Source organism: Solea solea, chromosome 11, assembly GCF_958295425.1.
Source record: "Solea solea chromosome 11, fSolSol10.1, whole genome shotgun sequence".
Lineage (NCBI taxonomy): Eukaryota > Metazoa > Chordata > Actinopteri > Pleuronectiformes > Soleidae > Solea > Solea solea.
This window is the reverse complement of record NC_081144.1, coordinates 389900-511097: the sequence shown is the minus strand read 5'-3', so window position 1 is coordinate 511097 and position 121198 is coordinate 389900. Positions and strand designations below refer to the sequence as shown.

Below are 121198 nucleotides of genomic sequence, written 5' to 3'. Positions count from 1 at the left end.
TTGAGTCTTTGAGCAACGACCTGTAGAGCTCTCCTGTTTGTTACACAGTGTCACCTGCATGACTTCCACTTATGTCAGTGTGCACTGTAAAACACATACTGTAGAAAAAGAGCAATCATATTTGTGTACTACAAAAAAAGCTACAACTTCTGGGTCAACCCTCCTATCAAACGTCAATATTCGGTAATACTAGTTGCCAGTTTGTTGTCTTAAGAGCACGACTTTTCTTTGCCTTTTGCTACAGCTGAATCTTTCCTTGGAAAACAATTCCCATGATTCTTGTTACATTTCATCCAATATCTCCTGCATTTCTTTCATCCACATTATGTCAAAAGTTGCCACTGCACACACTGATGTCTTTAGTGATTCCCCTGCCAAGTTTAAAGCCTGTCAAGTGACCCCTCAACTGTATGACAGTTACGTGTATTACTAAGAGACAGACAGACAGATGGCAGATCGATTTAATGCTTTACCTTGCAGATTAGCAGCAATTTACCCAACAGGAAACTGAAGTTTGCCCCATAATTCTCTCCCTACAGCAAAGTCCATAGAAAAATTAAAATTGAAAAATTGCTGGGTGCCAACATTGGACAAGAGGCTACACCTTGGACAGATCACCAGCCTGTCACAGAGCTTTTCACACTTTCATGGGTCATTTTTACCGTCTTCAATTAAACGTAGCCAAACCTGAATGGATTTCCCTGGAGAAGGTCAAATCCAAACAGGAAACAAGAAAAATGGTCGTAAACAATGTTCTTGAGATGTTTGATTTGTTCGATTCATCCTAACCTTCCTCCCCAGAGCCAGTGTGGCATCATTAGTGAAATATCATAAACTTCAAAGTTGACCTTTTTTTATTCACCTGAAATTCTCAGAAAGAATGTCGTGGTTCCACTTCAATTCAGTGAAATGGACCAGCTTAGAGGAAGTGGTTGAAGTGAATGGAACCACAAGAACAACACAATTGTCCCACATTTATATCCTTCTTCCACGCCTGCAATAACCACTCACCGCAGAGTTCAAACAAACAGCGGTTATGTGAAGGCACGCACAGCAGTTGGTTGATCAGAGGAAGTTTAAATCATCGTAAAAAAGGGTCTGTATTTACTTCATGACACAACCATAAAAGAACTATAGGGTGGATTAGACGTGAGACAGTGAGACAACAGAGTATATGTGTGTTAATAATAGTGACCACTGCAGTTAGATAGTGGGCCCCAAGCAAGGCCCAGCTTGACTGTGTCCCAGAGGAAGAGCAGGCAGGACTCTCTCCTCAGTCCTTTTCCTTCCTTTTCTTTGACTTTGTCTACAACAATCGAGGACTTTTCACTTCAGCATACAAATCATTTCCGGATTGCGCACAAGACCTGTGCTCCTCTCTCTACCGGGTCATTTGCCATTTCCTTGTTTTTCTGCGATCACCAAAGCATCATCGTCCACCATTGTTATTACCCTGAAAGGTTTGACTTTTTTAGTCTCATTACTATTCTCCTCTCACTTCTAAATTCCCCTCTTTGATCTGTCCTCGTGTTCCTGTCGAATATTGCCTTTTATGTAGCAGAAGCGTTCCCTCATCAAAAGGTTCTTTTGTGCGTGTTATTGTGCAGAGTGGTCTGTGTTTAAAGCTGTAGTGTACAGTGTTTGGATCTCTTGTCGCCCGGCAGAATTCTTGCACTGCACTCAGGAAATGATTCTCTTTATGGCAGAGCAGATAAAAACTGCTCTGCTGCTGTATACACGCAAACAGTTCCTCATTCAGGTCTGATAACGGAGCCTGTTTTCCGATTTAAAGGAAGCAGCATACAAATATACATTTACAATTAAGCATTTAGTTTTGATCCAAAACAACTTACAAAAGAGGAATAAGCTACATAGAAGAAATCCACTAGATAAGAATAATGGACTGAGAGAGTGAGAGTGCAGAGGTGTATCCAAGTGTAGGGGAGGGGGTAAGGTAAGTGCTAGGACAGAAGATGCTCTTGGAAGGGTAAGGGTTAGGGTTAGGGTCTGGATTGTCTTGTCTTGTGACGACAATCCTTTGATGAATGGAGTAGTCGAGGGGTAACGTGAGCCTTTAGGAGAGTTTGAAGTATTTCATTTAAGTCGGTGGGAGCAGACCCATGAAGCACTTTGTAGGTTAGCATCAGTGATTTGAATTTGATGCCGACGGCTAACAGTAGCCAGTGGAGCTCAGTGAACCTCAGTGAACAGAGGGGTGATGTGTGCACTTTTAGGCTGATTGAAGACCATGCACGCCGCCGTGTTGTGGACCATCTGTAGCGGTTTCACAGCACTGGTCGGGAGGCCTGTTAGCAGGGCTCTGCAGTAGTGAAGGCAGGAGATGACCAAGGCCTGTACTAGGAGCTGGGTAACCTGATGGGTTAGGTACGGCCTGATTTTTCAAATCATATGATGACCTTGATTCTCTTTTCAAAGACCAAATAGAGGCAAAATAATTTCATCAGCACCAACAAAAATCTCAAAAAGAATTATTCACATTATTTTAATGCGAGATCCTGACAGGAGGCTTCCCAGATAGTGACTGGAGGTCCATGTGCAAAGCTGCATTGATTAACAAGTTTAAAAAGGAAGTACTACAAGTGTAAAACCATTTCTGCCCAATAAAACGTTGTGCTTTGATGAAAGGTTTGAGTCATCTCCTTGGTAACACTACGTTCTAACGGCATCAGACCTCGGACATCAACGCATTCCATAAACATGGATGCGAACATGAACGTAGATGGTTAGTTAGATGACTAAATAATATTGATTTTGAAGTGATTACACACTTATACAAACCTACTTTTGTTAATATATTCAGTTTCTTCCAACAAAGCCTTAATAAAAACACGTCTTACGGGACCATAAAGAGAAAAGAAATGATGAACAATTCCTTAATGTTATCCCTCCATACTTCATTAAACAGAGTTTCTGTCTGCTGGTTTGTTGCTTGTCCCCCTCGGATGAATAAAAACTCTACAAAGACAAACTGATTAAAAACAACGTTCCGGTCAGTAACAAACTGGCCTCTGCCAGGCAGAAACACTCTCACCATCATTCAGCCTTTCTCTGTCACTCCACTCCTTCTTCCAAGTCAGTCTCTTTCATGCTGTCACTGTGTGAACTAAGATGACTAATGAATGAACTTTAGCTTCACACGTTGAGAAAAGACACATCTGTCACTTTGGGTGCAAAGACTCTAATGTGGCTCAAAGAGACTGATGTGAGGATAAACCACATTTAACTAACAAAAAAACCACATCATGTCTCTCATGCTGCCGACATGAACTCTCTCCTGCTGTGTCTTCTCTTTGATTTTCAGAACTATTTCATTTAACTTGTGGGTCTCTGACTCAGTGTGTCCCTTATCTCCACTGCCTCCATGATCCACCGTTGGTATCATTTTCTTCTGCGCAAGCGACTCTGACCTCTTCCCAATTCATCGTGTGATTCTGTCATTTGCAGAAGTCTCTTTTCTGTTCTGATTAACAAGGTAAAGGAAAACGAACCAAACAACTAAATAAAAAGAAACAATGGAGCAACACCAACTTTATGCAGCTTTGGGGTTTCTGTTTTTACTTTAGAATCAGAATCAGAATCAGAATCAGAAGAGCTTTATTGCCAAGTACGATTTGCACATACAAGGAATTTGTTCTGGTGTCATTGGTGCATAACAAGCATACAAAATTTTAAAATTTTAAAGTGTTTAGTGTTCAAACCTAACATCAGGTGATGATGATGATGAAGATGAGGACATTTCTCATGGGTGAGTTTGTGTTTGAACTTAAACATGAAGCCGTGAAGCTGCTGACGAGGGAGAGACCAGAGAAACAGTTAAATGCCTCTGAATGGTGCCTTGGGTTTGGGCGGGGACTAATACAGCAACTGACGGCAACTTAGAGCATAAAATCACATGGAATAATGGAAAAACAACACTTTTTATATCATTTGGGTTATATATGGGTGTGTAGGTGATATATATGTGATTGAAATAAAGCTGAAATAAACCTCAAAATGATGATGTTTTCAAATATCTTGTTTTGGCTGCAAACAAAAATCCGTTTTCATGAGTTCTTAATTATATTGAGCAAATAAACCAGAAAATATTCACATTTAAAATCATATGTTACTGCTCCCCAAAACGAGCCGGGTCGTAACAATCGGCACAATTATTTCATTCTCCTGGAAGAACACTGGGAGTGAGCACAGTGCTCCATCACAGCCTCTACCCCACAGCTATTACTAACTTGTTCTGCTTTCTCTTCAGAACTTTCTTCCACCAAACCATCAGCAGTTTTCCTCGTAGTGCTTGTTGCTGCAGCGTGTTCTCCTACGGCCTGTTTTTCCAGAATTGACGTCTTTTTTAAAACATTTGAACTGTTCTCAGTTCAGTCTGAGGTCATTGGCTCAGTAGCAGCTGGACATGCAGATTTCTCAAAGACTAATCGACCTCTCATCCAAGAGTCTTCTAAAAGTTGATGAGGAGTAAACTATGCTCCAACCAATCTTCAAGTCCAGTTGCTACTGCGTCAGTGACATTTGAAGAATGGACCTGAATGAATGACACAGACATCCTGTCTTGTCATTTCTTGGCTTTTAATATGCTGTCTAGTTCTTTAGTCTTTTTCAACAGTCTCAACAGCTGCAGTCAAGAGGTCAAGAACATTCTACCATCTTTAGTAAATGGCAGACTGTTCTTGCAGAATGTTTTTTTCCTTGGTGGTAAGCAGGGACACTAACATCGCCACTTCATTCAGGAACATCTGGAGGCATGTGCATCTGTTTGTGCTCATCTGGTGGGAGACGCACAGTACAGAGAGCTTCTATCCAAAAATATCAGCATTTAACTACCTGGAGATGAAACTCAACAATCAGCAATCTTTCTAAAGACCCCACCTGCTGCAGCTTTAATGTCACTGAAATGTTTTTTGCTCTGTAATTGGATTTGATGGTCAGTGGGAGATATAGCACAAGAAGTCCTCACCACTTCGTTCAATTCCCCCACGTTTCTCCCCGCTCGTCATTTCGTTCAATTCCCTGGTTCCTGACATCTGTGTCAATCGTTGTTCACGCTGAGGAAAATGAGCAGACCATCCTTTAGGGTAATCACAGGGTCACATGGAGCAATTCAAGCAAATGGTATCCATGAAATTGAATGATCACAGAGAGGATGCAGTATGTTCCCTGTGTAACATTCATCAGCGTAGCAGGCGGCATGCTGTACAATTTGTTCTGTGCACCGGCTTTCATGTGAATGACAGAGGTGCTTTTTTTGGATGAGATGTGGATTAATCGAGCTTCACGTTGAGATCAAATCAAAAGGAACTTGTCAGTCTGCTCATTAAACAGCCAAGATAGGCTTTCCATTGTAGTACTAGGCCACTGGTTAATGAGATCTCTGTCAACCGCCCAAAAATATGTGTATGCATGTATGTATGTATGTGCTATATTTTAATAAGGATACAGACATATTTCCAAACATCCTCTCATTTGGGATTCAATGCTCAACTGTGCCAGGATGCATCTGTGCACAGAGCTGTGTGGGGCATGAGTCAACCTCACTGTCGTCGCCTGCTTTACTTTTGACATATCGATGACATACAACACCATCGCTCTCAGCTGAATCAGCCGTTCCTCGCTCCTTCTCCCCTCCATCGACAGTGCAGTGAGGAACTTTGAACCATCGGAAAAGACTTGAAATCATCGTCATGGCAGCCACACCTCATCACATGTACCTCAGTCTTGTAGGGGCATTAGATCTCTACCTGTAAAGAATGTTTCTCTGTTGTATGCTCCTTGCAGTCTGATGTTTTCTGGTGGTGAGTGATATTCAGAATATCTCAAGGCTGTTTACATTGATTACATTGATATATAATACACACACAAAAGCAGACAATTTAGGAGTGACCTCTTCTAGAATTCTTCTATTTCACCAGATTTTCACCTGCATAATTTGGTCCTCAGTGAATTTCATAACTCGTCTCTAACTGGCCTGTGAGTCATCAAGTGTGAGATTGTTAAAGACACAGCCGGCAGAGATCTGCAGATCTCCAGAGAGTTCAAAAGTCCTTTTTTTGCAAGTTTAAGTCAAGTCTCAGGTCTCGAGAGAGTTTTCTCTCATTCCATCTGGACTGTCCCTGACACCGCTTTGTTAAATCTTATGAATACAAAGGACATGCTGCACTATCATCCATCCAGTGCAGTTTTACAATTAATCAGTTGTAGGTTCAGTTTTAAAAAGTCTACTGGAAGTTTGCCACCTGAGCCAATTAGAGACCAGGACGGTGTAAAAAGAGGATCACAACAGCAGTTACAGGGATCCTAATGTGACGGCAAAGACTTCAGATCACAAGAGAGCGCATTGTGAAGTGTAGGAGACACAGTCATTCTCTAACTCGTCTTTAGGCCCTGGTAAACTTCCGTGCACATGATTTGCGTCATCAGTGTGCAACGTACAACCTGCGCGTGCAGCTCAGATTTTGGAACTGCGAGCAAAGAGCTCGCTCACCAAGCAGAAAACAGAAGAAGTAGTCGTAAAGGATAGCCATCCGAGCCGGGGTGACTCCCCTGCCTGACGGACTTTCAGCTGATGAGCACTAACCAGACGTGTCCGAGGGAGCTGTAGCATTGTTATCTTCTTCTTTGGTAGGAATGCGTCCTATTCCCTGCATCCAGACTTGTACCAACACCCAAGGGTGAAATCAGATACTACAGGAACCTGACGTGCGAGCATACCAGGGTCTGCTATATGTGACGCGCACTTCGGTGCACACGGTATGTGCATGGAAGTGTACCAGAGCCTTTCAGCCTTCAAGCAGACCTGGCGTCTCTCCTTTATTCTTACTTTAATTGCTTCTTCTAACAGCTGTACTCGTTGTAATGTTTTTACGACATTCACTTCTCATCTGTTGACCAGTAAACTTCCCACCCATTTTTGATGTTATTCTGCTTTTACGGCTGTCTAAGAGGGACATGTTGGTATTCTGAGCACTCATCACCCAGGCACCGAGTGGGCACAAGAGCAAGAGCGTTTCAGGATTATGACCTGAAATGAGTGGTGTCTAAAGTGTGGGTGGATGGAGGGACAGACAGCAGGGCGACTGCAGGGTTCAACTGTTTAAGGCTGTGTGTATGACTTCAGTTCACAAAGATTTTAAAACTCAAATGTGATGGTTTAAATACTGGGTGTTTTTATGGGACAATTTACTGCACTCAGTCACTTCACTAAACTGGCGGTTGGTGGGACGAGGGGATTAACTCACAGGTCGTAATCATTAACTGTGAAACATTACAGCAGCCGTTCCCAAACCTGCCCAGGCCCAATTTAGTCTGTGTCTCACCAACACCTTAAATCACAACTGTGATTAATAGACCAGCACTCAGCTGTGGCGAGCTGGATCAGCTGGAACAGTCCCAGGTGAGTTGAATGACACAATCTTTAATGTGGCACTGGCTGGGCTTTAAGAAAACTGTGAATAATGGTTGATAATAACTGAAGTGAATGTATTACTATAAGACTGTGCGTGTCCAACCACCAAAACCCCCATCGTTTCCTAACGGAAAACAATCCAAGTAGAGGTCCAAAGACCTCATTAAATGCTTGAAATATTAGGTAGAATCAATGCCAGGTCAGGTCAATGCCTTCTTTTTACATTTACACAGTGATGACTTGCTTATCAAAGGCAGCAACGTGAAGCAGCTTCATCCTATAGGTCTGAAGTGTGATAGATGGAGTAACATCCGTTCTAACTGATGGTCCACAGCTGGTAAAATGAGCCACTCTGCAGTGACAGACATCACCACTTTGTCACTATGGACCTATGGTCTCACATTATAGGAAAGGACAAAGACAGTTTAAAGACACATGGAACATTTGTCAGGGCTTAAAAAAAAAGTTGTTTTAAAACCTTGAGTTTAGTCATTTGACCGGTTGAAAGCAGATTCTTGCTTTAAATGATAAAAAGTTTTATTTAAAAGGCTGGACTGAATCACTGAAATCTAACTTGGTTTTTTGTTCCTCATCTCATGCTCTGGTGTTGGATAGTTTTGTAACCTGCTGGCAAATGTTTAAAAACGTGCACCACATCATTTTCTAGTTTGAAATGCTTGAAATGTTTTTTTCCTCTCATTATTTATGCCTTTAAACCCGAACGCATCACTTATCCCGTAACGTTTGTGCAAGCGAACTCTGCATTACCGTAATTATGTGGCAGTTTGTGCTATTGGGAAAAATCCAGCAGTTTCTGAAAGCTGAGAAATTGCACATCAAAAGCAACGCGTGTTTATTACGGTAATTTCACTCGTGTTGTTGCAGGAAGTAAGCAAATCGGCGTCTTTGTCGCCAGAGAGGAGAGAGTTGGAAAAACACCTGTACAAAGTTTCCTTTTTTTCATTATGTACCTTCTGGACATTGATACAAAAATTCACATTATTTTAAATATGTATTATACTGTTCAAATTTCAAATTTAACACGTAAAATCAGGTGTTTGTGTCTCTTCATTTTAAATTGTTAATACACTATTTTAACCAGAAATTAAAAGTCATTCTGGAAAAATGGGCTACAGCACTTATTTACAGGCTCTTTTATGGTTAAAATAAGCAAAAAAGGTCCAAACACAACAGACATTTTGAGGCTTAGGTGTTAAATATACATCATACTGTACATCCCAAACTCAAAAATGGGTAGTCATTATGTTGATTCCTCACACACATCCCAGAGACACAGGAATTACAGTATATAAATCAACAAATACAGCTTTTCGTATAGATATAGCTCTTTTTCTCTTTGTCCCTGGGGTTAAAATACTTTGTGTGTGTGTGTGTTTTGCACAAAGCCTTCTTTCCTTCTCATGCCCATTCTATTACCATTCTATTTTTCATTATTCAATAAATTCAAACTTTAAAAATTTTTTTTAAATGGTATGACTTAAGGTATTAGACTTAACAGACCCCCACTGAGTGGACGGACCAGACGGACATCAAGTCCTTGGTTTGTTCCTGGAAAGAATGTGAAGAATACAAATGGAGTTGACTCATAATGTAAGGAGTCACTGTTATTTAGTATTCAGCGTACGTTCCCAACACTACATTTAGAAAAGAAAAAAGAGAAAGGAAAGACAAACGTTCATCTTCATGCTTTGAGGAACATGTCATTTCCAGACAGCCTGTTTCCCGCATACAGACATAAACGAATCAGTTTAGTGATGCGCTACGACATTTCACTGACACACGGGTCAAACCTGATGATTCTCCGTCTTCTTCAGTCAGGTTCATTTTATTTATGATTTGATATTCACGTCGACCTCTGTTCTAATGCACAATAGTGTGGGTGATGTGCATTCAAATACTTTTAAACAAAACTGCATTGCTGACTATATCACGCTCATCTCAACTGTTTTGATAACATTGCTAGTTATGTTGACTAGTTACCAGGTCTCCTATGTTACTTATTTTTGTCTTAAGGCCCTGGTATACTTCCACGTACATGCCGCGCGTCGCATATCACAGACCCTGGTATACTCGCGAGTCAGAGTCCTGTAGTATCTGACTTCACCAGCAGGTGGCGATACAAGTCTGGACGCATTCCTAACAGAGAAGAAGAGAAAGAAGCGGCTCATCAGCTGACTGGTTCGTCGGGCAGGCTCGGATGACTATGCTGCGATGTGCATTGGGTCTGCGTGCGCGGTGCGCATTAGTTCACCAGGACCTTTAGGATTTAGTGACACCTAGTGGTGAATTTACATACTTCAACTGAGTCAATCGCTTTTTGCCTCAAACTCCCCATCCAATTGTTTGTATGAGAAACTACGGTGGCCTACAGGTGGCACAACAGATGAAAAGCCTTAGCATTTGACCATGCTATGGCGTACCATGAGAACATCACAGTACAAGATGGTGGGTGGACTCTTTGGAACATGTAATATAGAGGGCTCAGTCTAAGGTAATAAACACAGCAGATGATTATACATAATATATCATATAAGACATATAAGTAATGCATTTGATTTTTGGTCTCAAACTTGCCCTATCCTTCATTTGAATAGATCCAATGTATGTGTGTGTGTATGTTTGTGAGGACATTTTGACGTTGTGGGGACATATTTTTGTCTTGGCCACACAACTTCCAAGGCCCTTTTCAGAGTTGATACCTGGTTTTTCGGGTTAGAATTTGGTTTTGGTGAGGGTAAGGGTTATACATGAATAAGTAAATAATAAGAGATCATCTTAAGAAGAATCAAATCCACCATTAGTAAAGTGACAGGAAGGAGAAACAAGTGTGAAATATTTATGAGGCTTACTGAAATTATTACCCGTTTGTTATTATTATTGTATAACTGCTGCAAAATGGAAATCATTTGGTTTTCCGTACCTTACAGTAAGCCTTATATAAAGTGTGTATGTACCATAGTCAAGGGCATTGCTTCCTGGAGCCCAACACAAACATAAGTGCAACACTTTTAATGTGTTTCACATTGTGAGGTGGAAACATACTCGTCAGGCTAAGATGAACATCGTCCTCTCTGGTATGTGAAGGCCAGTGTATCTTCAACAATATGAAATGATTCCCCGCCTCTCCTCCTCCACCAATTTCATTAGCACCAATATCTGACACATCAGCATTTGTTCAGTCATTCTCTGCTGTGAACTACCACACTGCCGGTGTGACCCAACATTGGACCATCATTTTGTCATTGACTGGTCGTCACAACATTGTGTCAGGCTCCAGCAAACAATGCAAATGTCGCATCTTCGCAGGATTTGCATTGCAGCATTTGTGAGACTTGTATGTACTTGTACTTGTGTTGACCTTGTATGCGTCCTCCCCGCTTACCGTTTAAATGCACCCAGTAAGGTCCTCGGTCCTCCAATAGTTCCTTCTTTTCTCACAGGAGAAAAGTGCTGCATGGCGTAAGTGAGACATCAAGAATGACTCACTCGTACTCATCCATGACAGTGGGTCAGGGTGCATAATAGGGGGCGTCTGGCTGTGCAGCAGTCATCTTAATTACACTGCCTTCCCATGTCAAAATGTCAGCTATGAAAAAGCTCAGCTGGCCTGATTGTGATATTAAATATTACTTTTAATTTTAAGAGTGAGTAATATTAAAGTACCTTTAAGATGCAGTCACTCCATGGCAATAAAAGTGATTATAGTTATATTATGGATGTTAATTATAACCTATTAGTCAGTCAATTGCTGTTAAGAATGTATCTACAATAACTGACATGTCTGTTTCCCATTCACTTGCTAAGATTCACACCAGCAGAGAGCACATGTACGTAATCAGCAAAAGGAGTAAAAGCACAGGGAAGAAATGTAGGGTTCCCACACCTTTGTTGACAACAAAGACTTGATGGAAGGCCAACCTGTAAGAGCCGCTTCACCCATGGCGTCCACTTTTATTGGTTTGCATCAAACTCTGTATCTGGACAAGTGATTGACAAGGACAGTCTTTGACATTTTCTTTGGTGAGACAAAGATCTTTCATTTCCAAGACATCATTTCCTCTCTCTTGCTTAACGTTACTCATATCTCATGTCAACGGTGGAGAGTGTGGACTACATGAGAGTGGACAGCCATGATGTGGCTTGTAAATTCTTAAATTAATTTTTTTGTTCAAATGCATGTAAGTGGGCTTGAATAGAGGTCCATGCACAGTGATGTACGCCATTTAGTTGGACTAGTTCCCTTGAACCAGTATACAAGCATGTGGGGAATCGATTGATTGAATGAGATATGTCCCCCTCCACTACACTAGGTGGCGATAAGTGCTCCTTCAGCCTGTCAGTATTAGGCAGTTTGCAGTTTGGCTGGTGGCTAGCATTTGAAGCGCCATCCCGAGTCTTCCAACTATTCATGAATCGTAAAAGATTCAGTTCTTAGAGAGTCAATAAACGTGTACCAGCCTGGACTTTTATACAGTTTCCTTACTGTTTTCTTATTCTTGTGTGTACTGGCTTCTTTTATTATTAATGGGTAATATATATCCAGTAGGAATGTTTTGACCCCTTTGTCTTTGAAAGGGTTTGAATTGGAAAGATAACGCAAAACTCTACACAACACAACCCTACACAGTGCCACTCTGATCTCCTGAGTGATTTGTGTAGACCATTCTTCCTTCTGTCCAAACACATTCAACTCCTGTGTGACTGGTGTTGTGCTACGTGAGTGTCTGTGTTTGTGTTTCATTTCAGCAACCTGATGAAGGCTTCCAGCCCAAATGCACTCGTGTTTACCATGTTATATTAAAGGCCTTTCATTGTTTAACCTCTGAACCCAGAGTGTCCTATATATTTTTTTTTCCTCTTGTTTGCACTCAGTGTGGCCCCCGGCCCTGTAAGCGCATCTTGTCTACTGACATTTTACTAAACAGAATTTGACTTTCCATTCAGCAGAGACACACCCAGGACTTTTATCTCTGTGAATGGTGCATCATTCATTTCTATAAAACCTGCCCACTTAGAATAAATGCAAAGCCACAAATGACTCAATAACACAGGAATCCATGAAGTGAAAAAGGGTGAATTGCTATTTTTATTTCTACATATATAAGTGAAAATGAGTAAAAGTAATACATACATTATCTCTCTCATTGTCGGTGGCTTTCAAGTGAAATGCAGAAATAGAAAAATAACTTTTTGCTCCACATTTCCTTGAACTAATGGCCTCAGCCCATTAACTGTCAACACTTCTGTAGGTTTACCTTTGAACAGTCTTTATGTGGCAGAGCATCCAATCTCTCTCATGTCAGAAAACACTTCCTGCCAGATGTTTCCCCATCGTCGCTGTGCAACATATACAGATATTCACATATTCACCTTCCCAAAAATGTTGCTGAATGATAATTCATGAGACATTGTGAGACAAGAGTGCAACACTAGGTTCACATATAGATCTTTACATAGCACCTTTTATGCAACATTACAATTATTACAGTTACCGTAGGGTCATTTTCTGGAGCATTTATTTTACTGCATTGCTTAAAATCGTCTTCTCACCCTGATTGTAACCATTTAGTTAATGCATTGCCACACAAAATAAAAAGTCAGTCACCTGTGGAACGGACAGGCTTGTAAAAACACCTACCGTATGCACGTACCCCTGTTCGTGCATGCTCAGAACACAAAGCCAGCGCTTGTGCTAGCTTGCTAAACATTCAGAGAGACATGAGACGGTTGCAGCAACGTTATGGCAGAAAAGATGCCAACAACAGGTGTTGGTCCAGAAGAAAGAGCTACATAGGTATGCCATGGTGGCGCTGTTTCTACTGGACAAGTATGTTCACTTTATGTCTTTGTGATCTTTTGAGAGTGTGAGAGTTGTTTTTTTTTGGCATCACGTTGTCATTTGATCAAGTATCCAAAAAAGTTAGCGTCACTGAAAAGTACTGAAAGTTACCGATGCTGCGCAGTGCTCATGAAGCTGTGTTTGTTTCCTGCTCCTGTGGAGGCGTAGCTTCGGAGGGAAGTCTCTTTCTCTGGTCTTCTGTCCCCCATTTTTCCTTTCACCCCAACCGGTCGAGGCAGATGCTGCACGTCTTTGAGATTGGTTCTGTCAAAGATTTCTTCTTCTGTTAAAAGGAAGATGCCTCATGTTTGCTCATTGTGAATTCACAACGTTAAAGTTAAACGCACAAAGTTAACAGCTTCTATGTCCTTGTGATGGTTAGATGTCTTGTTGCGGCGTTGTCTTCACTCCCCCCAACTGTCTTTTAGTGGAAAATCAGCCGTGCAAGATCAAGGCAGCGAGCCAGAAAATCAGAGGTCTCACAAAGTCTTGGGTCATGCAAGAAACACTAATTTGCTTTACGGCACTACACACACACACACACACGTCTCCCAGCCAGGTACCGGCTACAGGATCAAAGCAGCATTGAGACTTCAAACAGTGGAGAGAGTATAAAACAAGAACTACTGCTCCTCACAGCAGTGCGTCGATGCCATCTCCACCAGTTTTACTTCACTCTTGTTAAGTTATTCTTTTCAAAGGCACAAGTCAAGACTAATTTAAATGTACACCGTGTATGTAATTACATGGATCTTCCCAGGGGGCTACAATAACATGCTATGTAATGATATCATCAAACCTGCTCAGTAAATGAGTAAATCAGCACCTGTTAATATTCTTGTGGCATGTATCTCATGGCCTGTGTGAGACCTGCTCCCCCCACAGATTGTGTTGTGATGGATGCAGAGAGGCAGGCAATAAATTGAAGTTAGGAAGGTGAAGCGGTTAATTTAGAGACTGCTCAGTCTGACAACAAGCAAAATGAAATAAGCATTTATTTATGGACTATGGAATCTTCTTAATTATGTGAGGGGCAGGCCTTCATCATTCACCGGCGACAACAACAATCCTGATCCAGAGATAGAAACAGACTGACTTTATACAATCATCTATGTATTTAAAGATTTGGCTGCAGCCAGCAGAGAAGACAGGATTTGTATTTATATACCTGACATGCAAGCAAAGTGCCTTTTAGATCCAAATGGATAACTTGTCGGGAGGTAATGGTGTTGTCAATTTCACAATATCACAAGAGCAACAGTGTCTGTATAACATTCAAAGGAAAGCTGTTTAAGCCACAGAAGAGCAGTTTAAAGGGAAATGAGAACAACAGAGGCCATACATTACATCCATGGTTCTGAAACTGTGGTATGTGTACCAGCAGTGGTACGCAGGCTTCCTCTGCTGGTACGTGGAGGAGAATCAGAAATACTGTATGTGATCGTAGTGGAGCTGAGGAATTTTGACTGGAGTGCGTAGAACATGAATCGAATAACAAAAAGCTAATAATAAATGAAATAACAATAATTAGAGTCACCTTATCTCTCGCTCTATCTTAATCTAATTTCACAAAGTATATGTGAGGAAGAGGAGGAGAATGAGAGAGCAAATTATGTTATTGGGAATAAATCTGCCTCATGTGAAAAGTCCTTTTTTGGTATAAAAAGTTTGAGAAGTTAGAGTTAGCTGGGTGCTAACTTCTATCTGCTGATCTCAGCCTTAATAACATTTCTGTTTTCAATCACAGCAAATAATAGTCTATAGGTTCTTCCTGCTGATTGTAAACTACTGCAAAACTCTTTTCCAAGATGTATAAATTGGGTCTCTCTCTGTCTCTTTCAGGTCACCAGGCAGAAATGTGGCCATGCAGTTTCAGATTCCTCCATCTTTGACCCAGAAGCCTCTTCCTTCTATTGATTATTGAATATTCTACAAACTTCTGACTTCTACTGTATTAGTTTTCTTGTGGTCTGTCCTTTTCCAGACTTCCACGTTGGTCAGGGGCTTCATTCAGTTTTGCAGAGTCCAAAACAGTTGCCCAACTGTTCAGATGTGACCTGCGTCTGAGAACAACCCACAGCCTTGTGTCCACATATCCTCATTAATAACTCATTATTAATGATTAACATGATTCTGCATTTTCTATGTTTCCTCTCTTTGTAAATTTGAGGTTTTGTTTGTAAGGTTTTGTCGAGGGATCCTCTTCGAGGGTTTTGGTGGAGTTTATCCTCACTCGAGGGTGAGGGTGGGGGTCTAGGACCTTTTCGTCATTGTCAGACGTGAGAAAAATCGAATCAAATCACTAGCAGACTCACCTGAGTTCACCCGACCAGTGGAAGGATACTTCAGTGGCGTCAGTGTACTTCAATTACCTTCTTTGTATTTCACAGTCATGGTAGAATGCTGTGATAATGAGAGTCCATCTACATCTGCGTCTTCCTTGTTGCGGCTCTGAGAGCTATCGATTGTGCGATCTTAGGGAACAATGGGCGCACAGAGGATAATTTAAAGGTCTATAGGAACAAGAACACTGACAAAAGCTGAAGCCTCACAGGCTGAGACGGATCATGTAGGATCAGGGTAGACCTGTCCAGCCCACGACAGAAGCGGATCAGCTTGAGAGCTGTTTTGTCACTTTCTATTTATTTGTGTAAATAATCTTTCACTTTCTGATAACCATCAATAAATAAACATGTCTGGGGGGAAAAAGGCAAAAATCTGTTGTCTGTAACCATCGCAATAATAACTATAATAATTAACATGACCTATCATTTTGTTCACACTAAATAGACAAAAACTACACATTAACTATAGACAACAACACATCATGTACCAGTTGCATGGTCTAGTGTACCAGACTTATATACCCTAGGTTTCAATTAAGCAATGAAAAATAAGATGAAATACTTGTTCTTGTAGTGGTTATTTTTGTATCGTCTATTGTCTAAGTTATTGAATTCAAGCATGAACGAATAATTTGCCTGCAGGCCAAAACTTCCACCCCCACAAAACGACTTCACAATCACAAACGTACAGACAAACAGATGTAAATCCTCTGTGATGGAGGCGGAGATCATCAAACTGAAGAGCATGGAGTTACAATGACAGCTAATAAATTCAGTTGCACATACCTTAAGGGGGCTCAAGAGAGATGAGAGGAAAAAAGAAAAGTTTTTTTTCTCTCATCTGAAAGTTTACTTTCACTTGCTACGAGAGATAGAGAGAAAGAGTTCAAATGGCACAGTACTTGTTTCGTCGAAAGCTTTGTTTTGGATCCTCTTTTGGAAGTTTTCCCCGTCGCTGCATGAAGACAATTTCAATGAATGAAATAGTTTGAGAAAAAAAAGTAGATGCACTTTAGTGTTTGTTAGAATCAATCATTGGGAGGAAGATGATGTCATGTGTTACCTCGTCATATAAATCATGTGACTTGTTCTGTTCCACACCTGTTACTAATGTTGATTTATCCTCTAACTACTTTGCTGTATGTTGTCGTTTTTGTCTTTGTAATCCTTTTTTTTGGATTACAGCGGCATCACAACAGGAGGCTGACAACAACAACTTATCCTGTCTCACAAATTCAATTTTGATGATTTGAAAGTGAAAAATGAAAATGTCACTTGAAGTTTGATCTGGACAATTTTTGGGGGTTAAATACATTTTTTCTTTTACCTTTTATTTTCAGTGATTAAATATTGAAATTAAATTAAAATTAAATTTTGTCCAATCTAACATCTGTACTTGTTAATTCAGTTTGCCACATATGAAATGTCTTTTACGGCTTCTTTAAAGAAGTAGACCTAAAGAAACATAGATGCCAGATCTCAGCTTTGTTTCTTAGAAAACATGTTTGATAGAAATGTAATTTCCTGGACCAGGTTGCTGACCTTGGTGCTATTTCAGGTGCAAAACAGGCTTAATAATCACATTACATATTTCATGTTGTAGAGGTTTATCACCAATAACAGCGATTCCACGTTTCCAGGGATTGTGTGTTTTTGTTGGAAAATATTGTGCAGTGGCAGCTGTGCACGTACAGATGATTCATGTAAAAAGATAAAGTCAATTATTGTTTTTCTTATAGTTTGTTCCACATCCTGCAGAATCTCGGGTGAACAGACAGCAAGGAGCCTTGAGAGAAAGTCATTTCTCGTCGAGTCAAGTTTATACAGCATGTGAAAACCAAAGTGCTGAACAGGCTGAAAATATGAAAATAGATGAAATTTTTAAAATACCTTTTATTACACAGCGTAGAATTTTCCCCATTATAAAAATATTCCACAATAGCAGATGAAATTAAGGTCTCAAACTCATGTTTGAAAGCAAGTGAAAATAAAAAAAATATTCTCAATTACATCAAGAAGACACTGAAACGTAACTATGGGTCGTATGCAGGGTTTACATACGTTATTAAAACAGGCACCCCCTAGTGGTAGTATGAATAACAGCAATCTGGTACCTTGGTTGATTGTTATCAAGTAGCTTCACTGAGGTTTCCACTGGCAGTTTGCCTCGTGGTTAAAGCATTGTACTGTGATTGATGCGGGTTTGACTTCCATGTTAACACTACAGGTCCCGACTCGCCTCGCCTCGCCTCGGCACGGTTTAGATTGGTTTTCCAGTCATCACCGCACGGCTGCATGAAACTGCTGCAACTTCATTTCACACACACACACACACACACAAACGAGTGACGTGTAAAGCAGTTGTTTCAGTGTAACTGAATCAGTTCATTAAAAACATTTGTCCATGATCGGAGCACAGACTCCGTCTGACACAGTCAGTCACTGGACTGAAACACAGCGGCAGGTTTGCGAGTCCTGCTCGAAGTCAGCAGTGCTGTCGCGAAATACACCAGACTCCTGTTAAATATTTACATTTTACAATAAACTGAACCTCAACCTCTCCAGAGTAGGTAGTAAAAAAAGAACCAGGCGAGGCGAGTCGTGCTAGTGGAAACGTGCCATAACTTACTGCCTACCCGACTGTCTTTGTTTCAGCCCTAACCTCACTAACACTTGTGCCTATAGTTGAGTTGTGCTAAAATATTCATATTCAGGGGCTGACCAAAACGTCCCACAGTTCCGTTTCAGTTTGAGGACTTCCTGAACCAAAATGACTTTGTACTGTTTAGTGTCACGTGTGCAGACATGCAGTGTTTCAACAGCCTGTGGCGCTTTTGGCTGAAATGATGAAATTCAATCTGAAAAATGTTCTACAGATTAGGGGCCGTTTCATTAGCTATAAACAAAGATTATGCGTTATTGAGATTCCCATCACAGTATTTATCAGAGGGTTGTTTAATTGTTTGTGATAAATTAATATATTATTTATTCATCCACAATTAATCTTATTGCTGCACAAATTCCTCTGCCTTTTTATAAATGAACAATTGCTTAAAGCCTTTAACTACCACTGCAGTTAGTCACCATTAAAGTGACTTGGGTCTGTATGATGATTAATATATTAGACCCAAGTGTCTGCAAATGCCACAGACTTTTCCCACTTAATGCTTTTATTAGTGAAGTAAATTTAATTTTTTTCCAACACAAGGCTTAACTTGCACAGAATTCACAAAGAGAGTTCTCTTTATTACACGTGCAGCATCGTTAATACACACGTACACACTGGGGAGTTTTCAACCTCATTCTAAAGGCACGCTGCTGCTGCTGCTGCTGCTGCTGCTGCTGCTGCTGCTGCTGCTGCGAGTTTTCTGGCATAAACACTGACCTTGTCAGGAGCAGTCGTCCTCATAGAGACCAAAATTGTGTCTTTTAATGAGGCAGAACCAAATTTCCGAGGAATTAATAGGGCTAAGATTTCAGTTGTTGTTGGGTATAATGCTTTTTTGTGACCCTGGTGCTCATGTTTTTTTCTGTTTTCTTATGTGTTGTTGAGTCAAAGTTATGATTCATTTTATATTGCATTTTTAGTAGTGAAATAAAGTAGCAATAATTGTGTAGAAGTCTCAAAATAAAGAGTTTGTCTTTTCTTTTTGTTCTTGAAAACGAGACAAGTGAACTTTGAACTGGGACGTGTTTCCAAGTTTCACAAATTCAATCCGATTTTAAACAGTGCTTTAAAGCTTTTTAAAACTTTTGCTCAGGTGTGAACATTTTGATGACCAACATGCTGCACGTGTGTGTGTGTGTGTGTGTGTGTGTGTGTGTGTATACCCCAGTAGAACAGGGGACTTTGGCGTTGTTACACACTCACAAAGAGGGGACTCCATGTTGAACAGGGGACATTTTTCAGGTCCCCTCTTTGTTATGCTTTAAATCAACCTAAAATCATGTCTAAGATGCTCTGGTGAATTTTTTTAATATTAAGCAAAGTGGGGACTTGGAAGTGTGTGAATGTTAAAGTTCATACTCAGCAGCGCCCCTGCTGGCTGGAACAGGGATTTTAACACCTCATTCACACACATCGTTTCTTAACACTCCTCCATTGTCTGAGTGTGTGTGTGTGTGTGTGTGTGTGTGTGTTCTCTGAGGTGTGGGGGAGGATTATTAGACCAAATAATTGTCATAACAGTCATTTCCATTTGCACACTCTGTGCTTCTAAATGGATAATGTATTAAATTAATTTACCTTTTCCACTCTCATTGTTTTCTTTGTGAGTCGACATCACAATACATTAGTATTTCTAGCTGCCGGTGTGTGTGTGTGTGCGTGTGTGTGTGTGTGACTGTGCGCTCTGTACTTGTTTCTTTGTTACTACTTTGTAAAGTTTATACAATTGATACTAAAACTACAAATTACTGCGATTGTTATTCAGCAAATGACAATAAAAAACATTGATCTTGCACTGAACAGGCTCTGAGGATTACAAATGCCTCACAGGCCTGTTGGCATTTTTCTTTTTAGTAATCCTGCTCACAAACACGGCTAACCATAACCTTGATAGAGGGAATAAATTATTTACAACTGCAGTGCTTTGTCACTTTGGGAGATTTAATCTACACGAGCGAACAAAATAGAGTGTAATGAATCTGGGGTGAGTTTATGACGGACATGACTCGCGTCAGACGCCTCCAGACTCTCGAAAAAGGGTTTGTTACTTTTTCACGTCCAGAACACTTGAAGAAATTCAGAGAGTTGACACACGTCGTCACGTCGTCACGTAATCGTACATGAACTCCTGCATCTGACCCGTTAAACACTGCAAGACTAAAAAAATGAAAGGATCGTTACCAATAAAGTTTCTGCCCTGGTGCATTAAAATCTCCTCAGCTCATTAAATCCTCGCAGCCATCTTAAATCAGCAGGACCTGCGATGATTAATGTGTGGCACCAGAGCATAGCGCTATTACACATTACACTCCACTGTGTTTACTTTCTTATGACACCATGCTGCGCTACATATGTCAGACTGCTCTGTTTTTATTCTGCCTGTGATCTCAGCAGCTCTGACTAAAAGTGGCCCGTTAACAAACGTGTTGGTTCATTCAAATGAAACGTGAGCTATAAAATTGAAGCTATAATAAATACACAATATGATAAAAAACTAATTATTCTTTGCTTTCATTATCCTACAGCTGGTTGGTTGGTTAGCAGTGGTGTTTAATGGCATCTGTAATGTTACCTTTAACTTCTCCTTATCTTCATGCCGCCGCCTCCTCCTCCTCCTCCTCCTCCCTTCATCCTGACATTGCTGCTGCTCCTTTCATATTCTCACGTGCCTCCCAGAATCCTTCCTGTTTCTCCTTAGAATTAAACGAGCAATGCTAAAGTGTATATTAACAAATGACCTTTAAACTGAACCTTTCCATAAGTGCCACTGCCAACTCTGACATTTCTGTAAACCCCCATCTTCCACTCTGTGTCATCCAATTTCACAGCGGTACTAGAATCAATAGCCCACAACCTCAGGGTGTTTCCTGTGTCACATGTGTGAAATAAGAAACAGTACATTCAGGACACGCACAACTGTACCACTGACCAAGTCAAATCAATAGGTTGTGAGTGTGACTGCGCCGCAGGGAGGAAACTGAGGTCTTTAAATGATGAAGAGCATTTTCTCAGACGAGTCTCTCTCTGAGTATCTGTCATCTCTTTGGCATTTTCACCAACACAGTCCCTGGTTGATCCCTCATGCAGCGGTGGAAGTTTTCTTTATGCTGGGACGTCAAGCAGATGTCACTTGGGGGGGTTTGAAGGAAGATTAGCAGATTTACAGTAGTGCTCACCTGATAAATCGCTTTACAGTTTGCAATTTTTTCCCTGTGTTTCATCCTTTTATCAGTACACAAGCTCTGAAAGTCTTTTTCTCTTCCTGCTGAGATAAACTCTCTGTGTAAAATAAAACTGTTTAAGCTGCTGATTTTTGTTAATCATGTTCAAGCTGATCATCAAGAGCAACGCATGTGGCCATTAATGGGTCAGAGGAGCATCACAAAAATTCCATATTAACTATTGATGTACTCGTCTTCTCTCTCTCGATCAATTAAACTTCTTCTTTTTTTTAATCCACTTCTGGTCCCCAAATCACCTCATAATGTGATTTATGTGACACTAATGTTCCTCCCTTATTAGGTTGTGCACAGTCTAATGTGATCAGTGTATTTTTAACTTTAAAAACCCATCATATGCAACAGTGTAGTTTGTACCATGTGGAGGTTAATAACAGTCTTATTCTCACTTGATGCACATTATGGCAGTGTTACGACCCAGCTCATTAGTGGTGGACGGGAAGCAACATAAAAAACAAGATGTAAATTGAAATAAAGAATTTATTTTACAAAGGAGAGAAGGAAAATAAGGCGGCACAAGAACAGAAATGGGCAGTGTGTCACAAAGTGTCAGCTCTGTTCGTGTTTTTGTCTTGTTTAGTTCAGTTCTTTTGTTAGTTTAGGTTTAAAGTTGCGTTAAGTTCATGTCACTTTTGGTGTGGGTTCCTCTATATAGTGTCCCCAGTTCATTTTTCTCATTTGCCAGTGCGTTGTTGATCCTGAGAGAGAGAGACAGAGAAAAAAGAAAAAGACAGACAGACAGACAGACAGACACACACACACACACACACACACCAGGGGGGCGACGCTACTGTTTGCAAAAAGAACTCCATTTGAATGGAATGAGTACATGGGAATGGCTTCCATTTTACATATATGTAATATAGTCCAAGCCATTCATTTTTGTTCTTCATACACACGAAACCAGTCAAATCTATCTCTAACCGCTGTAGTATGTCTATGCCAGGCGTGCATGTGCAGTGATGTGTGGTCAGTGGAGTCATCATGACAAGAAAAATACTAACAGTGATGAAAGAAAATCAATGTGTCCACTTGACTCTTCTGTAAATACATTTTCTGTATGATTTCAACATTTCTATGGTCAAAATCTCTGAATTTACACATTTCCTGCTCAAATCCGCGGGAGAACGGTGTCTGTCCCACACACACTGACTGAAGCAGGCAGTTGGCCCATTGCTGCCTCTCTGTATATGTTTGATTATACACGACGTTCCACAGTCTGTCTCGTATATTTAATGTATATTTAATAAAGACCTGTTTGGTCTTTACTGATCGCCCATAAATGCACAGGGTGAGGCAGAAAGTACTGTGCCACACTGATAGGGGGCAGTGCTGAGCCCCATAAGACCATACACAAACTTTTCATTGTGTATATTAATGACATATGTGATATATCTAAATTGTTTCAATGTGTCGTATTTGCTGATGATACCATTTTGTTTTAGTTCAAGTGATGATTTGAAATGTTTAACAGACTTTTCTAAAGAAATGGTCAAACTGAAAAGATGGTTTGATGCTAATAAGTTATAATTAAATCTGAACAAAAACTTCCACAAAACAGAAAAACAAAGAAAATATTGTATTGTCCATAGATGTGTGAATATTGAAAGTGTTTGGGTTTAATCATAAACTGAAATCTCACATATCATATGTAACAAAGTTGTCGAGGAATATTTCTGTTTTGAACAGAGCAAAGTATACGTGTTGTACTGTTCTATTATTTTGCCTTATTTTAGTTATGGTGTGGAAGTGTGGGGCAACACATTTATGTTAAATATAAAACCTTTGTTTACTTACTACAGGAAAGTGACTTAAGAGAACATACAAATAAACTGTTCATCAAATCAGGATTAATCAAATTCAAAGATCTTGTAGAATTACAGACAGTAAAGGAAATAATTAGTTGATACGAATTTGTCGGGTAAATGACACAATTAAACACAAAATAGTTCCGTTAGTCAGTTGGTGATTGAGTGGGTGCGTGGTGTGCTGTGTTGTCGCATGTGCGCCGCGTGCACCGCGTGCGATGGCCCGGCTGATGTTTTACAACAGAGCTGAAGCTGATGAGAATGTCAAAGTTCTGTGTCTTTGATTTCTCTTGCCGCCTTTGAATAATAGAAAGAAAATGTCATCAACAGATGATTATGGTGAGACTCTTGTGTTTGATGCATAGCACCGTCTTTCATCATCCAAAGTCCCAAACTCCACGGCTGACAATTGCAATATTATTATTAGTAGTAGTATTATTCTTATTATTGGACATGACATTTACATGACAAACGGAAGTTGCTGGCCTCTCAAACAGTGTCTTTCATTCACCTGCTTATTTAGCGACTGCTGCATACATAACGGAGAGCCGTGGTGAGATATCATCATCGCCAATGATTAAAATAGCACGTTCAAACTGAATGATGGCATTTTGGTGTGGGAATTCTGATTCTTGCTGCTCCAAAGCCTCTTATCATAATCTGACCTAAGGAATACAGCTCTCAGCCGTTAAGGAAGAGATTTAAAAGAACATTTTCTGTGAGGAAAAATGTCCCAATATGCTGCACAGTCTGCTGTGTCTGCAGGCAGTCTCTCCCTCTTGGTGATGCAACGGAGGTTTTCCTGTCAAATTTTTTTTTCTTTCTTTTACTGCAGGCTACACAGAAGCATTTCCTTCCACACTGAGATATGCAACAATATGTGTGCATTTAAAGTGCATCTTTGCCAGTGTCAGCATAAATGCATCATCCATTTTTAAATGAATGTTTTTTTTTTGTCTGAAAGAAAAACTGTGCAGTCACGTCCTTAAATCATAGACTTGATTTTCTTCTGAGGGAAAAGTCTCATTAAAACTACCCATCAGTTCATTGTGACAGAGAAAGTAAATCACCAACAACATTACTGCGCATTCATAATCCACTCTTTAAGTATTTTCAATCCCATCATTGTAGCCAGTACATTTAAAGGGAAAGTTTATTTAAGTGTGCGTGTGTCAGGGAGTAGTAGACAGCTCTTAGTACGTAACCTGCAAGAAGAGATTGGATTAGATTAGATTAGATTACATTAGATTAGATCAGATTAAATTACATTAGATAAAAACTAGTGATCAAACTTTATTCAGGTTCCAGCAGCCGCATAAATAGATTAATCACACACACGTAGGTAGAATAAATCAATAAGAGGTAGTCAAGCAGTCCCATAATAACATCAAATAACTTTAAAATATAAAATGATACAACATATGGAGATGAAGCACAGCATCAGTTCTATTCCAGCCCTTGGTTCAGTCCTTTAAGGAATAAACAAGGGAACCAAAATACCAGATTCATTCTTTGTTTTGCAGTGAGTGCACGTAAGAAAACAGACCGAGCTGGAAAACAACAACAACTGAAAACCACATTTTACCACTGTGTGCTATATTTTGAATATTGTCAGTGACACAGAAAACAAGCAGAACCTCGTCAAAAAATTCAATATAAACGCTCATAATCTCACCCAACAAAGTCAAATCTTGGAAGACCTAATTGGGTGAAACCATTAAAAGAAATGCACAAAGAAAGATGAGCAGTTTATGATCCGGGTACAATTCAATTTGACTCACGCGCTCTTTTCATTTACTGAGACAAATAAAAAGAACAATGATTGATGAGGATGATATCAATAGATTTGAATGGACTGCTCTGCGTCTATGGAACCCATGTGTACATAAATAAACACAAATAATATACTGTATGTAGTTACAGTGAATTATCCATGAGGTAAAACCTTATTTATTATGGGTTTATTTCTTATAAATGTGTCACATTGTGTGAAACATTTTATGACACTAACACATTACCTCAATATCTGCTAGTTACCTGCCTTACCTACCTTAGTTACCTTGTCTGAGATCTTCATAATAATAATGATAATGATAATGATAGAAAATCCAATTTTACAGACTGTTACCCGTGCCTATTCATGTTCTATGGAATTATTCAGTAAATCGAGTTTTGTTTTTGCAAGTCTGTCCGTCTTAAATACACCTGTTTTATTATTGCGAGGACTGATGAAGAAGGGAGAAGCTGCACGTGTCTCTGTCTTCATCTCAGAAGGAGATGCGAGGAGTCGATGAAGAAGAACAAAAGGACAAAGAGAAAGGGAACATGATGCGCTCGAAAATCTACGCACCATTAACTAGCAGCAAATGACACGTTATTAATGCACACAAGCCATGGGATATTTTTTCTCCCGGGTTCCATAAATTTATGGCTGATCTGTGGAGTCGAGGTCTAAAGAAGAGGAGCAATAAAACATGATGAAGGTGAAGCAGGCAGGAGGGTATTCTGAGCTGCTGCAGTAACTGAGCCGCCGGCAGGAAGCCATCTTGATCCACAATGTGTGACATGACGTGACTGCTGCAGTATTTGACTATCATTCAGTGCTGTAGTTACTTAGCCACATTAGGCCGGTTGGCGCATAGGGCAGCAACAAAGTCTCTCCACTTCAATCTGTCTGTGGCCAACTGCTCTATGGTTTTCTCCCGGCTTCGATGGTGTTGCTGGAGCTCCTTCTCTGTGGTCCTCCAGCTTCGATGGTGTTGCTGGAGCTCCTTCTCTGTGGTCCTCCAGCTTCGATGGTGTTGCTGGAGCTCCTTCTCTGTGGTCCTCCAGCTTCGATGGTGTTGCTGGAGCTCCTTCTCTGTGGTCCTCCAGCTTCGATGGTGTTGCTGGAGCTCCTTCTCTGTGGTCCTCCAGCTTCGATGGTGTTGCTGGCGCTCCTTCTCTGTGGTCCTCCAGCTTCGATGGTGTTGCTGGAGCTCCTTCTCTGTGGTCCTCCAGCTTCCTCAGCCAGTCCTTTGGTAACATCTGAGTGTGTGTCTCCCTTTGTGCCGCTCACACTGTGCACAATGAACATTATGGTATATTGAACAAAATAGTTGTCCCAACAGAGAGCGGTCAACCCCATCCACTCTTGCCACTATAATCAATCAAACTGAATAATTATTAGTATTATGAGGGTTAGGGTTATGATCAAGGACAGCGCACAATAATCAACAGATGAATAAAACTATCACTGTAAATATGCTGGAATTAACACAATTGCTAAATTACATCCGTAGAAGAAAAGGTAGGCAACATAAAACAAACGTTTACACAAGACATCACACAAGAAAACTCACAAACAAGGCAATACAAACAATTTCTCCCCGGGGATTAATAAAGTATTCTGATTGTGATTCTGAATCACAGAAGGGTTAGGCCTGTGGCGGCCTCTGTTGGTCATATTGGGTGAGAGGCCGCAAGTGTGGAAGCACAAACAAACAGACAGACACACAGAGCCACCAAAAACAATACTTCACTCCCACTCCGTGGGGTGAAGTAATAATAGAGTTATTATAATATAAACAGCAGAAGATTTAAATGTAAAACAAGCCAGAAGACCCTGGGAGCGCACATGTATGAGAGCATGAATGGTTTATTTCATATTTTTCAGTGTTTGAGCATTTTTTTCTTTTTAAGGTTAATATTTTTTTTATAGTCCCTAAAATTAAATGTTACCATTTTAGCAGAGCGCAGTCATTATCTCAGGAAAGGCCAAACCCCTGAGCAGTCTGAAAGTTCACACAGTTAAAAAAAAAAAAAAATCTGCCTAAATTCTACAAAAGAAAATGTAAAGAGGTGCAAAAAAAAAAATCTGTGAAAGTGAGACCAGAATTCTGTGGCCAAGCTGTTTGTAAAAAGTCAGGCTTTTACTAAATGTTATCTATAGCTGAAGTCATGTGGAGGTGAAGGTTCCCTGATTCTAAAAGGATGGCACTCTGGCTCTGCACTGTGGGAAATGCATCATGGTTAAAATAAATCAATTCCCGTCGTCCTTTGATCAGCACCTACACTTTAAATACAAACGCAAACCATTTTATGTTGAAGAGCAGACGGTTAGTAAGAACAGGACAGTGTTTTTGCATCAGTGTAGTCGCTAAACTTGATGTCGGGTTCACTAAGTTTCCACTTTCATTCTGGGTTTTCCCTTCACATGTGTGCATTAACTGTACATACTGTTGTGTTCAGGGCTGGGCATGTTTGCTTTACGCTGCAGAGGAAATGACCGCAGATGAGGAATTCAGATCAGATCGCAGATCTTCAGTCTTTCCACCAAAGCACAATATGTCTTCCTCTGCTGCTGTCAGGTGAAAACCAGGAGAACTTAGGAATTTCTATTCTCGGTCACATTATGCACTCTCATTATGTAAAGTACAGGAACTTTTTCTCATTGTCCTATGGTTTAAAAAAAATCTTATGTCTTGAAGGAAAGGGATAGGTTTGTTTGCTTTCAACTCCCCTGTATTGTAGACTGTATTTATAACAACTAATACTGTGTGGTTCTTACTGTGGTAACATGTATAAACATGTTTTTTTAAATGTGCTTGGTTTGCAGCCTTCACTACGAAACACGCTGACACGCTCACTCTCACTGAAAACATAGTTTCCAGCCGGGACACAAGGGGAAATATGGGCGTAAGTCACCGAAACAACTGGCCAAACCCGGCTACTACTGTATATCTTCACCCTTCTCATTTTCAGAGGGAGATGTTTGGGTGCTTTGACGTGAAAATGACGAGTGTGTCAGGTGACACACCAAGTGTGTGACAAAGTTAAAAAGGTAGTGCATCATCTGCAATGCCAAAGTTCAATATTGGAACAATATTTGGATCGGCACTTCCGTAGTTTGATGTCGTCATCAAAAATCCTCACCACTCCTCTCACCACCGTAGCGCCTCCTGGTGCGACACTAGTCCGGGCACATCCGGTTGCGTACATTCAACCGCAGAAGAAGAAGAACTACTCTCGTTGTAGCTGCTGAGATGCAGAGCATCCACCGTGCCAGAGGGGGAGCTGTGTATCTGAGAGCTGGCCTATCTATTACGTCACTTCCAGGTACCTGGCCAATCACAGTACAGTGGGAAAGCTCTCGTTGGCTGGCCAATCACAACACAGTCCACATTCTGGGGGTGTGATTTTGGTCTGAAACAGCGCGGCTGACGAGAGCGTCAGTGAGGAGATATTTTGATCGGCTCGTTTGCAGCGATTAGGAGGTTTTTAACCATGAAAACAAGTTAATATATGTAAGTAGACCTCCATAACTAACATATATGTGACCATGAAGACAAGTTAATATATGTAAGTAGACCTCCATAACTAACATATACATGACCATGAAAACAAGTTAATATATGTAAGTAGACCTCCATAACTAACATATACGTGACCATGAAAACAAGTTAATATATGTAAGTAGACCTCCATAACTAACATATATGTGACCGTGAAAACAAGTTAATATATGTAAGTAGACCTCCATAACTAACATATACGTGACCATGAAAACAAGTTAATATATGTAAGTAGACCTCCATAACTAACATATATGTGACCATGAAAACAAGTTAATATATGTAAGTAGACCTCCATAACTAACATATATATGTGACCATGAAGACAAGTTAATATATGTAAGTAGACCTCCATAACTAACATATACGTGACCATGAAAACAAGTTAATATATGTAAGTAGACCTCCATAACTAACATATATGTGACCATGAAGACAAGTTAATATATGTAAGTAGACCTCCATAACTAACATATACGTGACCATGAAGACAAGTTAATATATGTAAGCAGACCTCCATAACTAACATATACGTGACCATGAAAACAAGTTAATATATGTAAGTAGACCTCCATAACTAACATATATGTGACCATGAAAACAAGTTAATATATGTAAGTAGACCTCCATAACTAACATATACGTGACCGTGAAAACAAGTTAATATATGTAAGTAGACCTCCATAACTAACATATATGTGACCATGAAGACAAGTTAATATATGTAAGTAGACCTCCATAACTCACATATATGTGACCATGAAAACAAGTTAATATATGTAAGTAGACCTCCATAACTAACATATATGTGACCATGAAAACAAGTTAATATATGTAAGTAGACCTCCATAACTAACATATACGTGACCATGAAGACAAGTTAATATATGTAAGTAGACCTCCATAACTCACATATATGTGACCATGAAAACAAGTTAATTTATGTAAGTAGACCTCCATAACTAACATATACGTGACCATGAAAACAAGTTAATATATGTAAGTAGACCTCCATAACTAACATATATGTGACCATGAAGACAAGTTAATATATGTAAGTAGACCTCCATAACTAACATATACGTGACCATGAAGACAAGTTAATATATGTAAGTAGACCTCCATAACTAACATATATGTGACCATGAAAACAAGTTAATATATGTAAGTAGACCTCCATAACTAACATATATGTGACCATGAAAACAAGTTAATATATGTAAGTAGACCTCCATAACTAACATATATGTGACCATGAAAACAAGTTAATATATGTAAGTAGACCTCCATAACTAACATATATGTGACCATGAAAACAAGTTAATATATGTAAGTAGACCTCCATAACTAACATATATGTGACCATGAAAACAAGTTAATATATGTAAGTAGACCTCCATAACTAACATATACGTGACCATGAAGACAAGTTAATATATGTAAGTAGACCTCCATAACTAACATATATGTGACCATGAAAACAAGTTAATATATGTAAGTAGACCTCCATAACTAACATATACGTGACCATGAAGACAAGTTAATATATGTAAGTAGACCTCCATAACTAACATATACGTGACCATGAAGACAAGTTAATATATGTAAGTAGACCTCCATAACTAACATATATGTGACCATGAAAACAAGTTAATATATGTAAGTAGACCTCCATAACTAACATATATGCGACCATGAAAACAAGTTAATATATGTAAGTAGACCTCCATAACTAACATATATGTGACCATGAAGACAAGTTAATATATGTAAGTAGACCTCCATAACTAACATATATGTGACCATGAAAACAAGTTAATATATGTAAGTAGACCTCCATAACTAACATATATGCGACCATGAAAACAAGTTAATATATGTAAGTAGACCTCCATAACTAACATATATGTGACCATGAAAACAAGTTAATATATGTAAGTAGACCTCCATAACTAACATATATGTGACCATGAAGACAAGTTAATATATGTAAGTAGACCTCCATAACTAACATATATGTGACCATGAAAACAAGTTAATATATGTAAGTAGACCTCCATAACTAACATATATGCGACCATGAAAACAAGTTAATATATGTAAGTAGACCTCCATAACTAACATATATATGACCATGAAAACAAGTTAATATATGTAAGTAGACCTCCATAACTAACATATATGTGACCATGAAAACAAGTTAATATATGTAAGTAGACCTCCATAACTAACATATATGTGACCATGAAAACAAGTTAATATATGTAAGTAGACCTCCATAACTAACATATATGTGACCATGAAAACAAGTTAATATATGTAAGTAGACCTCCATAACTAACATATATATGACCATGAAAACAAGTTAATATATGTAAGTAGACCTCCATAACTAACATATATGTGACCATGAAAACAAGTTAATATATGTAAGTAGACCTCCATAACTAACATATATATGACCATGAAAACAAGTTAATATATGTAAGTAGACCTCCATAACTAACATATACGTGACCATGAAAACAAGTTAATATATGTAAGTAGACCTCCATAACTAACATATATGCGACCATGAAAACAAGTTAATATATGTAAGTAGACCTCCATAACTAACATATACGTGACCATGAAAACAAGTTAATATATGTAAGTAGACCTCCATAACTAACATATATGTGACCATGAAAACAAGTTAATATATGTAAGTAGACCTCCATAACTAACATATACGTGACCATGAAGACAAGTTAATATATGTAAGTAGACCTCCATAACTAACATATATGTGACCATGAAAACAAGTTAATATATGTAAGTAGACCTCCATAACTAACATATATGTGACCATGAAGACAAGTTAATATATGTAAGTAGACCTCCATAACTAACATATATGTGACCATGAAAACAAGTTAATATATGTAAGTAGACCTCCATAACTAACATATATGCGACCATGAAAACAAGTTAATATATGTAAGTAGACCTCCATAACTAACATATATATGACCATGAAAACAAGTTAATATATGTAAGTAGACCTCCATAACTAACATATATGTGACCATGAAAACAAGTTAATATATGTAAGTAGACCTCCATAACTAACATATATGTGACCATGAAAACAAGTTAATATATGTAAGTAGACCTCCATAACTAACATATATGTGACCATGAAAACAAGTTAATATATGTAAGTAGACCTCCATAACTAACATATATATGACCATGAAAACAAGTTAATATATGTAAGTAGACCTCCATAACTAACATATATGTGACCATGAAAACAAGTTAATATATGTAAGTAGACCTCCATAACTAACATATATATGACCATGAAAACAAGTTAATATATGTAAGTAGACCTCCATAACTAACATATACGTGACCATGAAAACAAGTTAATATATGTAAGTAGACCTCCATAACTAACATATATGCGACCATGAAAACAAGTTAATATATGTAAGTAGACCTCCATAACTAACATATACGTGACCATGAAAACAAGTTAATATATGTAAGTAGACCTCCATAACTAACATATATGTGACCATGAAAACAAGTTAATATATGTAAGTAGACCTCCATAACTAACATATACGTGACCATGAAGACAAGTTAATATATGTAAGTAGACCTCCATAACTAACATATACGTGACCATGAAGACAAGTTAATATATGTAAGTAGACCTCCATAACTAACATATATGTGACCATGAAAACAAGTTAATATATGTAAGTAGACCTCCATAACTAACATATACGTGACCATGAAGACAAGTTAATATATGTAAGTAGACCTCCATAACTAACATATATGTGTGTTACAAGCATTCTATGTCACCTTTAACATCTTCACAAATCAAATGTTATTTGTGGATCATGAAACACACACACACACACAATGTTTGACAACATAACCACCGACTTACCCACACAAACACGTTCATCTCTCTATTAATTCAAGTAGCGTCCCTCTCTCTGTTCCATCTGTTAATCTCTTCACTTCCCAACCGTTTGTCTGACAGGCTTCAAACTTGGCAGTTAACTCCCTGAGGGCACCAGTGTGTTCACTGCCAACTTTATAAGTGTCTGGATGAGAAATGTGAGGGATATTGACAGAAATGTGCCGGATATATCGCTTAAACTGCCCCGTCTCACACATTGATCTGTATGTGGGTTTTAAATTGGTCTTAAATTACACACTTCAAAGTTCTTTGTTAAAAGAACACACAGACCTTGTTTGCGCATGTCCTCCAACTCAAACGAGACCGCTGTTGGTCGTTTGCAGTGGATTGTGACCAATAGGCGCCCCCTAGAGGTCGCATAAATAACAGCAATGTGGTACCTTTGGTGTGTCGTCATGAAATAGCAGTTTGATCAAATGCTGTAGCCAAGGTAAGTCAGTTTTTATGAGTCATTGTGTGTAGTTTTTTAACCCAAACACTAACCTCACTCACACTTAATTGAGTTAAACAATATCAGTGTTGTACCTCTCATACTGATGGAGCAGTACATCAGGAAAAGCTCCTACCGGTCGAATTTGGTGGTTAAATCATCGTTTGAGTTAAGGACAGGTTGATTTGTTTGGATAAGAAAAAAACAAGACAAAGTCGTAATATTTCCATAATAAAGTCGTAATATTATGAGAATAAAGTCTTAATAGTACGATGTTCTTTTTATCATTATCTAATTAAATCTATGATTATTAAATAGCAACAGAACACAGATGTAGCCAGCGTCACAGTCGTTTACCCGATCCACAAAAGAGGAGATTTCCTCCAAGTCTGTGATTCTTTCTTCCAAACAGACTCAGTTTCTTTCACAAGTATTTCTTTATTTGTGAAGCCCAAACCAGAATATAACTTCACAAAAGGTTGAATGTTGCAGCTGATCACATGAGTTGATGCTGCGTCATAGACTGACTCCCTCAGCACACAGATTATAAAAAATGGAATCAGTCGATATCAGTGATAATCCACCTCAATGCCAGTGATTAACAATTGCTTTGTCCTGTCGTTGTGGTTTGAAACTACGGGCAGAAAACATTTATGTGGCTGTTGATTAGCGTTCTAATCTTTTGTAATTTTTTAAGATTTTCCTCAGGTTGAGCTCTGTGAGACTCGTGGCTCACACTCAGGAGGGAACACTGTTTTTTTTTATTGCATATTATTTATTATAATTGATGTTGTTATGTTTATGTGTTAGGTAAATTGGACACTCCGCAGGTGTGTGGTTGAATAGTTGTTTGTCTCTATGTGTGTCCCTGTGATGGACTGTGACCACGCCCATCGCCCTGTCAGCTGAGATTCTCCCCGCGACCCTCATGTGGAGGATGAAGCGGTAGAAAATGGATGGATGGATATTCATGTGTGTCTTTATTCTGTTGGCTGTTTGATTTTTACCTGGCAAACAAACTCAACTGCATGAATTGTGAGATTAATCTCAGAATTCTATTTTTTTTTTCTTTCTTTTTTTTTATATAATAATAATATAATATTAATTTTACATGTGGCCCTAATGCTCCTCAGCAGCAATGTTATGCACATGTTCCTGTAGACTGTTATATTTGATTCAAGGACGTTTTCTTTATCTGTTCATTTTTAAAATGGCATCTGTTGTTGTTTTTTATGACACACAATACTTCTTATGACCTTTTGGAATCTTGCACATGGCAAATACAAACAATAGACACAAAAAACTAATTGAAAACTAAGCATTTATATAAAAACTAATACAAACTAATAGCAAACCTGCTCTGAAAAGTAATTCAAACTAACTCAATTTAAAAACAAAAGGTCAAAAACTAAATAAAAACTGAAACTGTTAAAAGATCCCAAACTATTATAACCCTGGTGTAACCCCTATGGGTTTGACAGCATTCAACATTAGCACATTCTATTTATAATTCAGTTATGTTTATTGAGATATTTGAAGGTCATGTCTCTTACTAAGCACATATATTTTTTTGCCATGTCTACATTTCATTTTTATCTGTTGCTAATATTGTGTTTTTCTATTATTCTTATTCCTTATTTTCTCTTCTTGTGAGTTATTTAATTCTAAAGGAGCAAATGTAATGCAATGTCATTAATAATTCTGATAATAATAGATGTGTGATAGAAAAACATATTCAGACCAGCGATTTAAGCCATTAAACTATTAAACGGCTTATATTGACACATGAACGTTCTCTGAGCGCTTTTGAGACACAAGCTCGGTTTATCTCACAGTGATCACGGCTCCGTCTGTGCCAAACGGTGCAGTGACAGAAAATCCATCTGGACTTGGACTGGAACCAAGTTCCTGCTTAGAGGCGACCAGTAACGCAACTCCTCAAAGGCTGCAAGAGAAACATTTGAACCATAAAACATGATGAGCTGTTAGTGTGTCTTATTCCCCTCACATACATGTTGATGTTTTTCTACATAGGCATGTACATGTTTATGAACGTTCTGTGTGTGAAGTCCAGGCAGGGAGAGCAAAGACTGGACATCTAACTGCCATTAAAGAAAATTGAAGTGCTATAATCATTCATATCATTGTTGTATTGCTACATAAGAATAGCAGAGCATGTAAACGCACACATGCAGCCAGAGTGAATGTGTGAGTCACGCAGAGATCCATCTATAAGAACAGATGAGATACAAAGTACATTCACTGGGTGTTTAACAGTGTGAAAACAGATGTTCTCTTTGTCTCTTTTTCACTGTGTGTGTGTGTGTGTGTGTGTGTGTGTGTGTGTGTGATACATGCACACCTGTGCACTCTATAGGTTGATTGGTGTGATTGGCAGCCACCTGTGTCTGGCCCTGCTGCCTGCTGAGCAGCCAATCAGCAGCCAGAACACACTCTATAAGACCTCAGAGCCTTCTCTCAGGTGGTGAGAGGGTATGGATTAAATTGGATTGGGGATCCATGCACATCCACATCCACATTCAGAGACAATCTGGTTTGTTTGGCTTTAATGTGAGTGACAGCCTGAAAGATATAGGCCTGCTTTTGTGTTGTAATGTAATTTAGTTTGGCGCACACCCTAGGTCCTACCCTCCTGCACATTTGTTATCCTGGTTTGTGAATATTCCTTACAATTGACGTACGAGTTGTTTGGCTTCCTCTCCTTGTCCTCACTGGGACCAAAGCCTATAGTCCTAATGAGGCAGAGCATTATTTATATATTATTGGTTACAGTGGCCACTGGTGATTTTTATTTTTTATTTTTTGGGGGGGGGGTGCAATCAGCAAGTCAGTTTTTCACTTGTTACTGCATATCACCAGTAGGACACACCAAATCACCATTCTCATGTCTGATACCGTTATTTTAAAAGATTCACTTTAATGAAAATACAAATGCACAACGTTTTTTGTTGTGTATTTGTGTAAAAAGCCTTCTTCTCATACCAGCTCCTGGAGGAAGTACAGAAGTGTAATTCCTCCCTCTGTCTTTCCTTTGCTGCTTGGTGGCAACGTTCGGCTGGTCGGGTAGAGTTCTACAAGCCGATGGAAATGCTCGGCTGTGGGAGGAGAGTGAATGCACACACACAGGGAGAAAATGCAAATTATTTCATTTAGCATAAATAGCATAAATCGTCAATTAAGATGTAATCTTTGACGGCAGTTAAAGGAAAGATGTGAATGTGGTTCAGTCAAGATTAGTGTAAGAGCTAAAGCTGTCCAAATGAATGGAATTCAGTGTGTGTTCTTGTATTTGTTGCCTCAGTAGTCCTCATGGAGACCAAAAACTGGTCTTAATAACCTGACAATAAATAAATTGACAATGTGAATTGTTGTTGGGTTAAGGTTAACTGGTTATGTTGTGGTTAGAGAAAACGCTTTGCTTTGACTGACCAAATGAATGCAGTGGCAAACCTGTGTGTGTGTGTGTGTGTGTGTGTGAGACATGCTTTACTTTGCTCCTTGCAGAGGCAGCTGTTGCGCAGGAACCATTTGAGTGACATTTCCTCTGTTTTTGTCAGGGATGACACAGAAACTGTCAGTGGAACATTAGCGCGGAAGACACCACAGCCTTGGACACAATTTAATAAATACACTGCTCACCTTTCTCCGCTCTTCACTTGTGCGTCTGGAGAGAAAAACATATAGGCGCATTTGAATGTGTTCGGTTTATTGGTTGTGTGTCTTTTTTTCTTGGTTTCCAAGGTGAAACATGAAGCGACTAAATGGTAAAAGCTCCACTCACTGAATGCTCGTGCGTCACCGCAGCAGCGCCAATAACGATCCCGCCTCCTGCTGTGCCAAGTATTAAAGCTGCTCTCCTCCGACTTGAAGAGACTAAACCCTTTTTTGCTCAGATTGGTCTGAAAGTGAGATTTAGCAAATGCTTCCTCACTCTTATCCTCTGTTTCTACGCGTTCACGCATAAAAGGCGCAAATGGATTTCAACATAACGCTCTCGGAGCGCGACCTGGTCGGCTGGAGCGCACTGGCGCAGAGACTCTTCGGGAATCACTCCCTGGCTCAGTTTGAAAACAGCACGGCCGCTTCAATCACAGATGAGGAAGACTTGGAAGTCAACACGAACGTTTACGCGAAGGTGATCGTGACTGTCATCTACGTGGCTCTGTTCGCTGTGGGCTCCCTAGGCAACTCCATCACTCTGTACACGCTGCTGACCAAAAAGACCCTGCAGAACCTGCAGAGCACCGTGCATTACCACCTGGCCAGCCTCGCCGTGTCCGACCTGCTCATCCTCATACTCTCTATGCCCATCGAGCTCTACAACTTCATCTGGTTCCACCACCCGTGGGTGTTCGGGGACGCGGTATGCCGAGGTTACTACTTCCTCCGGGACAGCTGCTCTTACGCCACCGCGCTCAACATCGCCAGTCTGACCGTGGAGCGCTACATGGCCATCTGCCACCCGTTCAAGGCAAAGAGCATCATGTCCCGCAGTCGCACCAAGAAGCTTATCAGCGCCATGTGGCTCGCGTCCTTCGCGCTGGCCACGCCGATGCTCTTCATCATGGGCCAGGAGGTGCGCAAAGGCGAGAAGATCTGCACGCCTGTTGTCTCCCTCGTCACCATGAAGACGGTTCTTCAGGTGGGTGTGATGGGAGAGTTTAGATGCTTTACGCACGCACGCACGCACACACACACACAGCTGCTCTTTATGCACCGACGAAAATATGATGACTCTGGCGTCCACCAAGTGCCGTGCCAAAAAGTGACGTTCCCAATGCGCGCTCCAGCGGACCCGAATCACTTCCTGGCAGATGTCACCTTTTGGCACGACACCTGTCCCAAAGTAGCAGGCTGGAGAAGTGATTTGTATCTGTCTGCTTGTGTCACAACGCGCACACAAGCGCTCGTGCGTCTATTACGCGCGGGAACTCTCTGACGTCTGTTGATTTTCGCACAACACAGATGACACAAATCACCTCATATAGACGTTTATTTAACTAAGACTTATTTTAGGCAGACTCTTGTAACATAATCAATACAAGGCATTTTTCCTGCCAATTACGCAGAGTAAGGAATCTTACTCGCAAATATGGAGGAGACGAAAACACTGATTTTGTGAGAAAAGCACTTAAATCACGGGAAACGTGGCAGTATATATGCAGGCAGTAACAGGTGGGATGTTTTCTCAAGTGACTGACTTCATTTCTGATTAAACGTTTCTGAGAAACATAGATATTTATATTCCAGCTTCTTAAAACTGATGATTTATTGCTCTTTTATTTGCTACATCATGGATTCATGTGACTACCTTTGCAGTTTTGGTGTGTTAGTCCATTCTTCATGGACTGTATACAGATCTCAGCATCTCTGTTTGTTGAACAAATAAAACGTCATGTCACCCAATTTGAGACTCACCCTGCATCATTTTTATTAAATGCTTGTGGGGGTTTGTAAAACAAGGAAAGACAAATAAGGTTGCTTAATTACAATTTCTCTTATTTATTTATTTGTACTTTATTAATCCCTGTAGGGAAATTCCTATCTGCATTTAACTCATCCTCTAACATTTCAAAACATCATGGATATTTCATTTCTGGTTGTCTGGATCATAACAAAGCAGCAGCATGTGAAGTGACTTTTGCCGTAACAGCAGTAAATGTTGTCACATGACCTTTGTTTTGAACAAATACACTTTGAGCTCTGTAAATATAACTTAGTGATGACACTTAAGATCTACAAATGGAGGTTTCTCAAGTGACACTTTGTTCATCAGCACTGACTATGTGTCTGTCATTACCTCATACAACTGTGTGTGGCTCCTGACCCTGAGACCCTACTTCAGCTTTTAATTAGTCAGTCAAAACATCCTCATATCGCAGCCGCCCGTTTACACACAAAAGGCTGACCTATTGAAATCAATGCCCACTTAAGTCCATAGCAGCGCTGACCAGATTTGGTCCCTTCAGACTATGACTAAAATCTATGATTCCTTATGTCCGTTCTGTGAGAGCAGGCATCTTGCTGCATCTGGTGTTGTACTCCTTTGCAACCACCCCAAACTGTGCCTTTTCAAGTCAATAAAATGATGATTTCCTAGATTCCATACGATGTAAAGAACAACAGACATGATCATCCGTCGTGGCCCTATATGGATGTAACAGGAACATCTGTCTCAAAGAGAAAGAGTCCGTGAGGCAAAAGCGAGCGAGGCAGACAGAAAATACTGCACAGCTGCTGTGTCCTCACAAAAAAAAGGATTTCTCAAGGCTGTCCCCTCTGCTCGCTGAGATAAATGATACTGCTGAGCAGTTTGTATAAATGATTATGCTAATCTCCTGGGCTCTGTTTACAATGCACATATTTGACATATGGACTCAGTAGGGACATAACGAGGGGGGAAGCCCTTTTCCCCCGCGGCTCAGGACCTTCTGTCTACAGCTGATTACGTTTGTCCACAGCAATGACACATTTGTGAGAACTCCCTTTCAATTCACCATTGCTTTAATGCTTGGAAGGCGGTTAACTAGGTTCACTTCTAGTTAGTTTGGGTTCTGTTGTGATGTCCCTGAATCTCAGAAGATCTTTGAGGTTCGTGGTGTTCTTTGTGCTGTGTGGAAGGAGAAGTGATGAGGTGAGGTGTGCAGTCAGCGCTGCATGTGTCCAGTGTTCAGACTGTTTTTTAAAAATGGACACAAAAGTAAAGCCTGGGGAGGTAGAGCAGAAGTTGCAATTGGCCACCAGGGGGAGTCCACCATTGATACCAGGTATTCAGTGTCATGTCAACAGATAATTAGTTGACAATCGTTATTCACTTTCATTAGATGTCATGAGGGTGATATTCAGGCTGATAATATGGGTACCAACTGAGTTTGTCCATGGTTTCCATGGTGACCCCCCCCCACCCCACATGTTACTATAGGATAGTTGACTGTCAACTCATCTATGACTTGATGTTTACTTGACAATAAGCACATTATTAACAGATAATCAACTAAGAATTGATCAAACTTGTCATCATAATCCTGTTAACTTTAACTAATGAGATGCTGATATAACCTACAGAGAGGTAGGTTGGCAGTTACTTCACTGTACGTCACTTATCAGTTGATTTTCTGTTGACATGAAACTAAATATTACTGTTGATCACATATTAAAAAGTCAACAGTGGACTATACAAATAAAGTGTTACCTCCTTTGGTTGCAGAAGGAACTCAAATCTCTAAACATTTTTCTGAGGAGTTGATGGTGTCAGTCACTAGGTTCAGGAAAATGGTAGAAGCAAATCTCACGGTTACAGTACTTGAGTTTGTTGGGTTTTTTTAATACACCATCTATAGTGTAGTTATCTGTGATCATCAACTGCGACACTGGAATGTCTGCTTTTGCTTGTCTTTGGTATTCAGCATCACATTGAGCTTCCATATGTTTGTCTCTCCATTTTGTTTGTCTTTGCATATCTCCTCTTCCTCTTCCTCCTATGCTACATATGTTTTCTCCTCTTCAATCCATCACTCCTATATGATGGTGACTGACCAGAAACAGTTCCAAGGCTAACAACTCTTATCTTCCCATGCTTTCTTTGAGTAGATTGGCATTTATGAGCCAGACGGGAAACATGTTCCCACACCAGAGGTCTTAACCTATAGAAATCACATAAGACTTGTGTTGTTTTTTTCTTTTTTCTCCTGTTCTTTACATTAACTGGAGCAGAGTCTGGACACGCACAAGAGGAGATTGCTCCCACAACGTTGTTTAAGTGTCTGTTTGTTTGTGAACTTTGTGTGTGTGTGTGTGTGTGATGAAAGATGCAGTACAAGCTGGTTCGGGAGGGGGGCTTCTGGTCTGGAGGGTCCCCAAACACTCTGGACAACAGTGAGTGACACTAGAGGCAGAGGTCGCGTGTGTGTGTGTGTGTGTGTGTGTGTGAGAGAGATCGAGGAGGGAGGACACTTTGGGCTTTGGGTTGTGAGAGGGTAAAAGAGGTATCGGAAAAATCCCAACGGTTTCTGAAAGAACTGAGAAGTTGCACGTCAAAGCCAGCATTGTGGTTATTACAGTAATTTCACTCGTGCTGTTTCAGAAAGCTGGTGAATTGTCGCCAGAGAGGAGAGAGTGGGAAGAACACCAGTACATAGTTTCCATTATTTGGCCTGTTTTTGCACGGACTCTATTTCACTGTAAATATGTGTTACACTGCTCATATTTCAAATGTAACACGCAAAATCCATTGTTCGTGTACAACTGCTGTGTTTTTCCAAGTAAACGTTTTTGTTTTTCTTCATTTTAAATTGTTAAAACACTTTTATGGTTAAAATAAGCAAAGACCTGGTTCCTGTTGTTCTTTATCTCTGGCAAGGTTCCACGCGAGCTGAGCCGATACTAAAATGTGACGTCAACAGACTGAACAATTTAACGTTCATTTATACACAAACAATAAAATGTTCAGTTTGTCCAGATACAAGTGCAGTTACAGACAATCAGGCGGGATTAGTGCGCACATATTTGACTTCTCTGGAGAAGGTGGTAAAATTGTGTGCTAAAAGTTCTGGGGGCAGGGAGCTTATTCCACTGCTTTATAGCTTTATATGAAAATGCTGAGTGTGCAAGAGTGGTTTTACATCTGGGAATACAACACTGACCTCTGGTTGTAGATCTCGTGACTCTTGGTGTTATTGCAGAACAAAGTTTATATGGAAGGTGCTTTAAAGTGAAACTGTGCCGATGCACATGGAGGCACATTTTTATAGCGACTCAGGGACTATACTTATCGTTGGTTCAGTCCTGGGACGAGCCAGAGCCTGGGGTGCCCCTGAGCAAGGCACCCAGTCCCATCGATTCCTTCCCCTCCTTGAGATCGAAACTCATATTTTCACCAAGTTATTCACTTTTCCACACACTCACATTGTGTCTGGGCTGTGCACACAGGTACTGTGATGTCTACTATAGTAAAATGTATCAGGTTGTTGTGAGTAAAATAAATATGTCTAGAATATGCAAACACACACACACACACACAGAGGGATGATAACAATACCCTGCTTGCACAGTGACACCGGCATGCAGGGTAATAAAACCCTTGAATGTACATGTGTAACATATTTTCTGAAACACAGGCAGAGTGTGTGACGCAGGAAGCGGATGTGTGAATCAGGGAATGAGGTGAATGAGAAAAGATGTTTTTTGCATTTAAAGTTTCCTTAGTTTGAACAAATTCAAAGTGAAGTTAATTCTCAGACGTTTTTAGAGTTCTTAACCTGGTGCTGAACACTGAGCACCTGTGAGGCTGTTTAGAGTGGTTTCCTGCCGTGCTGGAGTCTCGACTTATGGTGCACAGGGTTGTGATGTTTGTGCAGCAGGAACAATCTGAATGGGATGAAGATGGACTTTTTATCATATTACTTTTTTCAGAATAGATTCAAATGTTGTTTTGTCGCTTTTATTGTCCGCTGCAAACTTCTCATTTCATTATCGCAGTATAGCATGTTTTTTTTATATAATTTCATTTAAAAAGGTTGCAGAATGAGAGACTACCATTGAATCTGAATGCACAATATTCGACTTTTTGCCAATATATCAGGAGCGATTGGTCCGATAACCAATATTTACGCCTTTCCTTTTGCAGAGGTCATTTAGTCTCTTCTGTCGTGAAATTGACATAATATTTTTCATACTCATACTAGCAGAAGTGGATATTAAATATCTGTATTGTGCAATGTAAATAAGCATAACAAAATAATGGCTTTAGGGGGCACTGGCACAGAGGTCCAGGAGGGAGCAGCTTTCTCTGGCTACTGTTTTAGTCATTAGTCATATAGCCAATATATGATATATTAATTTTAAAGCCAATATTTGCTGATAATATCCATAAATGAACCTTTAATATGATATACAGATCTTTTAAAGGTCAAAATAATAACAATAGTTTGAAAAAATAAAGGCCAATCCAGCTTCTGATGCTATGTCACTCAGTTAATTGCCTAAGATGACCTCTAATTATGAGCATTTTTCTAGGCAGGATATTCTCCGTCAATAATTCCATAGTAACATTGAGACATAATGACAAATCAGGTGATGTGAGAAATAATGAACCTCATCTTGTCTTTGTTTACAGCCTCACAACTAAATCTGTAGCATCATATGTAGCAGACATGTTCAAAAAGATATACAGATGTTTATTTTACCCTTCATTTTCCTTTTATTGTCAGACATTTTTCACAAGAATAGTTCATGCATCCCTCATTAATCCACATTCTCATAATGCCAATGATACATTTTAATATAGAAGATGCATGTCTAGTCTACTTGAGTCATGTAACCAAATCTCATTAAAACGTGCTGAAAACTCAGTTTTGTGCCCGTACATGATGAGACTGAAGGCAGGAGGATCTCTGTGTAACAGCAGTGTCGGCGTAAGTGTTTCTCATAAACCCGTTGTCTCCTGCTGTCACGCAGCCCATGTCCCTGGAAGTTATTGCAATTGCTGCAAGGAACATGGCGAATGTGATTTTTCCATCAGCCCTTTTCATTTGACTCATTTCATTTCACCACCTACAACTTCCAGGAATTTTTTTTTCCATCTGAAAATACACTATTTGAGTCTGTGTGGAGAAAAAAAAATGGACTGAATGTCATGGAAAAGGAGTGGTTGGTCATCAGTGAGTAAAGTTAAAACAACAGTACTGGAGGTCTGCTAAAACTCACAATGTGTCTCTATGATGTGACAGCGGGGACTCTTCTTCAAATATCCTTCTCATCTTCAGTGGATCTGCTCTGGCTCTGACTGGCTCTTCCTCTTGAAAGGAACCAGTCCAGACCTTCATGTTTACATCCCAATAACACCAGTAGCTCCATGGGAGCTTTGGCCTCACATAAAACAGCGTCTAAGTCTCCAACAGCCTGTTCAAAAGCTCTCAGATAGCTCAAAGATTGTGGCCTTTTCTATCCATTGCTATCAATACGAATGAGCTTCTTTCATGGTCCTTGAAAAAAATTCAAAAACTTCTTGAATCTTGAATCTTGCATGTTATTGCATGTGTGTAGTGGCGGTTGATGGGAGTCTGTGAGCCAGTGTCAGTGCCTCGTTTTGTAACGTCTCTGATTGGATGTATGATAGATAAACTTTGATGACTGTAGAGGGTGAAGCACCATGTTTTGAGATGGTTGAGTCCGTGTCTCGAACCCTGTGTCTGTCAGTTTATTATGCAAAGTAGTGCTGTGTGGTTCCTCACTTGTGATTGGACCGATGTGGTGGCCTTCCACCAAGTGAAGAGATCAGAAGAAGCCCTCCACGGTGCACTTGAGACTTGGAGCACCTCGCTCAATGTGATTCGTAACCTTGTGAACAAACAGGGTTTAGTTTTACAAATTGTTGTTTTGTGTGTCAGGAATTTTTATGTAGAGAAACACTTTATTGTATTTTGGTTTTCATCCATTCATCCACCCATTGTCTGGGAGCTGCTGGTGCTAATCCCAGTTGATATAAGGGAGAAGTCAGGGTACACTCTGGAGGAGTAATTTTGGTTATCTCCATTCTGAATAGGGTTTAGTTCGACAGGGTTTTTTGTTTTATTGATGTTAATTCTGTGTTTGAATAGCATCCATTGTTCCCTTTTCTGTTAGATTTTGCTATCATTTCTGTTGTGTTTAACATCTTTGTTGAATGCATTTAATTACCAAACGTAACCCTGGTTCCTGTGTTGCTTCCCTTTCCGCCCTGTGGTCTGGGCTGTAACAGGGTTTAAAATTCTTCATTCAGATTTACCCAAGTGACACAAACTCACCAAACCAGGCAGCAGTTGACCATCAGCCCCTGTGAGCTTTGTGAGGGGGATTAAGAGGTTTACAAAAGTCAATGTCAAGCCACAAAACTCTGTTTTCTTTTTTTGCCATTTTCTCTGAGAAATATTGTAATCTTAATTATTTTGGTTTGGGAAAACTGTGTAGAAAAAAATGTTCTCCTGTTCTTCTGTTCTGGCATGTCACAGATGACACTGCTGTAGACAAGAGTTTGTGTTGGAGGTGATAAAACATCACGACATGCAGCCTGTGCACAGACTCTGGGCTAAATATTATCGGCGTGATGTGATGGTTTCGAGTTTTCCCCTTGCAGAAAATGGGATAGATGGTTGTTTAGATATGAACAACCAGGTCAGGACAATTACAGGAGCAGTGTGCCAGAGGAAAAGATAAACGGGCTCTCTGGCTGTAAACAGTGTGTGAACACTTACTGCAATTTGTGAGGTCAGGTTCGTCATTCTCATTAAGAGCTTTATTAACTTGCACTGGAAGATCCTCTCTGTGTCAAGGAGAAAACATGACATCTTCTCTGTGTCTTCCGTATTATTCATATTATCCATACCCCTTCCTGTCCACCAGGTGCTCACGGCTGACACGACGCGTCTCCACAGCTCATTAACTCTTTTTATGTAAACCTGTTACTATTCCTTTTGTTTGTTCATTCCTTTCTCCTCTGTCGCTCTTGTCCTCCTGTGACACAGAGACAATGTTAACCCTCAGTCATGTCTGGCTCCAGCAACAAAGGAAGGTGCAACCGAGCTAATTCCGCTCGTACACAATGTTCTGCTCTGCATTCACAGACACTGAGTACAGAACATAAGCCCAAGCTATTGCAGTTACATCTGCTGACTTGTCTTAAACTTTCAGTTAGCATCAGGCTAACCATCGTATAGTTGCAGCGTCAGACTCATTGTCCTCTAAAGCCGTGGTTCTGATCTGTTTTTCCTTGAACCCCCGTCACTTGTATCCAAGACAAACCGGGCCTCCAAACCCAAATCCCTGTCCACACACAGACCAAAAGAATAAAGTAGATAGATAGATAGATAGATAGATAGATAGATACTTTATTCATCTCACAGAGAAATTCACAAAGTGAATAAATACAAACGTTTATGTGCATAAATAAACAGTAGGTTATAAGTTTTTGTTCTTTTTCTCAAAGTGTATATCGATAAAAACTGTCCTGTGCTTCACAAAATCAAAATGAAAGTAACGCCTTGTTTTCAACAGGGAATGAAGATAAAATATAAACAGGAAAGCCGCTAACTGACCTGATGAGACTTGCTTATGCAATCATGGTCACAGAAGTTCAGAGGTCACAGAGTTGCATTTACAGGTGGACCAAGGTGATACCGAGTTGTGATTGTAAAATATCAGTGTGTGATTGGGATTTTCTAAATTGAATATCCACATACAGAATCATTTGAATAACCTGGCTCTGAAGTGTCTGTAGATTTGAGAACAGGCTGATCTTTATTGTCTCTGTTGCAGGAACAATGAAAAAACAGTTTTGGAGCAAAGTGCAGCACAAATTCAGACTCAACTCGTAACAGAGGTTGTTGAATCGACCAATATAAATATAATCTGGTGATTTATTGTCACATAAATGCAGAAGAGTCTGAGTGTGTGAGGATGTCTGTCAAACACTGAAGGTGGAAACGTAGCAGGCACAGTCGTCCTCTGCTCTGTTTTGGCACATGGAAGCTATCACTAAACACCTCTCACGATGCCAGCGGCCACACACACACGTGCTCATTCAGCTGACCTCTTTATTTGATAAAGATAAATTTAATTAACCTCGACTGGCCAACCTGGCCAACTGAAGCAACCCCACATCATGATGCTGTCCCATGGCCTTTAAACAGGCACTAAGCAAAATATTGTGTTGTGCAGTTTGTGACTTCTTTGGCTGGGCAGTGTTTCTATCACACATCTTATCATGCTACTGGCACAGCCACCACGAGCAATTTGGGAGTAAGAGTCTTGTGCCCAGGGACACAGCAGCATGTAGACAAGCAGAGATTAACCTCAACAACCCACTCTACTGCAGGGTTTTTTGAATTTCTGAGGTCGGCTTTTGAGAAATGCTATTTTTTGCTTTGATTTGTTTCTTGCTTTTGGTTGTTTTTTTCTTTCAAATTAAATAACCTGAGCACGGCATCATTCTCTTTTGGAGTAAGGTTCCATTAAGGTTTCACTGATAGCACTGAACAAGCCTCGTGTTTCCTGGGGAAAAGAAAAGAAGAGAACCAATGAAGACATCCTAGTATGTCCCTTTTAAGAGGACTTGTATAGGACACAATGTTTGAAATGAGAAAGAAAAACAGAGAGAGACTTCCTGCTGGTGCTCTGACGGCAGTGATGTAGAGTCCCACAGTGAACCTCAGAGTGGACCCTCCAAGGAACGAGGAATCTATTGAATGAGTGGTAATGTTTTTCTGCTATTTGGGGGTAAATTGGTTTTGTGTTTTCTTCTCTATTTCATTGCCTCAGCACGGACATTCTGAGTGAATCTGTGCAAAGAAGACACAGAGACAGCGAGAGGGAGAGAGAGAGAGAGAGAGGGGAGCATTTTATGTCGCCACTGAAATCTTAAACATTCTGTTACTGTTGTGTAAGCAAGGATATAAACACACCGCTTTCTACCGCCAATAAAACTACACTAAACATTGGCTACGAGTCCAGACACCTTGTACAAATGAAACGTCGCACAGGATGAAATTTCAGTCAAGCACATGATTCATTTTGATTCATCTGTTAGAGATAAACAAACTGAATTATTACACCTGTGGACTAAACCTTCTACCGTGCGTCGTCTTCATACGACAGAAGCTACATAACAAATTGTTAAACATTGGCAGACTGAGCTTCCATGTTTGCATTGTATTTTGTGTATAGTGGTTTTGCTTTGACTGGTTACCTAGTTTCAGTTGGACAAACAAAGATGAACTGCACTGCAATCAGAGGTTTTATTGCCGTCTCACAATTGACTCTGCTTCCATACTCACATTTATGCCATTTTTAGTGCATAAATATTAGGAGAGCCTGTCAGTGAGTTAAACATTTAACATCACAAAGCAGTAATTATGCTATTATTATTATAACATTTGTGTTGTTGTTTATAATAATATTACATAATAGCTTGGTAATAGCTATGTAAATGGGTGTGGGACACAAGAGAGGATGAATTTTAACTTATCCATTATAAAGCTATGACTCTAAGAACGACGATATTCATGCAATACAAACGCTTTAAAGCTGAAAACTGCATTACAATTAACATTACATTACCATCATGTTCCCTCAGTATTATAAGTGTTTCCATATATTTACCATACTTGTATTATGTTGTTCCTGTACTGTAAAGTTCTACCACATAGTTAGTTAAAATTTAGAATTTTCAACTAGTAAAGCCAGTAAAAGTAGTGAATGTATGAATCTAATGGTGAGACTGCAGTTTGCAAAACAAAACGGGGACTCCTTTGAAATCCGCCTGGATGTCTTATGACCTTTGAAATCCATCCATTCAGCTGTTATCTATCGCATTATCCTCCACATGTGGGTCGTGCCAATCTCAGCTGACATAGGGCAAAAGGCAGGGTACATCCTGGACACATCTGACCTTTTAAAATATTATATATATTTAGTTTATAAAACATATTTTTACATTTGCTTAATCCAGAGTGGGATTGTTTTGTTACTGAACCAGCAGCTGCAGCAGAAACACAAGCATACGTATTTCATAATTTTTTGAATTAAGTTTGTCACCTCAACTTTCATTTTAGACCAAAGCAGTTCTGCGCAAAAAATCCTGGGTGAATAACAGCTGTTTATTGGTTTAACTCTGTCGCTCCGTAATTCATAGTTCTCAGACTTTTTCACACATTTACACTTGTAATGTATTTAAAACAAATAAATAACTATAGTGCTAATTTAATGGTAAAACTACAGATTGTAACGCCTTACCCCTCCTGAAAGATGCTGTTTCATCTTCAATTGTCACTTCAAGGGGGCCGCACGGTTGGTGCAGTTGTTGGCAATCTTACCTTTGCAGCAAAAGACACAGTTTGGCAGAAAAACCAAAGTACTTTTATTTTAATTAATCAACTTTTGCCAATAAACCCTCTTAAATGTTACACATTAGACACATAATGGAACTTTAAGCTTTTATCATTACCAGGGTATACAGTATTTACAGTGACAAAGACACATTTTGTCATCTGTCATCACCACCACAATGAAGTGGAAATGAAACACTCAAGATGCGATTAAAGGGTGGACACTCCGCTTTCATTTAAGGGATTGAACAAAATAATTGCATTGACCACTGAGAAATTATAAGCATTTTTAATACATCATTGTCCATTTTCCGGAGCTCGGAAATAATGGGACAAAAACTCAAATCATGATAAATTAAAAGCTTCTTTTAATACTTGGCTGAAAATCACTCCCTCCCTGGTTGTTTGCTGGATATTTAACTGTATATTTAATACACGTGACAGCCGTTTCTGTTGGGTTTGAGCTCAGTAAACAAGAGCTGTAACACTTCATGACAAACTGCAACTGAACGAACAATATCAGCACTCAGTCAACACTGACCAAACATCCATCGTTTCCCAGAAGAACTGCCAAGCATAGGTGAAGAGCGCTGTGTGAGGGCCACATCTGAAGAAGGTGTGAAGAAGAAGAGCCATCACAACACGAAGAGGGGCAGATAGAGATCTGGTCTGTGTGTGAGTGTGTGTGAGTGCGTGTGCATGCGAGCGGTGTATAAGAGCTCAAAGACGGGGTGAAATGTAAACCGTGAAGTGAAGGGAAAGCAAATCCCATCTCCCTTCTCCAAACTAACAGACAGAGAGTGTTTCCAACAAAAACTCCAGTCACTGAAAAATCTGCCGGGCATGAAGGCGGGGGCGAGAAAGAGCTGCAGACACTCAAGAGGTTTTTTTGCTCTCATCTCCTGTAATTGTTTAGTCTGGCGCTGCATCATCAAAAGAGCCACGTCGGCCTCTACACTCATTAGTCATAGTCAATCAAGCGCCCTGTAATCTTGATTACCAAGTACACCCATGCATAATCTCGTACATATGTTTTCTCGATGGTTTTGATTGTATCATAGAACATCTTTCAAGTAGCTGTTTGTTTGTTTGTTTGAGTCAAATTGTAGACCTATGGAAACTGGGTTTTCTATTCCCAGTTGTCTGTTTTATGGGACACTCCAGTTTAACGTGTTTGCCGACCATCACAACTGCTCAACATCTGCATTATTGTTTTCATGATTTCTATTTCAATTGCAGATTTTCTGAATATTCACCCGTACTTTAAATGGATTCTTACAACCATTAAGTTTGGACAGGACAGAATAGAAAAGAAACAAACCCTAGACCTGTGTTTCCATCCAGTGGAACACTTCAGTCTGGTACAATACGGTACACCCCTTCCAGTAAAATGGTACAGTAAAGCTAGGCTGGATTGGGTGACAGAAAAATGTCACTATTGCAACCTGCATAAATATCCCATGGAAGTTGAGGCAATTTTAAATAGCACTGTAGGAGCAGTATCTCCTTTGTATGTGTGAGTTTTCCCCCCAACCACTAGGGGGTTGTATTTAATTTCATATATTTTGCCAGGGTCATGCTGGATTATTTGAGTCATGTGTTGCTGATTGAGAGGCAAACAGTTTTCTGCTGTGCTCGGGTTTAAGTTTCGTTTTTGATTAGTTTTTTGGAAATAGAAAGTAAGCGGCCATGGAAGAGAACCTGGAAATGATTTTTGCACATAAAAACAGCTGCCATTAGCACCACAGTATTAGCCGTAGTCTAAGCACTCTACCACTAAGAAGAAGATGCCAGCTAAAAGCAGCCTGCCAATGTTGTCTGTTGGCATTCAGTCTCATTGTTGGTTGTGGCCGTCAGGCAGAGTCCTCACCCGCCGACCAAGGTACGGTACTGTTCTCAGTCAAAAACACATACATTCAAATGAGATGAGGTGAGGGAGGTACGAGCTTGTCTTTGATGTAGTATGTGAGCGGCTGCCAAAAAGTTTGCAAATGTGGCCAAGGAGCCATGCAGTTAAGTCTCAGTTTGCCAAGGCTAAGATGGTGCAACACATCCTGCATCCATCGAGTCCAGCTCGGGGTGCGGAGAATCAACCAATTCTTGGTTTGAAGTCAATTTAATTTTGAAAATTACAGTCAGCCAGCATTGGTTTTATTGGCCAAATATGAGCATCCATACAAATTAGACTCTTGTTTTTCATTCCTCTCTTTACTTACACATAAAAGACATAGAAACAGGACAACGCATGATCAAATTCTACAAAAGGTTTGAATAAGAACGGTACAGGATTAGTCAACTCAGCAGTTGTGGAGGTGGACCCATAAAAGTGGCCAGAGAGCGTATGTAGCTGCATATATATCTATTATTTATCCAAACAGAAGGTCAGGTTCAGCAACAAGCGCTAAAATCTCTCGCTTTTAATGCAGTTGTAGAAATGACAGAGTGGCAATAACATAAACACTCAATCTGACAAGTGCAATTTGTTGCTTCAGGTATGATGGTGATTAGTTAGATTAGTTTGTGCCTGTTTGACAACAACAGCTTTAATCTCTTCATCTTTTCTGTTGCACTCTTTCATCGCGTCTCTCTACTTCTCTCACATAAACATTGATGAGGCTGTCAGTGACACTCTGATTACTGGTGACCATAAGGCTGTGGATGATGAATTATTAAACACAATAATGTGTTATTATTGCCAAAGCTGGTGCACGTCAAATCAATGCAGTCTTTATATAATGGAAAGGCTTTAGACTAAAACACCTACTTCAGTTGGTAATCAACAGGATTACCAACCCAGTTACTTCTTTTTTTCCCCTGCCTTCGTCATCATCTCTCTTTAGGACACACTTCCACCTCTGTTACTTCATCGTTTCTTCTCATTCTCCTGTTTTTCACCTTTAGTCGGACATCGCTCATAAATCATCAAACTTATCTATATATAGAGAGAGAAACTGAGATGCGGCAGTGTGCAAACTGCAGAGAGGGGACAAGCGTGTGACAAATTTGATTTATACTAAGTGATTGAGGCTTATTATGTTTTGTCAAAGTGTATATTTTATACCCTGACGGTGCACTCTGCAGTTTCACATTAAATGTCACAAATCTTCAGTAATTCTCACACAGAGGACCTTTTAAAGCAGAATATCTGGATTTGTGTGAACATAAATATAAAATACAAAGATAGATTGTCATATACTGTAAATAAATGCAAAGAACATCCGTTTGTCGATGATTTAACTGTCCAAAAGCACAACTTACTAAGGGTACCAGTGTGTGCAGTGCCGGCGGTGTTTGGATATGAAATGTGAGCGATATCTGTAAAAATGTGACAGATGTATCACTAGAAACATCTGTCTCCTCTGCAGCCTCGTCACGTCAGCCAATCACTGTGCGCAGTGGGAGTGCTTTACAAATTGTTTGTTTTGGAGGGTTACAACAAAATCTGGTGTGGATGAGGGTGGGTTTTTTTTTTACTTAATATTTGAGTTCTCAACAAGCTCTTTGAAGAAAATCTGATCCCTTCATGGGAGCTTGAAAGAGGAGAGCGAGGCATGGCACAGTGTTCACACAGTGAACCCCTGCTGTGAGAGAAGCACCTGAAACCAGCCAGTGGACCGAAAGGAAAAGCCGGACAAACCACAGGTAGTCTAATTAAAGGACCTGACAAGTCAGGTTATCATTGCAGCACAAAAAAACAAAATGAATTGCACATAATGACACTCCAGATGCCATGATCTTAAAGGAGCATTCTGACTTATATGATGTGTGCTCCATCTCTTATTTTTAGTCTCTTGGCTGAGAGCAATACATTCTTTTCTTCTTCTTCTTTGCTTTATGATAAGTGACAAGGAAGACAATACACTTCCCAGCACTATACATACAGACATCTGGAGTGGAGCATCCACCATTAATCAAAGAAAACCATTTACGCTTCACATACTGGCAACAGAGGCTCAAATGATGCCTCTACCAATATGTTTTACTTGAAGACGAACAACATTCTTTCACATCTAGTGACTTATGTTTAAAGATCCAGTTTGTAAGAATTGGTGACATGAGAGAGCCTTTAACATATAATATATATATTATATTATATTATATATAACATAATAATTCACAGTTAATTGGGTAAGAATTACTGACATCCAATGGTGAGTCTGCACAGTGCAACAAACAGAGGACTCCTCTGCACAATAATAAATTAACTTTCACAATTCTCTCCACTCTCTCTCTCTCTCTCTCTCTGCCTTTTCCTACTTTCTTTGTCGTAAGCTGGTTTGTCCATTGAAGCTGCTTTTAGAAACATGATGGCACAACATGATGGCCTCCGTAAAGCAAATGCTGCGTTACATTTAGATCGGAAGTGACATCACCCACGAGTTCACTGCGTTCCACAAATGATCTTTACACTTACTCAAACATACGTATGGCTCGCGTAATTACTTTTTGCAGATAAACCCTGTGACATATTGTATAATGGACCTTTTATGTGAAAGGCTGGAAAGTACTCAACCCATCTGTGAGTCCTTGCTCTCAGTTGATAGGAAATCAATGATATGCTACTGCAGAGGGCTACCATTAAATATTGGCACTGGAGAATGCATTATCGTCCAGTCTTAAACTCCCTCCCAGGAGACTGGCTTGGATCCCTCCAAAGCAGTGAGTGAATGATAAATGTGGAATTTCAAAATGAGTTAAAGCTCGGGGAGCCGAGCTGGAGGCAGAAGCTGCGTACAGTGGCTCCGTGCCATCACCTGCACCTCATGCATTAAGAAAATGACTGTCCCTTACAGCGCACTGGCGGTTAATCTATTTTGGGTGGAAGACTTTGTCGTAAATCAAACATGCTCAGCTGGTAGCAGCAGTGACACAATTGTAGCTTGTTTAGGTGATTCGATAACCACCTTTTCTTCCTCTGATTCTCCCTCACAGATAATCTCAGGCCCTCTCAGATTAAGCGTACATAAGTGTTGTAATGAAACTGTGATCTTTAGCCCCTCCCACCCCCCATTCAATGGACCATTCATGAACAGGTCATTGTCATGATCAAAGAGTTTCGAGCACCTCTCTGCTTTTGCTGCCGCATCCCTCCCTCAGTCGTGAGTGGTCTTACTCTCCCTGCCGCTGCTTGATGCCCCTCACCCCTCCATATAATGATGGTATCAACCAGCTGATGAGCAGAGCCGGTCTTTCACCATTAATATTGTTGGGGTTCGTTCTTTTTTTTGTTCTTGTTTATCTCCCAGATCAAAGCCCTGCCTGCCACACAGTTTGCTCTGACAGAGCAAACCAGAAGATTCCTTCAGGTTCCGAGTATCCTCTGTTGCACATTATCAACGCCAAGAGAAGTTGATGAGTCCCTCTGTGTCCAATGTATGGCAGAGATTGAATATACTACTCAGAAATATGTTTTATACTGTTGGGTTTGAGTTTTCAGTTTTAATATATGAATAAGAAAATTGGCTTAGTTTACATGCGCTGCCATTTTGAGTTGACTTGTGACTATGGCACATTTTGATGTGCATTCTGTTGAAAGGTTATTTGAAATGATTGATTTGTGATAGCTGTCTGCTTTAATCCGGGCACCATCCTTGTTTTAGATCTCCAATCTATTAAACTAGTAAAAAAATACCCAAATCCAGGCGTTTTTGGTAATTCCAACCAAAAAAGGAACCACCAAAAATTTCAGTTTAAGTCTTTCCTGTAAAACGATGGGATGCTTTTCTTTTCAGCTTGTTCTGGCTCCTGTACTTGCTATGTTCACACGACTCCCTTTTGGTTTAAAAACACACTGTTCTGCTGCAGATAAGCCTGTCACCCACACTCCTATTGGCATTTTAAAGCCCTACAAGCCACAAAATCAAAACACTATGCTGGTTCAATTCAAGGTTGGCATATCGGTATTGGTACGAGACACAAAATAGTGATTTTGGAGCCATCACAAACAAATGCATGCGCTTCCCTTTCATAAAAGTGGCAAAGGTACAGCACGAGTTAAAGCACCGATGCCGATCTGTGTCCTTCATTAAGCTTGAACGGTCACATTCCACAAACAGCCAATTGTGATGCTCCAAAAAGAAGATAAAGGAGAAACATGGGCTGTCAATTTCATCATTGTACTGCAGCAGACGCTCTGGCAGAGGTCAGTGAAGTAAACCCTTTGTAATTTAACTTGTGAAGGCAAAGAACATTTTAATTTTAGTATTTTCTTGATCTAACACCTTCAAAACTTAACTGGAGTCATAACTTTATGTTATTTTCCCAGTGTGTCGCCCTTTCCTCCTCCACTCAACCATCACTAATATCTTCATTTCTGTCCCAATTATCAGCATCAAGCTTTGCCACTTTTTTGGCCGCTTTATTTTTTTTAATTCCTTTCGACTAGAGATGGGGATTTTGTCTCACTGTTAAGCCGGCATTTGCCTTGTTGCTTTTCCCTCTGCTGTACTTCAACTCTAATCAGTCATCAATGACTTGGAGGCAGGGGACCCTCTGAAGTCATCCAGGCTGTTCATTAAAGCCATTAACATTTTTCAACCGTGATTATCCCCAAGAAAAACAGCAGAGCTGCAAATGTGTGTGTGTCTGTGTGTGTGTGTGCGTGTACTTGTGAACCAGTAGAACAGAGGACTTTGACGTCGTTACACACTCACAAAGAGGGGACTCTATAACATTTTTCAAGTCCCCTCTTTGTTATGCTTTAAATCAACCTAAAATTATGTCTAAGACGCTCTGGTGAATTTTTTTAATATTAAGCAAAGTGGGGACTTGGAAGTGTGTGAGTGTTAAAGCTCATACTCAGCAGCGCTCCTGCTGGCTGGAGCAGGGATTTTAACACCTCATTCACACACATCATTTCTTAACAGACAGACAGATATACCAGGTCCACGATATACAACGCACAATGTATACCAGGACCTTAATGCCAGTTATAAACTGTCACTAACGTGACAAATATAAGCCAGCTCACTTACTTTCTGTCAGTTGTCGTGAAGGAAAAACTTGGACTTTGTAAGGTAACGTCAGTGATTATAACCTCTGATGTCGATCTTAAAATGAAATAAACAGCAGAGCACTGCTGCTGCTAGCCTCCACAAAATCCTTCACGAGATACTCTTGGTAACTTCTATAGACGCCAATTGTAGAACATCTCTGCATTGTTGGCTGACAGCTAACCAGAAATAGACGGTCTGGTTTATTGAGAACCAGGACATAACCATGCATTTAGTCAATTACTGATACTGAAGTTAAGCATTTTTTTGTATCACTTCTCATCATTTATAATATAAATAGAAAGTAATCTGTAGTAACTCATGTCTGTCACATCTCACTCTCGTTTTCTCTCTCATGAATTGTCATTCTTCACTTCACTTCTCTTCCCTCTTTGTTTTGTTTTGATCAGCAGTGTGAAGGAAATGATTCTCGCAAAAATGCATCCCTTTGATCAATTGTTTTCACTCATAAAATGCAATTAAAATATCCCTTTTGTCGTCTTGTGTGTGCTAAATTATTGTAATGAAAGTAAGTAGGACTTATCTTGGTTGCAAAAAGGTTTTGTTTTCCCTTAAAAGCATAAAACGTACTGCCTCAATTTGCTCTTTCTTGCACTATTACATGTTTCCCTGTTTCTCCTGCTTCTCATCTCTCTATTGCTTACGGAGTGTCTGATCCTACTTAAGATTTTTCCTTTTTGAATCCCCTAATGGATTTTCCGATTGTGTGACGCAAAACGAATACTAATGTCCACATGAAGGCTGTACGTTCAGGCAAATCTGGCGACCAACTTGTGTGTTCTGCCATCGAGTGAAGTCGTCTTTACTATGTGTGAGTCACAGTGACAGCAGCATGGATGGTCAGTGTACAGTACCACACAGCTGCGTTTGGGGTTTTTGTAGCTTCCCTGTTTAAAACGCATTTCCCTTTTGTGGTTCTTCTGTGAGAGAATCTGTTGCAGTTGCAGAAGTCATTTGAAATCTTTCAGCCAACCCCGTTTCCTGTCTTTTTTACTGACCCGTTTTACAACTTTACTGAAGGATAAACTGTGTTTTTCTCAGAAGTTCAAGACCTCCTGATATCCTTCACACTGAGCATCTAAACAAATTCAATTGCTGATCATCACATTCATGGAATTTTGAGTGGTTTATTCAACTCCTGGTGAATAGTAGATGCAATACTGATGTTCCCAACCCACTTACATCCATTTCTTGTGACCATGAGAAAGAATAAGTATTAAAAATGAAAGATAACATAAAAATGTGTATCTCATTTTAGAAGAATAACTCATAATATTAAAGAAAAAATGCGTTGTGAGCTTCACCACTCACAACTTCTTCCAAAGAGTCAGCATTCACAGCGAAAAATTGTCCTTTTATTCTGGGCACAGGCAAAACGTGACTCAAACAAAACAAATCCAACATAAAAGCACAGCCGTCACCCTGACGACTGAGGGTCCACTTATCTGAACCCTGCTGCCCCGTCTCTGCTCCGGTCCTCTCTCTGGACCCAGCCTACTGCAAGAGACCAGAACCACACCCCAATGCCCCAATTTGTCTTTTATTTATATTTTATTTTATAAGAATAACTAAAAATGAAATATAACATAACATGTGTGTTTTATTTTCTATAAATAACTATTAAAATGAAAGATAATGTATAAAAAGACTATTTTCTGTCAGTTTACCTGCAGTCTCGGTTTGTGGTTAAAGTAACCCGTTCATTTATTGCATGTTGTAGCTGAATATCCATCACCCCACCATTCTCTTCCCATCCAAGTGTGTTGGAGAACCTGTGTAGCCTTCATTTAGCATCAAAACTCAAAAGATGTTTGTCCATTAAAGGCAACCGTAAAAGCACGGTGGCCTCTATAGCGCTGACTCAACTCCGGATATGATTATAAAAGTCTCATTCTTGGTTGGTTAATGAAATAAAACAGTTCATACAATCAGGTGGTTGTACACTTAGAATTATTCAATCTTCAATTTTTTTTTGTCAAATGAACATAATTTCACCTAAAGATTCCACACTGGACCTTTAATGTAAGATAAGTTGAAATACAGTGGTCCCGTTTAATCTGTGAACACTGAAATGAGAGTGGGTTCAAGGAACAGAAGAGGGGTTTATTATCTGTAACTATCTGAACAGTTTATTAATTAAGGTCAGTCCTTCAGTAAGTGCTTTGCTTTCAGTGGTGAAAATTTACTTCATCATGATTTCCTAAAAGTCTTTGGGAAAAGCGCCAGAACATGGACGAGAAAAATGAATCCAATCTGTCAGCTGAGGCTGTGGGAAATGATGAAACAATCAAGACGATACTCAATTTTCACATGTTCTCAGACAATTTCTGCCCGTGCATTTCCATCCACCTGTTTTTGGCACACGTTCACGCAAATAAACTGCAGTGGAAATAACAGGCCTGTAAATAGTGCAAGGCATTTGACAATTCAAACCGCCCGAGACAAAAACAATGAGGCAGAGATAAACACTTGAGACAAGTAGCACCAGCAGCTGTTTACCCCAGTGCATGTTTCATAGTAGTTGAGCGATACACATATTCTGTCTCATCTTTTGAAATTCAGCTCAAATGTGTGGCAGGTCAATCACTTGAGATTAATTTGCACTTGTTCCTTAACTTTGATTTGATTTTGTAGCATTAGGAGAAGATCAAGATAAAAACAGTGGAAATTTTTACATACTTTCTGATCTAGATCGGTGTGTGTTGACTGTCCTAAATAGTCTTCTGTGCCTCTCCCTCCCTGAACAGGTAAATGCCTTCCTGTCCTTCGTGGTTCCCATGGTGGCCATATCTGTGCTGAATGGGGTCATAGCCAATCAGCTGCTGCGGATGTTCCGTGAGGCAGAGCAAGACAACCGAGTTTGCATCGTCGGAGGAAATCCCACCACGCTCAACGTCACAGTGGAGCCCAACCGTGCTCAGTCACTTCGCCATGGAGTACTTGTTCTCAGTAAGTATTCACACGCATCAGTGAATCATCTAAAAAATGGCGCACTGAGTACGATTTTGGGTTGTCTCAAATGAACGTGGTACAATCATGGTGATTTCTTTGATCGTGGCTCCTACATGGTTGTCCTACATCGTAACGTGAGAGGTTCAAAGATGGAACTTGTCTGATTGACCTTGACCTGATTTTGTGGTAAAGTTAGGACCAGGAGTGTGAACTGACCAGCAGTTTTATGATCTGACATGGAAACTTAGCGTTAGGGAGCTATTTTCACCAGGCATGACTGCTGAGATTCCTCAGATTCCTTGAAGTGCATGTCCATAACAATGTTTCCATACATTTCCTTTCAGTTATAGGGGGCTCAGGTGACAGTGGCGGCAGGTCAAATTAAGTTGTCCATATGTTTAATCTCCCCACCAACATTTTCCTGCGTTCACAGCCTAAATGAGATGTATCATGTCCTCATCATGCTCTGAGCCATGCATTAAAAACAAATACAGGATTAGTGATGAATGAAGACTCTTGGGGAAGCTAATACCCACAAGGAACAGGACTGAATAAAGACACATCTCTTTCACAAATCATGGTCCAGATGGTTGATAGTCACGGTCCTGGAAAACTATATTCCTGCACTGACCCCTACAATATCCCCTGAGGAAGCTGGTCACAGGCCATTGTCTGACATGGACAAAGTCCCAAGAGCCCTATCAATGATCCTGCAATGGTAAAGATTTGTAATGATAGAGTCTTATTTATTTGAGGGATTTACTGCTTTAAGCTTCTATTGCTATAGCTTTCCCAGACTTCTAGACCCCAGATTTAACAGCAGAACATTAATTAGTTTTGGGAGGATTGGGCAGGTTGCCTAAGGCTGATGGACAGCATGATGTTGAGTCACCAATGCAATGCCATGCCCTTCCTCTAAGACCCGCTTCTTGAATATACAGTACATGCAGGAGTAATCAGACTATGAATCGCATTATCCAGGTATGATAGTTAGATTTTCTTCATGTCATGTAAACACGTTAGTCCAACTAAATTGAAGCTAGTCTTAGTCAGACTTTACATGACATGAGAAAACTCGAATTATTGTCTTAGTCTGACTAAAATCGGACTTTTAACATGTAAACACACTGAGTTTTTATACCTGGGTGGTGCAGGCTTTATTTTTCATTTACTTTGAATGTGATTTTGTTGCTGACTCAGTTTGATATCCTGAATATAGACTTCAAATGCAAACTGTAGATTGTTCGGTCAGCTTCCGTGGATTTCTCTATGGTGTGCATTTAGCAGCAGTGGGAGCACCATGTTGGCTCAGAAAGCTTGATGGACTTAGCAACAGTAGCGAAGAGGGGACAGGACTTAGCAAAGGGTTGTCATTTTAAATATATGAACATTTGAATCTCCCCCATTCTCCGCCCACACACACACACAGGAAAGATTTCAGGACATTTATAAGTCAAATCCATTAAACTGTCACTGCTCTGCACTTCACTCTCATTCAAACGTAGAAAATACTTGAAACCACAACACTAATCATCATTATCACTGTCAGTGATGTAGTGGCGACTCAAAGGGGAATGATCTATGAGCTGCAGCTGATTTTATCCACAAACAAACACAACACTTCTCTGATTTGTTTTCTGCTTTTCTTTGTTTTGGTTTTCCTGCAGAACTGAGGAGTAAACACGAGCTGTAACTTTGACTCAAATTAACTTTTGAAAATACAAAGCGGATTGTCGTGTATCTCGATGAGAACTGTCTCTTTTGTACTCATTTTTTTGTTTTGATGTCAGGTCTTTTCTTTTTTGACTTTTATATGTGTTTCAGGGCAGATGTAATATAAATTCTTAATTCCATCTCATTTCTAGTTGGTGTTCTATTACTATGCAGCTGTTGTAACAGCCTTGATTATAAACACTCAAAATGTACATAATTGTCAGATGCGTTATAATGATCTGACAAGTTCATGTTGCCCTCCAAATGAATGGTGACAACGTTACAACACAAATGTGACTGCTTTATAAACTGCCACTGCCACACAAACATGTACCGCCAGCTTACATTATTGAATGTTGAAATGCTGGAATAAAGCAATGTTCCATCTTACTCGAACATAAGGACGTGCCAAAACACTGTAATTAGATTAATGGTAGTTAATGCTAGGTAATTATATCCTTTCTTCCTCGTGAATGTGCGAGGCTGGTAGAATGCACATTTGTTCCATGCCACAAACAGTTAATTAAGGACACAAAAAGTCTCAATATAGTCCACAGGTGGAAATCACACCGGATCCAAACATTATGTCCTCAATAGAAGTGTTCATTTCTTGATCAAGTTAAAGTTGATATGACAAAAACTATGATAAAATCTAGTGACTCTTTCAGCAACAAATAAAAACTGGGAAGAGAACCAATCAGAAGAGAAGAATAATATAAAGAGAGCCAATCAAAACTAAAAGGTACGGAGGTTAGGTTGATCTACCTGGATGTCAACACGGAGGAAATGACAGTGTTAGAAGGAAAGAGAAGAGACAGCATTTCACGTACGATGTTACGTAGCACAGCAGCAAGGCATAAAAACAATATAGTAAAATAAATAAATAGTAATAGTAAAATAATACAATTATAAAAATATAGATAGAAGTGTCCAGGTTGACTGTTCTCATCCTGACGTGAAGGCCAAGGAGAAGAGCTGGGTCTTTAAATGTGATTTAAAATGTTCAGTGGTGGCATCAGATTTAATTTCAATGGGTAAATCGTTTCAAAGTTTCAGGTTCAGGTCAGATTTGTTTGGCACAGCTAAAAGCACCTTTTATCAGACCTCAGAGCTCAGGACAGGGTGCGAAAATGAAAGGAAAGGAAAGGAAGGAAAGCATCTTATAGTCATTATACAACAACTGGTATTGCACAACAAAATGTCGAGGTCGGGTGGAGGGTTGATCAGAGCCGCCGCCGCCGCCACAAGGGACCAACCTGACCAAATGTAGCTAACATTCTAACATGTTTTGAAGTGAGGGAGGAGCAACACAGGTGAGATGGTCTCTCCTCTTTTTTTCCTGTCAAAAGGCGAACCACGGCATTCTGGAGTCGTTGGACAGATGACTGGTCTAAATTCATTTACAGAGAATGACAATAATCCAGCCAATAATCCATGTTCATCAAATTTGAAAGTGCTGTCAAAATGGACACCAAGGCTTTTAAACCCTTTAAAAGCCTAAAGATGTGATTTTTGAAAGCACTCTCATCTCAAATCCAGTCGAAGTATAATTAGAATAACTGAAATTGAACGCTCAGAAAAACAGCTCCATCTAGGTCAGAATGTTTTACTGTTCAAATAGAAAACGACGTAAAATTAAGAAAACAGGCAACTGTAAAGGGCCCCTTTGATATTTGTTGGTATCTGTAATAAAATCTACCTGGCGTTTCAAATGATTTTGCATTAATTATTCTGACCTGCATCGTTATATCACAGATTTAATTTGAAGGTGTTATTGGATTAAGTGGTGACCAGGTGGGCCCAGTTTGGCTGGAAATAGTTGCATTTCCAGCCGTTGTTGTTGCACTTTTGTGACAATTCAATTGGTTTGATAATGTCAGGCAATTTAATTTAGGTTAAAAGCATTTTGCAATGATTTCTGATCCCTGCTCGGACTGTAGCTGCCCTCACACAGACACGGAGCGTCTGACCTCCTCATTCTATGGCCATTCATTACAAAAGCAGAGCGAGATATTGACCGGGACTGGAGCGCAGATTAATTTCACCTTTTTTCCATTTTTCCATCTACCACTTATAGCCTCTCTGTGATTTCATTACACCTCCTCTGTATATGTAAGTCTCTGTGTGTCAGGAGATGCAAATTCAAAACCCTCTTTGTCATCATAATTATACTGTCTCTGTCCACCTGTTGCTTTGTTTAACAGTCCAGCAACAGCTTTTAATAATCACTCTGCAGCACTATAATGTCCGACATCCTGCTATAATTAAAGCTGCCTGCAGTGAGTTATGGATTCTAAAAACAGCCGCAAATGTGAAGAAGAAAAAGAAGTTGTTTCATAAGTTTCTTTCTTCTGTTGAAGTCGTTCAGTAACGCAGCTGTGTGCCGCAGGGACGCTCTCAGCTCTGGTGGATGCTTTAAAAATTTAAATATGGCGGCCCAGAAGCAAACATAGTGGCTACGCCTGTGGTCGAATGCTTTTAGAAATGCACACAATAATACAGATCATGAATGCAACACACTGTGTGGCCACAATGAAGCTGAAAACTTTCTGGATGGTTTTGTGTGTGTGTGTCTGTTTCCTGTTGTGTAGGATGCTGTTAACAGATTTAAATGGTTATTGTCATTATTATTAAATGGTCTGTATTTACAGTATGTAGCACTTTTATAGTCTTCATGACCACTCAAAGTTGCTTTACACTACAGTTTTGCCATTCACCCATTCACCCATTCACTCACAGTTTCATACGGCGCATCTATGTGCTGCTCATTTTCCATTACTCATCTTTCATACCCACTCACACGCTGCCGACACAGCCGTCATGAGCAACGCGGGGTTAAGTGTCTCGCCCAAGGACACATCATGTGTACTTTTTGAGGTCCAAAGAAAGACATTTTGTCTGGGCCACACAATTTCAAAGGGCTTTTTTTCAGTGTTAAGACCTGGTTTTAGGGTTATGGTTAGAAGTAGGTACTGTATGCTACTCCTCCCCCACCACATTGCTCTTCCTCAGCACCATAGCCAGTTCATTTTATATTATAAACTTAAAAAGACATCCTGCATAATCAAAAAAGATTAGAGAATGAGAGAATGACATCAATGGTGTGTCCTCACAAGTTTGTGTGTGTGTGTGTGTTGCAAAGCTGCAGCCCTGTCACTCACAGCAGAAGCTCAATTAAGCTCAGCTTAATTAACAAAGTGTAATATTTACCCTAGAATGTTGCAGCCCTATTAAAAACTTTGGTTGCTTGAGCAGATAGGAGGTAAAAAATCAAATTAATTAGACAAAAAAATGTTAAGGAACAATCTGTCTCGTGTTAGAAGTGTGCATTGTGTTCTCTGTATTTTTTTTGTTCCAATTATGAAATGGTTGCATAGCTGCTTCCTACAATAACACAGACCATGAATGCAACACACTACAGTGCAGTATTTTGTGGTGAAGAAGCAGAAAAGTCCACTGTTATAATGATATTCATTAAATGACCACAGGTCCTTCTACAGAAGTAATAAAATAGGCCTGTGGTAAAATAGATAAACACGCAATGACATGTCTTCCTTTTCCTCTTGAAGGTTTTTTACGTGATCCTGAGCAAAGTCCAGAGTCCATATACTCTTATGTAAGTGGATGCACATCAGATACATCCATTTAACTTATATTTCCATTTGGACTCTGTGGTCCTTTTTTCTGTAGTTTAGACTTTATATTTTGGGCTCATTTGCTTGTGTAGTGTGAATTATTTGTTTTCTGTTTTATTTCATAGCCTTTTTTTGGTCATCATGTCTTGTTCCACTTTCAGTGCTTCTGTCTTTCTCACTGCCTTGATTCACTCACACCTGTTGCTCATTGTTTTCACCTGGTGCTCGTTATCTCTTCTCCTATAAGTACTGACAAAATCCCAGTGCCCTGTTTGCCTTCCAGCAGCACTGTCATTACTGCACAAGCAGGTTACAGTGACTCACTTTATGCTTTGTTCCAATGTGTTTCAACCATCATCTGTTATATTCATTCATATGAGAGTTTTTCTTGCTCACCAATGTGGTTCAGAGAGCTTCTGTTCATGACTTCACCCCACAGAGTGGAAGTGAAGTATTGTTTTTAGTGTCTCTGTGTCTGTCCGTCCGTCCGTCCGTCCCTCTGTCTGTCTTTCTGTCTGTCTGTGTTTCTGCACTTGCCAGAAAGACCAACAGAGGCCGACAGAGGCTTGTTGCGTCAATGAGGTGAAGTCTGATTGCCTTGTTGGAGACTTGTTTCTAAAATACAGTATTGATATGTTCCCATTTTTTTCAATGCAGTCTAACCCATGTTATTTTGCTATTAGACAGAATGAAACACTCATAATTCTGAAATGTACATTATGTTCCATTACATTAAATATTAAAGCATACCATCTGAAAAAAGTGTTGTGGATCAAGAGTGATCCCTCTGGCTTCAGAGTAAATGTTTCTAATAGATGTGAGTGTGTTGGGTAAATAAGTTTCGTGTGTGTGTGTGTGTGTGTGTGTGTGTGTGCAATTCACCTCTCTAATCCATCAATGACTCCGATGCAAACGCCCTCATTTGTCATTTTGTCTATTGCATCACATCACCTCCCTCCTCAGCTGTCTGCCTGTTGCAATTTGTCATTGTCAACTGCCCCCAATAAGTCACTTGTTCATCACACACACACACACACACACACAGACTTTACCCATTTATCAATCATGCTGACTCCATCCTCATCCTCTTCCACCTGTGTGCACTGTTAAGTTTGTGTTGATAGTTCAGTCCACATCAGTGTGTCCACTTATGGTGGTCAATGCAAGCTCAAGACATTGATATGACATCCATCATGAAGATTTTCAAAACGACAGAGAGCAACAGTTATGAGTACCAAAAAGTCCATTCCAACACTTGAGCTGACGACTTAGGCCTTGTTCAGACTGCAGCCCAAATCAGATTTGTAAGCATATGCGATAAGAATCTGATCTCCCAGGTCTTCCCTCCCTCAGATCCGGTCTGCTTGTGTCCATATTGACATTGTCTAGTCTATTCTTCCACATGGATTTCTATAGTTTCAGGCCACGCCCCAGAAAAACAGGTAGTTCAAACAAAATGGACGACAGAAATCTGTCTGTTTCTGTCCCAAATGGTTATGTAGCACCACGGCGCGAACCTGCTCATCTATCCAATTAACTTCTACTTTGGTGTTGGTGTTGCCGTTTGAGCTACACTTTCAAAGGCAGTTTGAAATCCTTGTGATTGAGACGTTCAGATTGAAACAGTAACTGTAAAAATCCAATCAGAATCCCATTCAAAACCACCTCAGTATGTTGTTTGAATCAGCTTTGTAAAAATCTGTGTTTTTTAGCTGTCCAAACTGCCAAAAAAAATCAAGCTAGATACATTCTGGATATGCTTGAAAATAAGTTTAAAAAGGGCCTAATTAGTTTGCACTTGTCACAAATTGGTATCAGCACCAGTTGGTGTGATGAGTTCCTTGAATGCATCTCATAGCTGTTTCTCTAAGCTCTGTTCCTGTAGGGTTTGTGTACTGTTATTATCTTCCAAAATAAAATTGTATCTCTCAGTAGAAAGCCGCTAACTGACACAAAAGAGTCCATAAAGAAAACAGGAGTTGTTGTTGGTTCACTGCTGCCTCCATCTGTTCAATTATGATTCTTGGTGATGACTGTGTTTGGAATCCTTTGTTAGGATTTACCTGAATAACAACAAACAGATCTGGCTTTCAGCCATCCTTGTATTATTATCATGCTTTATGGCTTAAACACATCAACATGCAGCTGTGCCATTTATATCATAATATGCCACTTTTATTATCATGTAAATATTATTATGAATGACAGCCTGAATGTCTACCACAGGACAGATATATGTAACATCGTAGGCTGAGAGTGTTTCTTGGAGACGAGGAGACATGTCTGAAGAATACCCGAGTTGTACTTACAAACCACTTACTACACACCTGAGGCGTTCTTGCGGCCACTTCTCGCTGACACAGCAGAGCTTCAAGAGACGAGAAGGGGGAGTATTGATTAGAAGCCGACGTCAGGGAAGACGATGTTAAATACCACCACTGTCGCACTCTCATACATGTTGCACATTTCCAAAGATTACGAGAGTTAAATTCAGCAGTGACACTTACTTTTGATTTCTAGCAATCCCATGATTTCATTTACATATATGTGGTATTTATTTTTTAGGTTCTTTTAAAGCTGTGGCCGGGAAACTGATCATTTATTTTGGTGATTTTAAATTTAAGCCTACGGCACTGGAAGACTTTGAGATGATATTTTAGTTTGGCTGATTACTGATTCTACAAACTAAAAAAAATAGATGTTCTTTCAGACTTTTCACCTTGACATTAAGGCAGTTTATAGTCATATTTGTCTATATGAATATGAAGCAGGAGAAACTTTTTTAGAAGAGAGTTTGATCTGCAATGAGAGGCTTTGTACTTCTGTGCTGAAGAACCACCAAGATGGAATAAACCGACAGATTAAGGATAAAGAATAAAGATGACGATGAAGGGTTCAAGAGGTTCGAAGTGTGGAGTGCTGTATTGAATCTGTGTTCAGCCTGCTGGAACTTATTGGAAGAAGAAGTTTCTTTCTTTCTCACTCAGCAGATAGCTTGGAATAATGAAGTTGATTAGTTTCAGCACAAAAGATCAAATTCAATATAGACAACATGAGCACTTTAATATATACTTATATATTTAATGACTTGAGCGCTGCTTTTCATTTCCCCTTTGGATGACGAAAACTTTTATCTATCTTTTCTATAAATTGAATTTTATTCCTTATTATTCTAAACTTCTACATGGGGAGTTATAAAGTCTGTTAACTCAAAGCAAAGTTATTCAACTGCCCAAGACCACAGGTGCTAAAACAAAAGATGGGAGACCGGTCTCAGCTTCAGTTGAGCTGTGTGTCCAGGAAATACGTACATGTATCGTATTGGGTGAGGTGACAGGTCCAGTTGAGCTACAGTCCTGTGAGGCAGAAGACACAAATGAAAAAGAAGAACAAGAAGGAGGAACAAGAGAAGGAGGATCGCCTGAATAAATCTCGTTAAAGACACTGCACCACTGCTTGGAGGAACTGTGGATTTGTGTCACTCTCAGCTCACACAGCTCAGTTTAACACGATGAGAAAGGGGTCGCTTGAGACAAAGGTCGCATGCTCTCTTTATGCATGGTGTGTGTTGTTTGCTGGTATAGATTTTTGTGTAAGGTAGTTTCTGATTTAATGAGAAATGCGGTCATGAATGCAGAAATCCACTCTGAATTCAAAGAAATACTGTTTTCAGGGTCACGGGGGATTAAGGGAGGTGATGAAAGAAATATTGCAGCAGATTGTAGAGTCTTCCTACGGTTGAAACCTTTTGTGACTGTAGTTGACCTGGACAATCACATAGAGCATGTTATCAGCACACTCACAGTTTTGGCCATAATAATCCATGGCCATGACACAAATGAACGCTTGACTACAGCTAAAGTTGCTTTTTTTATAGACCTTATTTTTGAATGCAGAAGTAATTAAGAGTAATCCTGTTAATATGCAGCTCATTATTTAGCAGCCAGTCTCTTTCGTGGGTGTGTGGAACAGCTCACCTGCAGCTGCTGCTTTTCATAGTGCAGACACTTCTCTGGGCCTGGGTTATCTTTTGTAGGTTTATTTTCAACAAAGTGAAATGATCAGGCATGTGGACACTTTGGCGGCTTCTTCAAATTGTGCATTTCCTTCTTCAGCGGAGGAAATAAAAAGTTTGCAAGGCACTTTACACCCACATTCCCATCTTATCTGCGGCTAAAGATCAAAAGATTTCCACTCCATTAAAGTCTTTCACTTAAACCAACTGTTATATCAACCCAAGACTGCACAGATGTTACCTGTTTTCTAGAAGTTAGCTCTTTCAACTACTGAGTGGAAATGACACATTGGAAGTCTCTCACATGTTGGTCTGTAGAACAGCTGGCTATTTGGCAGTCCGTCAGTTAGTGGTGGGATCAGTGTGGATTTTGTTTGTGTCATAAAATATCATCAACAATATTGTCTACAGATCACACCGGGATACTTAGTTCAGCCTCATTTAATCAGTTTGAATCAACTACTAATGAAATAATGTAATGTACATTATGTATATAGCCCTTTACGTCAACCCACAGGTGACAAGTGTTTTACAAAATATCAACAATACGGACACACAACATTAAGAACACAAAGTATGAAAAACTATTTCATCCACGTTGACCAGAGCATAAAAATACAAAGGACTAAGAAGTGTCACCACACTACTTGGTATCGTGTATGTTTTTACTGTTGATGTTTTTACAAGTTGTCTTCTATATTTTTGGATTCCTAACTGAAGAGAACCAGAGGGACATAATTAACCACAGCAAAGCAGCACCTGACACACCAGTGCTGGGAACCGCCCTTAGGCAAGGACGATGGTTCGTACTGTAAACACCAGCGGGAAAAAATCTTTTTAACCGACAGCCAACCCAATTAAAATATGTCTTAAGAATCTTTTTTTCACATTATTACACACAAGATAACCTTCTTCTACTGGAAACTTAACTTTGTAAACCACTCACTCTCCCGCACCAAAATCCACAAAATCCTGCCACCTCATTTGATGGGTTTGTGTCATTTTGCAGAGATGTGTCTCTGTCTGAGTGCAGATAAATCAGAGAGTCTCCTGTTTGTTCTTCTGTCTTATAAGATCTCATATACTTTACGTGAAGCCACTTGTCAAAAAAACACACTGTGCTTTGAAGCCCGATTAAGGAAATCTGAAATAAAGTCTCGTCTTTCTTGTAAAATTAAGATTTCAGCAGAGCAGTTAATGTCCCTGTCCAGTATTCATAAATCAGCCAAAAGTCATCACATCATCTGCAGATGCTGCGTGATTTATTACTACGGGAGATTTGCCAACAGTCTGGCTTGAGCTGCACTTCATCGGCTGCCACTCGCAGTTACAATAGAGTTCAAGTTCCTTTTACGTTTGCAGCCCTCTGTGGCCTGACACGTTCACTCTCTCACTGAGCTGCTAATCCTGTGTGTTCCAGGTAGTGACCTGAGGTCCACAGATAATGGCTCTTCTGATTATTTCTCAGAATTTGGAACAGCCTACCTTTTTAAAAATTCAAATTTTTCTTTCAAAATAACTTGTTTTTCATGATATGAACGTAGCATTCTCACTCATTTGTTGTCACTCCAATTAGCTTTTTGTCACCTATTTAAGTATTTAGGCTCTGAGATTCCCGCGCGTTAGAAACTGCAGAGATAAAAATGCTACGATAGTTGGTCGGGCTAACGTGACTGGACGAGGTTAGAAATGACAATGCCGGAAGAATCGCAGAGAAGGCCCAAGAAAGAAGACTCAGATGACACATTAGTACAGATTAAGTCGTGTATGTCGCGATCGTGATAAAGGTGGACACCCACCAAGAGGACGGAGGCCATAGAAGACCTAGCAAGACCTGGAATCTGAAGCCCGAGGACACCAAAGACCGGAAGAAATGGAGGGAACTGACCCAAGGACATAATAATGACAATGATGTCCTATAAAGATTTTTTGTTTTGTTTCCCTTAATGTGAAATTGTGGTGTTTTCATTCTGTTTTTAATGCACCATGTATTTCTTTGATTATTAATATTCCACAAGGTCAACAAGGTGCCCACCATCTCAGCTGAGGACTTTGAGAACATGCTCAACTCCAACATCAACGACCTGTTGATGGTGACCTACCTATCAAACCTGACCCAAGCACAGATCGCCCTAAATGAGAAGCTGGTGCAGCTCTGATTCTTTGAAGTGATTCATATTTAATTTTTGTACCACACTCACATATGCTACACAGTAAATTTTGCAGTGTTAAAGTCAGAGTTTACAACGTGAAACGTAAAAGGTGTCAGTTTAACACTAAGATACATTCTGCATTTGTGTTGAATTTAACTCATTTAGTGTTTAACACTGCTATAATTTATTTCCTTTTAGCTTTACTGTCTTTGCTGCTGTAACACTGCTCATGTCCCCATGAGCCGGTTCTTCTATCTTATTAGAAGAACCGGCTGCATTTTCCATGACTAGTTTGATCAATTTTCCATTGTTTCTGCCACAGTTGTTCGTACATCACGTGTTCTTTTACCTCAACTTTATTAAAGTCTGACTTCATAACAGACAATGCAGTCATGGAGTTGAGAAGTTGAGAATCAAATGAATAGTGCCTGCACAAAGAAGCTTTTCATCTGGATGGTCTTATATAATATGTATAAACTCTATTTTTGGATATTATTTCACATGACTCAGAGTGCATTTAAGGTCTGTTTTTGTCAAATGTTTCAAATGATCCTTTGTGGCTCAGTTCAAACAAAAAGCCGACAAAGTGACCGTCATTTATTGGTAGAGGAACAGATCTTTTCATGGTGCTACATCACATTTTGTCTTGTCCTTGCAAAATAAACACAGGACAGACACATTTAATGAGCAATGACTCACTTCTGATTTATACTCAATCAGGAGACACTTTTAAATTTGACGAGCAACAGAAATGGAGAGAAATCAGTGTGGCTTGACTCTTTCCTCCAGTCATTTACCTGTTGAAGTGTTTATATGTTGACGATGTTTTGTTGCACAGTGGTATTGGTTGGCACTGTCCTCTGGCACTGTGATTCTCAATTACTGGAACAAAATATGTTCTCCTTGTTGTTTCAACTGACCCATGAACCACCTCTGCCCCCTGCTGAGCCTTTGAACTCTCAGTAAGAGCCAATTCAAAAGCTCCTACTGCGCAATTATATTAACAACTGAATCAAAACCCTAGTTGAGCCGTGCTTCCACTGAGTGGAACGGTTCAGTTAGTTACTGTACAGTATGTATTTTTTTAGGTTTCCATTAGGAATAGTACCAAAATAACCCCAACCGTTCCATTTCGTTGGTACCCTTCTTTTGGATTACAGCAGTAAAATGGTAGGGTACAATCTGGGTGGCGCTAGACCGGCTCAGCCCATGACAGTCAGCTGATTAGGTGACAGAAAATGTCAATAGCTGGCGTTTCTTCAACAGCCACAACCTGAGCAGGAAAAATAGAGCTGCTGGAACATCCTCCTGTTGTGTTGTTGTTTGGTGTGTCGTGTTCAACGTCGTTCATTGTTCAACATCGTGCCCACACCCTGCTCACCAAGTAAAGGCACTGTTCTCAGTCGAAGCGTGAGCCTGACCAGGACTTTACCGTTACTTTACCAAACTGTACTCTGATGAAGACACAACACTGGTTACCATGGAAACGACCCAAACCATGTTGCCGGAGTGTAAATTGAAAATGTCGCACTACTTGTCAGGTTTTTGTCAAACCACAAATATCACAAATATGTGTTGAGCATTAAAGTATAAACCAGGTTTTAGAAGGACCTAAATGGTGTCCAGTGTCTCTTTATAGATCAAATTAATGAATCATGCCCAGGGATGCACAATATTATTAGCAAACACACCGAGATATGACTAAAGACTAAAACATACTACAAGCTACAAGCTACCTCCTTGACTTCTATGCTAACAGTTTCTTTCACTACAGAAGAGACTAAATGACCTCTGCAGTATGATGTACAGTATATATCAGTATTGAATATTGTGCATCCTTAACGATGCCCCATTCTATGAGAAATTTACTAGATTCACAAGTTTTGAGTCATATGCCAAAATGTCTTTATACTGTATATTTGACTTAAAGTGGATGTGGACTATATGTGTATGTGTATATATATATATATATATATATATATATATATATATATATATTTATATATGTACTGTATATACTCTGTGTTTCTGATGGTCTGTCTTTGTTTACTCATGTGTAGGAGTGGTGGTTGTTGCCTTCGTGGTCTGCTGGCTGCCCTATCACGCTCGCCGCCTTATGTTCTGCTACGTCTCCGAATGGTCTGAGTGAGTAATGATTCTTCTGCCTCTCGTGTGATGGAACCTCCATGAGTCGGGTTTGTTCTGTTTATCTCCACAGAAACACTCGCAGCCCGGCCGCATGTGCTTACACACACACACACACACACACACACACACACACAAACAGAGCTTCTTGAACTGTAGATGACTCATATTCACACACATGTGCAAACTGGACACGGACACACACACACACACACACAAATATTGGCTTCAGTGATCATTTAGAGGGTCATCAGTTAAGATCATCTGACAAAGAGGACTGATGCATCTTACTGATTAGATTGCCTTCATTTAACATTCTCATGCTGTCTCGCTCTCATTCACCCTCTTTTCTTCGTGTGTGTGTGTGTGTGTCAGACGCCATTTGAGAAAATGCATGTAATTGCTGTGAAAGCCTTTCTTTCTTTCTTTCTTTCTTCCTTCCTTCATCTCGTCCTTAAAGATGAAAACATGTAACTGAAATGACAGTAACAGCGATCATACATTCACATTCACACGAGTCGTTGACTGTAAACACTCGGCCCGTTCAGTTCAACAGACAGAGACTTGGTTCAAACATGAATGAAACTGATTCCTCAAACCCAGTGCTAGAGTCACGTCACATTTGGAGATTGTGTCTCAACTAAACTGCCCAATGCCTGATTTGAAAAAAAAATGCCAAGAGGAGGGCTGAGAACTGGAGAAGGGAGGGAGAGTAGGTGCTTCAAGTACTGGAGAAAGAAAGGTGACAAAGTGACACCTCCAGCATTTACAAAAGGTGGAGGAATCTGGGACAACGAGCCTCTCGCTGCCTCTGAGCTGGTGGAAAGTGTGATGAAAGCTTGTCCCAGTTTGTACCAGTGAGGCAAGAGAGGACTGAGAAAGCAATGGCAACATTTGAGTAATTGCAGTAGCTGGTGTTTGAGCACAGACTAACAAGGTTTAATTTTAATGCCGAGTTGAGCTGAGTTGTTAGAGTACTAGAACTGTATAATGGAAAAGTGCAAAGGTAAAATATTCATGTTTTTGTGCCACATGCTAAAACTGCAACAACCTTCGTCGTATTGACCACTTTGTGATGGAAAAACAACAATGTGGTTTCCTTCAGAGGCCTGTGTAACAATTCTGAATAAAACCCTTCATTTGGTGAGGATTTGAAAGTGTCCTGAAAGACAGACTGGAGGAATTTGAAGGGATGTGGAGGCCCGTGATTTTCTCTGTAGCAGGAACAGTCAGCGAGGATTCACTGCACAAATGGGAACGATCTCAATTATCCTTAAGTAGCTCGGCTCAGGGAGATGCAAGGGGAAGAGATGCCTCTGAGAGCCATGGTCATTTCTGCAGTCTGTTATTTTTTGATTTCTATTTTCTGCTGTTGTTTTCTGGGGGTATGGCACACTTACCCGTATCCATGAACCACGTCTTCATGGGTTTTGGATATTGTGTGTGTGTTTTTTTTCTTTTACATTTCCACTCACTTTGAACTATTAAGGCATTGCTACTACTCTTAATAATACTTGATAACAATGTAACATCATTACCAGTAATTAAACAACTACAGGCAACAACTTACAGAGTTTTGGGGGCAGAGTTTTGATGATAAGGCCGCCTGGAGGGGATGGGGTGACCAAGTTTTTTGTTTTGTTTTTGCCTGCTTTTTGCAGATTTATACCTTTAATGAATCAGAAAGTCAAATGTGGATGTGATTAAAAAAACAGCTGCTTCAATAACCCATGGTTCTATAATTGGTCAATAAATAATCCCGTATTAAACTGATTGATGACTATGTTGTCATCAGTTAATCCGGAAATTTGATTATTTTCTCGTTTCTTTGATCTTCCAAGACTGAGTAAACTGAATGTAGAAAAAAATAAGACAAACAACTAATTAATTTGTTCTTAACCCTTTAACACCTAAAGCCTCAAAATGTTTACTTGCTCATTTTAACCAGAAAATGTCCAGATTTTGCTCATGTTAAGTTTGACATTTGAACAGTTTAACACACATTTAACATAACATTTGGTTGAATTTGTGCCTCAATGTCCAAAAACAGGCCATAAAATGTAACTTATTTACAGGCGTTTTTACAACTCTCTACTCTCTGGTGACAAAGACGCTGATTCTCCAGCTTCCTGCAACAGCGCGATTGAAATTACCGTAATAACCACAATGTTGAAGTTGTCTTCGACATGCAACTTCTCAGCTTTCAGAAACTGCTGGAATTTTTCCGATCACGGTAATACAAACGTGTTGTCTGCGATACTAAAGGGTTACGATGTTAAAGGGTTACATCAACATATCAATCAACAGTGGAAAAATAAAATGACTACAAATATATCCATGCTATATAATCCTCCTCTAAGAAGAAGTATGTAGAACGTGACAGTTTTAAGTCGGATTCAAATACGAGTAAAATAAGAAGTCAAATGATAAAAGCTTCTCATTATTAGCTTTAGACATGCAACAATGAACTGAGGTGACAGAGTGTCTGCCATATGTTGTTTCTAATCAACTCGTGCTTCTTATTAAAGTCTTTGCTCGGTTCTCCTCTTCATCACTGACGGAGGAGAAGCGCTGTGCAATGGACACATTTCTCATCTGCCTATTATAAAATGAAAGCTCCTATTTGTTAGTTTTTATGGGCTGTCTGTGTATGGATGCACTTCAATCTTCACTTTTTACTTATTTTATAGGGGGGGAGTAAAAGTGCCTCATCAGAACATTAGTTTTCAGTAGAAGTCTTAAACAATGGGAAACTTACGCTACTTGAGTATGAATATTAGTTTAATTAATCATGAGACTCATGACATTTCACCAACTTAAATGTGGAAAATAAATGTAACAAGTAAACAAGATATTCAAACCCAGACAAATAAAAACATAATACATTTTCTTATCACTTACCCTCCTCCTTCCCTCCCTCCCACCTCACCTTAACTTTCTCCCTCCTCTTAACTCCGTACATTAATAATATAGTATTATAGGTATTAGTATTATCTGGTCAAAATTGCTTTGGAAGTAAATATTGATATAACCTAGTAATAACGATGGTGTGTGCGTGTGTGTGGGACACAGGATGAATTTCAACGTTATACTTTGATATTTTTACATTTTGATACTCAGTATTACACTGATTGTCATGAACAATTGAATTGCACCATTTTAAACCAACGTGTCAATCTTCAGATTCACTGCTGGGGGGAAAATATGTTGAATTTTAAGTTTCTCTGTGTGTCGCCCAGCAGCGGCTGTAAAAACAACAAAAACAAACAGAGCAGCCTTTTGACTCTCATCTTGTATTGGTGTGATTTGTGCATCCTGCCTGCAGTGGATTCATTACTGAGAGGAAGAACATTGTTATTATTCTCTCAGTTTGCTTCTCAAACCCTGCAGCGACCAGCGCTCAGTATGGCTGTCATGAGGACAGCGTGGGCCGAGACAACCTTCTCCAGCTTTGGTTCATTTCAGATGTGAGAGTGGAAATTATTTTTGCTCAGCCATGACAAAAAAAAAGGTCACTTAGCCAAATTCATCTGGATATCGCGACATTTGTATTTTTGTGTTTGTTTTTTTCTCTTCTCTGGGTTTCTTTTGTCTTCTGCTCAGTCGAGGTGACCTCACCTATCAGTCACAGACGAACAAAGCAGTGATGGAGTGTGTGAATAATGAGGCAAGTTTCTCCGTCTTTTTCCACTGACATCAGTGATATTTTGCAGCAGAGAATAGATTAACATTTAAAGCAATTGTTGAAATATGATATTTGAAAACAAACAAAAAGCTCTGTGAAGAACCAGGAGAAACGGACAGAATGAATGAATTAAATTGTCCCGACAGGAAGCTGCTTTGCCCTTTGTGCAAATAAAAATGTCAGACTTTTTCAAAACAGAAAACATGTTTTTGCACATTTCCAAGTTTTATACTTTCATGCCTACTTTCTTGTTGAGATTGTTTTTGTTTTGTTTTATGGAAAAGTACATTTTAATAAAAGCCTGAAGGAATGAATGAATGAATGAATGCAGACTTCACAGTAAATTAGTTTTTACTGACAAAACAAATTTCACACAAACATGTGCAGACTGTACAAAACTTTTTTCCAGACTTTTTCCAGACTTTCACACAAAATTCCAGACTTTTCAAGGTCTGGAAAACAACATTTCAGAATTCCATATTTCTTTACTTCCAATACTTTCAAGACCTGTGCCAGCGCTCTGAACACCTGTCACTCTAAAATTAAGTTCAAAGAAATATTACATGACACAAATCTGCTAACAGCTAAATAAATTCTATAATCCTTGTTGTTGAACCCGAAATACTTCCACACTTTCATATGCTTTCATGTTGTGACTCCACCGTCAGGCCTTGAAGTGCACGCAAGAAACTCAGTGAAGGCATTTCTGGTGGAAGCTTCTGTTGCAGATTTATATCTGAACGACATACAGTGGAAAAGACAGTTCTGTTAATTCAGCAGAGGGAACTTGTTTGTGAGGAGGAGCAGCTACTTCAGAAAAGGCAGAGACGTGTGGTCATGGGGAGAGGATGCAACAGATGTGACGGTTTGCACTGAGGAGGAAACTGACACGTCCAGTGAAACAGGAGATGCTGATTATAGGCAGAGAATGGTTTTATTACACATGGGACAATGGAAGTGTCCTCCATGTCACCAGTTCAGTGATTCTATTGGATTAGATTTGTGTCCATATTATCAGGCAACACTTTTTTAAGAAGCAAACAACACTTTATGAATTTAGCAAACGAAAATGAACCAAAAAAAAATTTGTTTAGGGTTTTTTTTTGTTTTCGATTCTGAGCCTTAGGAAGCTTCTCGCTGATTGGCTACTGAGTTTTGGAGCGACAGCTCGATGGACCAGAAGTAGACACGGGCTTGGAGTCGCTGTCCGTCTGCAACTCGTTTGTTATATCTATATCAATTATTATAATATTTAAACATTTAGCAGACGCTTTTATCTAAAGCGTGATTGATGAAAAGAGAAGTCGAGGGGTAACATAAAGCCTTTAGGAGAGTATTTAAGTCGGGGGGAGCAGACCAGAGAACTGTCACGACCGGCTGCCACTTTGTTGCATAATGAAACTGTGTATTTGTTAGTATTTCAACAACCTGTGGATGAAACTCAACTGTCATCATCTTGCTTACTGCAGCCTAAATGCACATTAACAGTATGTGAGGGTCAGTTACAATGTTGTTAACTAGAATAATGGACCGTAACAAAAATGCAAATAAGCTGATAAGCAGTGAAGGAAAGGTGCCTGTTTATTCTACACTATCTGTGCATTGAAGTGTATAGAAGAGATAGAGAGAGACCAGCGGGCACTCGTTTTTTCCCTCATAGATCAGCGTACACCACATCCTCCATCTCTTAGGCTGATTGGATACATATATTGACTGATTTGACGCAAATATATGAACTAACTACTGAAAATCAATTCACAAATGGGGATTAAATTAATGATTAATCACTTTCATTCCTACTGAGCCATAAACTGTCCTATATAAAGACGGAGAACATGATTGCTTCCAGAAGTCAAGTCAAAGCAGAGGTTATAAACCCCACCTTCAAATTTTAATCAATTCAAATCAATTGGACCAAAGTAAAAAGTCAATGTAACATTTTTTCCATACAAGCTTCATTTGTGTTCTAATAATGCTGATGTAGGTTGTCACAGTATTGATTTTTTTTTTTAAAGCAATGAATACTGATGCTGAATAACCACCATAAAATGTTCCGTCTGTGTAAGACGTTACAGAAATCACTTCCTGTGTGCAGTGACATGTTGTCGTGTGATATAACATCCAAACACTGCTATAGTGAAAAGCACAGAGAGAGTCTGAATTGTCAGCATTGTGTGACAATGGTTTGAGTGTAACAGACATTTGTTACAGTTCACTCATTGCAATAATTGGAAATGAAGTTTCCAAATACAGGTCTTTGCCCAGTAAAGGGTTAAAAGTCACACACAAACAGTCTTAAAAAAACTTCTTCTCACTGTTGGTGATGGCAGTTTGTAATGTGCTCACTCTCCTCCACCAAAGTCCATAGAGAAAATGAATTTGTTTAGCTACAGGTTTACTGTTTGCTAAGTTGCTAAGTTGTGTCTCTCGGGTAAAATAACACATTTCAACTTGAGGCAGCAGTAAGTAAGTAAATGGAATTTGTGAGACAGTATAAATCTGCGGGGAAACATGCAAATCACTGGGAATAATGTGTTTCACATCACTGGGACTCAGAGGGATCAGTGAGTGTTGGCAGACACACAGTCACTGGTAATTGCAGTCCTCCTTGATCCATTCCTAACAACAACAGACTGAGAGCAAACCTGACACAAGAGGAAACAGAATCATCACTTGTGGAAATTCAGCACATGTAAAGCCCACAGGCCGCCCGTCGCTGACGTCATGTGGAATTATAATGAAAACGTCTGCTGCTCGAGTCAAAACGGTGCTCGTGCAAATGCTCAAGATGTGTCGTCCTGCATTACATAAAGCACGGGCTACACAATTACCTGAGTTTACATAATGAAAAGGTCATGTTCAATGCCATCCCTGTGGTGCCTCTCACTCCTGCTGTCGCTGGCTGTCTGTAATGGTGTCGTTGGCCTGTAATGGTGTCTCTGTGTGCAGACAGACGCACACATCATTGACTTTCTGCACACTCCAATGATTCTTGTCCATCGGGAGAGCAAAACAGATCAATACACAGGATTCAAGTGACTGACGTGATGCTCAGGAGTATCTGCACTGTGTGTGTGTTAAGTCATATTGATATGATGAGACTTCCGAGCTTTACCTTTGCCTGAATGTATTGGCTGGTTTGAATTTTATTTGTAATACTCAACCAGCCATTTTATTAGGTACACAGGGCACAATAAAGACGCTGCAGTGTGGCTGTTTTTGCTGCGGTTTCAAGGTTCAACAAGCCGGATCTTTCTCCTCTGACTCCAGGCATCGCAGAATTGCTGCTCACTGGATTTTTTTGTGTAAACACTACAGAGTGTTGTATGTGAACGTCTCTGTAGATTAGCAGTTTCTTAAACACCTCAGAACAATAGTTAATTAAATAATGTGACTTACTACATTATGAGGCCCAGTATAAACTTAATCATGCCGAAAAACATTGAGTTGCTGTCCTGAGATTGGCGTATAATGTGTGTATGGGCGAGCGCTTGAACAGGTGAACCAATAAAGTGTCTTGTGAGTGAATACTTTACTTGACCTCAGACGGATTGAAAGCCTCATCATTTACATTATTGTGTCAGTGCAACTAAAACCTGACTTTTTAAAATACGCAAGCAAGGTCATTCAACTGAAATGGTACTAAATCAAATGTTGGTCATCAAAGTCAGACTAACACATGTGGATGATTGGTCTTATTGAGTCCTTGGGTGTTCTGTGCATGCACCACAGTTCCCACCCTTCCGCTTCTTCTTCTTCTTCTTCTTCTTCTCTCTTTAGGGGTCACCACACCGAATCATCTGCCTCCATCTTGTCCTCTCACTTGTGTCCTCTCCTGTTAAACCATCTGTCCTCATGTCCTCCTTCACAACATCCATGAACCTTGTCTGTGGTCTTTTCCTCCATCATCCTGTGTCCAGTTTAATCACTGTCCCTCCTCTGCAAACTGCTCAACCTGAGCTGTGGCTCCAATATGCTCATTTCTAATCGTGTCCATCCTGGTCACAGAGGAGACTCAAACAACAGCAACAAAAACACGTCCAAATCCAGGCCGGTGCATTTGATGGACTGACAAGGAGACTACATTACATTACATGTCATTTAGCAGACGCTTTTATCCAAAGCGACTTACAATAAGTGCATTTAAACATTTGGGTACAAATAAGAGCTAGAAGTAAGTAAGAGCTTCAAGTAAAGACTAATGTCAGTTCAAAGAAATGAATGGTTGGAAGGAAGACTCTGAATGGCATTTGACATGCTAACAACTAGCTGCAAGCTAAACCAGAAACTGCCTAACACAACAAGCTGAAAGTGGCTGCTAAAACAGCCACTTTCAGCTTGTTGTGTTAGGCTTCAGTCAATAAATCAAATCCCCACTAGTGCTTGAAGGACCCTCGTCCAATTGAGCGGCGTAGTAACAGCGCATGGAAACTTACTAAAGGTAATTTCAATTAGATGCTGCTTCTGTTTTTACACATGTGCTGTCCACATACAGACTAAAGTATCATTTTCTATTTAATCTGCCAATGAGGGTCCTGCTGACCAAGTTTTGGAAAAGAAAGTCCAGATAGATGAAAAATAAGATTGTGATTAAAAACCTCCTCCTCAGTCTTTCCTCCCTTCCTCCAGTCTCATGTCCCACTCCTCATTATAAGCACATCCTTCATGTCTTCTGGCTGTAAAGATTCTCTTCTCATCCATTTCTGTTTACAGCAAACAGAAACACAGACTCCGCTCAGTCAGTTCAAACCACAGGCTTTATTCCTCAGGTGTGTCGTAGAGCGTTCAATAACATTTTTCTTTATAATCCCTTAGCAATAAAAGACTTTCACATTTATAAAGTATAAAAGTAAATATTTGCAGTGTTTTCTTTAGGTTGTTCGTGAGGAGAAAAATCTCCTGCGTTTCTAGAAAGCTGAAGATTTGCTCCTGATTGTCTGCGTTTCCAGTGCATGAAGTGTTTCTGCTCGCTGCCTTGAGCTGTTGATGGCATTGGAAGCTACAACACTATTTCTTGGGCAGTGGACCAGTGAGGCCTAAAATGAGCAGTGACATCTAAAAAGAAGATTACCGTCAGTGGAATACGTGCTCAACAGATTATTAGTATGCACTTGACATTATTCTCCCTCACTTTTTGGTCAACTAAATCTTCAAGCCTGTCAAGATCTCAGTGCAAAGTTTATTGTGTATCTGCCCAGTGGAATAAAACAAGATGTGATTTATTCTGTTGTTTTATGTACTGTAGCACGCCATTTACAATGAAATGAGAAACAGCCGCTTAGCACATCTTAGTCAACTAGTGCTGAATTTACTATGGGCCGGGTTAAGCTGGGAATGTCTTAAACTTAATCTTCAATTTTGGAGTCAGTCGGTCGTGTTTGTGTGCCAAACAGAGGCATGTGCTGCCAGGGAACTTCACACAACAACAGAAAATAAGGTTTAAGAGGAAGTGATGTAGCGATTCAATGGTAAAATAAAATGGAGAAATGTGATAAAAGACATGAATAATTACAGAATGACTTACCTGTCATTATGTTTATGTACAGGCACAGTTAGAACAAATGTGTTTGTTTGTGACACACTTCACTTTATATTTACAGACATTCATTTTCTCATTTCAAAATACCTTAAAGTTCTTCAGCCAAATCATTTCAACTTAAGAAGTGAGGCCACACGATGGCAATATTTTATTAAAACATGAACTTTTGTGAGCGTTGTGAGTCTCATGAAAGTCTTTTATGAGCATATGAAGCGACACAGTGAGGAAATATCACAGTAACAGCTTCATTAAACTCATTCATGACATAAAGACACAGAACATTGATCAGCTCTGAGTGCATTTAGGACAATCAATACTATTGTGTTTGTATGTTTTGGATGTAAAATCCTGGATGAATAGAAACTTGTTGAATCTCATGAAGAACAAGATTGAGATCAAACCCTCTGACCGTCCCTCTGGCCTTCTCTGCATCTTTTCCCTTAATATCTGGTCAAAAACATCAGTATGACCTTTGATAGGGCTTTTAAGTTTGACATTCAACTTTTCACCAACTTAGCCGTCTCGCAAATATCACAGGCCATCAAAGATCTGAGGTCATTTCGGAGGAGAACTTTGAGCTGCGATTAAACACTGACAAGAAAAACTTTGAACTGGAAGCATTAAGAAACCAGGGAAGAAGAATAAGGATGAGAATGAAGATCTGTGCTGAAGAACTGGATTACAAGATTACGGACTTCAAAATGTGATTGGAAACATGAACTGTGGAGGGCAGCATTGCACCTCTTTGTGTGCATCTTGTCGTAATCCATGTTTTCACCTCGAGGCTGGATTACTGCAACCCCTCGCTTGTTTTGGCATTGATGAATCATCTGCAGCTCGTCTTTTTATGTAAACGCAAGCATATCATCCCAATACTGGCTTTGCTCCACTGGCTACTGGCTTTGGAACGATCAGGTCTACCCAGACTCTCAAAATCTTTAATAAATCTTCTTTGAAAACCTTCTTTTTCTCCTTGGTTTTTAGTTCAGCTTGAGCTGGACTTGTTTGCTGCATTGTGCGATCATGCACTGTATTGATTTATGTTTGTTCCTTTATTGATTTGGCTGCAGCACTTTGGTCAACCTTGAATGGTGCTCGCTGATGCCCTAAAAATACAATTGGAGTTTAGTACTAATTAGTATCAGTTTATCTTTACACCCCTAGTATTCATGTATAGCTCTTTTGGGCTTTTACATTATCGTTTTAACACACAGCTACTTCAGGAGCATTTGTTAAGAGTCTCTGTTTGGACTGAAGCCTTATTTACTGAGCCTGTGTTGTTTTTTCCTCACAGGGACTTGTACGATTTCTACCACTATTTCTACATGGTGACCAACGCCCTGTTCTACGTCAGCTCGGCCATCAACCCCATCCTCTACAACCTGGTGTCGGCCACCTACCGCCAGATCTTCTTCGCCACGCTGCGCTACTTCTGCATGCCCTGCCAAAACACGCCCAGGAGGCGCCCCCACCCGCTGACCCGCCACTCCATCAGCATCTCCAGCAACCACACCCTCTCCACCAACATCATCAAAGAGACGGCGTACTGATCGCGCTGCACTGACACACAATTTACCACAAAAAAAACCCCATCTGCTTCTGCTGCTGCTTTGTGATTACTTGTCCGACGTCACCAAGGAAATCTGGGCGTCAGAGTCTGTGCAACAGTTAATCCACTGCAGTGGTGGCCATTATTGATGTGATATCGAGGCGTCACACTGACGCTGCTGTGATTCCATTTCTGATTGTGTCATCAGTTATCGTCTGCTGTGTCTTTACGGAGCATAAAATAGTGTAAAAAAATATGTCGAAAAGGAATAGTGAAAAATGGGGGGAAGGGATGGTGGACATGAGCAGAATTAACACTTTAAATTAAACAAATGAAGTTGATATATAAATGTTTTCTAAAATGTGATTCTATATGCGCATGTTTTTACTGATCATTCACACCTGCTTGATCGGGAGACACCACGACTTGGATCAACTGAGCATGCCAGGGTTCTCTAAAGAGACACGGGTCCGTAAAAGTGCTTGAATTTTGTTAAGTTAATATTTAGGTAAATGTTTGTTACGATGCCGCCCACCTAGGCCTACGCAGAACAAACGTGGAGTCACAATTACCAGCGGTGTTGTGGACAATGTCCACTGTCTCTCTCCACCTTCTACGTGAGATTCCGTGCAGAACAATGAGCGAGTAACGCTAAGATCTCTCTCTCACCAAAGAAAATTTACAAAGACCGACTTTGACCAAGATCCCATGGACAATCACTTGTCCAGATGCAGAGCGTGCTGTGAATCAATAAAAGTGGACGCCGTGGGCGAAGACGAGCTCTTACAAGTTGCCCTCCCATCTTAGGCTGTGTCCGCACAATTGGTCCTTAGATTTGAGGGAATTGGCCCTGGAAATGGTTAGGGTTGAGGTTACATTGGTCATGTGTTTTTTTTCCAGGAATCTTGTGAAGTAGAATGTTGCATTGTCACATCTCTGACTGATGTGAGGGAAGAATCGCCTTCATCATTTTTTTTTGGTTTTAATTAAAATGCGACAGTCCAGACTACAGCCAGATTAACCCTAGTCTGAAGACAATGAGGCAAAATAGAGAATCTCTGAAATATGAACGCTGTAATCAAATCATGATTCAGTTATAAACTGTGACTGATTGGGTTTTTCCATTGTCTTGTTGTATCTGTTTGAGAACATTTAAAATGCCATGCATTTCTGTCAATCATTTCCATCATGTATGGTTGCTATGGCAACCCAATGCTGACCACTTGTGAGCAGTTGTGTGCCGTGATGGGACGCACACTTCCCGCTCCTCGACGTCAACAGTGAATCCACCTCTGCCACTCTGTCAGCATTCATCTGTTTCAAGGCCACACTTTGTGATTATCATGTGTTTATTTATCCAGGTCATATTTTGTATGTGTTCAAAATTTAGCAAAAATACATAGTTGAGTGTAAACACATGGCTGACGTCAGCTGCAATTGAAAGTATTAAGTGTTTGTCCCTGGCTGTCGCTGTGGTGACCGTGTTACACGAACACATGGAAAAATAATAAAAACAAACAACGATTTTGTAGATTAGATTGATCTAAGTTGTATGTGTTTAAACAAGTGTCTGTGCAGGTTTGTGATTCTCTCTAAACTAAATACTGTTATATTCACGGACTGTAAATAAAAACCAACGTCATTTTCATGTGATTTATAACGTCGGTAAACATTTTCCTGAGGACATTAGGGTGTTATGACGTCCATTTGGTAAATGATGGTCCTATTGAGAGTAAAACAGACTCTGGTTGCAGTGGATGTATCTGTGGACGAGCTCTCTCCCACTTCTCCAAACTGTCCCTTCTATAATTTCTATAATGTTCTGAGGATTCAAGCTGACAAAATGAATGATTATGCCACTTATGCCTGGTGTTATGTGGCTCCAGATGTTGGTGTTCATTCATTTTCTTTATCATTTTCTTTTCCTTTCACCGTGTTATGACAGTGATGTTCTCCTCTAATGCACGTTTTTGTCCACGATTGTTTTCTAGTGTATTCATTATTGTGCTGCTGCACAGAAAGCTGACTGGAAATGCAGGAAGACAAATGTGCAGCACATACTTTCAAAGGAGGAAATTAATCATTGTGCAATTGTGTAATTTAATGTGTCTTTTATGAATGAAAATGGTTTGATTTTTGTATGTTTTTCTATGTGTTAAACTACTGTTTTGTCCTGTACTTTTCTTTCATGAATGATGTTGCATGTTGACACACAGTAAGTGATTGGTGTAAAAATGACGATCACTAACATTTCGTGTCCTGTCTTAGTTAAAATGCAACTGGAAATCAAATCAAATTATGTCATTTTCCTAATATTTGTACATAATTTACTGCATTTGTACATCATTTCATATTTTTAGGATTCTCGTATAACATATACATTCACTTTAATGTTCAGTACGTTAACATTTGGAAAGGTTTATCGATAGAAATTGAATATACCACCCTTAAGTTTGTTTGTTAGAGTATATAATCACTGTAAAAGAGCCTTATAAAAAGTCTTTTACACATTCTGCGCTGTCATGTTTCCACAGACGCTGAAAACAAACCACCACATATTGTTTATGCCTTTTGCATTTTTGTCAAACTTTTCAAACTTGAAAAGCTTGGCAAACATAGGCACGAGCAGAGGAGTCCAGGTACAGGTGTAGCAGTCTGCAGTCGCACCACTAGAAGTCTCTATTTCTTACTCACTGGACTTGATTTGTGAGTCAAATTTACTTTGAAAGTTCATTCTTGAGTCAAACAGATGGGAGCGGATTCCCTCGAGATGTTCACCAGATATCAAACTTAAAAAAAACATTTGACAGATTAACAAATGTCAGAATTACTGCATGTTGAGCTTTATGTCTTCATAGTTTCTGTGTGAGAAAGTTAACGCACGTCACAGTTAATTGTGTCTGAGACACAAGCGTGTTTGCCTGCAGCATCACTGCTGCTCCTGTGGGCCAGAGAGAGCCGCACTTCAGCCACTGAGCCGCTGCCAGCTGCTGATGTTTTCCCAACAGCAGATGCTTGAGAAAATCAGTGGCAAAACATGGACATTTCTATTTCTATTAACATGGGAAAATGATGGCTGTGAAACAATCTGGACTTTTCTTCAGGCACAGGGAGGATCGGAGCCGAGGATTAAGCAAATGTATTCCTCACATCCATGACTCAGCATCAGCGTTTTTGTGAAGGCCATTTTAAAATGACAGCACAGGATGCTGTGACTGGCATGTGAACACATTTTGACCTCAAAACTTGGAGAGAAAGGCTTTGACTCAAGGAAGAAGCCATTAAAATGTGGTTTAGACTTGAAAGGGAGTGTGGATCCAGGTTTATTTTACTTACCACTGTCTTCATCCTCACCAGACAGGGTGTTTATTGACACTTCAGTATAGCAAATAATATACAGTATGAGTATATACATATATATGTATATATATATATAGAGAGAGAGAGAGAGAGAGAGCTTGGATAAAGTTGTCAAACACCTCCCCAGTGGTTAACTAGACAGCTATACTGAATGGAATATATGTTTAAAATGACTGTATATCCCTTTAAAATATATAAAACAATAAATCAATCACATACCGGCCTTGAGAAGTGTATACACTTGCAGATAACAGGGATCAGGTTCATTCTGAGGACAGATTCATGTATTATGTGATTTTTATTTTTTTTACTATAACAGCACAAATATTGAAAAACAATCTACTCCAGCAACATTCTTTAACCGCCAGTTTTCAATATCACAATATCTGAAAAAAAACGGCGTCTTTATCAGTTTGTTTTGGAAATACTTGTCCATGTGTTGAACACTGAGGAGAGTGTTCCATAATTACAGACTGAGCTTCTCTATATGATGGTGTAGAATCAATAATTAAAACATGAGTGTAAGATGGCAGACAATGTTGTCAGCCAGCCTTTATATGTGCAGTGCACTGAAAATAATGTTAATGATATTGATAATGCATTTTATTTCTTGGCACTTTTCTGACACTCAAGGTCACCTTACATACAAATGAAAACGTAAAAATAGAATCAAATAAAATAATAAACGACAATAAAATAGAAAAAAAAACTTTAACTGTTTTCTATTTTACTTTTTTAGGCTGATTCAGTGACGCTTTAAAGACTTCAACTGCAATTTTGAAAATGATTGGTATTTTTATGGAACAGTTGCCTCAGCAATGCACCCTTTTGTTATACTGTAATAGTTACTCGACACCTTTGTGCAAACATCACTAAAAAAAACACTTTACAACAACACCTGTAATTCTGCTCTGACAAGTAATGTACATATTATTGATGACAGTTTCTTATTGTACTGTGCATTGGTTCCTGTGCAGTGTCTGTATGTTTGTGTTATTTTATATGTATCTATATATGTATATGTATATGTATGTGTGTATATATATATATATGTATATATATATATATATATATATATAGTATACATATATGTACACACACACATCAAAAATCAAGAGTTCAAAAAGGAGTATCAAAAGGACAGGACAGCTATACTGAATGGAATATATGAAGGAAAAAAAAGACTGTATATCCCTTTAAAGTTGCAAACAACTCAAAGTGCATGCACAGTAATATGTTTCTGTTCTCTGGACGTTGCAGTGCAGACCTGCACATGGATGTATAATGACATAATGTGTCTTGACACTGTGTTTATTGTATGTAAATCAAATGATTGTGTTTCACCGCCTTGCACACGCTCTTCTAATACAGTGTTATTTTGTTTCATGATACAATGTTGTTGTATAATAAAGAAAAATGCTGTACTGACTTTGCTGTTTATAGTCATCAGTCTATTTCTCTGCTGCACAGTCAGTGCCGGCCCAAGCCTTTATGGAGCCCTAAGCTGGATTTGATTTGTAGAGGGCCCCCGCTCCCACTAGTTCTTGTAGTAGCCGCTTCTTGATTATTGATACAAATGTAACACTATAAATAACATTGATTATGGTTTTTATAATTTTAAGTAATTTAACCTTAGAGGGCAGTACAATCATAAAAGTGGTTGAGAGTGAATTTGCACTTTTGTATTCAAAGTGAAGAACTAAGTGTGGTGATACTGAACTTGAATTCAAACTTTGAAAAAGTGTGCAAATTAGCACTAAATGTGCAAATATTTAACTCAACAATAAAACTAAATAACCTGGTGATCAGGGACAGCTGCTTAGTTCGCTTATGCTTTGGGCCTAGTTTTAGTCAGACTCAAAATTGTTTACGACTTTTTAACTACGTGTAAACATGTTAGTCCAATTGATATTGTAAAATTAAACTGAATTCCTCAATGTTGGACTAACTAGCTGCATTTATCCTCAGTCTGACCAGAGTCAGACACAAACTGTCCTGGGTGATCTGTGAAACCGTCCCCACCCCAGATGAAATGAATAAAAGAGGTCAGTACTCAGAGGAGTAAGACAAGTGTGACAAAATCGTGGTGAAATTCTGTCCGGTATATCCAGCTTTAAGAATCAGATATTTTTAGGAAGACAAGCTGCACGCTAAACGCTTCAGACAATAAATCCATTCCCCACTCGTGACAACTGTCATTGTAGTGGGACAATGACAGTAGTCCAACAGACCGGCGTAGTGCAGCTACAACTTCAGCTCAACTTGTTTATGCACGGACATGAATATACGTGTCATTTTCACACACACACACACTCTCACACACACACACACACACACACACACACACACAGACAGACACATACACACACCACTTAGCACAGCAGTGTTTGACCTTTCCTAAAGTGCAGACATGACAGCAGCTGAAGGATTAGAGAGAATATCCCTCAGAAAGTACATGCATTTGGGTACAGGGAACAAGCCACATGTCTCACTGAAGACAATAACTGGGGAATAAAAAAAGAAAATGTCCAAGTTCCTTTTCAAGAAGGTAGACAAAGCACGAAATGTATGGAAAATGTCAACTACTGTATGTCAGAAGTGTAAAACATGACATGTCACACTTTATCACAGACCTGACCAACAGAATCACAGCCTGTTCTGAGGTATGATCAATCAAATGACGTGTGGTTGTATAAGCCAGGTTCCCACACCATCAAGGAGTTTTCAAGAACTTTCCAGGGCCAGTTCCCTCAAATTCAAGGACCGAATGGGCTGACAGCTTAAGATGGAAGGAGTACATCAAGCAATGCAGGGCATGAAACAGTAGGTGTCGTCGCAACAGACAAAGGAGACATTTATCTAAATATCAACTTTATTTTTTCTTGCACAAAATTCAAGCACTTTCAATGACCCCTTGTCTATTTAGGGCAAAACCCTTCAAGGATTTCAAGACCCACGGGAACCTGAGCAGTGCACCAAGAACCACCATAAGAACGGCATGCTCTTTTGTTCCCTAGAGCTAAAAATGTCAATTTTCTCTATGGAGTTTGGTGTGGGAGAGTAAGAGGTTTACAAACATTCGTCCCACTGGAAGAAATGCTGTCTAGCATTGAGATAAAGCCATAAACATAAGTCATCATAATCTTAAGTAGTTAAAACCGGTTTCAGTGAGCCCCCATGACTCCGATGGTGCACATGTCAGTTGGTCGAGGACGTTCCTGAAACTTGAACAGAAATGAAAATGAAATGAAAAACCTTCAGACAAATATTAAAGTGAATACAGATTAAAACAAGAAATCATCAGTCTTATTTCCTTTATAACACACAACATCCACTTGATACTTAAAGGATCATTTATTGATAATAACTGAGCAGAAATATTTATACTGCAGCACCATCTCAACAGGTTGACCTTAGAGCATCACAGGAGAGATCATCAGTCCTACCTATGGACCTGCTCCTGTTGACCGCTCCTCCGCTCCCTTCACTGGCTTCCTGTAGCTGCTCGCATCCGCTTCAAGACTTTAGTGCTTGCGTTCCATGCTACAAACGGATCCGGTCCAGCCTACATCCAGGACATGATCAAAACCTACACCCCAGCCCGCCCACTCCGCTCTGCATCGGCAAACCGGCTCGCTGCCCCCTCACTGAGAGGATCGCAGAGGCATTCACAGAACTCGAGACTGTTCACTGTCCTCGCTCCCAAATGGTGGAACGAGCTCCCCATCGACATCCTGACAGCGGAAAGCCTCCACATCTTCCGCCGCCGACTAAAAACACATTTCTTCCCCGACTCTACCTTGACTAAGACGACAACGACAAAAAAAAAAAAAAACTATACATCGCACTTATGACTAGCACTTCATAGTTTGGCTTACTTGAAGCTCTTACTTACTTCTAGATCTTATTTGTACCCAAATGTTTAAATGCACTTATTGTAAGTCGCTTTGGATAAAAGCGTCTGCTAAATGACATGTAATGTAATGTAATGATAGTGTTCTGCTTTTCCCACCTCACACACAAGTAATTGACAGCCAGATGGCGGTTTCCTAGCAACAGAAAAACATATGCCACTGTGGGAAAAAGAAAAAAAAACTCAAGGACTAAGCCTCAGGTGAGGAAAGTGGAATGTTGTGAATAGGTTTAGAGTCTAGCGTCACCTGTGGCAGTGCACAACTCATCCTCTTCCATTAAAATCTGACAGTTTTTAACAAACATGGATATGGACGTGAAAACACAAAAATAAAAGAAAGAAAGAAAGAAAGAAAGAAAGAAAGAAAGTGGGGGGAGGTGCGGGTGTATAAATGTCAACCTGCTGTGATAAAGCAACGCATATGCCCCCACTTGAATTCCATTGTTGGTCATTAAAGGAAGTGTTCTTCCACTTGGAGGTGATGTATGGCCTCTGTTTGTTTTGGTCTACCATGTGCTTGAATTTCCATTTGGTGGAATGGATTGGAACAGAGTGTGGACGCGGGCGAGACCAGAGAGAATACAGAAAATTATACATCCACCTCTTCATCAACCTGACTGGAGAGCTGGATCCTGGTTAAACAGAACTGGTGCAATTCTCTATATTGACATTTAAGCTTATAGTTTAAGTTGTAGGCGTAGAATAAAAGACCTTGAAATAAAGCTCAAAATACACATTAAACAAATGTTTTAATGTGTAAAACACACACACACACACAGGTTTGAAGAGCTCTTCTTCTCAGGACACTGAATTAACTTCCATTCATCTGAACATCCTTAACAAAGTGTTATCCCTTACCTTACCCTATCAAAGGTAAGTATGCCTAACCCTGAACTTAACCAAACCTCAATTCAAAATGTAGCCCTTAACTTAACTCACTCACTCAGAAATGAAGGGTTTCGTTCTCCAAGTGGACTACAGATCCTGACAAGATCAGTGTTTATGCCAGAAAAGGCCCTAAAGAGGTAACAAATACAAATACACACACACACGTACTTGATAGTTTTCTATCCACTGAAGCAAAGATTGTAATAAAAACCATTTCAGAATGAAAAACGGCTTTGTGTTCTTCCTGTTTTTGGCTATTTTACTTGCCTCTATGCAACTAAAACTAGCTTCTGATACATTTAAATGTAACTGTAGAGTCTTCATTGTACGTGTATTTGCAATCACATGCAAAATGTCACATACCCTGCCCCCCTGCCCCAAGCACTGGGTCGGGACACAAATGGGTTGCAGAAGACTCATTTTGGGTGCCCAAAGAAATTTGCTGAATTTCTCCAATCCTTTTTTGTTAAGGTAAGAAATATAAATCTAACTGATGAATTCACTGATTCAAAAGAATAGTGTTACAAGTACTTATCGATGTAAAGGTGGATCCCCATATAGGAAATTTGGAAAACACTGCTCTACAAGGTTTAAAAACCTCATAGCTGACTTGAATTTCATTGGTTGATTATCTCACACTGGAGGAGGAGGAGGAGGAGCAAAGTCCATTGCTTCCCACTTCAGCAACACTTCTCATGTGTGACCTTCAACATGAAGAATTCCACTGGCTCTCTGGAAACATCAGTATTCTGCAGTTAATGAGAAAGTTCCATGAATAAGAACAGGATCAAAGCTTCGTCCGGCTGAGATGAACCTGCTTGTTAGTTAGAAAGAACCATAATCCCTACATTCTTAGGCTGTCACTCACTTGGCCAGCCCTATACCCCGCAGCTCTGGGGAGAACCTTCACACACTCCTGCAGGTGTACTGAAGCCGCTGTACTGTAAAGACCGATGTTAGGCCCGCTGGTCTCAGTGATTCAGTGAACGCCCTGACAGTTTACAAAGCAGCCTCACAGGCAGCGCAGAGTGATGCACTGCATCCTGTCACCGGGCCAAAGCAGCGGTGTGACATCCATGAGGATGCATTGCAGACTGTGAGGCTGCTGCGACTGTTGCTGCTCGGTAACAACAGAGAATTCACATTAAACTGGTGCACGTTTGATATGAGGAGGTCTGTGACACCACCGTATAAATGTATCTCCCACTCATAATGCTGATCGCTCATTTCTGCCCAGGAGATTACACGACTTCTTGGGCCACAGGCATCATGTAAGTTAAACACTCAAATGACTGTAATAGACTCTCAGTGGCAGTTTATCTCACACCCTGGAGCAGCTCAACAACTGTTGTTAGAGCACAGTCAAGTTGGCCACTGCTCACAGGGGTTAAATCTCCTGGGTTTCACCCTACAGACCTTCAAAACCTCTCGGATGAGAGGTGAACGTCTTCATGGATAAGTCAAGCCAATGTGTTTTGGATGACATATAATGATGACGACAGAATGAAATACGTAGCTATATGCAGAGCCTCACTTACAACTTCCGACAGCAGAGCACTGCTGCATCCCTCTGATCACAGCCCTCCCTACATGATATACCGGCCTATAAGGCACACCTGAATATAAGATGCACCAGCTAAATTTGGGGGAAATACAAATTGTTCCATATATAAGCCGCACCCAACTATAAGCCGCAGGTGTTTTAATGTTTAATTACCATATATAAGGGTTCCTGCTACCACGGAGGGGTTTGCTGGGACAGAGATGACTGTTTGGGACCGCAAAGCGTCCTATTTATTAACATTTGAGAAACACAGTAAATCTTTCGATCAAACTTTCATAGTCATAGTACTGTAGTAGTGCAGTATAACAAAAACAAAACTTACAGCGCTTGACGAGGCAATAACGTTAAATGTCTAAATTGAATTTGTTTGCTTGCCTGTAACACGGCAGTAAAGGTGCAGAAACACAGCTGCTTAACAAAATAACCAGCATCTTTTCCGAAAAGTGCCAACACACGTCCTCTTCATCATCATCACGCAGCCGTCCAGCTTTTCGAAACTCGTTGGTGATCGTAGATGTTTTCACACTTCTCCATGTTTTCACACTTCTTCTGTCAGGATCCACTGTCCACTGGCAGACTTGAGCGAAAGTTGCTCTTCGCATGCGACCAGTTTTGGTGAATGATTTCTCACCACTAGTCATCCATGCCTCCCACTGAACTCGTAGTGCCACTTTAAAAGCACGATTCACACTGATGTCAAGTGGCTTCTGTCTCTCGTACTGCATTTGGGCTCACTTGGTTTGTTTTGCTCTCGTTACCTGGCGCTTCCTTGATAGTGCGCCCCTGGTGACCATTAGCTGTAAATATCCATAGATAAGCCGCACCGTTGTATAAGCCGCATGGTCCAAAGCAAGTGAAAAAAGTAGCAGCTTATAGTCCGGAAATGACGGTAATTTGTCACTAAATTATCTTTCTCACTTTTGCAGGGACTGACTTTGGGCTAGCTATCATTAGCCATTGTTAACAATGCCAGTTGCTAGAAATGCTCTACCTGGTATTTTAAACACAAGCAGCTTAGCAATATGTCTGATTAACTATAAAACAAATACAACAGAATTTTTATTAACGATAAAGTAGCTCTGTTTGTGTGGAGGCAACAAACATGGGATCCTATCCTCGGGGGTTGATGAGGTTGTGCCACATTTCTGAGTTGGAAATCCGAGTTCAGCGGACGCTCCTTACACAGGAAGACAAAGGAAAGTCCAAGTTATGACTACCTGCCAGTCTCCATCCTGATTGTCCTGCTCTCCTCGAGGATATAAGCACATGGGAAAAACGTTCCTGCTCAGAAACGTCCTGATCCTGAGCATAACAAAGAGAAAACAGAAGATACCAGGAGAGTATTCTGTTTTTTACTTTGTCTTTAAGAATACTTTGATCAATACAAAACGAGAGGGAGAGAGATGTGGTCAGGCATTTGAACCGTGTGTTACTGCTCAGTCACTGGAGGAAGATAAAGCAACACAGGACGGTAATCCACATCCAGACTCTGAGGATTTGCACAACACATTTTGTTTTAGAGCCAGCATAGGAGCTTAGAGATGATTTTCCCACAGGTTTCCTAACCCACGAGGAGACTGTCATGAGCTGCAGTTGGACAAAGGAGGGAAAACAGTCAGGTAGAAGGACCAGGTCAGGGATAAAAACAAACTTTTAACAATCATCAGTAATCTTCCTTTCACTAGAGTTTGGGATTTTTTAGGTAGGGTTGTATGAGGGTACACCATCAGCGTCTTGTTACATAAAGGCTGCCTGCAAACTGCAGGAATCCGTGGGTGTGTGGAAGCAAGTTCCGTATCAACACGGCTGTGATTCAGAAATAAAAGATTTTTGCCTTGACAACTTAGAAAAAGCTGTAACACCAAGAAGCCGTGAGCACCTAACAGGAAACTGAAGTGTGTGTCCACACTCACAGAGTAAATTGATAAAAAGGTGATATTTTTTATCACACAAGAGGAAACAGCTTGTCAGTCGATGTCGAGGTTATGTTTACTTATACAACACATTTACCCCTGTTGCCCCAAAGTGCATAACGCCTAAAAAATAAAGGAACAACATTACTTAAAATAAATAAATAAAAAATAAATAAATAAAGACAAGCTCAACTGGGAGTAAAAAAACAAAAAATAAGGATAAATAAGGTCTTGAGGGAAGATTTAAAACCCTTAAGGAGCTGTCTCCTTGAGTCTTAAGTCAAGCACATGCAAGGTCAAGGAACTGCTCCGTCTGAGCACTGAGGTCAACAACTCAGACAGGTAAGGCGGTGCATTTTTATCAAGAATATTTAAAAACAAGTAATACAATCTTAAACTGGATCGGGAAGGTCACAGGAAGCCAGTGAAGTCAATTCAATACTGGGGTGACGTGGTCAAGTCATGTCTTCCCACAGTCAGCATATGTGCTGCTGCATTTTGAAGCAGCTGCAGACAGTGAAGAGACGACTGATCCAACCCCAAATTATAAAACACCTTAGTCATCCAAATGAGATGCAATGAACATTTGAATCACTCGTTCAAACTCATTAGAGGGGGAATAAGGCTTAGCCTTCCCTTGGTGCCTCATTTGGAAGATTTTTACGAAGGGGACGACTAAGGCAAAAACAAATGATGAGCTTTTATCCAGTCCCCCAAGGCAACATATAACGGAAAAAGAGGAGCGGGCCTAACATTGAACCTTGTGGGACGCCACATCTTATACAAGCTACTGCTGCTGCTAAGGAATCCTGGCTGAGATGAACGGAGAGAGAGTCAATATGACAAGTATGATTTAAACCATTTAGGAACAGTGACTTCAATGACTACGGAGTTCAAGTCACGAGAGAAAGATTCCAGAACAGCAGAGTTGCCCGGATCAACAGTTAAAACAAGAGCATTCAAATCTTAAAATGTCTTAAAAGTCTGAAACTTTTCTAGAGTCCAAGTGAGATCGGATTTGCCCCTAGACTATTTTCTCTAAAACTTTGGACAAAAAAGGAAGCTTAGGAACTGACCTAAAACAGTCTAATGCTGTGTCCAGCATTTTGTTGTTTTGTGATTAAGTGTTTGAAAGCCTTTGTTTGAATTTATCAAAGTGCCACAAACATTAAGACAGAGGCTTTGACATGTTACAGACGATGAGAGTTTTGCTGTGCATTTTAGCCTCTGAACTAATGGCGTGTTTCCACCGGCTAAACTCGCCTCGCCTTTGCACAGCACGACACGGCACGGTTTAGGTTGCATCTCCACTTTAAAAAAGTTCTTCTTCTCAATGTGGGCGGAGACATCACTACACGGCTGTGTGAAACTGCGGTGACTTCAGTACGTCCTCCATGACCAGAGCACAGACTCCGTCTGACACAGTCACTGGACTGAAACCCAGTGGCAGGGTCTGTGATGCAGCTCGCCAGTCGCGATCAGCAGTGTTGTCCCTAAATACACCAGACTCCTGGTAGTTGTTGGAGATGAACCCACGTTTTTAGGATTGTTAAGTAGTTTTAACTGATCTACAGTTTGGTTGATTTCTGTGTCAGACATCCCTTCCTGTGCCAGGAAGAGACAGGAAGAGGCATGCTTGGAACCTCGCCAGAGCAAAATAGTACCTGCACCATCTACTATGCTAGTGGAAACACTACTTTAACGGTGCCTAGGCGAGTAGAGCCGGTGGAAACACGCCAAAAGTCTGTGGTATCTAAACAATATGTCTGATGATTATTTCAACAAAAGAAGTCTTTTCTGACGGGAAAATGGAGAAATGTGTTGCTTTATCAACCACTCTCTCCTCTACACCAAAGTCCATGGAGGAAAATCAGCAATTTTACATCACTGCACACTGTTGATCCACTTCTGCCTCTATCACCAAGTCCAAATGTGTTATTTTGTGATTGTGTTGTTTTATATCTTTCGTTCAGATTTAACTCAGTGACCCAAACTGGCCAAATAAGGCAGCAGTAGACCAGCAGCTCCTGTGTCACCATAAGCTAATTTTCCAATTGAGAAAGTTTGTCTTCATGGCAAAATAAAACAAGAATTAAAATAAATTATATTGTAAGAGTGACACATTTAGAAAAAAAAATCTATATAATAATGTAAATATGTATATAATGTAAAAATGCAGTACTCGCACTCATTATCTGCAACAGCAACATCAGTTATGCAGTAAAGGGATCAATGTGAGTTACTGCAATCTATAAAAAGAGAACGCTGCACGGTGTCAATGTATGACAATGTCAGAATTGTGGTCTGTCCACAACCACTGTTTTATGCTTATGTACATTTGCTTTTTCAGAGACAGTGACACCCTCAGTGATGAGGTTATTCACAGCCTCAGTTACAGCCCGCAGAGAGACAGTGGTGCCACAATGGGCCTAAAGCAGCCTGCAGCTCTAAGGTAATTGAAATTGACTGCTGGACGAATGGCATTTTATATTCAATTGTTGTCTTTCAATAACAGTGACATCGGCACAAACAAACAAGGTAACAAAAAAATCTCTACTCAACGCACTTTTCAACACCTCAGTAAATCTGAAGGTGGGAATTATGAACCCATGTGCAGGATTATGAGGCTAAAGCGGCAAACAGAGCTGTCTGCGGCTTCACTGGAGACCACCAACATAAGTGCTTTTAAAATACTTATTGCGCAGGGCTGCGCAATACATTGTTCTATAATCGTTGCAAAGTGCTGTTACGCCTTACACGTTAACTACACAGAATTATAAGTGATTTTTTTCTTTTCTTTGCATTTTTTATTTTCATGCCAGATGCCCTTCCTGACATTTTGTAAGTTATGGTGCCATTTATGAAATCAAAACATTAAAAAAATGATGGATTTAATTCAAAAACACATGATTCAAGATTCAAAAACTTTATTGCCAGTGGTTCACCAGAGTAAATGACAATAAAACTCCTTCACACCTTCCAGGCTTTTAGTGACAGCTCTAACTTGAGAACCATTAGAAAAGCCATAACATCTAATAATAGGTGTAGATGTTTTGATTTTCATAGTTAAAATGAGTGGCTGTGGTTCAGTGGCACGGAGTTCGATGCCAGGCCCTACTGTGCTTCTGTGTCCTTGAGCAATATTCTGAACCTTTGGCTGTACCAGCAGGGTGTTATCATGCAATGCCTGGTTTCATTATAACTGACTAAATGGTGCAACACTGAACCATTACTACTACCGGCCTAATCCTAACCCTAATCTTAACTTTAAACTCATCCTAACCATACAACATGTCTGCCCCTTTAAATGTTATGGTGACTTGATTTTTGTCCACATAAGGAAGGCAGGTCCCCATAATGTGAGTGTGTAAACACATTTAGGTCCCCACTGTTATGTTCCGTTGTCAATGTCATTTTATTGTGAAGTTCCCTCTTATTTTGAAGTCTTTTTTGTCCCTTGTCTGCGTGCACTTTCCTTTTCACCTTCCTGATTATCCCAACCTGTTTCACATGTGTCTTGTTTGTCACAGCTGTTCGTCGTCTCCCTGATTCCTCTGTGTATTTAACCACTCCCCCTGAGTTTGTCTTCTTCTGTCACCAAGTCAACACATCTTTTTTGAGTTCTCCTCGCCGTCTTGTGGTTCACAGTTCTGACCAGTGGAATTATTTGCAGATGGGTGCTTCTGTGACTGCTAATCTCGTGTTGAGTCCCACGTTGATCCCGCGCCTGCCTACATTTTAGGATCTTCCTTCCGGTTTGCCTACTTTTTGTGTGTTAAAATAAAGACTTTTTACTTACCACCGTCCTGCATCTGGGTCCAGTTCTGTCCGTTACACCCACAACATGATGAACACACACACACACACACACACACATACTGTTTTTTGTGTGAAAATGACCATGTTTCTGCTCTTGACATATCTTTCAAACAGTTCACTTGACAGACTTCAAAATCAGCAACTTTCTAAGGGCACCAGTGTGTGAAATGCAGACTTTGACTTTGTTTGGATAAGAAATGAAAGGTAGAAATCACTTAAAGCGTTTGTGCAGTCAGGGGGTTTTCATGTTTATAATGAGTGATGAATAAACAAGCAGCTCAGTCAGTTTACAGTAGACTCACCCCCTTGCTACAGATTTTCTTTTTTCATGCATCAACACGAAGACAAAGGGTGTGCATGAGAACACAAGTGTGCAGACAAGCAGGTGGCTGAAGTGCTTATTGACCAGGTGTCAGTTTTTACAAAGCCCAGCTTTCATTCAGCGCCACAAGTCATGTCCATTGATGTCACGTCACTCTGCATTTGTCAAGACGGACTGACTGATCCTGTTGCAAACAATTTCCTCTAATTGTGGTGGACCTGAGAGGGCAGTGTTTCTAACTGCTGTGGTTTCAACACGGAGCAGTTCATCGTTTTGATTTAATACAGTTTATTCTCATTACTGTAAATTTCGGCCTATTGAGCGCACCTGACTACAAGCCGCACCAGCTAAATTTTAGAAGAAAAAAAATTTTGTACATATATAGGCCGCACTTGAATATAAGCTGCAGGTTTTCATGTTGTAGCGGCGCCAGGATTCAATCTCTTATCAGAGGAGTTTGTTAATGAATGCATCAACTTTATGAATGGCGAGTGAGTGCACGTGACTAGCACTGAATGATGCGTCCGTGATCGCGAGTGGGCCACGGACAAACGTGGGCCCACCTGTATGCTTTCTATGAAGCAGGAAAAATGGTGTTGTGAGGATCTGAATTTGCTTGATTAACTGTTGGTGTGAATGCATTGGATTGAGAAACATGGATGTATTACCCTTTTTGTGCTTTTTGCATGATACATTTTTTTATACAAATGAAGCAGTTTTCCACTACTGTATACTACTGAGGCTGATTCAATTCTAAGATCTAGTCTCAGGCTTGGCACAAAGTTGTTGTTTTTTTCAGAAGACTGTGCAAACATCACAAGTAAGTGAGAGAGGAAGGCATGCCTACGTGACAAGTGGGCTAATTTTCTCATACATCCATATTTATACACAGACAAATATAATATTAAAACATTTATATATATTCTTAATAATTTTAAAAACCTTGTCTGTTTCTGGCTGAAAAAACAAGTATTAGGACTCAAATCTCCAGGAGTAATCAAGAAAGAAGCCAGGTCATGAAACACCCACCAACCCCAGCCAACGCCTCACACCAGCTGTTTGTTTGTCAAGTGCAGTGAGAAAACAACAGCAGAGGACTCAAAGAAATTCTCTCAAACATGAGAAAAATCCATGATAAGGCTTGAACTGATCAATACATGAAATGAAATGTGACAGGGGCTGCAAAGGAAATCAGTCAGCTCAATATTGAATGAATTTGACGTGTGAAATCCTGCAGCAGGTGGTGCTGCTTCAGTGGAGGAGAAGTTTGGGGATTGTGGTGTATGACAGTGCTTCTGGCACAAATACAAGAGCTTGTTACTCACACTGTGTCTAGAACTTGTGAAAAATCGACGCTTTCAAAAAAGACCTGAGTTAGCAGGTCATGATGATCAAGTGGGCTTGTCTCAGGAGAGACTGAAGAGAATAATGTGCTGGTATTGTGGGCGGTGACCTGGTGAGCCTGATGAAGGAAGAAGATAAGTGACACATCCCATATATATATCGTAGTCCAAATGTTGTGTGAGTTGCTGAGACACAAGCCTCTCCAGAACATTCAAGAACTAAAGGAAGATTTGAGTCGATAATTACTTAACACCTCTGGATTAAGATGTTTTTTCTTAAGTAAAGGTTTAATTACTGCAGTTTTAAAGCTTGAGGAACCTCACCAGATAAGAAGTGATAGACAATTAATGTTCAGCATTATGTCCCTGAGATCGTTTAACAGTTTAGCTCAAAGAGGATCCAATCAGCAGGTTGTAGGTTTTGATGCTGAAACTAGTTTAGACAATGCCTCAAGGGAGATTATGTCGATGTTAAAATCTATGAACGGCTGGGAAAATTGAAGGGATTGCTGTCCATTCAGTTATAAGACATTTGTAAGTCAAGATGAGTAGGTACTCTTGTACTAATGTATATTATTATTGAAAACATCTATAAGGTCATAAGGGGTTGACTGACTGTTGACTATTGACACACTAGACCTTTATAAGAGACAGCACCCAGATGATTGGCTAATGAGTCAGGTGTGTTGCAGCACTAATGGGGCTGAAGAGAACAGCTGACACTTAGGGTCTACAAGCACAAGGAAAGTGACACGAGAGTGGTTTCTCAGAATCTTTAGTAGAATTCTGACAGGTTTAAAAAACAGAATATCAGAAATAATGGCATTTTGAAAATGCATAAATAAAGTATTCAGGCAAAAACAAAAAAGTAGATTTAAAAAGCAGTCATTATACATTGATTGTACTAACTGTGACCCATGATTTCTTAGATATAATAACCGACCACCCACTGCAAAGCCAGGCAACCAAAAACTTTTTTTTTTATGATAAGGCCCCCAGATGTCCAGGGCCGACCCTGCATATAAGGTCCAGCAGTTCAGGAGGTTCTCACATGCAACAGGCGTCATGTTGTGTGTTCAGAGATGCTCTCCCTTGTACCTTGACTGCAACAAGAGGTTATTTGAGTAACCACTTGTTGCAGTCATATTTCAGCAGCGTTGTTATCCTCTGACCTCTGACGTCAACAAAGCATTTTTCTCCCAGAGAACTGCTCCCCACTCTTTTTTTTGGACCAATCTTTGTCAACATTAGAGATGTTTGTGTGTTTAAAATCCCAGTAGAGCACTTACCTTACCCACTGCCCTGAACGATCTTCTTCTGGGATTTCTTTCCAAGAATTCTACTCTGTAGCTTATTCCTCTTTTGTAAGTCGCTCTGGATAAAAGTGTCTGCTACATGCTTAAATGTAAATGTAGATTTAGACACTTTTCCTATCCTCATTCTGATTCTTCCAGCTGTTGAACAGGTGTACTTGCCTGTTCCTGTACCTTGCGGGTGATTGTATGGTCCATATTTGTTTCCTGACATCTTTCGACATCAAAGGTGTTTTTTTGAAGATCATGAATTTAAATTGGCTGTGGGGCATGGATTTAACGCAGTGTTGTTGACACTTGACAGCTTGAATATAGAGCTGCTGGAAATAGAGAGGCAGGTAACGAGTGGGACATATATCACAATCTTACGACAACAGCAAGAATCTTAAAAGTTTAAACTAATGCAAAGGTCTGAAAATACAGAGAAACAGATGCCGGATAACAAAGCAACGAGCCATCAATCAGTAACCGATGCCTGTCCATGCCAAGTCAGGTCTAACCCTCAGATATGAAATGCCTGGTTGACCTTCACTACAGCGATTTGTCTCACATTCATATAGCACTAATGAGACACTGACTGGGTGTGATGGATTACGAACCATGGCGCTGTGCTCACAAATTAGACTTCATGATCGGTAATGTAGGGGAATGAAACAGTCCGAATGATCAAAAACATGTGGTAAAAACAACAAAAGCACACTCACAAATTGGAGAATGAAAGACAAAGTAGCACGAGTAGCATGAGTCACACTGGTGTAAAGTGGTGTGGCTCATATCTGTGTAAAAAGTCAATAATGATGAGACTTGTGGTTGAATTCCTGAGGTGCAGTGTCACATTTTCCCTCACAGCTCATCTGGTTAAACAGAAAACTACTCGCTGGTAGAAAATGAATCTCTTGTCCAAACTGATAGTGGAACACTGGTGTTCTGGGAAGCCTCCAGTAACACTGGGAGAAAATAATTGGTTATCACACAGTCACAGAATGGTCACAGACATGTTGAATGAAAGATTTATGCAGATTTAATGAAAAACATGCTTATTAAAACATAGGAGGAGGAAGAGGAGGCAGGAGTATTTTACTGAATATTTTTACTGACACAGCATTTTAAGTCAAATTCCTAACTTTTAACCTGACAGATTATTTCCAGTTTTGAAAGAAAAACACTTTTTTTTCCAGATGAATGACACTGTAACTCACCATCCTGTAGTTTTCTGTTTTTGACAGCAGCGGTTGATGGTGGACCAGAATGTGTTCAGAGCAGTGAAAGCCTTTGCTCAACACACAGTTTTATTTTTCTGTCAATCCTGATAGGTGCAAGTCTGCCTCACAGGCTCTCAGGTAACAAATATAACCTACAGTATATGTAAAAAAATCCCATTCACCAGCTACTTCTTCACATTTTTAACTGATTTGTAATACATTTAACTAAACAGCCAATCACACGGCAGCAATTTAATGCATTTAGACATCATCAGCACCCTGACGTAAACTCACATAGACATTATCCCGATTACATGATTATCTTCCTACCAGTGCAATGGAGGACAAAGGCTCAAATCAGTGGACTTTCAGGGCAACGATTTAAAATAACATTAAAATTCACAAAAACACCACTTTCACTTCCATTTCGGCTTCTAACTATTTCCAGGTTCCTTGCAGCTTTAGTGACTTTCTGTGAATGTGGCATGGGTGCTGCTCTGGGTGTTTAAGAAAGTGATCTTTGTGGGATTTTTACACTTAAAAGTCTCTCGTGTTTATAGAGAATGATCTGAAAAAAGATAAAATATCCAGTGAGCAGAAGTTCTCTGGGAGAAAATGTTGTTTATCTCAGCGGTCAGAGGAGGAGGATCAGACTGATTTGAGGTGACTGAAAGGCAACAGCAACTTTTTATTGTATATAAAAAGTGGATGAGGTAACAATATACTGACCCCAGGGGGCAACTCCTTGAAAACAACTGTGTTCAAATGGAAGTTTATGTTTGAAGTGATTATATATATACCCTAACCTAATTGCAGGTGATATCTGTGAATTTCTGTTGGCAAAGTCTCAACATGGCACAATCTCAAGGCTTTAAAGAGTTCAGACTTGTAATCGGAACATACTATAACTACCACTTACAATTAAGGTTTGCAAGAAAACCATTAATGAATGCACAGCACATCAAACCTTAAAGCAGAAGAACACACCAGAAACTTTAATTAGGTACATACAGTATAATGTCTAATGATGAAGCTGTTTGATGCTTGGAGCAGTCCGTCTCTGCATGTTATCAATCCTTTGCTTTCGTCGCTGCTCCGGCAACTGCAGAGAAACACAGGAAATGCAAGACCCTATATATAAATTGTCTGTGTTCACGAGACAAGAATATATCTATATATACATATACATATATGACATATATACATATCCTCTGTAAAAGAAAGTGGTGAATCAGATGAGACGAGCACCATGTTTTAACTCCAATACTTGTGTTCTTAAACAGACATTACGTAGATTAGAAAGAAAATTCCAATAACCTAGAGGAATTTCATATAGCCTGGAAAGATGGTTTTGTAGCTTACAAAAAAGCCCTACACAAAGCTAGATTTCTTTTCAGAAGATTTTCAGTCAGGTTTTAGATTAAACCATAGCACAGAAACAGCACTAGTTAAAGTTAGTAACGATCTTCTCTTGGCTTCAGATAATGGTCTAGTTTCTTTACTTGTGCTGTTAGATCTTAGTGCTGCATTTGACACCATTGTAATTATATTATATCATATTATTCTACTGCAGATATCTATCTATCTATCTATCTATCTATCTATCTATCTATCTAGTAACTACGACCATTACTGATTTTGGCGTCACATTGAACCCTGTCCCACTCTGAGATCACTGGTGCAGAAATATTTTGCGTTTGCTGTGAGAACACCACGATGTGAAAGCTATAAATGTATCTACAGAAACAACTCTGTTAACACAGGCAACTCTTCCATCCTCATTTGGAGCAATAACTTCCTTTAAACATTCAACTCATGCTAAAGCAATAACTAGCGCTATAGACGTGTTTGTTTGTAGCATCAAAAATGTGACCTTATTCAGTGGTGGAAAACCCCTGGTTTTAAACATTTCATGGTTATTGTTACATTCCTATTGTTAATTAATTATTTAAATTTGACAATACATAGTGTCGTATATTGCAAAGAAATGATTACATTACATGTCATTTAGCAGACGCTTTTATCCAAAGCGACTTACAATAAGTGCATTTAAACATTTGGGTACAAATAAGATCTAGAAGTAAGTAAGAGCTTCAAGTAAGCCAAACTATGAAGTGCTAGTAATAAGTGCGATGTATAAGTTTTTTGTTTTTTTTTATAGACATTATATAACTCATGAAACCATATAGACAATCGAAATGGGAATTAGTTATCATGACATAAAACCAATTATCCTAGACGAATCTAGATCAAGTCTAAAAATGGCATATCTATCTGCACCAAAAGAGAAAGAAAAAAAGATTGAGAATCAAATGGAATATTGACCTTAAAATCGAAAATCAAATCGAATCAAGGATTTGGAGAATTGTGACACCCCTAATAGATATATTTTCATATCTAATGTTTAATTGGAGTTGAAGATTTGCTCATTCAAGTTCAGTATCATTGAACTCAGTGCTTCACTCTCTGCAAATTAATACTCGGTCACGTTTGGCCCTGAGTGACACTGGTTAGATGTGAATAACACAAGTATAATTAATTCCATTTAAACTACAATTTTGCTGCATTTGTATCAATAGTAATCAAGGACTGGCTACTCTGAGGTGGTGTGAGGGGGCCCCCAAATCAAATTCATCTTAGGGCCTCATAAAAGCTTTGGCCGACTCTGCCTCTGTCAAAACAGAAACAGTCCAGTCACATGTATAATGTTGGTAACTGACCCTGTCTCATTTATAAATGAGATTTTAATCTCAGTGCGACTTCCTTGTTAAGTATAAAAAGACAACTGCGCAATTCCTCTGTTTCCTTAGCTCACTCACTTTACCCCCTTCCTTTTCTCACATTCTTACAGTAGCCTAAAAACCAGCTTAGGTAATTTTGGAGAATAATTGGAGGAAACAAGAAAAAGAAAAACACTTACAGAGCTGTGAGCTAATCCCTGCAGCTGCTCACAGTCTTAAGTTATTATGGTGGAAGAAAAGGAAGTCACAGCTCGCCACTGAACCAGCAAAAAAAAAATCCATTGCTGGCTCTCGGCCCAGACAAATGCAGAAATTCCAACACTTCTAAATGAGACACTGTTGATTCTCCAGACTGTAACAGCCACTGTAATTAATGGGTGTAATGATTTTAGCCACACTGTGAACACCTGATAGTATCAATTCAAAGGAGCACACAGGTTTACAAAGCTTTGCATTGACTTAATTTGAATACTAAATGGTAAAACTTTGGCATAATGTTGTTGAAATTGCATTTATATTTTTCAAGAAATTGTAAGTTGGTTATAATATGTTTTGTTAAAAAATAGGGTAACATTTGGAGTTCTTGTTGTTTGTTGTCGATTATTATGCTATTTTTTTTCTGGTCTGGCCCACATAAGTACAAATTGTGCTCTATGTGGCCCCTGAACAAAAATAAGTTTAACACCTCTGATATAGGCACTCAGACATAATGCATTCCCTAACCCCCTTACCCAAACCTTAACCATCACAACTAAATTTCCTAACCCTAAATCAAACCTAATTAACTCTAAAACCAGGTTTTAATACTAAAAAAAAACTGTTCAAGTTGTGTGGATTAGCCAAAAAAGATAGGTTTGTTTGACAATCCACACAGCCTACTTAAGACATGTACACACACACTACTCTGCTCTATCTCTGCCATCTCCCATGTGTCAGTCATGCAGAGAACTCAATTATCTTTATCTCGGTGGTGTGTTGGTATTTTTTTACCTTATTAGCGATAAGACGGACAAATTATTTGTAACAATTTTCTTATCAAGCGCACTTAACCATGAACTGGAAAAATATATAACATTTGTTAGAAAACAGTGGAGCATCTTTTTTTTTAATTTAAGTATACTTAAATTACCAAGAATATTCTGCACCGACTACTTGCAGCAGATCTGTTTTAAATGCAATGCGACACACTGACGAAAAATCTTTTGTCGTGTTCTATAATCTGTTGGCTGATTTATAGCTTTAACATTTCTATACTGACAGCGAAAACATACTGGTTGTGTTTAGAAAACGAGTGAAGGATGACTTCTGACCCTGATGACGGGAAGCCTTCATTGCATTTTAATTTCTGATTCATGTTGTGCTCTGGGCTGTTATGATGGTCAGAGACATTTACAGAGACAAAAATTCATACCAAGCCTTCACTGACAAACTGCACCGTTTTACCTAAACCAGACAAGTGACATGATGATAGGTAGCATGGTTATTATCCATCCATTCATCCATTTCTACCACTTTATCCTCCACAGGAGGGTCGTGGCCAGTGCTGCGCCAATCTCAGCTGACATAGGGAGATAGGCGGGGTCACCACGGACAGTTCACCAGTTTTAGAGACGACCATTCAACCATTGTTGAATCATTGTTTGATTCTCACCTACGGTCAATTTAGAGGGACCAATTTACCTTATACCAATATTGCATGTTTTTGGACTGTGGGGGGAACCCAGAGAAAACTCACACGGACACTGGGAGAACATGCAAACTCCATGCAGAAAGGCCCTTGTTCCAAACAGGGCTCATCTTCCTGCAAAGGTAAGAGTGCTAACCACTACACCATCTATGTGGCCCAAGGTTATTATAGAAAACTTACTGACACAAAAATAAAAACTAGAGTTTAAAAAATAACAATAACTAACTGAAACAGAATTTTGTGTTTACAAACTTACTCAAACTAACTCAAATTGTAGCAGAAATGTGCTTAGTTTTCATCTTTGTGAATTCATTTCATACATAAGTAATCCTTTTGGGTCCATATGGATTGTATTTATTTTTTAAACCTTTTTTCAAATTTGAAAGGTTGTATTTGAGACACATACTGATTTCTAATCCTGTCCATGCTGGTCACTCCCAATGAAAATCTCTGCATCTTCAGCTCTGCTCAGCACCTCCAGCTCTGGCTCCTGACCACTGTTTGAAAGTGGCACCACTCCCCAAGCCATGCATCAAAGCAGGTCGCACTACCACCTCGTAGGACCTTCTTAACCTGCTTCTAATTTCCCAACTGTAAAAAAGGTTTTTTAAACTGTGGTATGATTATTATGTGTAGTCTGACATCTTGACCCTTTCCTTTCCACATGTCTCACTGGGTCAAATGACACAGAGGTTCTGTTCGAGGAAAGTGGCAGCACCTGTAAAGGTCTTACCAAGGTTATAATTTTGAGCTTTTTCCTCTCGCTCCCCCAGACTCCTCACCTCCATGTTTGGTTTAGTTTGACTTTTATTTTTCCTGAATTTAACACAACCTCTCTACAAGTCTCTACACTCATCTTGCGACATGCGACAAACTACAACTCTATTCACAGTGTGTTTGTACAAATCCACATCGCTTAATTTCCAATAAACCATTGAAGAGGCGTTTAATCCTGTTGCGTCTCATTTTTCGCATTCCATGAGGCAAATTGTGACAGTAATTACAGGCATAAGCAAAAATTAAATTTAGTGAATTAATTAGTTGAGAGACACAATACTTTGGTTTGAAAGGAAATAACGAGAGGAGGCTTTTTGAAGTTCTGAGTTCTGAGTTCTGAAGTTCTACGTCTTTGATCAGAATATTGTTTGCATATATACAGATCTTATCCAGATTACTTTTGAAGGTTGTTGTTTTTTTTCAGACCCGATTCAAACCACATTTGGAGATTTTAGTAGCTCTGTACCTGCTTGCTTCTTGTGGTTGAAAACCATGAATCAATTGCTTCAATTGTCATCCCCACTGTATTATCCACAAACAAGAAGGGCACAGGGAAGTGAAACAGCTGTTTCTATGCTCCTTCCCCTGCTGATTAGCACTCTAATTGTATGTTAATTTTGTATAATTAACATGTATTCAAGTTTGAAATAGTCTGATGTTGTGTTTGCCTTTCTGAAGAATATTCCACATTCTATTCCAACAGTGTTTAAGCCACTGTGGATTGAAATGATTACATGAGGGAGATGGAGAAAGCATTTTCTGGTTCTGGATGTGGATTAAGCAATTGATTCGGGCAAGAATAACATTATGATTTTTAAGAACCTTATCTCCATTATCTCCAAAAAAAAATACACAAAAATAGTAAAGCACGTTATTATTTCTTGATTAAGATGTCAAAGTATTGTTACTTTCCTTTTCCTGAAAAGAGAAAAAAAAAATTGCAGTAGTATGTTATGTTTAATTACATTTTGACTTCTTGGTCAAGGCCAGTGAGTCGGCTGAAATTTGTGTATAAAAAAGTTAATTCAGTTTCTTATTTTGCCAAATACATAACAGTAACATTTTTAGTTGTAAACAAGATTTAGAATTTTTGATTTCTGAAATGTTTGTTTTCTCGTTTTATGACAGGTGGTCTATTAAATTTGTTAAGCACTATATTTATATATATATTTTTATATATATATATACATGTGTATATACGTGCATCCATGTAAAACACACAAGCATTTCTTCAACACTGTGACAATCCACAACAAATCTTTTGACATTTGGTTTCAAAATGCTCTTGTGCGACTCCTTTTCTTTCCACCTCTAAAAAATCCATAAACAACATTGGAAACAACATGGAAGTAAAGTGACAGTCACTGACAGAGTCACTGACAGAGTCACTGCTGATGCAGCAAATGGGAGCGAAGCAATAACCTTCGGGTTTCCTCATGAAATCATTCACAAGCCTGAATATTTTCTCCCCTGTTCTTCTGACTAACAAGGCATCCATTTATACTCTATATATACTTCTATATATTTTTGCCAACCCACAAACTATACGTCACAGTCTTTGAGACCCACTGTCAAATTGCTGTCTAATTTTAGCTTTAAGAGGTATCGGTGTTGTTTTTTACAGGAAAATACTGGTAAAAAAAAACACAACTCTGTGTTCTCAGGACTGTTTTGCTTCCTGTTCCAAATTAGTGATGGGAAGAAGACTCTTTTTACTGACTCGGATCTTTTACTCTCGGACAGTAAATTTAACTAATCTTTTTTTGAGTAATTTCATTCATTTGTTAATTTTTACAGTGGGTGGCGCTGTAGCCCTCTTGTGGGCGTTGTAAAAAAGGCCGCGGTTCTCAAACACTTAACACTGAAGGCAACATCGTTTGCTTCAGCTGACAAAGTATAATAAACAAAATGCCACAAGCAATTCAAACCATATGAAACGACGGTGACTAGGTAGCTGTCACGTGACCTGAGGACGGACGCTCAGTTGAGTGAATCCGGAACTAATCATTTCTGTTTCCTGTCCTGCTGAGCTTATGCAGCTGCCTGCCATCGTGTGGCGAAGGAAGGTACTGCATGGAAATGAACGAACGAACCACTCAGATGAGTGAGTCCTGAACTAATCATTTCTGTTTCCTGGCCTGCTGACTGAACTTACTGTATGCAGCTGCCTGCCATGTGGCGAAGGAAGGTACTGCATGAAAATGAACGAATCACTCACTGAGACGACTCATTACTCCCGAGTCAAAAGATTAGTTCATATTGAACGAATCGTTCATGAACAACACATCACTATTCCAAATATCTGCACATAAACCGGGGAGGAAAAACAGGCTTAGTGAGTTAATCTCACTAAAGGCTTTTGAATTCAGAACGAAGGAAGTGGGGGTGGATTCCGTGAGATGTCACTGTTTGTAGACAGAGCTTGTTATGGAACTGAAATCCTCAAATGTTGATTTTATATTTTATTTGCTTCACTGATACATGATGTTGTATTTGTGCTGCTACCTGTCATTGCCAGGTCTCCCTTGAAAAAGATGTTCTTCATGGAAATGGGACTTAATCCAATGGTTTCTCTCTTTTATGACATTTCTTGGATGAAAAATGCAAAGGATATTGGTAGAAATGCCACAGATGTATTGCTAAAATAACTGTTTTAGCCCCCCCTTTTTTGAGATTCATTGCACTATTAATATTCATTGCACTATTCATGCCTGTACTGTTCTTTTTAGATATTCATATTTGTGTCTTTATTATTCATATTTATATCAATTTTTTGTGTCGTAAAAATGTGTGCTCCGAAACTGTAGGTGGAGCTACGTAGACAAAAAATGTAAGTTCTGCTTTAACCATAACTTCTACTGCCTTAATCCTAACCCTAATTTTAACCTTAACCTAACTCTAACTATACAACTATGTCTTTAATATAAAATGTTATGGGGACTTGATTTTTGTCCCCATAAGGAAGTCTGTGCCCATTATGTGAGTGCATAATCACATTTAGGTCCTAACAACATAAGTCATTTTTGGAGCAATACACACACTCACACATACTGTTTTGTTTTTTGTTTTTTACCATTGAACATGAACAGTATTAACAGAGCCACCGATGTAGTAGAGTGTTGCTCAGCTCTCCCACTCTGAAATCACAGTGAAGCCAATGCAGCTGAGCACAAGTGGGTGTTATTCACAAGCATGTGCTCACTTGAATGAAATTATCCGTGATCATCATTCATTGTTAAATAGAATTATACAACACTCACAGTTTCCAAGTGAATAAACATGAAGGGAACTGGGAAATGGTTGCAGAACAATGGAGCTCCTGAGACGCTGCACTGAACATAGACATGTATGAAGAGCAACACATGCACACTGAATTGGTTTCTTTGGAGACATTCTGAAAAGTAAAGTGACATGTAAGATGTGCTGATTAGTCATAGAGCTATTATCTCTTATTCCACACATTTAAATTACAAATAAAATTATTATAATTCATGCAGCCTGATGAAGACAGCATGAGAACAGCACAGGGGAATAACGTCATAGTCTTTGAATTCTTATCCATCAGTTAAAATAGCTTTCTTCTAATTGTAATAATAATAATAATAATAATAATGATACTAATAATAATAATAACAATAACAATAATAATAATAATAATAATAATAGAGGTGCAATGCTGCCCTCACCAGTAAATATTGTTTGTACTGTTTTTTACTGAAATAATAAAGTATATAGTATTAAGTATATAAAAGTATATATTATATTATGAATATACAAATTTACAAAATTATTATCTTACTTGTTTGTTTCTTCCATCTTCATTGTCAAGTTGTTATGTGATGCACTTTGTTTTCTGATTGAAAAGTGCTGAACACATTTATTTAAACATTTTTATGATATTATCAGTGACAGGTTGACTGCTACTGCTTCTTTTGGTTCAACTCGTTTAACTGTTTTTTCATATTTTTTTTTATTTGTTCATATCCTCTCTATTTTTTAATCAAATTGATTTTACCTTACTTTGTAATGAAGTACATTTGGGGAATATCTTTACTTCCAAAAATGATATGAAAACTATTCCTCTAGAAAAATTAGCAGAATTAATAGCACATTAGAACAACAGCACATTAGCATTTTAGATTGTTTTTAATTTGCCATCAACCTATTAGAGATTGAATAATTTGTATTCAGTGTTTATTTTGAATAATTTCTCAATATTCCTCTTGTTTGTTTGTCTTTTTGTTGTGTTTTGGTCTATATTTACTTGTGTTCTGTGTTATTTACTCTGCGTTTTTGATACATTTTGCATCCATGCTTATTTTTAATGCTGTGCTCTGTTATTTGTAGTTTTTTCTCTGTAAATCAGTTGTACGGTGAAATATATTTTTTTTATCCTTAGACATGCTGCTAATCTATAATACCATGTAGCGGTTATCTGGTACTGATGACAATGGCGAGCAATGGATACGTTTGCATCCATGGTTTTGTACGACTTGACTTCACTCCCAGCTCTGAGTTCCGATGTAAATGGAATGCAACATTATTCAATTTCATTTCAAAAAAATGATGTCCCGCACTTGGGTCCACTTATGCATTATAACCTTTGGAAGAATAGGTGAAGTCCTTTGAACAATGGCTGAGAATTAAAACATTCTGAGGGTGACATTTAATGTGAACTCTCCACGCTTCAGTAATCTAATTACTCTCAAACAGTGAAGAGAATTAAGCTTTTATGCTGTCACTGTTGTCTGCCTGATGTTAAATGCACCATCTATTTTACCCCCTGCAGCGGAACTTCATTCTTCCTCCTCCAAAGTGCCGCTGCTCTCGAGAGTGCCTCTGCTGGTGTCCACGCTCAACCACTTAGCTATATTTATCACCACACAAGATGAGATGACCAGAAGAAGAAACAAACTATGTGGCATACATTTCTACTACAGTCCTTATGGAACTTTATCATAAGAATGAAGAGATAAAATAAACGCAAAAACCTTTGCAAAAGCAGGCGATCAGAATAGTATTGTTATCCTACAATACTGTTTCAGGCTTCTTCATGTTGCTGTTAGTTAATATAATGACATTTTATGTGTAAGTATCCAGTGTCAGTCGGTCAGCACACAGACCTAATTTTTCACTATTTGCACTCAATGGTAATTTGTTAATTTTTATTCATAAATTGTGATTTATGTTGATGGATAATGACGCACTTTGTTGTGAAGTGGAACCTTTCTAACCTGGAGCGCAGCTGTAATAACACATGCATGTGTTCAGAAATAAAGTGAAGTGGAGTGACTATTAATCTATCCCATGTTCACATGGAAATAATAATATATATATATATATATATGTGGGAATTATTGATCATAGTGTTGTGTGTTGATCTTGTGTGTTGAGTTGTGATTTAATGGCTGCACGAGGTCAAAACAACTTCAGTGCTTAACAAATGTATTAGACAACCTGTCACAAAAACTTGTTTAAAACTAGAAACGTTATTGTTATGTATTTGGCATAAGAGACTGAATTCACCTTTTTATACCCACATTTCAGCCAGCTCACTGGGCTTCTTATCTGAGAACACAGGCAATTTACCTTATTGGATGTTTTTGGACTATGGGAGGAAACCAGAGAACCTGTTGAAAACCCACACACACAACACACAAAACACACACAATAACTCTTGTTATTATTCATATTATTATTATTGTTAATAAAAATATCTTACCCACTAACTCAACTGAGTGCAAATACAGAGGTTCAGGTTCAGTGTAAATGATGGAAGTTTTTTGTCCCCTGTTTTCAAAGCTGTAATTTTATTTTACTTTAAAAACAACACACATGGATGTTGCCTTTGTGCACATAAATAATCGACATGTTTATCTGCTTACAGAGCAGGGGCACTAGATGGCATCACACGTTTTCTCACGTGTGGAGACGTGTTCTTATTTCAGATGTGATTCAAGTGATGAGCTGTCGACTTTTGATCACATCACCAGGGTCGGACGTTATCGCTCAGTGTGAACAGGACCAAAGTAAATGCAGTGAAGCCATTAAGTGAAGTGCTCTCTCACATGTGATGCTTTTTTGTTCAGTTTTAATTCGTGATGTTTTATTCTTATGTAGCTTCCACGCTCGTCAAAGCCTGACCTTCAACTGTTGGTTGATGGGTTTGCCGCCAGTTACCAGCACAAGCTCTCCATCACCTGGGTGCATGAGCTCAAGTTGAGTGAAAGATGCATGTACAAAGAAAACACATGTTCATTTCAGCTGCACTATGCTGGTTACATGATTATAAAAACATACATTGTTTCGTCATCATGCGACTTTATCAAGAGGAACCAGGAATGAGTCAATTTGACAGAGCGGAGAGGGAGAGCTGTTCCCATGCCCGCTGCATTGCCTGCTGTTTTTTTTGTTGTTTTTTTATCATAATGAAGATTATTTTTCAGGAAACTGATAAGAAAACATGTGTTGCAGTAGCCACAGTGTTCTCATAATGCTGGCTATGAGCATTAACGATGACTCAAGGCAAAGCAGTTCTACTTATAAAGCACCTTCTATTCAAAAGGGTAGATTCAACGTTGCAACGCTTTTTAGAATAGAATTAAAATAATTAATACATACAAGGCCATAGCATAGAATCCATAACAAATCCTTAAAAGGATCATAATTAAACTCTCATAAACAGAGTTTTTCAATTAATCTGACATGAAAATAAAGTGAAATAAGGCAAATGTTGAGTGTGTGACGGTGTGTACAGTGGCCTTTGCAAAACAGAGAGCATGCTGTTGTCTTGTTTTTTTTGCATTGTAAACAAAACATAAAAACACCACGACGAAAATGGCGGCCAATAAACCCTCCTAAATGATGTATGTACAGAATAAAATATGATAATGAATGGAAACACTGCAAATGTATTCACTACTTTTCTACTAAAAAGTATTGTTTTCATTTGTTATCATTTGAATTTGGTAGTGATATGGACATTTAATACAAAGATTTTAAAAGATTTAATGGTTAAAATGGTTGTTAACCTTGGAGGATTTTTCGGTATTGTTTTGGAAGAAAAATGTGTAATATGTAATATGTAATGTGTAATGGCCGCAAGATGGTTGACCAGAATTTCTTCGAAGCCACCCAGAAATCGTTTTCCATGGCTTCACCAATCTCCTCCCAACAGTTTTGGTACCGGCAGACCAAGTGGAATACAGCAGTAATATAATAGTAATAGTAATACAGTAATATAACTCGTCTGATATAATTCATCTTGATGTATTGTTGTGATTCTCAAACCTGGGGTCCCGAACACATGGCATGGCCACAAGATGATTATTTATTTTTTTTTTTTTCCACAAATTGTTGTGGAGAAAAAACATGAGTCATGTAACAATTGACTTAGGCAAAGATCAAACAGGAGACAGTTGATGAGCAGATCCTGAGGAGGAAGTTGGACTGGACACACACACTCTGAGGAAACTGGCATCCAGCATCACCCACTGGGCAAGTGAAAGGAACATTATTTTAGAACATTCTAGAAGATTTTTTATAGAACTTTCCATCATTAGTTTTTGTTATTACCGTTGATGCCGGAGTCATATGACCAGATTTGTTTGCCTTCCGGAACTGCACTGTTAATTTAGAGCGTTGCAGGCCTCCACTGATTGGTCAAATTTCACGATGGTGCAATGTAGCTGGATCTCTGTTGATTGACTGGGTGAAATCCAATTCTAAGATCTTGTGGTAACGAAGGTGCGTACAAGAGCATGTCCCAGTATTTACCGGAGTAACATGTTAATAGCCAGTTATCTTGAGCAGTCCACAAGTGTTTTACTACCTTTTGTATTTGTATACCATGCATAACAAGAGTCTATGGAAAGGTAATGTAAACATTACATTATCCAAAGCGACTTACAAGGGAATTGAATACAACCTGCCAGGGGTGGCGTTGAACTTGTGACCATGATATCTCTGTACACAGGGGTACCACAGAGCTACCCCCACCCCGAGTGAATGGGAGAGAACATTCGTATTCTTTTAACTTTGTAATTTTATTCTTAGGTTTATTCCTACTTATTCTTATAGTTTTTAACTTTGTAATTTTCAAAAAAAATTGCTGCTATAAGATTCTTTTGCTGCTACAACATTCGTTACCTTTGTACACTGGAGCGCTGTGACGAAAGAATTTCCCGCAAGGGATTAATAAAGTATATTCTATTCTATTCTATTCTTCTACATCTTTAAACTACATTTACATGCAGATTACAGACACCACTCACTGACTGTATAATATATAGCCCATGTATTTAAATGTTCATGTGTTGTCAAATTATTTTAAGTGATTCCTATCTTCTTCTTCGTGTGAGATGAGGTGGGAAACCTGAACTACAATGATCAGTGTTTGAAATGAAAATTGAAATATTGAGCTGTTGACATAAGCAACCACTGAGGTAGTCTGTTACGTACACATGGATCCTGTTCTTATTAACAATGATTCTCTTTCTGTCTCTCTCGCTGTGTGTGTGTGTGTGTGTGTGTGTGTGATGAGAAAATGTTGACGCTCTCCTTACTTCCCTTTAAGGCAGCATCTTCAGTCCCCATAAAGACTTCAGAGCAGAAAGCCATTACGTGAATGTCAGCTTTGGTATGTTCTGCTTCTGTTTTCTTGACAGAAAGTCGAGCTGGTGTAAATGACCACTTAATGGACTCGCTGCATGTATCAGCCCCTGTAAATCATAATTACCTTCACCTCTGTGGAATTGAGTGGGGTGAGTCGAGGTGGAGATTATACAGTAAATGGCTCCTCTGTGCTTCATGTTTGTGCTCCCACATGCTTGGGAACTGTGAACTGTGTTGGAGCCGCAGTGCCTAATGTTATTATTCTGCCTCTGTTTGGTCTTTGTGAACATAAAAGGATGTAACTTTATTTGTATGCTGTGTTCTGCATCTGAAGTGTGTGTATATGCAGCAGCAAAGCAGGGTCGGGCGGAGGGGTTACATGACGTATTTCTCCTGCCAAACTGCTGATCACATGTCACATGTCTTTGTGATTTCAGTCATCTCCCTTTAAAAGCCACCACCATGTTGCTATCGCCTCCAGCTGTCTTGATGCGAAACAAATCACTGAGAATTTTACCAGGGAATACAAGAGCCGAACACACCAATACACTGTGAAACACAGAGGTGTGGAGCTGATAAACAGCATTGTGTGAACTCATTTGACAATATGCACATTTGCTTTTGTTTAAAAGTTTCACACTGGGCCGCACGGCGGTGTAGTAGCTTGCAATTGGTGGCTCACAGCAAGACTACCAGTTATTATTTTGGCCTCTCTGTGTGGAGTTTGCATGTTCTCCCCATTTGTGTGTGGGCTTTCTTCAGCTTCCTCACACAGTCCAAAAACATGCAGAGGTAAATTGGACACTCTATATTGACCGTAGTCTCCTTGATGGACTGTTGACCTGTCCAGGGTCCACCTTTCGCCATAGGTCAGCAGGGATTGACTCCAGTCCCCTGCAACTCTCATGTGGAGGATAAAGCTAGAGAAAATTAGTTCTGGGACTTCAGTGTTGAGCTTCTCAAGAGGAAAAAGGTGAGTAAACACCAACATAATCACCAGGATCATGTTGTTATGTGTCTATAAACCACAGATACACAAAAGCTCACAATTCTGAACCAAAACAAGGCCACTTATACAATATTACATGTCAACATAATAATGTTTTATGGCTACACTTACACGTACATGTGCCTTTTTAACATTTGATGGTGAACACCCAGTGAAAATCAATACTGCACAGTGTATCATACTGTATATACTTTATGGACAAAAGTACACCTGTAAAATATTCAATTATGGTGTTTCAATCCAGTTTTGGGCTCTAGGCCCTTAATCTCCAGTGAAGGATACGAAGACATTGGTGGACAATCCTATGCTTTCCTCAACAGTTTGATGAAGGTCCTTTTCTATTCCAACATGACTGTGGTTTGACTTTGAGTTTGGTGTGGAAGAACTTATTTAATACTTATTATAAACCAGGTCATCTCGTACAACATCAGTGCCTGACTGAACTCACATACAAACACTTCAAAATCTTGAGGGAAGTCTTCCAGGAAGTGTGGAAGCTGTTATATATTGTATTGTATATGTATTTGAATACGTCATTACAGCCCCTGTAGGTGTAACGGTCAGGTGTCCCAATACTTTTGTCCATATAATGTGCATGGAAGGAGGAAAGGAAGGAAAAATATTAAAGGCGACATAGACCGGAAGCTCCAATTAATGCTGCGTTTGTGTGTGTATCTGCGTCATTACCTCGTTTATGAAACCCTAAAGTTTCAGAACAAACAGTTCAGCCACTGCTGAGAAAATAGTGTTGTATTGTTTTCCTGGGCTCTGCGAAGCGGATCGACACTTCCTTAATTTGATGTCGTCATCAGAAATCCTCACCACTCCTCTCACCACCGTAGCGCCTCCCGGTGCGGGCACTCGTCCGGGCACATCCGGTTGCGTACATTCAACCGCAGAAGAAGAAGAACTACTCTCGTTGTAGCTGCTGAGATGCAGAGCATCCACCGTGCCAGAGGGGGAGCTGTGTATCTGAGAGCTGGCCTATCTATTACGTCACTTCCAGGTACCTGGCCAATCACAGGACAGTGGGAAAGCTCTCGTTGGCTGGCCAATCACAACACAGTTCACGTTCTGGGGGTGTGATTTTGGTCTGAAACAGCGCGGCTGACGAGAGCGTCAGTGAGGAGATATTTTGATCGGCTCGTTTGCAGCGACTGGGAGGTTTTTAACCATGAAAACAAGTTCATATATGTAAGTAGACCTCCATAACTAACATATATGTGACCATGAAAACAAGTTCATATATGTTAGTAGACCTCCATAACTAACATATATGTGTGACCATGAAAACAAGTTAATATATGTAAGTAGACCTCCATAACTAACATATGTGTGACCATGAAAACAAGTTAATATATGTAAGTAGACCTCCATAACTAACATATATGTGTGACCATGAAAACAAGTTAATATATGTAAGTAGACCTCCATAACTAACATATATGTGACCATGAAAACAAGTTAATATATGTAAGTAGACCTCCATAACTAACATATATGTGACCATGAAAACAAGTTAATATATGTAAGTAGACCTCCATAACTAACATATATGTGACCATGAAAACAAGTTAATATATGTAAGTAGACCTCCATAACTCACATATATATGTGACCATGAAAACAAGTTAATATATGTAAGTAGACCTCCCTAACTAACATATATGTGACCATGAAAACAAGTTAATATATGTAAGTAGACCTCCATAACTAACATATATGTGTGACCATGAAAACAAGTTAATATATGTAAGTAGACCTCCATAACTTACATATATGTGACCATGAAAACAAGTTAATATATGTAAGTAGACCTCCATAACTAACATATATGTGACCATGAAAACAAGTTAATATATGTAAGTAGACCTCCATAACTAACATATATATGTGACCATGAAGACAAGTTAATATATGTAAGTAGACCTCCATAACTAACATATATGTGACCATGAAGACAAGTTAATATATGTAAGTAGACCTCCATAACTAACATATATGTGACCATGAAAACAAGTTAATATATGTAAGTAGACCTCCATAACTAACATATACGTGACCATGAAAACAAGTTAATATATGTAAGTAGACCTCCATAACTAACATATATGTGACCATGAAAACAAGTTAATATATGTAAGTAGACCTCCATAACTAACATATATGTGACCATGAAAACAAGTTAATATATGTAAGTAGACCTCCATAACTAACATATACGTGACCATGAAAACAAGTTAATATATGTAAGTAGACCTCCATAACTAACATATATGTGACCATGAAAACAAGTTAATATATGTAAGTAGACCTCCATAACTTACATATATGTGACCATGAAAACAAGTTAATATATGTAAGTAGACCTCCATAACTAACATATATGTGACCATGAAAACAAGTTAATATATGTAAGTAGACCTCCATAACTAACATATATATGTGACCATGAAGACAAGTTAATATATGTAAGTAGACCTCCATAACTAACATATATGTGACCATGAAGACAAGTTAATATATGTAAGTAGACCTCCATAACTAACATATATGTGACCATGAAAACAAGTTAATATATGTAAGTAGACCTCCATAACTTACATATATGTGACCATGAAAACAAGTTAATATATGTAAGTAGACCTCCATAACTAACATATACGTGACCATGAAAACAAGTTAATATATGTAAGTAGACCTCCATAACTAACATATACGTGACCATGAAAACAAGTTAATATATGTAAGTAGACCTCCATAACTAACATATATGTGTGACCATGAAAACAAGTTAATATATGTAAGTAGACCTCCATAACTTACATATATGTGACCATGAAGACAAGTTAATATATGTAAGTAGACCTCCATAACTAACATATACGTGACCATGAAAACAAGTTAATATATGTAAGTAGACCTCCATAACTAACATATATGTGACCATGAAAACAAGTTCATATATGTAAGTAGACCTCCATAACTAACATATACGTGACCCTGAAAACAAGTTAATATATGTAAGTAGACCTCCATAACTAACATATATGTGACCATGAAAACTAGTTAATATATGTAAGTAGACCTCCATAACTAACATATATGTGCGATACAAGCATTCTATGTCGCCTTTAACTTTCTCTCAGAGACAAGGCTGCACATACAGACCATTGTGTTCTGACTGACAAAGATGTACTTTTACAGAGGCTCTTACACCAACTCTGTATGTCAGCGTCATTTTTTCTGCATTTTACTTTCCATCTGCAAAAAGAGCAGGCTTAGCAATATCTTGAATTTCCATAATTTCAAAGTGATTCCATTATTTCCTTTCATTTCGTTATCTCAACAATTTTGCTGGTT

At 39.4% G+C, this 121198-nt stretch overlaps 1 protein-coding gene across 1 annotated transcript; it reads left to right on the top strand.

Annotated features, from left to right (window-relative positions):
* Positions 1 to 37065: 37065 nt before the first annotated feature.
* On the top strand, positions 37066 to 87236 carry ntsr1 (neurotensin receptor 1 (high affinity)). Its single transcript, XM_058641911.1, has 4 exons — positions 37066 to 37757; positions 58733 to 58934; positions 72514 to 72598; positions 83117 to 87236. Exons 1-4 carry the CDS (start codon positions 37089 to 37091, stop codon positions 83370 to 83372), a joined length of 1212 nt encoding a protein of 403 aa, XP_058497894.1. The 5' UTR covers positions 37066 to 37088; the 3' UTR covers positions 83373 to 87236.
* The last annotated feature ends 33962 nt before the right edge of the window (positions 87237 to 121198 follow it).

Coding starts and splice junctions, on each gene's coding strand:
- ntsr1 (XM_058641911.1), top strand. CDS start 37,089: ATGGATTTCAACATAACGCTCTCGGAGCGCGACCTGGTCGGCTGGAGC. Junction 37,758..58,732: donor CCATGAAGACGGTTCTTCAG/GTGGGTGTGATG, acceptor CTCCCTGAACAG/GTAAATGCCTTCCTGTCCTT. Junction 58,935..72,513: donor CCATGGAGTACTTGTTCTCA/GTAAGTATTCAC, acceptor ACTCATGTGTAG/GAGTGGTGGTTGTTGCCTTC.